Here is a 144,179-nt window from a genome sequence, read left to right as displayed (position 1 = left end):
TGCATTATGTAACTTTTTGGTCAAAATGTTGTTAAGCAACTTTCAAAACTGCTAACAACTTTGACAAATATTTTGCATTTTTGAGCAACTTTGATTTCCTTCACTTGGGAACTTCCAAATTTGTCCACTATGATCCATTTATGATGTCTAGGCATGATTCATCCTTCAAAGAATCAATTTACATGATGTTATCCATTTTGACCTATTTGAAAACTTTTGCACAAATTACATCTTTTTGACATCTTTCCCCAACTTTTGCTAAATAACTCAGGTCTAGCCTCTAACCCATGTACAAAGGTGTGAAAACATCATAGAGGAAAAAATAGCCCAAAAAAATACCTTTCTTAGGTTGCTAGGGCAAAAGACTCATACCTCTAGCTTAGCTTCCTAACACCCAAAGCACAAGCACCCCAAAAGAAAGAAAACCCAAATCACCTAGAGTGGATTAAACCTAGTCAAATACACCTAGGAATAAACTCAACAATGACCTTATAAAGTCCAAACATACCTAACTGACTTGGATAGGATTAGTACAATCCAAAAACCCAAAGGGTAGAGTTAGGACTAGGAATTAGCCTAGGAGCTCTTGCACCAATGGTCCAACCAAAAGGAGCCTTGAACCCTTCACTAGTCAAAATATGTTGAACTGGAATATGCTCCCATGGTTGTCCCTTTTAAACTTTTTAACATGTTTCATGAGGGGCAGTATAAAAGAAAACATCATCCCTTCATTTCAAACATCTATTATATCATAATTCAATTGTCATAAAGGAATTTGGTCAAGAAATCAGACATTTTTAAGTGAATGGAAGATCAATCCTTCAAAATGGCATCCATGATCAAATTTATGTGTTTTCTCCATGAGTGTCGGCAAACATGAGCTCCCGCACATAAAAATAAATATTTCATGATGACTTCAAGACAAACAAATTCATAAAAAAGGTATAACATTTTAATTTTTCATTTCCCTATGATTTTCAATGTCTACCTTACAAGGGTAAGCTCTATTTTCTACCCACCATTGCTATAAAGGAGGTTAATTCCTATTGTAAATTTTACTTAAGCAAGCCCCTATACAATTCATCATCATTTTTTCCTCTCTACTATATAGATGGTTCACATTTTAAGCATTTGAATTACAGATTCACAAAGAGCATGCTAAAACAAACAAATTCAAACATTCTGTATTCGCTTCTGAGTTTGATTGTGATGTTAAAAAAACATACACAATCAAACCCAGAAGCGAATACAAAATTTTATGGATTGTGGAAATCTGTTACAATTAATTCAAACATTGAAAAAGAAAAAAACCATGGTACATTCAATTAGTGACAATGGCTAACACTTTTTGGATAAATTTCACGGATATGGTATGTAGGGCATCCTAATCCAAAATCCCTTTACAAATTGTGCATTAAACATCTTTAGGTTAATTGCACATAGCCATATTGTCCAACACTTTCAGCCTCAAATAGTAGACATGAGTTCCTTTATGATTCCTATTTCTAAAATTGTTAGCTTACTAGTTTTGTTTTCATTATTGTCAAATTTAAATATTTGTAGAGCTAGTTCTTGCAGTTTCCCATTTCATCTTATCCAATCATATCAAAAGAGAAAATAAGATAACTTGATTCATTGTGCCCAACTCATCTAAAGGTTTGAAGTTGGGCCTATGTATGTTGATATGAATGAGTTTGACTCTTAGTTTGAATGTTTAGATAAGAGAACCCCATTTCCATAATATATAGGAACAAATACTTTATCCACTATAGATGTTGAGTGTATGGTAGTCTCATATGTATGCACAAAGACAATTTAGTCGAATAGTCTATTGAACTGAAGTTTGAAAAGTGTAATTAAAGTCGAATGCAATTGCAATAATCAAAGTGCTATCCATTTGGCTAAAAGTCCATCATATCACAAGGCTAAGCGTATTGTGTTTAAACACCATTTTTTAAGACATGATATAAATAGAGGTGAAATCATAGCTCTTCAAAAAGTTCAATAAAAATATATTGACTTGTTGAGAAAGTCCACACTATTAGAGAATCTAAGATGGAGTTTGGCTTCACTTGGCTTTCAAAAAATGTGATGAAGATTGGACATGGGTAGGTATCTAAAGTATTGTTAAGACAAAGATTGTTAAATTGTGACAATAATATAAAACAAATCATATATATCTTATCTTACAAATATCTACCTTTTCTATTAAGAAAATGTCTACTATTTTCTTAAGAGAGAAATCTATTTTTCAAAATTTGATGATAATATGAAATAGAGGATATTGTGTATAACTTTTTTCTAGTGAAACATATGTGAAGATTGTAATTTTTTTATTATCAATAAGAATACATGCACATTTGTTTGGTGTATACTAGCTGATTACAGCAGGGTAGATCAAAGTATTTAGAAATGTTACTCCATATTAGAGGTGAAGTCAAGTTTTTAGCACACAAATCATATAAGAAAAAATGACCCACAACCCTTCCCCACTCCAAAGAAGAGTAGAACATATGACCTCAAAAAAGTTAACCTTAAGATACAAACCAACCCACCTCTAAATGGCAGCTCAGCTTCCAACTATGCTACAATGAAGTATGCATTATGAATCCGTCAACTATTCCTTGAAAAATTATACTCGCATTAGTTCTGTGCACATTATCATAACAGCAAGTGTAATACCATTCTTCTTGGGTAACTTCGGGCAAAGAAGTGAGAACAGATCTCGGAGAGATGCTACGCCTTTCGTGAGTTCTCAAGTCTTCTAGGGCTTGAGTAATATGCTGGCCTACGTTCTCTGATTGCTTTCATATTTTAATGACATCTTTCAATTTTTTTGATGAATGTTCGTTGAAAGATGGGTAAAGAATAATAGTTGGAAAAGACTGCAAAGAAAACATTCATCTTACTTTTTGACTTCAATGTCATTTTCGAGGTGGTGTCACTTCTTATTTGAATTTTATCATCCATCATGGTTTAAAAAGTATTCCGCGTGTTTTCAAATTTGAGATGGAGCTTAACTTTTCAACAATCATGTCATCCATATTCATAACAATTGACAATCCAATGCACCTTCATTAGTGGAAATATTCTATTCCCCAACATTACCCACATAACTATAGCCATAACTTACAGAATTTACAGTTCGTAGAAATATGTTGAAAGTTTGCAAACATGAAATAAAGAAAATGTTTTTGAGTTCTTGATATGTATCTCCAACATATGGAAAGCAAGTATATGTATTCATAAATATGAACAGGTTGAAGCATTTGCTCTTCATAACTTCAATAACTATAATTTATATGATTACACATGGATCTTCATCTATAATAACACATGGATCTTCGTAGAATTACAATCAAAGTCGGTAGGCAGGTCATATTGCAGGCAATATGATCAATTTTCCTTCGAACCAATGTTTAGTTTATGAACATTATTGATTATTGCGTTTTCATGGAGCTAGGCCACATCTCTGCATTTTTAACCTTGCAAATGCTTTCTAAGATTCCAGTGGGTGATATGTTCCCCATGACTGTGACCTTCTTCATCTCCAGATCTATGACAATTGATGTAACCCCTGAGACAATAAACATAAAACCTATATGATCAGCCATTGTTACATGATTGTTGGTCTTTGAATCAGAGAATGTGTATCTAATCATATATGCCATAAAACTTCAATGCTGAAAGACCCACACCTTCTATTTTAGATATGTGCTTTCTCACTTTCTTGGCACATCCCTGGCAATGCAATGACACCTTGAGCACCACTTCCTGTACAAAGCACCAACAAGGTTTATGAGGACCATTTCACATGATACATTGCACTGCAATATCCATTTTTTAGTATTATTTCATGAAAAATCATTCCTTATATGGCTGAACTCTTCTAAGCTTGAGTGATTCTATTGGCACTGATGATTCAGGGGGTGCTCACAAGGTTGAAGTAGATGGACACTAGCCAAAGGAATCATGGTTACAAGTAGTATGCCAAGTGGACCATTCAAGATCATGAGAGATTGATCATTTCAGGAATGCGTAATTGTGAAAATTTGTGTCACTTCAGGAACTACTACTTCATGTCCACTGGACCATTCAAGCTCATGAGAGATCTATTAGTACAAGAATGTAAATCGATGAAGATTTGTGTTGCCAAGGGACAATTCAGATTCATAAAGAGATTGTATCATTATAAAAATGCATATTAAACAAGAGTCTACAATACAATGGTAAATTGTGTGAGCCTCACATTTGAAATTTCTTGAATTCGAATCTACTTGAACTTAATAAATAATTATTATTATCAAGAATTTCACTTTCATACTCTAAAAAGCTAAGCTAGTATATAATGCAGCTCAACAATTCAGATAAATGAAGATAATTTTCAGTAATCAAAACCTAAACTAATGCTGATTTTAAATAAATTGAACCTTTGGGATTTGTTTCAATGCCGGGGCTTGTTCTTCAATTCTGACATGATGGGTACTTGTCTTGTCCAGTTTAGGAGTTTGAATCTCCAAGACTGCACTTTTCTGCCCCTCGAGAAGCCTTGTATGTTCAGAAATAGCTTCGCCACTTCTCTTTGAAGGATGTTGTTTCTTTAGAGAAAAACAAACTACAGTAGACCCTGCTGACATACAGAAGATCCCCAAGAAATTCAGCCATCTCATATTTACAATCACAAAGGACCTGCAAACAAACCCACTTCCTTTCAAAGAAATGATATCTTATCATCGAAATTGGGTTTGTAGATAGTTCAGTGTTATGAATAGAAATATACAAAACATGCCTAATAAGAACACTTGACCATTAACAGACAAATTTTTCCACTTTTTAGAAAAGTTTCAAAGGCATTCAACAACTGGATTACTGACGTTTCCCGATCAGAAATAGTACCCAAAGACAATACAATTTTCCCTCCATCCATGTGAAAAGCCTTTAAATATTATATCATTCATACATGATTGGTCCCAAATATGCTTTTTTCACATGGTGAAGATGCAAACATTCAATTTTAGTAGGACCACCAACCTTTTTTAACATACACAGGATTGAAAGTGCCTTTGATAAGTAATTCAATGACCAATTTGAATCTTGTCAATTTTGTGAGCTATTGAATGCATTATAAGTCAAAGATCACACTGTATTCTGACATTTTGTTTTCTTTTTTTTTGGGCACTTGTGAGTAAGACAGAATTTCTGCTCAAGATAATGTTGAATTTCTTACAGTTAAAGTGCGATTGGACAAGAATTGTGGTTGTGCATGTATAAGATATTGCTGGTATGATAATTATTAAATGGATGCCAGTCAGTCATCACACATCTCTATGATTGTTTTTGGTGACCTCTTGGTGTTTTTTCTGTTTTTTTCACTACAAATCTTCACCTTGTATTACAAAGAAAATGCATATATAATACCTTCAATATGATTATGGCAGACCCTTGTAGAGTGTAGGATGGAGATGTGTAGTTTTATAGGGTTTAAAATAATGTTTTCACAGGACTGCGAGGATGTTTTAACCATAAGAGGACAAACTACAGGGGTTAATAAGCATTTCGAGAGGATTGCAAAGAATAAAAAATGTTTCCAAGAATAATTTTATCTGGTTTATACTGCTCATTTTTGGTCTATGAATAAAGTTGAATGATTCTAAATGAATAAGATTGGAATGGTGTCCTCTAAAGATTTTGGTCCAATGAATACTTCTCAGTCTATTCGTGTAATAATTCTATTGAATAATTTTTTACCTAAGAAAGATTATGTAAACCTTAAAAAAATATTAAATTAATTTTTTTGAAGATTACTATTATATAGTTTAAATTATTTACTAAAAAATAGTATAGATCAATTATGACATATTGTTTTTTCCTCTAATCTAAATGTAATTTTCTTAATTTTAAAAATATTTTTTAGGATTAGTTGGTCAAAATAACTTGACTTTTGTACAATTTTATAAGTTGCTTTTAAGATATTAAATGCAATTGAAATTTTAAATAAATTAAATGTTGGTTGTCTTTTTGTTTAATTATTTTGACATTAATTTTATAAATAACATAAATATCTATATCTATAAATATTACATGAAATTAATTTTTAATTTTTATTTATTTAAAAATAAATTTATTTTATTTAAAAACTATTTGTTTGTTTTGTATATTAGATATTTTATTTTAATGGTCATTTTTATTTTAATATTATAAATATTTTTAACTTTATCTTATTGTTTGGTATGTTTACTATCAATCACACAAAAATCTAATAAATTTAAGATTATATGTGGAAAAAAATTAGCTAACAATTTTATTTTTTAAATATTAATTTTATTTTTAAACTAAAAGAGGGGTAAAAACTTATTCAAATCAAAAGAGACAAGAACAACACAAGATACAAGGAGCTCTAATGAGCTTTATCACAAGTATGAGTGAAAACAATAGAGTCAAAAGACCTACATAATTGAATAACCTATTTGATGAAATTATATTTTTTTTAATACTATTATTTTAATTTTGTTAATTTTTTATTGTAAAAGGAAATAATTTTTTTATTAATTTTATAATATTTTGTTTTGTCTCCTCTTGAAGTTCATGCACTAGAGAAGAAAACCATGGTCTCCTCTAAAACGCTTCCCTCATAAACTCAAGGGTCTTTGGGAAGGCATACCCTCCCTTACAAATAAATGGGTAAAAATATAGGGTTTGAGTTTTCTCTTCGAGTTGAGAGGAAATTCCTACTCTTACATATAGTAAAATTACAAATGCTTTAATATATTCTTAATTTTGGGACAACGACTTGTTCCTTTTTCTTTAGCCAAGATCTCTTTGTTTCTGCATTTATCATTCAACTAAGATCTTTGACAATGTTTTAAGCTACATATTACTTGAAATATTGATCTACTTTTTAAAAGTATCTTAATAGTTTTAATTGATCAATTTCTTACCTGCTTCCCCCAAGTTGAGGTAGACATACCTTAAATCTATAGGTCATTTGAATATGTGTATCCTCAAGTTTCTAAAGAAAGGGAATGTGCATTCTATTTGAGCACCTAATATGTTAGCTTTAAAATTGATTGCTAGTGCCCTATTTTGCTTTGAGTAAGTAATATTTCAATAGTTACTCTTTAAAAGAAATAGTGAACTATAATTCTTTCTAGCCACACCACATATGTGATGTCCCCTTCCAATTGACATCTCTTGGTCATTGAGATTAGCCTTTTATGTGACCCTTGTAGGCTAATATAGTGGTTAGAGGATTTTACTGGGGATTGACATTTTATAACAGGATATACATTAATATTATAATATTATAATAAAGTGAAAATATAATAATATTTTTTTATCCCACATTGGGGAGAAAGTCAGTGCACTCCCACAAGGAAACAATAAAGGGGTCATGTGAGGCTCTTTTCTTATCATTTGATTATTGTCATTTGCATTTGATGAGTTTTGTGAAGCCAAGGGTTTCAATATTTTCAACTAGAGAATGAAGTTCTTTTTTGCGCCATCATTTGAGCTAGCGAAATGCCCAATCAATTTGGTATTGGGAGGACATAATATAGGTGTTCTATTCAAGCATATTGGTGAAAATCCTTCAAGGGGTTGCAGCTATTGGAGAAGAAAAATTAGTCTTTTCATTGTGCCAAATTTATGGCTTAGGTCCAGATTGTGGAGTACGATTGAAGTAATAAGTCAGATATGGCTATAGTAACTTGATGTGGTGTCGTCGCTACTACAGTGACTTGCTATAGTAAAATCTAATTTCTTGAGTGGTTTCCAAGTTCCTATCAATTTACATTTGGCATTGTATTGAGGTTAGATCTAAATATCTTTGGACATTTGTAGGGATTTAGAAATTAGTTGTGGAAGTTTTGTAATCTGATTTATATCATAATCTTATATCAAAAGGTTGTTAGAAGGGATTAGAATATTGTTGAACATCATAGAAGGCATTGTCCTAATGCCTTATTGTTACAGATGCATATTTTATTATTTGTAATCGATGTTATACAAAAACATTTGCATCTTCATTGTTATATGTTTTAGAGTTCTTTGCAAGTATATTTATTAATGTCTGGCATTTAGAAAGAAATCTAAATTTAGATCTACAATGTATCTCTTGTGTGCAAAGTGTTTGATGAAATTCTTAGGTTAAGAGATAGGAAAATTAAAATCAAAATAACAAGGGATATTATGCCCTGTCATAAAGTGTTAATCCCCAATAAAACCATCTAACCACCATATTAGCCTATAAGGGTCACATAATAGCCTAATCTCAATTACCAAGAGATGTCAATTGGAAGGGAACATCACAATCTACCCCTCCTGAAATTGCTTGTCCTTGAGCAATCTCAAATGAGGATGCTACAAAATCTCCTCTCTCCCAAGTGGTTTCCTCCATTGGAAAATCTCTCCACTTCACTAAATATTCCCTATTGTACTCTTATGACGTTATCTCTTTCTCTCTTTCTATACTCTAGGATAGACTCAAGTACTAAAATCAACTTTCCCTCATCATTTGAGGGAGGCAACACTGCTAAAGATACCACATGATGTCCTAAAGCCTTTTTGAGATGTGACACAAGAAAAAAATTATGGAAATTTCTCTCTGCTGATAAATCCAACTTGTAAGCCACGTCTCCAACTCTCCTGATCACCCTAAAAGGCCCATAATAATGTGGCTTAAGTTTCTTGACACCACTCTTTTTTAGAGTGGACTAGGGGTAAGGCTACAACATTAGATATACCATAGCACCTACCTCAAAAGTCCACTCAATCCTCTTCTGATCATCATACTACTTATGTTGATTTTGTGCCTTAGTAATATTCTCCTTAAGAGCCTTTACAATGTCTTGGCTCTCTTGTAATAAGTCTCCATCACTAGGCTCTCTATTATTTGATAACAAAAAATCCATGAAACTTGGTGCCTCGTATCCATATACTACCATGAATGGTGACACCTAGATAGACATGTGATAAGTGGAATTATAAGAATAATCACATAGATATATCCAATTAACCCAAGCCTTTTTCTACCCTATTATGTAGTTCCTAAGGTATCCCTCCACCCATTTGTTTACTATCTCTCTCTAACCATTTGTCTAGGGGTGGTAGCTAGTACTCAGAGTGAGCTTTGTCATGCACAATCTGAACAACTCCTGCCATAAGTGACTCATAAACATGTTGTCCTTTTCATTGACAATGCTCCAAGTTAAGCCATGCAACTTGAATACCTCTCTGAAGAATAAATCTGCCATATGCATAATAGTGTATGCAGTAGTAATTGGGAAGAAGTGGGCAAACTTGGTAAGCTGATCAACAACAACATATATACAATCTTTGACCTGGGCTCTCAATAGTCATGTAATGAAGTCCATGGACAAAAACTCCCACTTCCTATTAGGAATTAGAAGTGGCTAAAGTAAGTCGGCTGGGTAAGAGTGCTCATGTTCATTCTACTAGCAAGTAGGGTACTCTTTAACATGATTCAACACCTTAGCTTTGAGCCCTTTCTAAGAAAAATGTTCACGTATATGTCTGTAGGCTTTGTAAAAACCTAGATGTCTTGCTATAGGTGAGTCATTTTAAACCCTCAACACCATCCTTCTCACCTTTGAACCTAGCACCAAATAAATATGCTCTTTGTAAATAATGAGTTCATTCACAAGGGTGAGATCACTATTCAGAATCAATCCTTGTATGAATCTTGATGCCCATGTATCCTTTTTATACTCTGTAAGGATCTAATATCTCTAATCCTTTTATATATCTGTCATCAAACTCAAGTGTGATCTTTGTGACAAGGCATCTACGTCTACATTTTGTGTTCCCTTGAAATAGGTAATATCAAATTCATATGCTTGTAGTTTACTTACCCATTTCTGATGACTTTCATTAAGTTCTCACTACCCCAGGAAATGTTTTAGGCTATTGTGGTTGGTTTTTATGTTGAACTTGCTACCCACTAAATACTGCCTAAATTTGGCCAAAGCATTCATTATGGCCAACATTTCCTTATCATAAATTCTAAAGCTCCTCTCAGAACCCCTAAGCTTCCTACTCCCATGAGAAATTGGGTGCTTGTCCTACATAAGAACCACTCAAATACCTTCGTCATATACATCACAAAGAAACTCAAAATGTTTGCTAAAATCTGGTAATGCTAGCACTAGACAAGAAGTCATCAACTCCTTGAATTTATGAAAACACTCTTGTTCCTTAAAATTCCATAAGGGGTGTTTTATTCTTGGAATATCCACTAAGAAACCTCCTATACTAGAACCTACACAACCTCAAAAATGCTCTCAACTATGTTAGATTCACTAGAGTAGGCCACTCAATAATAGCATGAATCTTTTTAGGATCCATGTGCACTCCCTGAGTACTAATAATATGACCCTGATATAATAACTTTAATAATTTCAAATTAAAACATTTGGACTCCTTTACATACAAAGACTCCCTACTCAAAATGCTCAATATAATGTCTAAGTGTTGTACATGCTCATCCCATGTCCTACTATACACCAAGATGTCATCAAAGAAGACTAACATGAATTTTCTCAACTGAGGCTGAAAGATCCTATTCAATGTGGACCCAAAAGTAGATGGGGCATTAGTTAGCCCAAATGGCATAATAACAAACTCAAAATGGCCACAATGATACTTGAATGTTATCTTCTCTATATCCTACTCTCTAATTTAGATCTGATGACACCCTGATCTCAAATCAATTTTGGAGAAGAAACATGCTCCATGTAGCTCATCTAATAACTCATCAATCTGTGCGATGGGGTACCTATTTTTGATAGTCTTTTTTTTTATGACCCTATAATCTATGCACATCCTAAGAGTACCATCCTTCTTCTTCACCAAAACCATAGAAGAAGTGAAATGAGACTTGGTTTAATGTACCCCATAGCAAGTAGTTCCTTGATGGTTTTCTCAATCGTATCCTTCAATCTCTTTGGATGCCTATATGGTGTGTACATGATGTGTTTAGCACCTGCCTCTAAATCAATAATATGGTCAATACTTCTATCTACAGGTCTACTTGGTGCTATGTCACTAAAAACCTTGTAGTGCTTGATTCCTAGTTCCTCTATGTCTGGGTGATATTTTAATTTTTCTACTCTTGTGATGTCATTAAAGTACAATGGGCTGCCCACTCAGCCTCATCATATCTCAACAAGCTCTCCATGCATCTGCAAGACATCATTCTAAACCCACAATTATAAATGACCTTAAGTAAATGGGTCTTCCCATATGAATAAAACTTCATCTCTAGATCTCTCAAATTGAGAGTGAACTCCCCAATATCATGTAGCCAAGTCATGCCAAGAACTAAATTTGTATCACCCATGTTAACAACATAATAATCTCCTTTGAAATCAAATTTGTTGATCTTCAGGGAAAAACCTATAATATTCTTGTTACATTTGAGAATGCAGCCATCGGCTACCCTCCCTCTCAGAACCTTAAATTGCTATGTATGTATCCCACATCTCTCAATCCACCTAGAATCAATATAATTATGAATAGCACCTATATCAAACAAAGTGATAACATGCTAACCAACCAATACTCCTCTCATCCTGAATTATCCCTCTTGTTGTACACTAGTGAGATGGGCCTCCTTAAGTCTATCCTCAGTCTTCTCATCTCTTGTGCCCTCCTTTTCTTCAATTGATTCCTCATTTTCAAATTTCTGGTCCAAATTTTCAGAATTAGAATCCTCATAATAAACCCACACAACCCTATTTTATTTCCCCTTTGGCCTCAAAGGACAAACATGGTTCATGTCATAGGGTCCTTTACAATAAAAACTAAGTTTTTTCTTCCTTAAATCATTCAATGTCTCTCTATCCAAAGGAGCAAATGATTTATCTTTATTTTCAGCCTTTGTTTCATTCCTCTTAGGTTTCTTGAAGAAGGGTTTGTTGTCTTTGCTAGATGATGCACCCTTTGATAGAGATTTATTTATTGGGGTTTCTTGTTCCATACTTCTAGCCTTCTTAATCGCTTATTGCAAACTGAATGGATCAAAGGCTTTTACCCAATCTTTCAATTATTCAAATAATCCCTTGATAAACAAAAAAAACCAATGTCCTATCTAAGATATCTAGCACCATAATGGATAGTCTTTGAAAGTCACTAATGAAATAATCAAATCCACCTGTCTATCTCAATTATGCCAACTCCCTGAAATAGACTTCTAGATCCTTCTTATCAAACCTCTCTACTAACTTGTCCACAAAGTCCTAATATGAATTCACCTAGTTATGCTAAAGGGTAACCATCCCATGGTACCACCAATCATGTACAACTCCCTCTAAATGTAGTGTGGCATATTTTATTGCCTCCACTTCTATCATAGGTCTTAGTGCTAAGAAGGTATCAAGCTTGTGCTATCATTATATCACTGACATCAAATGTAGTTAAGGAAAGCTTCCCTATAGCACACTTGAATTCAATATCCTCACCATGAGTTCTCCTATCATGTCTCACTATCCTATAATGCTCCCTCCTCATGTTACAAACCCTAAAATGCCATCCTCCCTCACACCTATAGATGTAATAGATCCCATTCATCAATCTCAACCATGAGGATATCTGTAAATGTCTCTTCCCCTACTTCTTCTATAGGTGTTATCTCAGGCTCATCTCTAATGAAGGTAGGATGAGTAGGCAAATTTTTTGTCCTAGAGTGCATCCTATGAGCTCTAGGAAACCCCACTGTTCTCATGTTATCCCCTTGCTCTTGATTCTATCTATCATGTGGGTTTGTGTGCCAAACCATGGTGTTTGAGTGCTTGCAAATCCCAAGCCCTTTGCTCCTGTCATGTAACCATTGCTTTGAAAAAATCCCTTGTTTCCTGATCCTCATTCCTATTATCTCTTGGTGGGATATCCTCTTTCCTATCATCCATGGTGTCTGAATGCATGCTAAATTCTTGGTCCCTGTCAAACAAAGCTTTCCTGGAAGTGTGAAATCTATGAGAAATCAATGTGATATCCCTTACAATTTTGATTTTATTTTTTTGATCTCTTAACTTGAGAGTTTCATCAAACATTTTGCGCATATGAGATATATTGCAAATCTAAATTTTGATTGCTTTCTAAAAGCCAAACTTTAATAAATATGCTTGCAAAGAACTCCAAAATATCTAACAATGAAGATGCAAATGCTTTTGTATAACACTGATTACAAATGTGAAATATGCATTTGTAACAATAAGAAATTAGGGAAATGCCTTCTATGATGTTTAATGATATTCTAATTCCTTCTCACAACCTTTTGATATAAGATTATGGTATAAATTAGAGTACAAAACTTCCACAACTGATTTCTAAATCCCTACAAATGCCCTAAGATATTCAGATCTAACCTCAATGCATTGCAAAATGTAAATGGATAGGAACATAGAAATCACTCAAAAAATCTAGATTTTACAATAGTGAGTCACTGTAGCAGTGCTAATAGTGCAACAAGTTAGTGCAACCATATTTGATTTGTTCCTTCAATCGTAGTCCACAATCTAGCCCCATGCTACAAAATTGGCGTAATGAAAAGATTGATTTGTCTTCTCCAACAACTACAACCCCTTGAATGATTTTCACCAATATTCTCAAATAGGACACTTGTATGAGGCTCAATATTGAAGCCAAGGGTTTCAATATTTTCAACTGGAGAATGAAGTTCTTTTGTGTGCCACCATTTGAGCTGGTGAAATGCCCAATGAATTTGGTATTGGGAGGACATAATATAGGTGTTCTATTCAAGCATATTGGTGAAAATCCTTCAAGGGGTTGCAGCTATCGGAGAAGAAAAAATAGTCTTTTCATTATGCCAAATTTGTGGCCTAGGGCTAGATTGTGGAGTACGATTGAAGTAATAAGTCAGATATGGCTATAGTAACTTGCTATGGTGTCATCATTGCTACAGTGACTTGCTATAGTAAAATCTAATTTCTTGAGTGGTTTCCAAGTTCCTATCAATTTACATTTGGCATTGTATTGAGGTTAGATCTAAATATCTTAGGACATTTGTAGGGATTTAGAAATTAGTTGTGGAAGTTTTTAAATCTAATTTATATCATAATCTTATATCAAAAGGTTGTTAGAAGGGATTAGAATATCGTTGAACATCATAGAAGGCATTGTCCTAATGCCTTATTGTTACAAATGCATATTTTATTATTTGTAATCAATGTTATACAAAAACATTTGCATCTTCATTGTTATATGTTTTGGAGTTCTTTGCAAGTATATTTATTAATGTCTGGCATTTAGAAAGCAATCCAAATTTAGATCTACAGTGTATCTCTTGTGTGCAAAGTGTTTGATGAAATTCTCAGGTTAAGAGATAGGAAAATTAAAATCAAAATTACAAGGGATATTATGCCCTATCATAAAGTATTAATCCCCAATAAAACCATCTAACCACCATATTAGCCTATAAGGGTCACATAATAGCCTAATCTCAATTACCAAGAGATGTCAATTGGAAGGGGACATCACAATCTACCCCTCCTGAAATTGCTTGTCCTTGTGCAATCTCAAATGAGGATGCTACAAAATCTCCTCTCTCCCAAGTGGTGTCCTCCATTGGAAAATCTCTCCACTTCACTAAATATTCCCTAATGTACTCTTATGAAATTATCTCTTTCTCTCTTTCTATACTCTAGGATAGACTCAGGTACTAAAATCAACTTTCCCTCATCATCTAAGGGAAGCAACACTGTTGAAGATACCACACGATGTCCTAAAGCCTTTTTGAGATGTTACACAAGAAAAAAATTATGGAAATTTCTCTCTGCTGATAAATCCAACTTGTAAGCCACCTCTCCAACTCTCCTGATCACCCTAAAAGGCCCATAATAATGTGGCTTAAGTTTCTTGACACCACTCTTTTTTAGAGTGGACTGGCGATAAGGCTACACCATTAGATATACCATAGCACCTACCTCAAAAGTCCACTCAATCTTCTTCTGATCATAATACTACTTATGTTGATTTTGTGCCTTAGTAATATTCTCCTTAAGAGCCTTTACAATGTCTTGGCTCTCTAGTAATAAGTCTCCAGCACTAGGCTCTCTACTATTTGATAACAAAAAATCCATGAAACTTGGTACCTCATATCCATATACTACCATGAATGGTGACATCTAGATAGACATGTGATAAGTGGCATTATAAGAATAATCACATAGATATATCCACTTAACCCAAGCCTTTTTTTCCCTATTATGTAGTTCCTAAGGTATCCCTCCACCCATTTTTTTACTCTCTCTCTCTAACCATTTGTTTGGGGGTGGTAGCTAGTACTCAAAGTGAGATTTTTCATGCACAATCTGAACAACTCCTACCATAAGTGACTCATAAACATGTTGTCCTTGTCATTGATGATGCTCCAAGTTAAGCCATGCAACTTGAATACCTCTTTGAAGAATAAATCTACCATCTGTATAGTAGTGTATGCAGTAGTAATTGGAAAGGAGTGGGCAAACTTCGTAAGCTGATCAACAACAACATATATACAATCTTTGACCTGGGCTCTCAATAGTCATGTAATGAAGTCCATGGACAAACACCCCCACTTCCTATTAGGAATCAGAAGTGGCTAAACTAAGTTAGCTGGGTAAGAGTGCTCATGTTTATTCTACTGGAAAGTAGGGTACTCTTTAACATGATGCAACACCTTAGCTTTGAGCCCTTTCTAAGAAAAATGTTCACGTATATGTCTACAGGTTTTGAAAAAACCTAGATGTCTTTCCATAGGTGAGTCATTGTAAACTCTCAACACCATCCTTCTCACCTTTGAACTTGTCACCAAATAAATATGCTCTTTGTAAATGATGAGTTCATTCATAAGGGTGAGATCACTATTAAGAATCAATCCTTGTATGACTCTTGATGCCCATGTATCCTTTTTATAATCTATAAGGATCCAATATCTCTAATCCTTTTATATATCTGTGATCAAGCTCAAGTGGGGTCTTTGTGACAAGGCATCTACTTCTACATTTTGTGTTCCCTTGAAATAGGTAATATCAAATTCATATGCTTGTAATTTACTTACCCATTTCTGGTGCCTTTCATTAAGTTCTCACTACCCCAGGAAATGTTTTAGGCTATTGTGGTTAGTTTTTATGTTGAACTTGCTACCCACTAAATACTACCTAAATTTGGCCAAAGCATTCATTATGGCCAACATTTCCTTATCATAAATTCTAAAGCTCCTCTTAGAACCCTTAAGCTTCCTACTCTCATGAGAAATTGGGTGCTTGTCCTACATAAGAACCACTCAAATACCTTCGCCATATACATCACAAAGCAGCTCAAAATGTTTGCTAAAATTTGGTAATGCTAGCACTAGACAAGAAGTCATCAACTCCTTGAATTTATGAAAACACTCCTATTCCTTAAAATTTCATAAAGGGTGTTTTATTCCTAGAATATCCACTAACAAACCTCCTATACCAGAACCCACACAACCTCAAAAATGCTCTCAACTATGTTAGATTCACTGGAGTAGGCCACTCAATAATAGCATGAATCTTTTTAGTATCCATGTGCACTCCCTGAGTACTAATAATATGACCCTAATATAATAACTTTAATAATCTCAAATCAAAACATTTGGACTCCTTTACATACAAGGACTCCTTACTCAGAATGCTCAATATAATGTCTAAGTGTTGTACGTGGTCATCCCATGTCCTACTATACACCAAGATGCCATCAAATAAGACTAACATGAATTTTCTCAACTGAGGCTAAAAGATCCTATTCATTGTGGACCCAAAAGTAGATGGAGCATTAGTTAGCCCAAATGGCATAATAAAAAACTCAAAATGGCCACAATGACACTTGAATGTTATCTTCTCTATATCCTAATTTAGATCTGATGACACCCTGATCTCAAATCAATTTTGGAGAAAAAACATGCTCCATGTAGCTCATCTAGTAACTCATCAATCTGTGCAATGGGGTACCTATTTTTGATAGTCTTTTTTTTATGACCCTATAATCTATGCACATCCTAAGAGTACCATCCTTCTTCTTCACCAAAACCATAGAAGAAGCGAAAGGAGACTTGGTTTAATGTACCCCATAGCAATTAGTTCCTTGATGGTTTTCTCAATCGTATCCTTCAATCTCTTTGGATGCCTATATGGTGTGTACATGATGTGTTTAGCACCTTCCTCTAACTCAATGATATGGTCAATACCTCTATCTATAGGTCTACTTGGTGGTATGTCACTAAAAACCTTGTAGTGCTTGATTCCTAGTTCCTCTATGTTTGGGTGATATTTTAATTTTTCTACTCCTGTGATGTTGTTAAAGTACAATGGGCTGCCCAATCAGCCTCGTCATATCTCAACAAGCTCTCCATGCATCTGCAGGACATCATCCTAAACCCACTATTATAAATGACCTTAAGTAAATGGATCTTCCCATAAGACTAAAACTTCATCTCTAGATCTCTCAAATTGAGAGTGAACTCCCCAATATCATGTAGCCAAGTCATGCCAAGAACTAAATCTGTATCACCCATGTTAACAACATAATAATCTTCTTTGAAATCAAATTTGTTGATCTTTAGGGGAAAACCTATAATATTCTTGTCATATTTGAGAATGTAGCCATTGATTACCCTCACTCTTAGAACCTTAGATTGCTATGTATGTATCCCACGTCTCTCAATCCACCTAGAATCAATAAAATTATGAATAGCACCTATATTAGGAAAAGTGATAACATGCTAACCAACCAATACTCCTCTCATCCTGAATGATCCCTCTTGTCGTACGCTAGTGAGATGGACCTCCTTAAGTTTATCCTTAGTCTTCTCATCTCTTGTGCCCTCCTTTTCTTCAATTGATTCCTCATTTTCAAATTGCTGGTCCAAATTTTCAGAATTAGAATCCTCATAATAAGCCCACAGAACCCTATTTTATTTCCCCTTTGGCCTCAAAGGACAACCATGGTTCATGTCATAGGGTCCTTTACAATAACAACTAAGTTTTTTCTTCCTTAAATCATTCAATGTCTCTCTATCCAAAGGAGCAAATGATTTATCTTTATTTTCAGCCTTTGTTTAATTCCTCTTAGATTTCTTGAAGAAGGGTTTGTTGTCTTTGCTAGATGATGCACCCTTTGATAGAGATTTATTTATTGGGGTTTCTTGTTCCATACTTCTAGCCTTCTTAATCGCTTATTGCAAACTGAATGGATCAAAGGCTTTTACCCAATCTTTCAATTGTTCAAATAATCCCTTGATAAACAAAACAATTGTTGGTGTAAATAAGTATTTACTTATTACACTTACTTAAGTTTACTTAGGTTAATGCATTATTTATTTAATTTGCATTATTTTATTAGTGAGATACTTAGGAGTTTGTGCACTCTTCTGAGTTGTCTTGATGACATCATAGGGGTCCACACCTCTTTTAAGCACATGTTGTCTACAACACAGGAATCTTCTACACACATATGACACTTTGTCATTCTTATCCATTCATCTAGAATGTTGGATAAGGTGCTTAGTTGTCTTACCTTCTAGTTGTTTCTAGAGACGTTCTAGGTGCTTCTTGAGAGGCCTTTATATATAGGCACTCCTAGTGTGTTTCATCATCACATTCTAAACAGAGAAATGTATTCAAACATACTCTAATTAATTGATCATATCTATTTGTGGTCTACTGTGTGCTTGTGTTTGAGTTCTTAGTTCCTGGGTGAATTTTTCGCTTAAGAAAATTCTTACATGGTATCAGAGCATCTTGGAGATTTTCTCATCACATAGCCGTTTCAAGACCACGCTTACTTCATCACCTCAGCTTGAATCTAGAGTGCTATAGAAATTAGGAGTGTCCAAAATTAGATCTGACCTCACCATGGCATCCAGAATGCTAATTTGGTGAAAATTGATTACAAAGCTGCCTACCCTAGGCCAAAGTCGATTGTGAGACAAATATTTTTTGCAAACCGGCACCCGAAGGACCAATTTGCAAAATTGGTATGATCATTTCAGATCTGTACATTTAATTTTCAGATCTACCTTTTTTTTTTCATCTGCATCTCTACTACTTTTTCGGATCTGCATTATTTTTCAAAATTTTTTTGGCCATGGGGCCATAAGAGAGATTTTTTTGCAGGTGAAGTTTAAAGCTTGTTGGTGCAAATCTGATATTTTCATCACATTCAAAAGGTCCAAAAACCCCCAGATCAAATTTTGTTTCATCCAAATTGGACATCTAAGGTAAAATCTAGAGCCATTTATTTTTTGGAGGCGCGGCGGCGATTCAGAAAAAATAATAGCAGCAATGATTTTCAAATAGCGATATCTTCCTCATACAGACTCCTTTTTGCGAGCAATTTTTTTTTTTTTTGGGTAGGATTTCGTAATTGACACATTGGTGCAGGTGGTTTGAGATCTCTGTTTTTGAATTTTTCTGCAACTCCAAAATCTCAAATTTTGCCACTTAAAATGCTTGGTATGGGCTCATCTAGACTCCAAATCAGGTTCCATTTTTTTTGAAAGTGCATATTTTTTTGTCTACTTTATAGATCTGCAATCAAATTATAGGTTTTGTAGATAGAAATACTACTTTTAGAAATATGCCCTAAATTAGCAAATGGCTTTCAAGTGCAAATAACATCTTTTTTAGGGGGGGGGGGGGTTCTTTGATTCTTTGGGGGTTCATTGATTGATCTCATGAAGTCTTGTCAAATTTGTCAGTTTGGTATTAGACCACAATTGACAACAAGGAACTATTACAAATGGAGGACTTTGATAATTGACCATCTAAGAGAATATCCAGGATTGCTTCCTTATCTCTATTCAATGCCACCACATTTTGATTGGACATATATTATCAAGCTTAATCAATTTCTACGTAAAAGTATGAGTAGGGAATCTTTTGGTCCTCTTAGATTGGCACATTTTCCTTGTGATATTTGGTGGTCTATTTGGGAAGCATATGGAGATCCATGTGATCCTCCATCTCTAGTGGACTTTCTACATCCAATCACTCCAGCTATGGTTTCTTCCTCTTCTAATGAGATCACACCTACACCTCCTATTGCTCCTACTAATCCTATTTCAGCCACAGATGCTTTAAAATCAGTGTAGCAGGATATTTTATGTCTTCCTACTCTACCTTCATGTGAAGACTTCCTTTCAGACATTGTACAGTTGTTCGTGGAGTCTCACATTGAAGATGTGGGAGACATTATTGATGACATTCATCATCTTTTTGAGGTAGATACTTCATCTTTTTCCATAGTGACAGATTCATGTACTTCAGCATTGCAGGGTACTCATGGTCTTCCAGGTGATGATTTCTTGCCAGATATTTTAGCTCTATTCTTGGAGTCACACACAATAGACATGGGAGACTTTTATGATGATTTCTCGCTTCTCTTTGTCGAGGTGTCTTCTACAGTTGTTGCAAGGACCCACTCTGACCCTCAACTCCATGCTCTACATGATCAATCCTTCAAGATTGGTGTGATTGTGAATTATTCTTTACAACATCTGCAGGAGGTCTCTTCATCAGTTGAGAAGACTATTGGTTTCCTGGGATAGGTTCTACCTCCTTCCTTGTTCAATTTTCTCTTCTCTTCAATAGTTTTGGAGGAAGCCATCATCAGTATCGACACAAGGACTTTTGAACAAGTTTCAGAGATACCAGTCATCATAGAGATTCCTTCTCCATCCAGGGGACACATCTCATAGGTACCCTTGCCATTGTTTCTTCCAAAGGGGAGGAACATCGTTTAGAGGTCATGGATTAGCTTGTACATTGGAGCATTTCTCATTGATCGACACACTACTTTTTTTTTTTGGGGGGGGGGGGGGGGGGCACTACCTCATCTCCTTCTTCTCTTTTTTGGGGGGGGGGGACTTTTTCCTCATAGGATGTTTTTTTCTTTCTCCATTCTTTCTTGTATATACATGGATGTATGTCATAATGGGGGGGGGGGGGGGGGGGTCTTGATTACTCCATCCATTGATACATCCTTATTTATCTCTCTTTTTGGGAGAGGGTTTTTCCCATGAGGTTTTCCCTCTTTCCCCGCTTTATGGGAGATTTGCATCTTCATTATGTACATGGGTACCTGACATGGCCTAGTAGTCGGGACCCATTCTACATCTTCATCATAGTTTTGTAAGCTTAAGGGCATTCCCCTAAGTTGCACTTAAGGAGGGGTGTTGGTGTAAATAATTATTTACTTATTACACTTACTTAAGTTTACATAGGTTAATGCATTATTTATTTAATTTGCATTATTTTATTAGTGAGACACTTAGGAGTTTGTGCACTCTTCTGAGTTGTCTTGATGACATCACAGGGGTCCACACCTCTTTTAAGCACATGTTGTCTGCAACATAGGAATCTTCTACACACATATGACAACAACCAATCTCTTATCTAAGATATATGGCACCATAATGGATAGCCTTTGAAAGTCACTAAAGAAATAATCCAATCCAGCTGTCTATCTCAATTATGCCAACTCCCTGAAATAGGCTTCTAGATCCTTCTTATCAAACCTCTCTACCAATTTGTCCACAAAGTCCTAATATGAATTCACCTAGTTATGCTGAAGGGTAACCATCCCATGGTACCACTAATCATGTACAACTCCCTCTAAATGTAGTATGGCATATTTTATTGCCTCCACTTCTATCATAGGTCTTAGTGCTAAGAAGGTATCATGCTTGTGCTATCATTATATCACTACCATCAAATGTAGTTAAGGAAAGCTTCCCTATAGCACACTTTAATTCAATATCCTCACCACGAGATCTCCTATCATGTCTCACTATCCTATAATTCTCTCTCCTCATGTTACAAACCATCAAATGCCATCCTCCCTCACACCTATAGATGTAATAGATCCCATTCATCAATCTCAACCATGAGGATATTTGCAAATGTCTCTTCCCCTACTTCTTCTATAGGTGTTATCTCAGGCTCATCTCTAATGAAGGTAGGATGAGTAGGCAAGTTTGTTGTCCTAGAGTGTGTCCTATGATCTCTAGGAAACCCCACTGCTCTCATGTTATCCCATTGCTCCTAATTCTATCTATCCTGTGGGTTCATGTGCCAAACCATGGTGTTGAGTGCTTGCAAATCCCAAGCCATTTGCTCCTGTCATGGAACCATTACTTTGAAAAAATCCCTTGTTTCCTAATCCTCATTCCTATTATCTCTTGGTGGGATATCCTCTTTCCTATCATCCATGGTGTCTGAATGCATGTTAAATTCTTGGTCCTTGTCAAAAAAAGCTTTCTTGGAGTGTGAAATCTATGAGAAATCAATGTGATATCCCTTACAATTCTGATTTTAATTTTTTGATCTCTTAACTTGAGAGTTTTGTCAAACATTTTGCACATACAAGATATATTGCAAATATAAATTTTGATTGCTTTCTAAAAGCCAAACTTTAATAAATATTCTTGCAAAGAACTCCAAAATATCTAACAATGAAGATGCAAATGTTTTTGTATAACATTGATTACAAATATTAAAATATGCATTTGTAATAATAAGACATTAGGGAAATGCCTTCTATGATGTTTAATGATATTCTAATTCCTTCTCACAACCTTTTGATATAAGATTATGGTATAAATTAGAGTACAAAACTTCCACAACTGATTTCTAAATCCCTACAAATGCCCTAAGATATCCATATCTAACCTCAATGCATTGCAAAATGTAAATGGATAGGAACATAGAAACCACTCAAGAAATCTAGATTTTATTGCAGTGAGTCACTGTAGTAGTGATGATAATGCAACAAGTCAGTGCAACTATATTTGACTTATTCCTTCAATCCTACCACAGTCTAGCCCCATGCTACAAATTTGGCATAATGAGAAGACTGATTTGTCTTCTCCAACAGCTACAACCCCTTGAATGATTTTCACCAATATTCTCAAATAGGACACTTGTATGATGTCCTCCCAATACCAAACTCATTTCTATGTCTGGCCCTCTTTTTGTGCTTTGAAAAATAATTTTCTATTGTAAATTTCATATTATAATTACAAATTATTTTAAATGTCACATAGGATTAAGGTTAAGTTTGACAAATTTATTTTAAATGTCACATAGGATTAAGGTTAAGTTTGACAAATTTTAATGGTATTAGTTTTTTCTCGGGTCATTTCCTAATCTTGATCATGAAAATTTATGAATTTTTTTTTATCTTCAATTCCTACATTGGCTAATTCATAAGCTATTCTACTCCCTTCTCTCTCTCTCTCTCTCTCTCTCTCTCTCTCTCTCTCTCTCTATATATATATATATATATATATATATATATATATATATATATATATATATATATATATATATATATATATATATATATATATATATATATATATATATATATATATGTTGGTTTCAATGTCTGTGAAGAATTTTAGCATATTTGTAATTATTTATAAGATAGAATTTAATTTCCAATTAGGATTTTTTTAGTTCTTAGAGAATTGATAATGATTTGGGTGTCTCCTTCTATTTCTAAACATTTGATTATGAGATTTTTGCTTAATTTCAATCCTTCAACTAGTGTTGTAATCTCTTCCTTATTGTCGATAGTCTTGTTTATGGATTTGGCTAGTTTTGCTTCTAATTTTCCTTCCTAATTATGGATGGTATATCCTATCCCAACTTCTCTTGGAATTCCTCTTGATATCCCATCGAAATTCAATTTGTGCCATATTTCTTTGGGAGGTTCCCATTTACATTATAGTCTATCTTCTTTAATTTTACTACCCCCCTTCCCATACTGAGGAGGAATTATTAATCCAAACTAGTTCTTTCTAATTATTTTTTCCCATTGTGTGAATATTCCTTCTATATGATTGAGATTACGTAATCTCTTGTTTGTGGTTTTGACTATGCTCCTTTCTACTTTGTTTCTTAAAGCTAAGACTCTCATTTCTTTGTCTCAAAAAATCCTTTTGTTTCTTTCTTTCAATAAATCCCATACCACTATGGAAGGAACTATTGTCCATAGCATTTGGTATAGACTTTTGTTTATTTTCATGGACCTTTTCTTTAATAATTCTTCTAGTCTACTATGGTGGATTGGCATCCAACTTAATTTGGTACATATATCATTAAAACATTTTTTCATAAGGATATTTAAGTAGAATATGCTCCGCCATTTCCTCATCCTATTCACATAATACACATCTCGATCTTCTTGTGAAATCATTCTTTTTGAACCATTTTGTAGTGAGTATACCCTTTTGTGTAGCTACCCATAAAAAGGTATCTAAGTTTTGTAGACATACCTTGTTCTAGGACAAGTGTAAAGGTTCTTTTGTGTTTTTCCAATTCTAAGATTTCGTGATAAGATTATATCCATTTTTGACATTGTATTTCCCATCATTTGACCATCCCCATATAGCTTTATCTAGTCTATTCTTAGCTATGAATTGTCTTTTCTTTAAAATCTCCCTTACAGTCTCTCTCTATTCTCCAAATAGGGTTGAATCATTCAAGTTTCTCCATATCCAACCCTTAGATGGATTAGTCTCATCTTTCTCAATGTATTGACTAATTTTGTTTCCCCAATCATGCTTCAATATTTATTTAATATTTGAATATAGTCCTAAGGATTCTAGAGGTTTGTAACCCACCCATGAGTATTTCCAAAAAATGACTTATGTCTCTCTTCCAATAAGTTTTTCATTTATGATATCCTTACAAGACATTATGAAATTTAAGATATATGATCCTTAGGGATGATTTTTTTCTCTAAAGCTATTGTTAGAAATGTTTAGAATAACTAAGAGGGGGGTGTGAATCAGTTACTCCAGGTCCATAAGTACCATTTGAACAATCAAATGTCAAAAAATTTATTATTTTGCTTATCTTGTTCTTGCCTAGCCTCTATTGTATTGATAGACAAACTACTAGTAGTACACTATCCTATTATAACAAACTCGTTGAATGTAAAACATCATAAAACATTCAACAAAAGTTTGACTCTAAGATTTTACTTGGAAACCCAATTTGCAAAAAACCACCAGCAACTTGTCAAACTAGTGAATTTTGATCCATTTTTCGATGAAACTTGGTCAAAATTTCGACCCATATTGGTTGAATTTACTACTAAGTGGTATGTTGTAAATTTTCTTGTCAAATTTTTGATGAAACCTCAAATTGGTCGAAAATTCAACCAATTGGCATCCTTGATCGAATAGGATGCCAAACCCACAACGTCATCCTTGTCAATGACTTGGTCAAAAATTTGATCAAGTTTGGTCAAAATTTCAACCAAGTCATACCAGCTATTGGCATTCAAATTTGCGTTCTCATTATGAGTGTCTATTTCAAATTTTGAGAAATTTAAGTCCTACAAATGCTTTTGATGAGATTGTACCTGACTGTACCTTGAGCCCCATGAGGTGTTTAATGTTTCTAACACCTTCCATTCAGCGTGTCCACTTTTTTAATGAAGTTAAATGGTCATTCTGAGTTAGTTCGTGAAGTTCCATTTTGAGCATTTTACAAATCTGCATACACCTAAGTGTCAAACAGTGATAGGAGGTTATGTTTGAAGTGAATATCTTGAACCCAAAAATGTTTCATGATTTTTTGCTATGGGAGTGTTTAATGTCCATACTTGAGAACCCATGTTTTAGATTTCAACTCATTTTGAGTCTGTTTGACTAGGTTTTGAATCCCTCAAAGTTGGTAGTTTACTATTTTCTTGCATTTGCAAATTGTGCAAAATTCTAGGAAGCCTTATTTGACGTGTTATAAATTTGACCTAGTTGACCCAAATGTTAAGATTCCTTTTGCATTGTCTTTTAGATCTTAGAAATTTGTTATGTTTCAAGTTTGAGCTTATGATGAATCTATTTGATCATATTTTAGACGCGATTCCAAATGCAATTTCTATCTTTTTACTGGTGTCAGCATTTGCAGATTGATTAGTACCCCCGTTCGTGATGTTATAACTCCTAATTTGTGATAGGTTAGATCAAATGGATTGTACCATTGTGTTGTCCTCTAAAAATACTTTAAGTGTGCCAATTTCCAAGTTATGACGAATCCCTTTACACACTTTTCTAGGTCAATTCCACCTACAAAAATTGATTTCCTACCATTGTTTCAATCTGCAAAATCCAAGTAGCCTACTTTGATTGCTCGCCATTTGCACCTAGTTATTTGTCATGAGCCCAAATCATAGATTTATAATATCCTCATGATAGCGAACGCATGCCCCAGTTTTTATCTTCCCAAGTGTTAGGTTACCCAGTTTTTGAAGCCGATTCTAAACCCAATTTAGTGTTTTTTGACATATTTTCTTGCGGGTAGTTCTGAGAGGTCAAATTTGACAGAGAATATATTTTGACCCTGAATTTGTCATGAAACAAGATTTAATGGGGTAAGAGAACACAAAAGAGAGAATCAGTGTGCCAGTTTTCAGAGCCCGATCAGAGGTTTGGGCCAATTTTTAAGGCAAGTCAATGGACCTCCTGGTGCAAGTTTGACAGTTTATAGAAAATTATAAAATAAGATTTTAATGATCAATTAATGCTCAAAATCAATTCCCATGAATATTAAAAGGTTAATGGGCCAGTTTGAGGATTTAGTTGTTCAGAAATGAACTTTTTTTGACTGGACCTGTTGGGGGCCCGACTAATTGCACCAGATTGATAAAGTGATGAGTTAGGATATAGAGACTTGTAAACTAAGGAGAATGTGGCCATAAGTGGCATTCCCATACACTCTAGTCTTAGAGGCTATCTGCAGTATGTTGTGTATATAGTTACATCTCTTGGTCTTATTTGACAATTATTTGATGTTATTGTGGATGGTATTGAGAAAAGTATTGTAGAAGGCACATGAGAATTTATAGTCTGGATCAGTATTCTCAAATAAATGTGAGATCTTAGGTGTAGGAATAATTAGGAGCCCCAATGCTTACTTAAATAATCCTTCAATTAATAGAGCTTGATACAAACGTAACATTGACACAGGTGTGACATTACTTAAGTTTGTGAATAATGAGTCGGGTCTAGTAGAAAATCTTAACTGCCATGCCACACATGGAATTTCAATAAGGTGCCAAAATTCATTAATTAGTGGCGAGAACAAGAACACATCAAATTGCAAGAAGGGAAGAGCAGCAAAATATGGAAGCCATTTGAGGAAGGGAGCCTCATGTAACATAAGTGAAGAAGACCGTCTGCAAACAAGGAGCTCTACATAGGTTAGGAGATAGAGGAAGCATGGATAGAGGTGGCTGAAATTTAAAAGCCAGCTCTGACCAAAGAGATTTTATGCTTGTTAAAAACCAAGGAGCTCCCAGGTTTGAAGCAATAAAGGAAGCCCCTCCCCCCCATGTTTTAAGGTAGTGGCAGACAGGGGAGCCTACACATTAAAAAGAAAGCCATGGAAAGTAAAAAATGAAGCTGGCGTGTGAAAATGACTGCACACACAGTCAAAGCTGATTAGAGGGGTAGTTCATGTGAAAAGAAAAGGAGGTAGCCGCAACCAACAAAAACCCACGGCTAAGTCAAGAGAGGAAGACACCATATTTTGCATGCATCAGAAAGAAGAGTCAACGATTAATGGAATACTATTAGCAGCCAGTAACCAAGGAAGCTCCACTCGCAACAGACATAAAAAATGTCATCCCCATTTAGATGTTGATCTTAAAGTGCTAAAGAATGAAAGGAAAAAGTACCCTGCACTGAGTCAAAGGAAGCCATGAGTAAAGAATTCAGTGGCAGAGGTATCATTAAAAAGAAAATAAAGAAGACTCATGCAATTCAAAGAACAAAGATCCCTGGCAATTATAAAGAAGACCTCATGCTAGGATCAAAGAAGGAGCCATTTTAAAGAAGCTAGAAGCTTCACGCCAATATAAAGGAGATCACACCTTGTTAAAAGGAGGTGCAACAATGAAAAACAAGAAGCAAGTCTCTTCTAATGGCTGTCAGGCTAAAAAATGTAGGCTCTATTTCCTTCTTAGCCGCATGTCCTTATCTCTAAAAGGAGGAGTCATTGTTAGACAGGAGGAATCAATGTATTAAGAAGGAGAAAAGGACAAAGCCTATCACCAGACAATGAAAGTCACCTATAAGCAATCAAAGCCATGCAAACATTAAAATGGGAGAGTAGAGCAGTTTCAAAGAACAACCCCGCACATAAAAAAAGAGGCGCTATGGAAAGAATAGGAAAAAGTCGTGGCATGAATGAGTAAAAAAGAAAAACAATCTCAAACATTTATCCCATATGCATGATGTGATAGAAGTTTTTAGTCTTTAAATACTATAGCCTCCAATAGAAAGAATGTCTTAAAGACAAATGCTTTTTGTGGAAGCCTAACTTGTGCAGGTGGACCCGTGGTCAGCTTAAAATGAGTAATATTTTGAATAAACACACATGAAGAAAATATGATGTCAGTAGGAATGAGCGATTGGAAAAATCTAAAATCCAGCACTCACTATTTTGCTAGTCAAAATATCCAAGGTTTTCTAGCTAGCGACATAGCGAATTGCTAGAAAGCCTAAAAATCTGGCAAGACAACGATGGGTCTCATGCGTGATGATGTGGCGAGATCATAGACAGATGAACAAGATGCTGACACATGTAAGATCTAATGATTGTCGTTACCTTACCATAGGGGAAGATGCACAAGGATTATCATTGTGACATAGTGAGCGTTGAGGTGGCAACGACATGTGGTAGTAAATAATGAGGTGGCTAACCAATCTCAATGTGATATGTGGCACCGTTGTGAAAATAGCCAATTAGAGATTGACATGTGGTGTTTCCCGATTGATTGAGGGATACAAAGGAGATTTTTTAAAAATAAAATATATCCTTGCTATGCATGTTCATTCATATTTGAAAAATTTAATGTTAAAAAGAAAATATTCTATAGTGTGAACTATAGAACTTGTTTAATTTTTCAAATTTTTGAATTTTAATGCAAACTTGCCATGAAGCAGAGGCCTAATTTTCAAACGACGATAATTGGAGCATTTTTTATCAAAAATGGGCACTCTAATATACCACCAGAACTAGAACAAGATGAATTTTCCAAATCCCAGGTCAATTTTTGCATAGGTACTCATCGGTCCAGTTTGTAAGCCAATTTGTGATTCCCAGGGCATTCTCAGCAGAATGACAAAAATTTGTTACTGATCATCAGAATTGGTTAGACGACAATTATGAAGACTAGTTGAAGCCAAAATGTGGAAAAAACAACTTTGAGAAGATTGTATTTCATTTTGGAGGCCTTTTAACTGATTTTTGGCTTTGCCTTGTTTTGAGATTTAACATCAAAAGTGGTTATTATTCTATCAAGTTTTTGAGATACTTTATGCTTTTGACAGCCAAATTGGTTAAAGATTTGATTCACCAGTTGAAGAGAGAGATTAGAGAGAGTCTTTTCATGGAAAAGAGAGGGAATTTCAAGTGGACACATGTCAGATGAAGAGAAGATCTGAGAATCCCTTCCTCTATATCATTCTTATTCTTTCTCATTTGATAGGTTCCAATTTTTCACTGTGAGACCATTGGTTCCAGTTTTCGGAGAAATTTTTTTCATTGTTGTGATACCAAGGTTTTGGTTCCAGTCTTGATGTATTCCCAATACTGTGACACCATTCTTTATTATAATTCTCTCATGTGAACAACATTAGGAAGGATAATACAGATAGTTCAGATCTATTAGGTTTTTCTGTGTTCTCATTTCATGCATATGAATGTATTATTTCAAGGAAATTAATACAAAGAACAACAAGTTGAGTTTCATCTTGAACCTTGTCTCCTTTGTCAGTGATCTTCAATGTTTTATAATCTTTGAAAAAAGAGCTTAGGTTGTAGTTGTAGTCCCTTAAGGCTATATGTTATTTCATTGTTGCTTATAACTCAAGGGGTTATGTAAATGCTTCAAGAAAATCAATAGGGTTGCAAGTTTACTGATGAGGATATCATGTAAGAATGAGATCTAGATTGAACATGGATGTCTATTCATAAGGTGAATAGATAGATCAAATATTTGAATATATAAATAAGTATCAGATATCCATATGTATGCATTTGATTCATGAATTTTTCCAATGGATTAGGCACTGGTCATCTACATGATCATTAAGTCTTACTATTGCATATTTGAGGTTGTGTTGAATCAACATCATTAATCAAATGTTTCCCCTTTCATGTTGAAAGTTATTCAAAGTTTAACCTGCACTAAACTTGCTAGTTTCATGAGTCATGGTCATTAGCTATTTCATGCTTATGAAGTACTGGTTAATTATAGAAGATTTAGGGGTTTTCATCTACTTTTCTAGATCCTAATTATGCTTATTGCACTGGTCACATAGCCATATCTTAAGAGGTTCACCTGTCTAGGTTTTGCAAAGCCTGGAGTGGAGAAGGAGTGTAGCCTTATAGTTGGCCTAGGTTCTTGGTGAATTGTGTCTGTTATTGGAGATAGCTGGCCATAGATGCAATCTTACTCTATATACTTGGTTATTAGAACACTATTAAATCAGGAGCCAACAAAATCGTGACTTTGCTGGGGACTGTATTGAATCTATGTGATTTACGAACCTTGAGAATTTAAAGAAGATTCAATACATTAGAAAAGTGTTGCTACAGAAGTGGGGTTGTGAGGTGTTTATTATTTCCTTGCTGAATTTCATGCACCCCAGTAAGTTTTATCCCTTTACAACAGTATGTTGTGAGACTTGGATTTAAATCATGTTTTAGGAATGCTATAAGTCTAGATTCAATCAATTTAGTCTCTACAAGTGCTGTTATAAAGTTTCAGAGTCAAAGGATTGATCAATATCTTGTTCTCTTTTCAAAATGTTTGAGGATCTGCAAGTTTATTTCATACTGAAAGTCCAGTTCTGAATTAGATCAGAAATTATTTGTATTTCAAGATCTTTTCTCACAATTGTGAGTGGCAACTCTATCTCTACAACCAGTGGCATTTAATTGTATGAGTATTTTGTTGAGGGCTTTCAGCACATTGTTGGACAAATTTAAATTTGTTGTTGAAATCTTTGTTTGAAAAGAGAAGTGTAGTTTTGATCTAATGGTGTTGAGAGAGTTATGTTTTAGCTCTATATAGAGGTTTCAATTTTAAGATAAATCTGAAGACAGTTTGTTCTACCTGCTATTGTTTCAAATTAGTTTTTAGTTTTGTTCAAATCTAATGCAATTCATGTCTCACTTAATGTGAGTGGTGACTCAAAGTTAATCTTTGTGCCAGTGTAGTTCTGTGCATGAATTGTAATTAGTTGCTGCAGGTGAAGAACCAATTTGAAGAGTTTGAAACATTTAAATAATTGCAAGATTTGTGGTGTGTTGATTCAAAAGGTTCAGTAAGGATTTGATAAAACTTTGGGCTTGCTATTGTAAAAGGTAGGTAGAGAACTTTCAGCCATCTAGATCTTGAGATATTTTCATTTTTATGTATTTTCTTTTCATGAAAATTGATTGTGAAAAGTGTATTTTTCATCAAGTGAATTTTAGCACTAAGAGGAGGAGAACAGTTTAAAAGGTTTTATACACTCCATTGGATCTTGTTTCAGTTTGTTGTATTTAAGTTTTTGAAGTGTATTTGAAGAGAGTTATTTGGTAGAAGGGTATAGATCCACTGCAAATTGTAAATTAGATTTATTGGTGCATGAGTTTCAAATCTTTAAAGGATGTCGAGTTTCCTTTCACCTAGTATGTAGCTAGTTAGTGAAATTCCTAGATCTATTTCTACCAAGTGGTATATGCCATTATGTTTTGATAGTATTCATGGTTTCTGAATGTCATTCCTAATGATGTTAGAAAAAGTTTGCCTAAGTTTAATGGGAACCATCTTGTTTCAACCAGTCATCATGTTGAATTATTCACTAATTTGATGGGTGACTATGAAATTGCTCATGAGGATGTGCATATGAAGCTATTTTTTTAGACCTTAGAAGGTAATGCTAGAGACTAGTTTTCATTTTTACTAGCGCATTCTATTTCATCTTGGAGTGAGTTGCATTCCACCTTCATGGAGCAATTTGTAGAACGGGTAAGCATATCTAACTCTTATGACAAGTTTTTCAGGATTCACATTGAGAGTGATGAACTTGTGCCTCAATTCAATATCAGATTTGCAAGATTTTTGAATGATATCCCTAAGAGTTATAGACATGATTATCAGATGTGTTTAGTTGTTTACATTGCTGCATTTGACAAGAAAATGAATTATCTACTAAGGGATAAAGAACCATAGACATTGTATCAGGCTTTTATGACTGCTAGGGATATTAAAAATAATTTGAAGTATAGATTGATGAGGGGTCACTTTTCTATGAATGATTGCCAGTATAATGTGTTTGAAAGAAAAGATGAATGTGGTATAGATGCTTCAGTTTCAAATAAGCATATCAACACCCCTACTATAAGTTTTAATCAGATTAAGAATTTAAATCAGAATGTGTGTATAAGGAAGGTTAGTTCGGTTGCAAATGAAGATACACATGTTTTTGATGCTACAGTAGTAGGATGCATTTTAGACTCTGAAGGTTTCAACATTGTGTTGATTTTACAAATAAAGGTTTAGTTACAATAGTAAGTTCTTCTCATGATAATTATATGTATGATGATGTAACTAACATTTCAAATTTTGAAGTTGCTACACCTAGATCTCAGTCTTGTGCAAGTGAGGAGGTTGAAAGTTATCTCTTGAATCGTGAGTTTGATGTTGCTGATTTGACATGCCATGAAGAGATAACACAAGATGATGAGGGTGAGTCATATTTATTTTAGTCACAATTAGAAGAACTAAGCTCACATGTTGATAATGTTTCAGTTGTAGATGGTAAGATAGATTCAGTTGATCGGTCGTATATGCAAGAAATGAATTCTCTTATTGAGAGATTACATTATGTTGAGAACATATTAAAGGTTGAATTGGAAAGATATGCATCTCAATATGGGTACAAAGCAACTGAAAGTTGTCTTCCAAGTGATAAAGGTGAAGTTGCTGATCAAACATATTGTGAAGAAGCCTCATGTGAAGATAATGATGAGATTTGTTGCTCAAGTCAAGAAGAGGACATTGTTAGCACATGCTTGTCTTCACATGAATCTGATGTTGATTGGGAAGAAGAAAGCTATGATGGTAGTGAACATTCATGCAAAGGTGAAGGTATGATTTCTTTTTCTGAATCTGAAAAGGAAAATTTATCTTAGTTTTTGCATCATACAAATCAATTAGCCAATGAAGAATTTAAGAGTGATTTATCCTCAAGGTATGAAGATAAATAAATTTTGAATCCAATTAATGTTGATGAATTTGAATATGAAGATTTCAGTGAAGAGTTGTCAAGTGTGCCTATATTAGACAATAAAGATCCAACATCTAGTGGGAGGTTTAGGAATGATTCAAGGTCTGTTTGTAATGGTTATCCTAAAAAATATAATGAAGAGAATGTATTTATGGACACTATATGTTTGGTTGAAGAAATAACAAGTGAGTCTTCATATAATTCTGACTTTTCTTCATACACTGAAAGTCTCCATGAGGATGAAGTGGGTAATAATTTTAAAGTGTATACTAACGCTTTATATGATGAAGCTTGTGATGATGAGCAACCCATGTTTTGTCCAAATGTTCAAAGAGGATCCCTACATGGAGTTATCAACCCTTTATTTGAAGAAGATGTGGAAGTCTCAGACTCAACTGGGTTAGATGTAAATGGTGATACACTGTCATACTACTGTAACAGATCAGAATATTGTTCTTCCATTTGTGATCCTGAAATTTCTAATGATGTTGCATTTTGTGAGCTAGAAAATGAGGTGTTTAATGGAGTTATCTTGGAGGAGAAACTGACACTTAATGATTTCAATGATGATGTTATGTGTGAATATAAATCTGATTGCTCATTTGAAATCCAGCCGGCAACACCTGAAGAGATGCAAAGTCAAGGTGAGTTGAAAATTCATGATATATTTGAATATGAGCACTTTGTATTTCTGGTAGATAGCATGTATGAATTAGTTAGTAGGGATGAATTTTAGTTTGATGTCGACATTCATGAGCATGCTGATGTTTGTTTTTCATAGTGAGCAAGAGGTTAAAGTTATGCCAAGTTTTTACATGCACTATGGAAGTAATGGTGATGATTTTGTTTGGCCAGGTGATTCATTTCATGATGTGTATCTAATTGGTGAAACTGATATGAGTAGTAATTTCAGTTTACCTCATGAGGAAAGGAATTAAAATTAGGTTTATGATAGAGGTAAACAATTTTTCTGAAGTGTGGTGGCCTGAGGTCATCATATGTAAAAAATAGTTGTAGTTGTTTCCTATGTTCAATAAAGTTGTTTGTGAGAAGTTTTTGAGTTCAGGTGTGTGGTCTGCTTCTTCCAGAGATCTAAAATCTTGCCATGGCTATAGGGGACATGCATCCCCAGACAGAGCCACTATTGGCTCTCAAAATTGCATTCTTATTTTGAGCGTCTATTTCAAATTTTGAGAAATTTAAGCCCTATAAATGCTTTTGATGAGATTGTACCTGACTGTACCTTAAGCCCCATGAGGTGTTTAATGTTTCTAACACCTTCCATTCAGTGTGTCCACTCTTTTCATGAAGTTAAATGGCCATTTTAAGTTAGTTCGTGAAATTCCATTTTGAGCATTTTACAAATCTGCATTTTCACCAGTGTCAAACAATGACAGGAGGCTATGTTCGCAAGTGAATATCTTGCACCCAGAAATGTTTCATGATTTTCCACTTTGGGAGTGTTTAGTGTCCATACTTAAGAACCTATGTTTTAGATTTCAAGTCATTTTGAGTCTATTTGACTAGGTTTTGAATCCCTGAAAATTGGTAGTTTACTATTTTCTTGCATTTGCAAATTGTGCAAAATTTTGGGAAGCCCTATTTGATGTGTTATAAATTTGACCCAATTGACTCAAATGTTGAAATTCCTTTTGCATTATCTTTTAGATGTCAAAGACTCATTATGTTTCAAGTTTGAACTTATGACAAATCCATTTGATCAGTTTTCAAATGCGATCCCAAATGCAATTTATATCTTTTTACTGGTGTTAGCATTTGCAGATTGATTAGTACCCCTGTTCGTGATGTTATAACTCCTAATCCATGATAGGTTAGATAAAATGGATTGTACCATTATTTTTTCCTCTGAAAATACTTTAAGTGTCCAATTTCCAAGTCATGATGAATCCCTTTGCACACTTTTCCAGGTCAATTCCATTTGCAAAAATCAATTTCCTACCATTGTTTCAATCTGCAAAATCCAAGTAGCCTACTTTGACCGCTCACCATTTGTGCCCAGTTATTCATCATGAGTCCAAATTGCAGATTTATAATGTACTCATGATAGAGATCCAATGCCCCAATTTTTGTCTTCCCAAGTGTCAGTTTACCCAATTTTTGAAGCCAATTTTGAACCCAATTTAGTGTTTTTTGACTTATTTTCTTGCAGGCAGTTCTGAGAGTTCAACTTTGATAGAGAATATATTTTGACCCTAAATTTTTCATGAGATGAGATTCAACAGGGTAAGAGTATGTGGAAGAGAGAATCAATATGCCAATTTTCAGAGCTCGATTAGAGGTTTGGGCCAGTTTTTAAGGCAAGTCAATGGACCTCCTGGCACAAATTTGACAATTTGTAGAAAATGATAAAATGAGATTTTAGTGATCAATTAATGCTCGAAATCAATTCCAGTGAATATTAAAAGGTTAATGGGCCAGTTTGAGGATTTAGTTGTTTAGAAACAAAAATTTTTTAGCCGGACCCGTTGGGGGCCCGACTGATTGCACCAGATTGATAAAGTGACGAGTTAGGATATGGAGACTTGTACACTAAGGAGAATGTGGCCATAAGTGGCATTCCCATACACTTTGGCCCTAGAGGCTATTTGCAGTATGTTGCATATATAGTTACATCTCTTGGTCTTATTCAAAAATCATTTGATGTTATTGTGGATGGTATTGAGAAAAGTATATTAGAAGGCACATGAGAATTTACAGTCTAGATTAGTATTCTCAAATAAATGTGAGATCTTAGGTGTAGGAATAATTAGGAGCCCCAATGCTTACATAAGTAATCCTTCAATTGATAGAGCTCGATACAAACATAACATTGATACAAGTGTGACATCACTTAAGTTTGTGAATAATGAGTCGAGTCTAGTAGGAAATCTTAACTGCCATGCCACACATGGAATTTCAATAAGGTGCCAAAATTCATTAATCAGTGGTGAGAACAAGAACACATCAAATTGCAAGAAGGGTAGAGCATCAAAATATGGAAGCCATTTGAAGAAGGGAGCCTCACATAACATAAGTGAAGAAGACTGTTGCAAACAAGGAGCTCTATGTAGGTTAGGAGATAGAGGAAGCATGAACAGAGGTGACTGAAATTTAAAAGCCAGCAGTGACCAAAGAGAGCCTATGCTCGTTATAAACCCAGGAGCTCCTAGGTTTGAAGCAATAAAGGAAGCCCCCCCCACGTTTTAAGGTAGTGGTAGACAGGGGAGCCTACGCATTAAAAAGAAAGGCATGACAAGAAAAAAATGAAGTCGGCATGTGAAAATGACTCCACACGTAGTCAAAGCTGATTAGAGGGGTAGTTCATGTGAAAAGAAAAGGAGGTAGCCACAGCCAACACAAACCCATGACTAAGTCAAGAGAGGAAGACACCATATTTTGCGTGCATCAAAAAGAAGAGTCAACAATTAATGGAACACTATTAGCAGCCGGTAACCAAGGAAGCTCCACTCGCAGTAGACATAAAAAACATCATCCCCATTTAGATGTTGATCTTAAAGTTCTAAAGAATGAAAGGAAAAAGTACCTTGCGCTGAGTCAAAGGAAGTCATGAGTAAAGAATTCAGTGGATGAGGTATCATTAAAAAGAAAAAAAAGAAAACTCACACAATTCAAAGAATAGAGATCCCAGGCAATTATAAAGAAGACCTCATCCTAGGATCAGAGAAAGAGTCATTTTAAAGAAGCTAGAAGCTTCATGCCAGTATAAAGGAGATCATGACTTGTTAAAAGGAGGTGCAACAATGAAAAAAAAGAATCAAGTCTCTTCTAATGGCTCTCCTTCTCCAAAATGTAGGCTCTATTTCCTTCTTAGCTGCATGTCCTTATCTCTAAAAGGAAGAGTCATTGTTAGAAAGGAGGAATCAACATATTAAGAAGGAGAAAAGGAAAAAGCTTGCGGCTAGACAATTAAAGTCACCAGTAAGCCAGCAAAGCCATGCAAACATTAAAACATGAGAGCAGAGTAGTTTCAAAGAACAATCTTGCACATAAAAAAAAGGCACCATGGAAAGAATAGGACAAAGTTGTGGCATGAACAAGAAAAAAAGAGAAATGGTCTCAAACATTTATCCCATATGCATGGTATGATAGAATTTTTTTGTCTTTAAATACTATAGCCTCCAATAGAAAGAATTTGTTGAAGATAGACGCTTTTTGTGGAAGCCTAACTTGCACAAGTGGGCCTGTGGTCGGCCTAAAATGGGTAATATTTTGAATAAACATGCATGAAGAAAAGATGACATTAGCAGGAATGAGCGATCGAAAAAATCCAAAATCTGGCACTCACTACTTTGCTAGCCAAAAAATCCAAGGTTTTCCGGCTAGCGACATAGTGAATTGTCAAAAATCCTAAAAATCAGACAAGACAACAATGGGTCCCATGCGTGATGATGTGGTGAGATCATAGACCAATGAAACAAATGTTGACACGTATAATATCCAATGGTCATCGCTACCTCGGCATAGGGGAAGATGCACAAGGATTATCATAGCGACATAGCAAGCGTTGAGGTGGTGATGACACATGGCAATAAAGGATGAGGCCACCGACCAATCTCAATGTGACATGTTGCACCATTGTGTAGATAGAGCCAATTAGAGATTGGCATGTGGCATTGCTCGATTGATTGAGGGATACAAAGGAGATTTTTTTAAAATAAAATATATCCCTGCTATGCACATTCATTCATATTTGAAAAATTTAATGTTAAAAAGAAAATATTCTATAGTGTGAACTATAGAACTTGTTTAATTTTTCAAATTTTTTATTTTTAATGCAAACTTGCCATGGAGCCATGGAGTACAGGCCTAATTTTCAAATGGCCATAACTAGAGCATTTTTTAATCGAAAATGGGTGCTCCAATATACCACTAGAACCGGAACGAGATGAATTTTCTAAATCTAAGGTCAATTTTTGCACAGGTACTCACTAATTCAGTCTATAACCCAATTTGTGGTTCTCAAGGCATTCTCAGCAAAATAACCAAAATTCGTCACTGATCATTAGAATTAGTTAGAGGGAAGTTATGAAGACTTTTTGAAGCCAGAATGTGGAAAAAACAACTTTGAGAAGATCTTATTGCATTTTGGAGGCCTTTTAACTAATTTTTGGCTTTTCCTTGTTTTGAGATTTGGCATCAAAAGTGGTTATTATTCTATCAAGTTTCTGAGATACTTTATGCTTTTGATAGCCAAATTGGTTAAAGATTTGATTCACCAGTTGAAGAGAGAGATTAGAGAGAGTCTTTTCATGGAAAAGAGAGGGAATTTCAAGTGGACACATGTCAGATGCAGAGCAAATTTGGGAATCCCTTCCTCTATATCATTCTCATTCTTTCTCATTTGACAAGTTCCAATTTTTCACTATGAGACCATTGGTTCCAGTTTTCAGAGAAAATTTGTTCATTGTTGTGACACCAAGGTTTTGGTTCTAGTATTGATGTATTTCCAATATGGTGACACCATTCTTCAGCATAATTCTCTCATGTGAACAACTTTAAGAAGGATAATACAGATAGTTTAGATCTATTAGGTTTTTTTGTGCTTTCATTTCATGCATATGAATGTATTATTTCAAGAAAATTAATACAAAGAACAAAAAGTTGAGTTTCATCTTGAATCTTGTCTCCTTTGTTAGTGATCTTCAATGTTTTATAATCTTTGAACAAAGAGCTTAGGTTGTAGTTGTAGTCCCTTAAGGTTGTTTGTTATTTTGTTGTTCCTTATAACTCAAGGGGTTATGCAAATGCTTTAGGAAAATCAACAGGGTTGCAAGTTTACAGATGAGGATATCATGTAAGAATGAGATCTAGATTGAACATGGATGTCTATTCATAAGGTGAATAGATAGATCAAATATTTGAATATATAAATAAGTATCAGATATCCATATGTATGCATTTGATTCATGGATTTTTCCAATGGATTAGGCACTAGTTAGCTACATGACCATTAAGTCTTACTGCTACATATTTGAGGTTGTGTTGAATCAACATCATTAATCAAACGTTTCCCCTTTCATGTTGAAAGTTATTCAAAGTTTAACCCACACTTAGCTTGCCAATTTCATGAGTCATGGTCATTAGCTATTTCATGCTTATGAAGTACTAGTTAAGTATAGAAGATTTAGGGGTTTTCATCTACTTTTGTAGATCCTGATTATGCTTATTGCAATGGTCACATAGTCAGATCTTAAGAGGTTCACCTACCTAAGTTTTGCAGAGCCTAAAGTGAAGAAGGAGTGTAGCCTTATAGTTGGCCCAAGTTCTTGGTGAATTTCATTTGTTATTGGAGATATTTGTCCATAGATGCAATCTTACCCTGTATACTTAGTTATTAAAACACCATTAAATTAGGAGCCAACACTAGTATTGGTCAAATTTTTGACCAACCTGCTTTGTTTAAAAAAAATAAAAATTGGATTGAAGATGATTCCATAAAAAGTGATATTTTTCCTTGATATGGAGCCCCCTACAAATATCACTAGACTTAACTCTTTCTTGGACACATTGGGTACTTCTAGAAGTTGATTAAGAACTTTTCATAAAAATCCTATTGGTTAGATAGGTTGACTCAAAACATCAAGCCATACACATGGGAGATTACACAAGGAGAGGCTTTCAAGGAGCTCAAATAAGGCTAGTGTGCATGCCCATTTTGGCATATCTAAATTGGGACAAGGATTTCTATGTTCATGTGGATGCCTCTAACATATAAATCATTGTCCCAATTTAGATATGCCAAAATAGGTATACACACTAGCCTTGTTTGAGCTCCTCAAAGGCCTCTCCTTGTGCAATATCCCATGTGTATGGCTTTCCATTTTGAGTTAACTTATCCAACCAATAGGATTTTTATGCAAAGTTCTTAACCAATGTGTCTAAGAAAGAGTTAAGTCCAGTGACATCCATAGGTGGCTCCATAACAAGGACAAATCTCACTTTTTCTAGAATCATCTTCAATCCAATAATCTTGCACAAAATGATTTTATCACTTGGTAAATTATTATGCCAACTCTAGTTTCAGATGGTTAAGCCAAATTCACAATATTACAGGAGTTATGTAGTTTTCAATGGTTATATGTTTATTTTCTTTTCATATATTTTTCATTTGTTCTGCACATGTTTGCATGATATCTAGTTTAGTATATTTGCTTTAGATTTTTAGTAGAAAGATTGATTTCTAAGTGAGTATGGAAGACTTATAGGCTTATACCTGGCCATACAAATCCATTACCTGCTAGAAGGCCTTTCTAGTAGGATGTAGAGTTTAAGAAGCAAGTAGTTCATACTTCAACTATTTGAATGAAGTTGCAGCATATTAATAGATTGAATTGAATAAAGAATTCTATGTTTGGCACGATTCATTTCAATGTTAATCATTTTGATAGGAATTTATGGAGTTTGGTAATTGTATCAGTTTCATCATTCTAAACCACAAGTTGACCTTTTTCTTGTCATTTCATGGCATAAGCAATTTTATTGCACTCTAACGCTATTGTAGTTACAAGGAGTTTAAATGTCAAAAGTTATCTCTCTCATATTTAGTTTGCATGAAAAATATCTATATTAATGTCTGCCTACATCTTTACATAGTGTGGATCACCTATATGCATTCAAAAGTTTTAAAAAATTGTATCTTCATTACAGTTCTTTATATAGACATATTACTAACAATTTGAGAGCATTTAAAACACATTTGACATCATTTCAAGCAATCATTAACAGATTGAAACATTGAAATAACATGTAAAAAGATTGTTTTGCAATGTATTTAATGAAGTTCCTTGAGTCTCAAATTTAACAAGGGATCTTTTAGTGGTATAAGTGTCTGATTTTGCCAGCATTTAGGCTAAAGAGAACCTGCAATACTTCCCCATCACATGGGGATTCATTGTCCTCCAAATCAATGTGCATATCACTTCTAGACTTTCCCTATTAAGAGGAATTAAAATGATATTTCAATTAGGATAAAATAATTTCTTGATCAATGTTTTAGTTCAAACATCAAAAGAAAATAATCTTTGAGCTTTACAACAAGATAAACAAATAGGATAATAAACAAGAAACTACATCCATTTCTAGAAGATTATATTTTCTCAATACACTTGGAACAATATTAAGGATTCACAACATTTAAGCACATGTCTATGAACTCCAAAGTAGGAGCATAAATACCATGCAAATTAAAAAACCAAGTTTAAAATTACCATGAAGGAAAGAAGTCTTGTCAGAATGTTGCACCCATGTGTTCATAGTAAAGATTTATAAGTTAATCACAATATTGGCACAATAAACAATAATAAGTTAATCACAAACTTGATTCCCCAAATCAAACATGTACACAATTCATGTAAACATAATCATTTAATAATATTGAATCAAAATTAATATATACCTTGAGACAGATCACATCGGATTCCACATTTGTGGATGAACTAGACAATACACAAGTAAAGACAATAATAAAATTTCCAAATAAGTTAGTTTTCAGCAAAAAAGAGGTTTCAGCAGGAAGGAGGGCCCTCCTCATATAATTTGGGTTTCCTTTTTAAACCAATAACTTTAGACTTAAACATCTATCAACGCCTCCATCATCTTACACCGTCTAGGATCTTTATCAACACCATATCCCCATAAGCTTCCAAAAGGCTTAACTCTTAGCCAACTAAGTGATTTCAACCATTAATAGGTTCTACATACTATGGTGGGCTTCAAAACACCAATACAAACTCTTAGTATGAGACTCTCCCTTATAACCTACTTTAGAATGTATGGTAAGAAATCAAAATCTTTAAAAAAATCTATCAATACTAAAAATAGAATTCGATAAAACCTTAGGTTCTAACTAGTTTCTCAAGGCATATCACTCGAAGACCCTAGTCTATGCTATTTGGCATACAACCCTCACTCAAGCTACAACTCTCAACAATCCCAAATAACTCTACCAAATGAACTTGAATACTTCATTACTTTATTAAGATCTTTTAAACTGCTAGTGTTTGAGTTCCCAATGATTGAGGAGATCTTTAAATTGTCAAACGCTTCTATTGCTGAGAGTTTCCTTGTTGACCACCATGACTGGTTCCTACACTCCAATAGATTGCATTTCCTTCTCTCCCAAATGGTTCTTTAGTATCTTCTAATTGAAGGAAACCCTTAAACATTCATGCAGCTCCTTCACTTACCTCTGCCACATCCATAAATTGCTGATTCACTGTGTTATCTTTGTAACAATAGGAATTGCTAATTCATGGCATCTTTATTACAAGACACCAAGATATAGTGTTTAAACTCATAAGAGGGTAAAACAAACAACCAAAAAGAACCTTTCAATCTTCCCAACATTCTATAATGATAATGTGCAGTTATCTATTCTAAAAACACATGTAACTTACAGTAATCCGTGAATACAGATTACTTTTGGATAACAATGATGTTAGTTATATATAGATGTTGCATCAACCTTGAGCCACACCTTCAATAACTTTCATAAAGAAGTTTAATAATCATCAAAACCATGAGATAGTAAGGAAAAACATACTATTGTAATCATATACCCAAGCATGAAGATTTTACTATCTAAGAAATAAATACAACAAAGTATTCTCATAACCCATGTTGTTAGGCAAACATGTAGCAATGATAAAGATACTCACGTCAATGTCATATGTATGGGAACTTCAAAAAAAATTACAACCACAACTCCAAAGATAAGATGTGAAGAAAGCATTCAAGAATCAATTGTACTCTAATAGATTGAAACAATTGTAGGAAATTCACAAAATAAATTTTCTAAAAAAGCCTTACAAGATTTTATACAAACCTCCTCAACCTTTCCTAATATTCTCCCAACCTGTGCTCAAATTAGTTCTTTGGAACTTGTCATGGTTGTCCATCAAAACATAAATAAGAGGTGAAATTCATTTAGATATTCTAGTTTGAAGTGTGCTAGTAAACATGTTGGTAAAATGGGGAAGCATGTGCAAGGCATGTGAACTATTTGAAAAATGCCTCAATGATATGTAGTCTTGTCAATTGAGATGATTGTAGGATATGGACATAATGGATGTTTTGTAAAAAGCCTTAGAAATTTATAAGCATATATAGATGGTAGGGGTTAAAGTAGGACTCCATAACCTTTTCTAGCCTCTTCCCAACCTACGCCAAAATTGGGCCTTTAGAACATGCATGAATTTCCATAAATTTTTTTGAAAAAAGCTTTTGGTCAGATGTCATAGTTAACAATGTTCTAATAGACATGTATGTAAAATATGGAAAGATATAGAGGTCATCTAAATTGTTTGAAAAAATACATGAAAGGGATATGGTCTCTTGGAATTCAATGATTGTAGGATATGCACAATATGGGTTTGTTAAAAAGGATATGCAAAATTAGAAACCTTTAATCAAATGCTATTGGCATATTTAATACTATATTTCACAACCTCTCTAGCATTAGTGTATGAAAAAATGAATGCCTTAGGATTGAACATGGATTTCCATCAAAGTATAACCAAATGTGGATATTCCTTAGATTTTATAGCTTTAGAATCCCTAATTGACTTGTATGGAAATTGTGGAAACATGGTCAAAGCATGAAGTGTTTGATAGACTGCTAAAACAAATGCCATCTCATAGAATACCAAGGTTGTAGGATATGCAAAAAATGGATCTCTTGAAAAGGTATTGTATACCTTTAAAAAAAATTTCTTGGCAAATGTAAAGTCTGACTCTGCAACCTTTGCTAAAATCTTACTAACATTGTGGAAATTGTTAGATTTTATAACTAAAAAATCCCTAATTGACTTGTATGGAAATTGTGGAAACATGCTCAAATCATGAAGTGATTGATAGATTTCCAAATAAAGGTGCCATCTCATAGAATACCAAGGTTGCAGGATACACATAAGATGAATCTCTTGAAAAGGCAGTGTATATCTTTAAGAAAATGCTATTGGAATCTCTAAAGTCCAACTCTATAACTTTGCTAGCATCCTTCTAGCCTATGCAAAATTAGAAGCTTTATAATAGAGTATATAAATACATCAATCTATAAAAGTGGATTTTCCTATGATATTTTTGTTACCATTGCCTTGCTAGACATGTGTGAAAAATGTAGATACATACATAGGACATGTAAATTGCTTGAAAAAATGCTTTAAAAATATGTCAATAGATGGAATGCCATTGTTACAAGATATGAATAGAATGGATTTTTATACGATTCATTAAAACTCTATAAAAAAGGAAACATTGAGGAATATACTCTTACCATGCAAACTTCACATGGGTTTTGGTTACATGTAGTAACACATGTTTAGTGGATGAAGGCTTTAAATACTTCAATAACATGAGTGACTCTTATTGCATTCTACCTAAAACAAAGTACTATGTATGCATGCTTGACCTCCTCAACCAAGATTGCTATCTTGAGGAAACTGTAAACTTTATCATCAAAATGCCAATGAACATTTTTCCTCAATGTGTAGATTACATAAGAATATATATTTTGGATTATTTACAAAAAGTATTCTTTTTGAGATGGATCTAAGAATGCCATAACTTATGTTCTTCTGCCAATTGAATGTAGAAATAGATAGGTTGAAAGAAGCTCATACAGAGAGGAGATTGATGAATAATATAGAAATTAATAGATACTTACAAATTGAAGAATTTAAGGTGTTTGAGTGAGCAAGGAAAGGGTAGAATCATCCCACCGAGTTTATTATAAGGAAAATCAAATTATTAAATATAATAGAAATTTCCTAAAAAGGAGAAATGATAGTGGATGATGTTTCTATGTGCTAAGTGATGTGAGAAAAAAAAGTTGGCATAGGCTCTTAGATATATCATTGTAGTAATTCAAGAAATCACATGTGTTAATAGAGACCACATGATTGTCATGATTATCGTAGGATATTCCAAACCACCTATGAAATAGTTTGTTCCTTACCATTGTACTAATTAAGATGAAATCATTGAAGGTAACTTTGAAGTGAAGCAGAGCATGGGATGCATGGGAAGGACATCTATTGGAGGATAATGGATCAGCTACAAGATGAGGGTAGAATAGAATAAAAATTGACAATGAGCATAAATGAGATGGAGATGGCCATGGGAAAGTATGTAGTTTCTTGTTTTTTTTGGGTGAAAAATGCCCTTCTTAATGTTCATGCCTTTTTTTAAGATACACACAAAGTGGGTTTTTTGAAAAGGCTTTACAAGGTTTTAATCAAATGCAACTAGTTGGAGCAAAGCCAAACTCCTCAACCTATGCAAGCATTCTCCTAGCTTGTGTTAAAATTAGAGATTTAGAAAATGATGTAGTCATCCATCAAAACATAATTAAATGAGGAATATATTTAGATATCATAGTGGAAAGTGAGCTTAAAATGTAGAATCATGCAAAAAGCATGTGGATTATTTGATTAATTCTTTAATAAAATGTACTTTGATGGACTTTGATGAATGAAAAATATGCACAAATTACATTTTTTCAAAACACATTGGAAACTTTTAAGCAAATGCTAACCTACTCCAAACTATGTTGGATTGAAAGCTCTACAAAAGGAATAAACCTCCATTGTGACATGTTTGTAAGAAGGTTTTCGTAAGATGTCACATTTTGCAACACTCTAATAGACATTTTTTAATCCTATACTTTACAACCTTTGTAAGCATCCTAAAAGCCTATGCAAAATGGAAGCTTTAAAATTGGATATGAACCTCCATCAAAGCACAATCAAAAGTGTATTCCTATTAGATGTTGTAACTGTAAATTCCCTGATAGACATGTATGCAAAATATGGAAGAAAACTCAAAGCACATGAAATTTTTAACAAACTTCCTTAAAAAGATGTCATCAAACTCAAAGAAAGTGAAATGTTTGACAGACTTCCTTAAAGAGATGTCATCTCATGGAATGTCATTGTTGTAGGATATGAAAAATGGGTCATAGAAAATATTGTTTACAGATATTAACGAAAGCTTCAAAACCTTCACCAACATCTTATTAGCTAGCTAAAAATAGGATCTTTCAAGTATGGATACACATAAATTCATTAAAAAAAATGGATTTATTTAAACATATTGTAGTTACTAATGCCTTGATAGGCATGTATGCAAAATTTGGAAACATACACAAGGTATGTGAAATGTTTGACTAAAAATACCTCAAAAAGATGTCATATCATGGAATGCCATGGTTAGAGGAAATGGACAAAATAGGTTTTGTAATAATGCTCCCAAACTCTTTGAAAAATGAAGCACTCTAGAACATATCCTGACCATATCAACTTCACACCTATTTTTTTTGCATGTAGCCATGCAGGTCTAGTGGATGAGGACTATACATACTTCAATAGCACGAGTAACTCCTATTGCATTGTGCTGAAAACCAATCACTATGTGTTCTTGGTTAATATTCTCTATGGAGCTCACAATCTTGAGGAAACTTTGAATTTTATCATCAAACTTGTATCCATTATGTGGACATAATTCCTTAATATTTTTAGATTGCATAAGAAAAAAACAAGTAGTAGGAAATAAATTGAAATTCAGAGATCCTCTATTATGGCTAAAGAAGCTAGAGTTCATAAGCGTAGAAAATTTGGTTTGAGTTGTGGGTTTTGCTTTGCATAGATCCTGAATTTGATCCTCTTCTAGAGGGACTGCCTATGAGCTACACCTTTCTGAACCCCAACTTACCAATATGTAAGATCAAAATAAAATAGGTTGAATCACTAGAGTGAAGCACATATGCTCTACATATAAAAAAAGAGGAAAAAAACCCATGACCACTGAGAAACAAACTCAGGGAAATTTTTTAACTCAAACCTACACTGCAATTCACACTTGTAGTATCCTCCAGTGAGAAATGTTTGACACGAATGTTCTCTTCTCATGACCCAAAGGTAGGTGCTCTATAAGGGTTAAATATTAATGCTTGATTTTATTGGAACTACAATATTCACAATATATTTATTGGTTACATGAAGAAGAATTTATCGTGACCAATTACATTGAATGATAACCATGTATTATTTATAAAGAATTGAATTTGAATGACTTTTTTTTCTTAGCCTTAGAGTTATAGAAAGTAAGGTGTCATCCAAGTAGTGGTTACTTCAAAAGTGCTATTCATATAAGGTAGAGAATTCAAAAACATATATTGCTCTCTTACAGCTCCTTTTTGACAAAATAGAACTGATCAGAGAAAATTTTGTAACTTTATCACCCACTCTTCTTGCTATGACTATAGTAATGCCACAATTTCTATTTATTTTCCAATTACTAGTTACATGTACAATGGCTATTATAAAAAAATTATCAGTCAGAACATGCACTACATAAATATTTCAATTTGTTTAGTATTATCATATATTAAAATTACATCAAATCTTGACAAAATGATTTTAAGTGTAACTTGTACCATTTTTAATGCTCCTAGTAGAGGATTGTTGTGTTACACCATAATGAAGAAAAACTATATGAAAATAACAAGCAACATCTTCAAATGGGATACAAACTTTGTGTAAAGTGTACATTAAAGATCTTTCTTTAAACTAATAATATTATTAATTTTAGTTAATATTAAACACCCCTTACCATAAACACATTAATATAGTTAACTTTACACTGTTGTAGATTTAAATGAGATGTACAAATTAAAAACCAATTGGCCAAAATCCACTAGAAATATTTCTTTATATTTTTTTCAATAGGAATGGCTCAAGTGAATACTCAAGCATCTTGCTCTTCTAACAAAGCTTTACCAACTAGAAGTTTTTGTGTCAACTTAGGTACCAATTTTATAGTACAGAAGAAATGTACGATCATCAATGGTAGAGGCATTATTGTGTTTAGGATTTGTTCTTTGGAAGATCTATTAAAAAATTTGGCTCAAATAATACACAAGTTTATGACTTGTTCAGATTGCCCCTTCTGAAACTCTACTAAAGATTTTAACTTGGATAGAACACTATTTTTTTTTCCCAGATCTCCATTACCATACAAGCTCTCATTCTTGTTCCTCTTTGTCCACAAGCTCTCTTTTATGAAACTTGTTCACATTCACTCTCCCCTTTCTCAAAAATAGATTTTGAGTATTCAAAATAAATGGGAAGCATTCAAACACCCAAACAAATCTATGGAGTCCATTTTTTCCATCTTAATATTATCCCCCTCCCTAATAAAATAATCACAAAACTATATGTAAAATACAATGGGAAAAGTTATAGAGGCTGTTGTTTTCAGAATGAGAGGTCATTGCATAAGTCATCATTTTCCATTTCTAGCAATGCCAATGGAAATATTTTATAGTAAAAGAATTTAGTATGTTCAATAAATAATTCATCATCATTTTCTTGCATATTTAGAAATGGAGTGGCCCATCCTTAACTAACTAAACTAGGAAGGATGATAGGGCATTACATATAAAATGGAATGGTAGTAGTAGTCAATGCTCAAGAACAACTTCTTATACCTCTACATTAGAACAAAAGAAGGATTGACCAACTAGAGAGGAAGCATCAAAGCCTACAACCCTAGGTGGGTAGTGATTAATAAATTAATGTTTCCTTCAACCATATAAATCATGAGTATATATTGATGAATGCTCAGGCCATTACAATTTAGAAAATTAGGAGAAGTGATCAGTAGTGATTTGTATTTGATAATTGTTGAACACTGAATCATATTTCATGAGCTACATTTTGTAATGTAGTAATTGGAATGATATTCATTGGGAGTTGTGAACATAGACATATACATTATCATTGATAGATTTATATAAAAAGATTCAACTATCAATTGACATTTGGTGTTGATCAATATCAAGTATCATACAATGAATTTATTTAGTTTTACAATTTTGTATTTTTCTCTTTCTTTGTTTGTAAAAAAGTGCACACACACACACACACACACACACACACACACACGCGCGCGCGCGCACGCACACACACACACACACACACACACACACACACACACATGTTCCCATACACACCTAAACCCCTAAAAAAACTATCACATTCAAGTAATAGGTTCATGCACCCACACCTACACCTGTCCCTATCTCCAAATCTAAACCAGTAACTCACCATATTTATAATAAGAGAAGCATCTAGATACTCACAAAGATCAATAACATGTACATACATATTATATATGTGTGTTTGTGCTTATAATTTTACTTTATTCATGGATTTATCTTTTAATATAGTTGCTAATATTATAAATATTTATCTCTACTCTTAATTTGGCTATGATTCCTTAACTTTATTCTAGATTGTTGTTAGTTCATTTGATGACTAAATACCCATTGAATACTAACTATGTATCAATGATCTAATGTAATGGATACCATCATAGGGATGATGTTCCCCATTGCGACCCCACTAGTTCAAAGCTTTTGTTAAAAGTGATTACTAACCCAAAAAATATTTTTTGTTATTTGGGTTCTTGTTGCTAAGGCTATTGTTCAATTATATTTTTTATCAAGATCACTCCCCTATGCATTTAACTACCAATATTTCTCTTAAATGAATGAATGACCTTGTAGTAGGAAATATTTTACTTGCAAAAGTGATTGTAGGTGAATGTTTTCATGAAAGCATAACCATTTTCCCCCTTATTATCTTCTAACTACACATTGTGTAACTAAGAGAATCCTATAATAAATTGGTGAAGCTTTATTGATATGATGACTTGAGTAATCAATTAAAAATAATGAGATTATCAAGGATTTTGATTCCATTTATTGATATAATGATTTAGTCTCTCATTCATTTGTTGGGCTTTTAAAATATCTCTAGTCTTGCTTCATTGATATGATCATCATCATAAAGAAAAAATTTATAGTCTTACCACATCATGGTAAGAAGGATAAAAATCTTATTGGTTATCCAAACTTGTCACTTTAAGTGAGAATAGATCTTCACTCCTTTTCTAATTGGGCGTGTTATTTTCATAGAATAGAGCTCACTTTTTATTGTCAACTATTCATCCCCGTCATCTAGAGTATATTATTGTGGGTTGTTTTGGGTACTATGATGAAGGATCTATGACATGCCTTTAAATAAAAATATACCTTACTACTCATACATGTATTACTACATTGCATGTTATGCCATATTGTTTCCAGAATATGTCCAATCTTGCCATTGAGATGATGATCTTGTCATAAAAATAAAATTTTACTTTGCATGTATAACAATCTCATGGAAAAGGGAATAATGATCTCTTTTTCTATGTACCAATGTAGTTTATGTGAAAATATATACTTTCCATTTAGCTAGATGTGTTACTTTCATATAGTATGGTTCATGTTTTACGATGAAAAATACTTTCATATTCGATAGAGTTTATTGTTGTTGGGTTTGATTTGGTGATCAAAATGGAGGATATATGACATGTCTATAAATAAAATATGCATTCTTCTTATACATTACATTGCTAGATGGCATTATAACTTTTTGCTTTTGTTTCTAGGTTTAATCTATCTAGATCAAATATAAATGGAACAACATAGTAATACATTGATGAGAAATGAAGGGTCCAAGTGTGTATTCCTTTTATCTCTATTTGTTGAAATGATAATGTTTCCCTTTTTTTAAATATAATTTAGTTTTTTATATTAAATATTGCGACTGGTTTCTAGGTAATCTCAAAGCTTCATGCAATTCTCAGACCCTTTCTTTTGAGAAGACTGAAAGAAGATGTGGAGAAGGATCTTCCTCTGAAAAAGGAAATAATATTATATGCATGAAAGAATAAAAAACAAAAAGAAATCCAATATCATCTAATAAAGAAGACTCTTCTTCCATATCTACATGATAAGTTAGTAAATGGTGAGAACAACCCATGGAATTCCATCTATAATTACTCATATGGTTAATATTTCATATAGGCACATAAAACTTAGCCTAGTAAATATTCTTAGTTCTTATTATGGTGTGTTTGGAAGGACTTATTAGATGAATTAATTTAAGTTTTCTATGCATTTAGTAGAAAATATAACAATTCAGATTTTCTACAAGTACAAGGGCTCATAAAGCCACTTTGGACAATTTAATGATTCAAATGCACAAGAATTTCAATCATCCTAATCTACTATAGTCATAATTTAAAATTTATTGTATTCTTTTATCATGATTGAATGAAAAAAAAATTGTTCAAAGTTTTCTAAGATAAAAACATAACACCTAATTGAACTTTCTTCTCTTCTTAGTTGACTATCCTCTAGTAAATGAATTGATGGAACAATGTTGCAAATTTTAGCTTCTAGACAGGATTCTAAAACATTTGAAAGCTAAAGGACATAAGGTAAGGACATGTTCTTGTATTTTGGGTATCAATTTTCATATCAAAATTAAATTCTATGATATTATACTGATTTTGAATATGTGGACAGGTTCTTGTATTTTCTCAATGGGCTAAAGTTCTAGACCTATTGGAGTATTGTTTAAGTGAAATGGGCCATGAAATATGTTGCATTGATGGATGAGTTAAATTATTTGATAGACAAAGATAGGTTATTCTCAACCAATGGACTTTATCTTAATTGTACACATCAAGTGAAACTATAACCTATGATTATTTGATAGAAAAGTTAATCACTTTTTGAATGAAGCATCTTAATTTTTTGAATAATTTCATTTAATGAGTACATCTCACTACTTGACATCATTCTAGTTAAAATGCTATTTGTGACTTCACTTACAATCTTTATATGGCAGTTGAATGTAATGGTGGTTTAATTTGATAATTCAGATAAATGAATTCAATAATCTAGGAAGTAATCTTCACTTTTTTTTGGCTAAGCACTTGTGTCAGTGGACTTGGAATAAATCTTTCCTCAGTAGAAACTTATATTATCTATGATAGTGATTGGGTAAGAAATTGTAATTGCAAAATGATATTATTTATATGCACTTGTTTGGGTATTTGGATTTTTTGTGTTATGTTTTATGTCATTTTGGATATCAAGTTTTAACTCATATTTGACATCTTTGTAGAATTAAAAAATGGATTTGCAAGCAATGGATTGATGCCATAGGATTGGGAAAACCAAACCTGTGCATGTTTATAGGCTTTGTATAGCTCACTCTACTGAGGTAACATCTTGTTTTTATTAGGCTTTGAAAAAATCTTGCAAATAGGTGATGGTCATTGATGTTTGTGGTTGGTGAAAAATAGTGTCAGATAATGTGTTGTTCAGTTAGGACTTGAAACATTCCTACCAATAACTCAAGTCACTGATGTTTGTATGGTTGATGAAAAATAGTGTTAGATGCTTAAAGTTTCCTCCGACAAGTTGAAGTTGGAGCATGCTGTGATTCAGAAAGGTCTATTTTTCTAGGACCAAACTATTCATAATTTCCTTAAGGTATGTATCTAGATATTTCTAGCTTGGTTTTATAACTAGAATTTGATGTTACTATTTACATAAATAGGTGTTGGAATTACAATAGGAAAGGTAAAATTCTGGGGGGGCGGGTGAATCAGTAGTTTAAACTTTGACCCATAAAACATTCACCACACATCCATCTCATACATTCACTAAGTAAACTAAAATACCATGATAGTAAACATTCACACATATATGACACCAAATATGATTACCCAAAAACCCTCCAATGAGAAGGTAAAATTGGGGTGGGGATGACACCCACAATTCTTCACTATTGCAATAAGAAAGTGTATCCAATGAAGGTTACAATGTTTGATTGTGAGACATGGTCTACCTTGTGAAAGTTCTACCATGTTAGAGGCTTACAAAGACTATTAGGTCTTACCTTGCTAAAGGATTTCAACACCCTGTTAGGAGTGTACCTTGTTAAAGGACTTTAAGTCACAATTAAGTAAGCACCTTGTTGGAGGATTTCAATATAGCCTGTTAGGACTACTTCATTAAGAGATTTAACTAATTCACCTATTAAAAATGTCTTAGCATTGATCCTACGGTTAGCACTTTGTTTCTTGATGATAGATCACCTTGAAATTGATGTATTCAAGATCCTTCTTGATCAAATGTTTCTCTATTGTGTACTATTTCCTTCTTCTGTTCTACTTTAATTGACTTTGCAATTTCAATTCACAATTCCTTAGCCATCATGAATGTTCTATTTTTGCATGCAAACTTCTCTCTTTGATCCTTTCACATTCCTTCCACACATACTTGAAAGTTTAGGGTTTATCCTCCTTAAGACGACCTAGGTGACTTAGGGATAGGTATGAATCAACAACTATGATTCATCCATTTTTCCACTTAAACCTTCTCTTTTTCTAATTGTATGCATGTACTTCATAGGGAATCCAACTTAAGATTCATCCTTATCACTAAAATATTATAATTCAATCTGTATGTCAGCTCAAAAATGGTTTACACAGTAGTTTGTGTCATTACAAACAACTATGACAAAAACTATGCTACTCAGCATCTGAAGTCTCTAATGCTTAGAATATATTGATTTTTATACTATGACTTGATATCTGAATGACTTGGCATGTATTGTTTACTTAGCTCCTAAATCACTCGACATACATTATCTACTCGACACTTGTGTGACTCAGCATATGAGTGACTCGTCACTCACTATGGAATTGACATGGTCTATCTTATACATGTTTCTTGTCATATGTTGTGCTTGACATATACTACTTGTTTGACATGAACTAAGTAAATGACTTAAGTATATAGACACTCACTTTTCAAAACCAATCTAAGATTAACAATCTCCCCCTTTGACATTAGTGTCAAAAAAAATGGTCATGCATTAACATCCTTATTCTTACAAGCATAACATATCTCTTATTCAAATTTTGTACAAAATTTCAAAATATCAAAATTTTGAAAACAACTTATACATCAAATTTTGATAACTCCCCTTGAGTTGTTAGATCTAATTCTAAACTCAAAATGTTACTCCTACTAAGTAGAAATTCTATACTTTTCTTTTCTTTCTCCCCCATTATTTTCTTTCTCCCCCATGCTCTTATTCTATCTTAGTTTAGCACTCTTTATCCCCTTTTTCTTAAGCAAGCTTTCTCCCCCTTTTTGACATTGATGTTAATGGGCTATACATTGATAATATGTTTGTCCAAGAAAGATTTATGGACCTCAGGAATAATTTTAAGAGTGGCATCCCAATTTTCATAAGCTACATCCAAAGACTTAATTTGGATGGCCAACTTAATAGCAAGGTGAACTAGGCCATCTAATGTAGAAACATTGGGATCTTTCTTCATAAGAGTTTCTATATATCCTAACTCCTTGTGTAAAATCTAATGTAATGAGTCAATGTAGTTTGGATGTTGGTTAGTTTGGTCTTGATGTTGGCTTCATCTACATATAATGTTGCTAACTAACTCTGGTTTGCAATAAAGTCATGAAATGCTTTTCATTTTGAGTTGGAGTAATGGGCAATTTAGCTCCTGATGACTATATGTTACTTTCCAAGCTAAGGATGTGATTCCTTGTTTCTTGTGTGAAGAGTGTGGGATTTCATAGTTTGGTGTATAGTGATAAAATGTTCTCAAGTACCTTCTTTACACTTTCTACCTTAGTTGCCAATGCAAGTTGTGTAAGTGCTATGTCACCAGATATTTTCTTATTCACTTTACTTTGAAATATCTTTTCAGATCATTCTAATAATTTTGTATTAGTATCAAGGTCTGCATCACTTACCTTTTCCACTATATTTGTCAATTGTTCAATGAGTTTCATTGTTTCATCTAGAGTAGGAAAATTAAATGCATCTAGGAAGATATCTTTAATATCATCCAAAACTTGCTTCTACGTATGATCCCTTCTAAGTAGTTCTTGATGCTTCTTTCTATCTAAGGCTTCTTGTAGTATGCCCATCTACTCTATTGTTATTGTGGCATAATCATATTTTGGCAAAAAAAATTCTTCATCTAGGCTTACATCTCCATATTATATTACCTCTTCTGCCTTTGATGAACTTGGACTTGGCATTGAGAATTACAAAAGTGTTGCATCTGTGCTTGGTCTTTGAAGAGTGTGACTAGAAGGAGTGCCATATTCTGGTAAAGTTAGTAGGGATTGAATTACTTCTTTCTCCTTTAGTTTAGGTGTCAACTTAGTCACTTTAGGCTTATCCATTTCTACCACAATGCCTTGAATTACACCTTGAAGTTGTGTTGGAGGTGCAGATAAGTCTATCTAACCTGTTTGACTCTATGTTTCAGTAGTGCCTTGAGTTTTCACTTTATCTTCTCCAATTGTATCAACCTTTTCTAATATAACTTTTGGTACTTTTTTTGAAGGTTGTATACTAGTGACTTGAGGGGTGATGGCAGGTGGTTCTTGTGTTTTCACCTCTTCCCTTGTAGTGGTAGTCACTGATTTCTAAATTTTATTTACACTCACTAATACAGGGTTGTTACATAATTTAACATATAGTTTAGATTGATCAAGTATCTTTTTCAAGTCTTCCTCTATTAAGGGGTTGATGTTATGAGCAATAAGATTAGAAACATCGTTTATGGTAACTATTTCAATATTTGCACTTGTTATTTGTTGAGGGCTGACATTTGGTGATTATGTATCTTGTACACTCTATTCTTGTTGCTACTCTTCCTCAACTATTTCCTAACTACCTATATTCATTTCAGTACCTCCCTCAACTGTGTCTTCATTTTTGTCATATTCTTCATCATCTTTAAGCTCAATAGGCTCATGTTCTCCTTCTTTTACCATAGTTAGTCCATATGTAATTTTCCACATTTGTGTGGTCTTATTTACAACATCTTCAATATTGTTCTAAAATATGTTGAAGGCTCTATAATTAGGGACAAATATAACAACATATTTCTTTATGGCTTTAGAAATTTGTTCCTTACTGAGTTCAAGCATGACTTGAGCATGTGATGTCTCCCTAATTTGCATTTCTATGTTCAAACAATAATGTCATAATTGCTCAACTTTTTCATATAGGCTTTTAGGCATAGAGTTGGAAATCTCTAGAGGGGCTTTCTTAAAATTTTCCATCATGGCATATATTTCATCCTCCACTTGATTCTTTTCAACTTTTCCAAGACTATCAAAATCAATGTGAGAAAATCTTGATAAATCTGTATTATTTTTAACATTTTTACATAGGTTGTCTAAATCTGAAGATGGATTATGACTCACCACTTGGAACTGGCTATTTTCATCAAATCCTATTCTTTCCTCATTAGATTTAACTTGAGAAATGTACTTTCTCCTTGGTATTTTATGTGCTTCTCCTTTCTACTATGTTGGTTTGGCTTTCTCTTTAGCCTTTTGTGCAATCACACATTCACTAGCCCTTGTGGTAGGTGATGTAGGTTTGGGCTGGCTTGGTTTAGTAACCTTCTTGGGTCTTGTCACTATTTGTGCTTTAGCCTTTCTCTTCTTCTTATCGATAGGAGTAGGTGCTTCCTCGACTTCTTCTTCCTTGACACCTTCTATGTTTTTGATTTCCTACTCTTGTTGATCTTCACCCTTTCCTTTTTTTAATGCAAGTGGTGGTTGAATTTGAGTGTCTTCTTCCTCTTCATCCTTTGCTTCCTCGATACCTTCACTAAATTTAGATTTCAATTTCTTAACTAGTTTCTCCTTCTTGATGACATATGCAGTCTTTAATTCCATGATAATCTTATATTTAGCCATCTCATAATTACCAAATGCTTTGGCATTTTTATCTATTTCTTTTGCAAGCAATGTTGTTATTGCTGCAGAGGCCTCATCTACATTAATTTCATAGCCCAATAGCCTTAGCCATCTTATTCTTGGAGTTTCTACTTGAACAAATGTATAATCAACATCAACTAGAAAACAACCATCATTATAATGTTTTTTCACTAATGATACTAGAATCCTCAATCTTTTCTTTATCAATTTCTTGAAGTCCTCAAAGTAACTGGTCATTACTGACTCAAAATTTTCACTATTTGTTCAATGAACTCTCCGATTTAAACTGTTATAGACCTGTTTGTCTTCCATGCCACTATGCCAAATGTAGGAAATGTGTTTTAAACATAAAAGAAGATACATATCAAAATAGATCCAAATTTGCATTGAGCACTCTTTGATTTCCTTATTGCTCCTAGGTTTTCAATCAATTGTTTTAGTTGTAGCTTGGCAATCATATGTATCATCCTTCTTCACAATTTTGTAACCCACATCTACTGCAATACAAGGCATGTTGTTCAATCTGCTTGATTGGTAACACTTATGTGCAATCACCCTTACTACAAAATCTATCAGGGGATCTATGATGGTGTCTATGGTCATTCCCCTCATTCCAAAAAGCCCCTGTGTTCTTTTTAATAATTTCTTTTGACTCACTCCTCAAAGTCTTTGGTTGGTCTTGGGTTGGATACCCTATTATCTTGTGGATTATTCTTTTGGTGATTTTGATTAGCCCATTCTCTAACCATAATAAATTATCATGAATCCTACTCAATACAATCCTGATCCATTTAGTTTTGAAAATATTTAGGAAATCTAGGACACAAGTTAACCCTTTATTTTCTATAATCTTGAATTCTTCCCTTAGAACACCATTTTCACATAGTTTACCATTTGATTTTGTATTCTCCATACCACCAATACTGCCAATTTTGTAGTTGTAACATTTTTGACATCTTGAATCATTAGAACTATCAATGGTATCATGGATAACACACATGAGGGATCTTGTTTGTATGCAATGTCTAGTATGGATTTGAAAATATGTTATTTTACTTCATTACTAACAATTGAACATTCAAAACCTTTTTACCCTCTACACCCTTTAAACTAGATGTCATTTTACAAAACTAGGTTTTATGAAATTTGAAACAGCGTAGCTCAGCACATGATAAATACCTTGCAATATGATGAAATGATGTTGAATCACTATTCAAATCTCTTAAAATTGCTTTAGATGTGTTTTTGAGTCACTTGTAGCTCTTCTTTCTCTTCCTCTATTTCAAAATAATGTAAGATGAGATGAAATCAGTCAAATACCCTTTTGAAATACTATAATTAATGTTGAGTACTTATATAGCTGTAAGCTCAACATCAACTAATTTTAGGCTCACTTGACATCCACTAGTCTTTTCATTCATTTGGCAACCATTACAAGCTTGGAAACAACTGGCTAGTCTATTAGCTCGAAATCCTCTAGTATTTCACTCAACAATCATAGGAAATTTTTTATGCTCGACAGTAACATGAAAAACTTAAAGATTTTTCTTTGATTTCTAACAACATCTTGCATCTTTATTCATGCTTATGTGGACCTTTCAGTACTAAATCCTTTGGAATTGATGTATGATATAACTTTTCAATATTAGTCACACATACCTCTTGATTGCTTAGTTTGATGAGGTGTGATCACTTGACCCATTGGGTGAAGTGTTCCTTTCTCCATTTAATGTACTACAATCCTCCTATTTCCTCCATGTCTTGTTCATTTCATTTCTAAAATTTTCAACATCTACTTTGCCTTTCCCTTTATTGAACTTACAACTTGGTGCCTTTGACCTTATTGGACAATATCAACTGATATGACCAATGTTTGAACAATTAACACATGTGGTTTGATTGAACCACCTTTTGTAGTCACTTTCAAAGTGTGTCCTAATACAATTCTTAGGAACATGTCCATAATCTTGACAATACTGACAACTATACCTTGTATTATAATCCCAGTTGTAAGAGTTGCCATTGTTCTTTACCTTTGTTTGCCTGTCTGATGACTACATGGATTTTGATCTACACTCAAAAGCTCTATGTCAATACTTCTAAAAGTTATAACAATATACTTTAAATCCTTGAGTGTTCATGGTCTTAGTTCTACATTCATTTGATTGATGACCTTGTTTGTTGCACTTATGGAAGTGAACCATGCTCTTATGCTTGACTATGATTTATAGCTTTTCTCTTATACACATTAGAAACATGTCCTTTCTTACCACAATTATGACAAGTAGGTTTGGAATCCTTACCTTTTTGGTTCCTTTCTTCATCACTTTTGGATGACTCTCCTTCTTCAGTACTTGTGTTTCCCAGTCCATGTGTATCGTTATTGGATCTAGGGGATCTCAATAATTTCTCAAAGTATTTTATGGCTTCTTTAGGTTTATTAAAACTTTCAAAAAATTCCTTTTCCCTTTTTAGGTCACTGTTTAATTGCTCATTCTGTAACTTTGATTTTTTTATCTCAGTGTCCTTGACATTTAATTCATAGTTGACATTCATCATTTGACTTAGAGTATCTAATTGCATGTTAGAAATCTTAGTTAGCTCTGATGATTTCTCTTCCAATCTACTAGTCAAAACTCTTTTGTCATCTTCAATCATGGCTTTATCTTCTATATCATTCTTCTTCTATTTAATCACCTCACATAGTAGTATGGTTTGTGATTCTTGCTCTAACTTGAGATTTCTAATTTCTTTAGCTTGGGTTCTATCATTTTCCATTAGATCTACAACTTATACTACACCAAATTCATTAGAGTCTCCATTATCAAATAGCTTAGTAGTGTCCATCTCTTTGTATTGTGTATCATTCTCTTCAATAGTGATTTCCTTCCTTCTCTTTAAAGATTTATTTAAGTCTTCTATTGCTTCATTTAGTTGATGTAGATTGAGTTGTATTTTAATTCCCTGATTCTCAATGATCTTTCCCAACTTGTAGACTTCCATTTCCAAGATCTTTCCTCAAAGCTACAAAGCTTCTCTTTTGGAGAACAAGACTTTGATACCAATTGTTGGAATTAAAATAGGAAAGATAAACTTCTGGGGGGGGGTGGTGGTGGTGGGGGGTGAATAAGTAGTTTAAACTTTGATACATAAAACATTCACCACACATCCATCTCATACATTCACTAAGTAAACTAAAATACTATGTATATCTACATCATGTAAACAAGTAAACATTCACACATATATAATTCCAAATATGATTACCTAGAAACTCTCCAATGAGAAGGTAAAACTAGGGTGGGGATGACACCCACAAATCTTCACTACTATAGTAATAAAGTGTATTCAATGAAGGTTACAATGTTTGATCATGAGACATGATCTACCCAATGAAAAATCTGCCCTATTAGAGGCTTACAAAGACAATTAGATCTTACCTTGTTAAAGGATTTCAACATCCTATTAGAAGTGTACCTTGTTAAAGGACTTTAATTCACAATTAAGTAAGCACCTTGTTAAAGGATTTTAGTATAGCCTGTTAGGACTACTCTGTTAAGAGATTTAAATAATTCAGCTATTAAAATGTCTCAGGATTGATCCTACAATTATCATTTTCTTTCCTGATGATAGATCACCTCTAAACTGATGTGTTCATGATCCTTCTTGATTAGATGTATCTCTGTTGCATACTATTTCCTTCCTCTATTCTACTTTAACTAATTTTGCAATTTCAATTCACAATTCCTTAGCCACCCTGAACATTATGTTTGTGCATGATAACTTCTCTCTTTACTCCTTTCGCATTCCTTTCACACATACTTGAAAGTTTAGGGTTTATCCTCCTTAAGAAGACCTAGGTGACTTAGGGTTAGGTATGAATCAATGGCTATGATTCATCCATTTTTCTGCTTAAACCTTCCCTTTTTTTGATTGGATGCATGTATTTCATAGGGATTCCAACTTAAGATTTGTCCTCATCACCAAAATATTGTAATTCAATCTATAAGTTTGCTAAAAAATGGTTTACATAGTATTTTGTGCCATTACAAACAACTATGACAAAAATTATGTTACTTGGCATCTGAAGTCTCTGATGCTCGACATATATTGATTTTTATATTGTGACTTAGCATCTGAATGACTCTGCTCTTGAATCACTTGACATATGTTGTATGCTTGGCACTTGAGTGACTCGACACTCACTACGGACTCGACATGCTCTATCTTATACATGTTGTGCTCAACATATACTACTTTTTTAGTATAAACTAAGTAAATGACCTAAGTGTATAGACACTCATTTGTCTAAACCAATCTGAGATCAACAATATCATCACCTAAACATTTTAAATTTTTAGATTTAGTAGAGCTACAATATTACTTAGTCTTTATGTTTAATTCATACATAGTCAGGATGGACAAGTGTCTCTTTCAATCTCATTCTTTCTTGCATTTCTACAATTTGAAAGTATGTTGTGTGCAATTACACTTGGATATTTGATGATACTCGGTTCTCTTATCTATTTGTTTGTGTGTGAACCTTTAACTAAGAGCATAGAACCAAATTATTGGAAAATCAAAGTTTTTGAGTTGTCAAAGGAGCAAATGGATTAACTCTGTTAGATTTAGGGTTCGGGTGTTATCTCAATGTGGCAAACTTTTATGACATGAATTAAATGAAACATTATTTTCCATATACCAATCGAGTGTTGGCATTTTATACAAACAATTCTAGGTTGGACTGTATGCATATATGGTTAAATGGAAAATCAAAAGATTATTGTAATATTCAGTCTCATTATTTATTTTGTTGAGTTCATTTCCCTTACCCCCATTCCATTGTAATAGATACAAGGATGAGTTTTGGACATCAATTGAATGGCTGTATCACCCTTGAGAAATTGATAAATTGATCCTAATGGTATGAAGTATGTTAGAGCGTATGATTTTGAGAGGCTTTTATTACTCATATTTTATCATATCTTATTATGTATGAGAGTTAATTTTTAATGTCATCCACGCCTTTTATCCATGCATTAAATTACCAACCACTTTTTCTGTGTAAAGTAGCGACTATAATAGTTATGTTCATTGGCATCACCAAACTAGAAAGAATAAAGGAGAATGGACAAAAGGGACGTTGCTCAGAAAATGAACCTCCAAATGCTCAAAAATATATCAAAGAAGAATAAAACATGGAGGAATGTAGCACAATATTTCTTTCAAAGAATGGAAATCCACTCATCCCTAACCCTATTTTTATTTATTGTTATCGCTATAGCTGTGTTGATTAAGCTATTAGAGAATTTTGTGTGGTTCCTTGTGCTATGGCTATGAACCCATTAAAAAATCAATTAAGAACTCAAACCCACCTCTAATTAACTTCAAAGGAAAACCATCTAGCAAAATTGGGTTTACAAATTAAACAAACATAAAGAAGAATATGAGGAAGATATAATAAGTGAGCTAATACTCACTCAAACACCAAAGAATATTGAGAAAAAAAATTAACATACCTTTTTCAATAAAATATTATAGATGAACAATAACCCTAACACCAACAGAGCACATTCCACCATTTTGCAGGTTTAAAACTTTTAAAACTGGAACAATTTTTTTTCAAGATAAGGGTCAAAGTTGAACAAAGCTCCTATGGTAGTAAAACTCATAGGACATTTTACAAGATACAAACTCCTAAAATTTGATGATTTCATTTTTTCTAAAGTAAGAGTATGGTAGAAAAAACATAAAACCAAGACAAAATGCAGGAACATTTTACAAAGCTAAAACTCCTAAAAGTAGACTTTTCCTCTCTTTCAAAGAAAAACTAATGTTGAATGAAATATTCACATAGAGGGGTCATCCATACATTTTTACATTTTAAGCTTCCTAATAAAGCTCTTAGCTTCTTCTCTATTAAAGGCATTTCCATCATTGACCCACTTACCAACTATAACAGGAAAATCTTTGAGAGTACATTTAAGAATATCTTCAGGCAAGATTTTAAATGGTCCATCTGCTACATCTTCCATTTCTGATAAATCAAAATCAACTTGAGCTTCTCCTTTGAGATCTCATGTTCTGGATCCAAAGCTAAAACCTTTGTACTATCACTGTCTAACAATGAAGCTTCTTTAGGGGGCATGTCTAGCTTAGATAAATTTTCACTTTCATCTTTACCCTCCTTTTTCTCCTACATGCTACCCATAACCTGTGATGCAAACCTATGAGCAATCCCTAGATAAATGAAAAAGGAGATGTATTGATCAATGATGAAATTGCATGCTTGAACTGAGTGCTCATGATTATACTCCTAACTAAAGGGTACTTCATTACAAAGATAAATCATTACAGGATCAACAACAACGAGCTTTGCCATGCAATCCAACACTTTAAAGATATGTTGTGAGCATACCCACATAATCTTGTGACTTTCACATCAAATATGATCATCACCTTTTTTTCTTTTTTGCTATTGAGAACCTAATTCTGTCAAAATTTTGACCAAATTAGGAAACCCTAATTTGGTTAAAATTTTGACCCAATTGAACAAAAAAAGAATTCATAGGCCGATATGGCCTTTGGTCAAAAATTTAGGTCAAAAATTAGGGGGAAATGTTCTAGTGTCACCACTTTTCACTCTTTTAAAGTGAGCTTTGTTAGGAGCGAATCCCATTAAAGCTTACAATACACATTATTAAATGTGACCTAGTTAGAGGATTTAATCGCCCTATTAGGAGTGGCCTTGTTAGGGGACTTTGATCATTTCATTTAGAATGTCACCTTGCTAAAGGATTTACATAGATTTTTAAGTCCTTCAATGACTATTAGGTCAACCTTTGATCAAAAGGATTTCAATACAAACTATTTACAATGAGTAGAAAGAAAATAGTAGGGTTTTATCTATATAATTACACCTTACTTTTGCAATTTAGGTCACTGTTTGGTTCATGTGTTGATTTACTGGTAAACTCCCCATTGTCATCTTTGTCCTTGATTAGCTTGGAAAGCCTTCAAGTATTCAATCTTCTCCTTCCAAAAAACTTAATCCTTCTACTTAGATTCACTTATCAACTTCAACAATATCTCTACAAGAAATTCCTTTCTCTTGTTTCACACTCACCATCACACACTTGTGTTCACCCTTGTGCATCTCTATTCCACCTTTCTCTGTGTGCATACATTCAAAGTTTGACTATATAACTTCTTAAATAGGTAATTTATATTTTTCCATTTCCATGTTCACTGTAGATCTTAGGGTTTACAATCTGATTCATTAGATTTATTGTATCTATTCATCTTCCTTCTTTTCTAGAAAGTTCTCATCCTTCAAATTCAATCATAGGTATTATATATAATCCTCTCCTTGAATTAAATGATCCAACTCATCAATCTTATCTTCAACATGGTTTCCATATCCCAAGAAATCAATTGAGTCAGTTGGAAATCATGATTCCTCAAGCACATTCAAAATATTGTTAATCGACAATCTCTAAGTTCTAACACTCAATAATTACTTAATCACTCAGTTGTTGTAAGAATATTTTCTCAGCATCAACTATCTTTCTTAATCAATACTAAGGCTTGATCAACACTAGTTTTTCTCAGCACTTATGGTGGCTCGGTTAACACTAGCATCACTCAAAATTTCTTGGTCTCTTAATCTATTTCTTGGCTAAGCTTTACATTCATTATCTTGAAAAAGTCAAACAAATCAAATATCCATTGTAGCTTCTTTTCCATAATTCAACATTTCCTCTAGGTGCTATTTTTATGAGAAATCTCTAAGTCCTCTTTATCAATCCAATAGATATGACATTTAGATCAAATAGAAACATGTCTCATCAATAGATCTGACATCAATGACAAAATGAAAATTATTCTAATTGTAAGTTTCCAACAATCTCTGTCTTCGGCATTGATGACAACATCTCAATATTTTAACACCTCAATATATTTTACAATTCATATCTTTACAAAAATCTCCCTCTTTTTTACCATGCAATCCAAAATGTTTCATTATCATGAGTAATCAATATCTTTAGTTTCATTCTTATTCTTATCTTTGCAAGTTCAAAAACTTCATGTATCATTATCTTCATCTTAGGTACATCTCTCCCTCTTGGATATATCTCTCTTCTTCTTTAGTGTTTCTCTCTCTTACTAGTGTATCTCTCCCTCACTAGTGTATATCTCTCCATCTTTGATAATAATGCCAAAGACACTTAGCATTCCCACCTTCAATTAATTCATACATTTGGATTATGTAGATATTTTCATGTTTGGCTAATTTTGGCCATCTGTCTATGATTGGTCTATTATGTTGTCCTTGACTGTCTACCTTAGGCATCTCCCAAAGTAGAACTATCCTGCATCAATGTGTTAGATATTCTAATTAGCACATTTGGTCCAATACACCTTCTCTCCTTAAGTTTCTTTGTTTAGGGCAATTGCCCCTAATTTACCTCTAACATATTTATGAGCATCTTTAGGTAAGGATTTAGTGAATATGTCAAAAATTTGTTCTTTGGTGTGCACATATTCTAACTTCACTTCTTTGTCTTGAACTAGTTATCTCAAGTAGTGATACTTGATAGCAATGCATTTTGTTTTTGTGTGCATCACTGGATTCTTTGAAATGTTAATAGCACTTGGGGTATCACAATAGATACACACTAGATCTATAATCTCTTCTTTCATTCCTTTCAGTAATTTCTTGATCAACATAATTTTTGAATAGTTCACTACAACTACCACATACTCAGCTTCAGCTATTGATTGGTAAATACAATTATGTTTCTTGATTTCTCATGACACCAATCTCTTTTCTAGAAAGAATGTACCTCCACTAGTGTTTTTTCTATCATCAATATTTCCTTCCCAATCAAATTCAATGAATACCTTCAGTTCAAATCTATCACTTCTCTTATAATACAATCCATAATCTTGTATATCTTTTAGGTATCTCATTAAACTTTTCACTACCATTATGTGATTTTCCTTGGGATTTTCTAAAAATCTAGCAACTATCCCAACTGCTAATGCAATATCATGTCTATTAAGAACAACATATTGCAATTTTTCAATTATGGATCTATATAGTGTCTGGTTCTCATTAGTAGATTAATCATTCTTAGATAACTTATGTCCTATAGACATAGGTGTGCTCACTAGTATTGAATCTTCTATTCCAAGAGTTTTTAGTATCTCCTTGATGTACTTGGATTGAGTTATGAAAATATCAAACTTCATTTGACATACTTGTAATTGTCAAGTATTTTAGCTTCAAGGAATTGAAGCAATATATTTGAGCTACTTTTAAATTTGACTATTCGTATATATATATATATATATATATATGAAACTATTCATGTTATCTCATATATGTAAAGTATAAAATATAAATAGTATAACATTTCCTTGTTAACCTTTAGACTTAATATAAATCAATGAAATAATTATACTGATGAAGGAGTATAAGTATAATATAGATATCAATTTGTAAAAACTATTGATTAGTGAGTCATCTCTAATGTTATTAAGTCTGCAATTATTTGCATTGAATTGGTGCCTCCAATGTGTTTGTATTGAAGCATGGATACATAGGGTCACAACCCTATGTACACATGCCTCAATACATACTTATATATTCTTGCAAAATCTGAGTTAGATATCAATCAATAACAATTGGAAAATGTATATCAAGTATTTAGACCTACACATACATTAAACAAAATCAGTAAGACTAAAGGAGATATTATTGATATATATAAAGACAAGTTGATCTTAATTACATTCATTAGAAAATAAATTGAAGATTGTCCAAGATACTTTTATTAAAGATTATAAGAATTATAAGTCTAATCCATTAAATGATCTATAAAACTTTACATTATCAGAGCCTAATTGGCAAAGAGACCTATAAATTAAACTCTTACAAAAACAACATTGAAAAACATGTCAAAAAATGTCAGAGTAGAGGATAGGCTAGAAGAAGTAGCAAATTTCTTCTCATGGAAAATTTGAATTACAACAATCCTAGAAGAATTAGAACTAGAATCATTTATTGAATCAAATAGTTCAATACCTATAGATGAGGCAAAAAGGCCACTTGGAAAAGATGAAATAATAAAATCAAGAAAATTATTGTGGATTTTGTAAAAAATCATATTATTTCTTCCATTTCAAATCTCATAAATGCATTTGAAGTATTCAAAAAAATTATGGACACATTTGAAATCAACAATTCAAGAAAATTAATCAAAATGAAAAATCAACTAATGAATACAAAAATGAACAAAGGTGATTCAATTTCATCCTACTTTGGAAAACCTTCAGAGGTAAAGAATCATCTTTCTTCCATTACAAGTAAAGTAGAAGATCAAGAATTATATATAATAGCACTTAGAGGATTACCTATATCTTGGGGGGCATTCATTTAGTTTGTGAGTAGGACCTCTATACCAGCTTTTGATCAACTAAAAAATAATTGCACATCAGAAGAATCAAGACTAATTTCAAGAGGAATCGTTTCAAATCAAGAGGGAGAAAATCAAGCCCTTTTATTTATCTCTCATAGCCAAGGAAAGAAGAGGAAATTCAAAGGGAAGAGAAATGATAAGAGAAAAGGAAATAATAATTACAAAAGAAATAATTTTCCAAAGTTAGATGTTATAAGTGTGAAAAACTTGGACATACATTCAAAAACTATCCTAAAAGGGTAAAAATCCTAGCCTTCTTAGTCATAACGAACAAGGATGAAAATTTATTATTTTATTCTATGCTATCAAGTGAAATGAAATCAAATGAAAATGTTTGGATAATAAATAGTGGTACCTCCCATCATATAACAAGATTCAAAGATAAATTTGAAACTTTTGGTAATTATCTCACTAAAGGAGTCACCATTGGAGACAACTCCACATATCTAGTAAGAGGAATAGGGACCTATTATAGACAACTAAGAATTGGGGTCACACTAAAATTAAAAGATGTTCTTTTTGTACCAAACATACAAAGAGATCTAGTATCTATCTTTGGTCTTTCTCATGAAGGGTTTCAAGTTAATTTTAGTGAATACAAACTATTGAACTAGCCTAAAAACACAAATCTCAAGAATTTTATTACTATAGGATCAAGAGATGAGACCCTATATAAACTTTGCAATAGTCAAAATAAAACCCTAAGTCATGAAGTGGAAAATTATAATGAAGTATGGCATAGAAGGCTTGGACATTTTGGATTTAGTTCACTCCCTAATATAGAAAAAATTAGCATTGGAACACCAAGCCTAAACTCTAAACATATAGGCACTTGTAAAGGATGTGCTCTAGGAAAGAATTAAAATTTTTTTTTTTCCTCTAAGTAAACACAAGTCTAAATCAATTATGGAACTAGTGCACTCTGACTTATGCAGACCCATTCCTACACTTTCTCTAGGAGGTTTCTCCTACTACATAATATTCATTGATAATTTCTCTAGGAAAAGCTGGATCTACTTCTCAAAAGTCAAATAGTCATATGAGGTTCTATCAAAATTTAAAGAATTCAAAGAAATAGTGGAAAATCAAATGTCAAAAAGAATTAAAATGCTAAGATAAGAAAATGGAGGAGAATTTACCTCTAAAATTTTCAAAACTTCCTATACCTCTATTGGGATTAAGCAGGAGTATATGGTACCGTATAATCCTCAACAAAATGGGGTAGTAGAAAGAAAAAATAGAACCATTGTCGAAGAAGCTAAAGCTATGCTTCATGATCAAAATTTATATTACTCATTTTGGGTAGAGGCCACCAATGTAGCCATATACATTCAAAATAAATGTCCACACTCTATAATAAAAAAACATAACTCTTGAGGAAGTGTTCTCAGTAATTAAACCTGACTTAAGTCATTTTAGACTATTTGGTTTTCCTATTTACATTCACATACCTAAATAAAAAAGAACCAAATTAGAACCATCTAGAAAGAAAGGAATTTTTTTTGGGCACAGTGAGAACTCCAAAGGGTACATAATCTATATACCTGGATAAAGATCAATTGAAGTAATTAGAGATGTCATATTTGAAGAGATTATTTCTTCAAAACTATCTAAAGTATAGATGATGAGCCCATCACAGACTTAGATGAAAATCTACAAACTGAAACTTAGAGGAAGAACATATTAGAAGAAAATGAATCATCAGAGACAACACTAATGTCAAGAAAAGGCCCCTATGGGAAAGGAAAGTGATTGAAGAAATTAACGTTGAGCTAGATGAAATCTCCAAGGAAAGAAAAAAACTAGTAACAAATCTTGTTATATTTCCTTAGTAACTAAGCCGACAAAATATGAACCATCAACTATTGAAGAAGCCTTAACATGTCAAGCTTGGAAATATGCTAAGGTTGATGAATATCAATCCATATTAAAAAATAATATTTGGGATATAGTACCTAGACCAAAAGAAAAGTCAGTTGTTTCATCTAAATGGTTATATAAAATCAAATATGCTTCTGATGGAAGTTTTCAAAAATATAAAGCAAGGTTTGTTGCTTGAGGTTTTCTCAAAAGACAAGCATTGATTATGAAGAAAATTATTCTCATGTCACTCACTACACTTTTGTAAGAGCTATTATTGCAATTGTAGCATCCAAAGGATGGAAGATGCATCAAATGGATGTCAAGACAACATTTATGAATGGTGCTATAAATGAAGAAGTATATATCAAAAACATGAAGATTTTTCTATAAAAGATAAGAATAAATATGTATGTAAACTTAAGAAAGATTTTTATGGACTCAAACAAGATTCCCGAGCTTGGTTATGAAAGGATAGACAACTATTTTACCAAACTAGGATACTCAAAGAATGAAGCGGATCTAAATATCTACTTAAAAATTTCTAATGATGACATGTTAATACTTGTTTTATATGTTGATGACATGTTAATACTATTTCTTGGTCCTAGAAGTATGTCAAAAGGAAAACCATAATTTTTCTAAATTAAGGAAAATACACCTTGGATATTTTGACTAGATTTGGGATGATGGATAGTAAACCTCTATCAACTCTGATGGAAACAAATCTACACAAACTAAAAGAAGAAGTTGCAAATTTTGAGGGTATTGATCCTACTCTTTACATACAAATAATTGGATCTCTCATGTAGCTTATAAATACTAGACCTGATATCTACAATGCTATAAATGTTTTAAGTCATTTTATGTGTGAACCAAAGAAGATTCACTTGATGGCTACCAAACATATCCTGAGATATCTACATGGCACTATTGGTCTTGGTTCGAAGTACAACATATAGATATCAAACTTGAAGGTTATACCGATTTTGATTGGGTTGGTTATTATATAAACCACAAGAGTACTACAAGATGTTGCTTTTGTATTGGATCAACAATGATATCCTAGTTTAGTAGAAAACAATCTACAATTTCCCTAAGTTCTACCAAGCTGAGGACCTAGCAGCATTCATGGGAGCATGTGAAGTAGTATGGCTAGGAAAGCTATTATTTAGACTCTTTGGAAAACAACTAAGTCCTACAATAATTTGTTGTGATATTTAGAGCTGCATCAAGCTTTTTTCAAATCCTATTTTCCACAATCAATTGAAGCATGTTGAGACTCTTTATCATTATATCAAATACATGGTTGACATAGATATCATCAAGCTAGGTTATAAGGAGATATGTTTGTATTGCCCCACTTTTGTTTTCCAGTCTATTGGAAAAAGTGAGTCATGTGTTTTGATGAGATCACGTCAGCACAACTGAGAAAAATGCTGACATTTTTACCAAACCTCTTGCAAAGTTGAAAGTTATGCACTTCAAAGGTAAACTTGGAATGACAAATTTGTAATTATATTTATAAATTAATATATTCATAAATAAATAAGATTGTATGTAGACTTATTTTTGTGAAAGGTGATGACCTTTCTTTTGTAAGATCACTATTATAAGGTGACGGTCATATTTAGGTAATCTATCTTCTAACACCAAAAGTGTTGAAGTAAGTTATATCCTTGTTCTTCGGGTTGGATTTTGTTAGACAAATTGATAGCCATCATGGTTCTTCGAGCTGGATTTTGTTGAACACTATAATTTGACCACATCTTAAGTGGTCTATAACCTTGTGTTTTAGTTCCTTCAATTCACTAGTAAATTTGAACTCAATTTTCAACGAATTTTGGTTAAAATTTTGACCCATGTTGGTAAGAATTTTGACCAAGTAGTTCATGGAAAACTTTCTCGTCAAAAATTTGACCAACTTGTAGTTTGGTCAAAATGTTGACAATTGCATTCATCAATTTTTTTAATCTTTGCTAACTTTGATTTGCCATTTTTGGTCAAAATTTTCACAAAATATTGGTAGAAAAATTTTAGGAAATGGTTGAAATTTTGATCAATTCTTTTTCAAAAACTTTCATGAATTGGTCAACATTTCCACCAATGTTTGGTCGAAAAATTTCAAGAATTGGTCAAAATTTTGACCAATTATTGGTAGAAAACTTTAAGGAATTGGTCAAAATTTCCACCAATGTTTGGTCAAAAACTCTCAAGAATTGGTGAAAATTTCAACCAATTATTGATGGAAATCCATGAGGAGATGGTTGAAATTTTGACCAAACTAAGTTGATTTAAAAAAATAAATAGAGTGGGTGAATCCCCCAATGAATGCCTACTCTTGGACTCTCTCTTAGATCATACGGAATATAATGGTTATGGAGACATGTTAAACACAAAGTAGTAGGCACATATTTGGGATCAAGCTCTCACTAATCTAATTCAAGCTTGTTATAATCAACATTTAATCATTTTAATAATATCTCTTGTGAACAAAGAGGGCAGCAATTAACATACATTGGCAATCTTAAATAACAATTAATGAAGGAAAGGTGTGATTAAATGTGAAATATAAGATATATACATATTAGGTATTTTTCTTTAATGATCCCAATCTCGAAGTGGCCACTATCTTCATAGGCTATGGCATCACCATCTGCTACCATGATACTGAGATGTCACCAACATACTAAAAACACAATTTTTATTATATATATATTAAAAACACAAATTAAATTACACAACTTTTATTAAAACTCATATGAAGAAAAACTGTAACCAACTCGACCTTCATTTGTTGCCTTTAGCTCCAACTTCTAGAATGGACTAAAATTTTTGAATTCTCCTTCCACAACCTGTATCTAAAGTTTCTCCATTTGTCAACTAGAGCTACAAATTTCCTTTCCAGTTCCCTAAAAGATGTCAAAGGCAATAATAGTGTTCTTTACTCTTGGGGAGAGATGGGGTGGGGTGCCCATCAACAAACTCTAGCACTACCTCCAAAACACCCTTAAATTCAATTCAAGCAAAGCATGACAACAAATGAAGAACAACGTCTTTTCTTCTAGTAAAAATAATAAGTTTGGAAAGATGGAGGCCACATCAGACTTGACACAACTTTGACCATTTGTTAGAAACTACTAAAGGAAATACATATATACTTAGTAATAACATCAAACAAGAACAAAGAAAATCCAAAAAAAAATAGTAATCAAAATTCATTCAAGGAAACAATGATGTATTTGTTATATTAGCAATTATTAGTGATGCACATTTATTAGAGTAGACATAGTAGAGAACATCAATCTGAGAGAAGCATCTGATCAAATGTCTGATACAACTTATATCTATGATATTGCATCTAGCAAGGAAATCATACAATGGTACATCCTCAATAATCAAAAAACATAAAACTTTCATCAATAAATCAACCCCATAGAAACAATACATTAGTAGAGCAAATAGTAGAGGAAGAATATAGAATATTTTACACATAGAAAGTAATAAGATCAATCTATAATTTGTGAATATTCCAATTTAAAATGCACAACAATGGCTTTTCAAAAGGGTAAAAGGAAGAAATCTACATTAAGGAATGGTGCAGGAGCACCTAGGCTAGCCTCTATTGTTTATAAGTTTTTGGTTTGTACTTGACTTTAGCCAAGTCAAGAGGATAGATTGGTTTGTTTGAAGATCTTAGAAGGTCATTTTCAATGTTGGTTAGTTGAATTAGTCACTAGGACTAAGGTCACTAATTAACCTTTATTTGTTGTTTTTTAAATTTCCTAGTGTTAGGAGATTAGCCTAAGTTGGAGTCTTAAATGTGTTATAAACACATAATGGTTGTTGTAAAGATGCCATAAGGCCATAAATGGCCTTGTATATATGAAACATAGGTGGTTATGAGTCCTAGAATATAGGATTGAGGCACATGACAAGGTTGCCAAGTGTTGAGAAGAAGTTGTCTTCAATTTTGCAATTATTGCAAAAGAGTGCATGTCATTCAGGTATCTTTGGATTCCCTAAGTTATAGGATGGTTATGCTGTGGCCAATAGGCCCAAAAATTAAGGAAATGGAATCTAATGATACCTAATACTCGAACACAAAGTATTATGGAGGCATTGTAATAGTTTAGAGAAAGTTTAGAGAGCTCGGCAAGCATTTTTTAGCATATTTTTACTGGTGTTTGTGTTGACAGTCATATTTAATGGACTGAAAGACTAAATATAATTATTCATTAGTGTTCTATAGGTTTTTTATGAACTTTTTCATTTGAATAGCAGGTCATTTTGAGTTCATCTAAGTACTAGTTTTGGGCGTTTTAGTTCAGGTAGTCTATTTTCAGCTTGTTTTGAGTAGTTTAGAGAGTCATGGCTCCTCCATGAAATCTAACCATGGATAATCATTCATGATAGATGGAAATGGAATAGGAGTCATTTTTGTATATATTTTTAGGAGTTAGGAGTCATTAAAGCATTAAGAACTATATATTATGCTAAGCCCTAGGCGAGTTTGTGCAACCCGGTTAGAGGTTTAGAGGTGAAAAGAGTGAAGAAACATTGTATGGTTGTACGTATCCATATTTCTCCAGGAATTTTTCATGAAGATAAAAATCATATCTATCCATTCTATGCATATAGGAGTCATACCAGTCATTTAGGATTTTCTTTGAGCAAGTTTTCTATCAAAACCACATTTTAGTCCTAGAAATTAGGCCTATTAGGCATCTTATCCTTGTTTATAGGAACCCCTTGTATGATCACTTTTAGACCCATAAACCTTAATGAAAGTTTTAAAAATTCCAAAAGGGTATCCAAATAAATTTTTATTTTTTTTATTTGTTTGGAAAAATTTTACTAAAAAGGGGGAAAACGGACTGGTGAAGGCTACAAGGAAATAAACCTATTTTAAGGTCTCTACATGATGAATCGATGAAGCTGATTGGAAGATGATTCAAGATCCTTCCAAAATGGTTCAAATGGGAAATATTATGATTTTTTTTTACATGATGGATAAGACCCATGCAATGTTGGAGCATGTTTATAGAGATTTGGCACTTAGAGCCTTCTAAGTGAGTGTGGAGAAGTGAATCAAAACTAGGGTGTTGATCATTTAAGGTGAAGTTTTCAGAGATTGACTCTTATAAAAGAGTTTGAATAGGTCTTAGTTAATGATCTAAGCCTATTGGAATATCCTATAGAGAAATAGGATACTAGGAGGCAAGTGAAGTCTCTTGGAGGGTGTGAAAACAAGCCTTGGAGTTTATCATACACCAAGGAAAAATAGCTATAGGGCACCTTTCTATAGTGGCAAGTAGGGAGAACAACTAGTAAGGCATCCGTCTATAGTAGCAAGTAGGCAAAACCCCTACTAGGGCACCCTATTACACATGGAAGGGAAAGAATAGCTAAGGGTGGCCTATTCTAGTTTCCTTTTAAACCCTACCTTGAGGGACAATTGATGAATCCAAAGATAACCCATCTAGGAATGGAGGAGCATTGCATGGAGGAAAAATTGTTGTCTTAAGGCACTCTACTATGGTTTTTGCATTCAAAAAATTAGGAGCTGAACATTGTGATGTGAATTATATAGCTCCACAAGGTTTCTATTTGTCTAAAATCCATAACCTTGAGACAACTTATACTCTATTCAAGTTTTAGCTGTTTGCAACAACTTTAGGAGATTGTGCCTTACTTTTAGGTGTTGTGCCCTTCTCTCATAGCCTTGCATTAAAATTTCCTATGATTGAGAAAATTTGATAGAAATCAACACAGTTATAATTAAAATCTTGCTATAATTTAATGCCTATCATATTTCATAAAACACTGTAGATAAAATTGCATATTGCATCTAAGCTTGTTTTTGTTTATAGTTTAAAAAAAAGAACTATTCTAAAGTAATAACATCATAGTAGACTAAAACTTTGAAACAAATAAATAATACTACTAACAGTAAAAAGAAGATCTATATGAAAAGTACATTACCATCTATGATAATGGGGAGACTAAGTTTCAAGATTATTAAACTACCATTTACTGAAAGTTTGTGATTGCAAGAGAATTGTGTATCGAGGGTAATTAGTAGATAGCAAGCTATCAAATAATAAATAACTGAATAAAGCATTATAACTAACCACCAGCATAGAAAATGCTTTTAATACTAACAAAGAAGTTCTATTCGTAGATTGCTTTAGGATTTACAATCATGGACAAACAAAAAGTTTCAGGATTGTAAAACACATCTATTGAGGTAATTCAGACCAAAACCTTTAATTCTCTGTTGCAACATATTTTTACACACACACACACACACATATAAGAAAATCTTGAATGGAAAACTCAAACCAAAAAACTCTTGAGCAAATGTCAAACCAAGAATTTAAACCAAAAACTAGCATCTCACATTGAAAAGAAGATCAATATGGAGGGGACTTTACCATCTACAATAACAAAAAGGCAAGATGTTTCAAACAAAAATATATCTGTAGTTTTGGAGAATTTTAGTAAATAGCTTCTAGTTTGCTTATGCTATTGGCGAGAGTCTATTGCATGGACCACATAGCTTGGGTTTGGATCTGAGTCACTATAGCATCTTTCATTAACCTATTTGGATATGAATGGCAATAATTGTTGTTGGCAAGAATAAAAAATCTGATTCTAGTTACTGCCATACTTATTGGTGTTACTCTCTCTGCCATCGTATAGAAGAATAAAAGATCCATATTGTGCAAATATTATCACATTGTTCTATGTTTAGCTGATAAACATTATCAAATGCAAGCTTTCCTACCATTAGTGCCAACCAAGAAAACCAAGAAAATATTTAAGGAAAACTTGGAAGTAATTGAGGAAGAAGAAATTGATACTTCTACCACCAATTAACATGAAATTGATTGTGGCATTTAACCATGCCTCTTGTGGAATTCATTAGATAGTGGTTACCACCATCTAAGTCTAGTTCAACACTTAATTTTGTTTTAGGCATAGACTAACAACGTAGGCAACTTTAAAAATGATGAATTAAAAAGTATGTTTGATTGTGCTAAATTATTACCTTTAAGAAGCACTTAGACACACATTGTCGCCTACTAGACACCTTGAAATTTCTATAGATGCTGATAAAAATCCAAAAATGACCACTAAAAAGAACTGATTTAAATTACTAGTTCCATGCACATCATTTTCTAGACTCTAACTAAAGTTGCACAGTTTCTCTTGTTAGTGTAGTTTTTTATTTCCTAGTAGGTTATTTATTTTTCCCTATTTTGCTAGGTTTTTCCTACACTTTTAATAATCTCACTTAGGTTAATAAAGCATTTCTTATTAGGTGAATGGTTGTGAGGTGTTAGCTTCCTACATGTGAGCATCCATTGACTATCTTGAGAAGAAACTTTGCTATCTTTAGTCTGATAGATGGTTGCTCCTAATTGGTCAGTGTTGCCACCTGCTCCCTCTTCCTAGCCTATATAAGCATGCTACCTGGCTTGTATTTGTATATCTTGCTTTTGCATCCTCTTAATGCTATTTTGCTTCTAGCATTTGCATTACTCTCTTGGAGAGTAACTCTATTTTGCTATTTTGATTTTGTATCATTTGCATTCATAATTTAGATATTTATTCTTTGCACTAGTTTTTTGGGTTATTAATCTTTTCAGATTCTAACATGGTATCAGATCTTTTCTACATGCAAGAGTAGATTTTAGTTTCCTTATTTGAGAGATTTAGGGGTGACTAATAAATTTTATTGTAAGTTTTTGAAAAACTTAGTATGCTCTTCTCTCACATCTTCAGATGATCTTGAGAATCAGAAAAGTTTGACAAAAATGTTTTTAATCTTTGAGTGATTGCAGCATTTTTGGTTATATTGGTAACATTTCTAGTTGTTGAAATGCATCCAATAGGCTTGAGAAAGTAAAATTTGGCTTTCATTTCACCGAGATTAGATATCATCATACAAGTTGCAAAACTGGGGTTTCAATCTCAAATCTAACAACCAACTTGCATATTTGGTGTTTTCAATCAATATTCCAAGCTCCAGCATGCCATTTATTGACTTAGGTAGCTAATTCAATCTTTTCATGATGTCTTTTGGTTGCTAGGGTCATTTTTTCATTGTTGGGGTTATTTTTTGTTGTTAAAGGCATTTGATTTACACTACAGCTACATCTTCTGTACATCAGCAAGAAAAACACTTTCTGGGTTTTGTTCGTAGTCCCAAAAAACCATTTGGGCATCTTTTAGTTTTTGCATGCAATCTGTATATTTTTCAAAATTGAGTGCAGAAAGCTACAGTTGTACCCCTCTCCATTGGCAGTCGCAGTATTGAATGCAGTTTTCAAATGCCTCATGCTTGCTCATATAGACTTTGATTTTAATGATTCTTATTATGATTTTGGCTTTTTTTTTTGTGCTCTATCCACTAGTGTAGTCATTTTATTTTATTTTCATGCATAATTTTTTTAGAAATTGCAGATTCTCGACGGTGACTTTGCACAATTCTCATTTTGGAAACTTTGGAGGATCATAACTTTCTCATATGACCTTGTATTGAGGTGATTCTTTTGTTGAAAGTGCATGATTTTTCAAGTAGATCACAGTGGTGCTATTTTTTTCCTTGGGTATTGTGGCCAAGTTTCACTTTCAACATATGCTCTTCGTGGGGGGTTTTTGTAATGCATTGAAATCAAGACCACTTAGTATTTCTTGCTAGTGGTAGTTGTAAATGCCCTAAAATAAAGTGCCAAATCATATTTCTTTTGGGGGGGGGGGGGGGGGGGGGGGGTTGTTCTTTAATTGAGTAAAAAAGTGGGGGGGGGGGGGGGGCATTAGGGGGCATTGTTGTGGCTGGGTTCTCTTCTTTTTAGCATTTCTTCTCTGCATTTCTTCATCATGTATCAAACAAATATGCCCATCGTAACTCCATAAAATTACTTTGAGTGGAAATCATGCATGAAAATCCACTTAAGGAAAGCTAGATTAAATAGGATAACTATGGGACTTGAAACTAAACATGATAAAGATGAAGATAAGCCTATGTGGTTGAACAAATGTGATGAGGCATATGGAACATTGTGTTTGTTTGTTTCTCCTGACTTACTATTTCACATTGAGTCTTTGGATACACCAAATTAAATATGGACAAAGCCAGAAACACTATTTGGTACACAAGATTCAATGAGGGGTCATATGTTGGAAAATGAACAAATTAGTTTAAGTCTAGGCAATTTCAACATAATCCAAGATTTCTTCACCAAATTGAAATCACCAAGGTTATAGTTAAAACAATGTGGAATTGAAAAGAAAGATGAACAACTAATTCTTAGTATTCTCTCTAAGCTAAGTTCAAAATATTCTGTGTTTGTCTCTACTTTCTATGTTGCTAAGGGTGCACTTGGTACTCAATTCACCATGCCATCTTTAGATGATTTTGCTATCAATCTCACTCAAGAACTGGACAAGCTAATCCAGATGGGTATTCTTAAATCCTCTAAGTCAAGAACAAAAAGGAAAAGTAGTAACAATAATAGTAAGTATGAGAAACAAAATAATAGCAAGGAAAAGAAGGATTAGATACTGGTTGCTTCAAAAGAAACTATTGATATCCCATCTTCCAAGGGTGATAAGCCTAAGAAAGAAAAGGTCAAATGTGCCTATTGTAAAAGACCTGGTCATAATGAGCATAAATGTTTGAAGAAAAAAATTGATCACTTGACATACATTCTTGAGAATAATAATATTAGTGTTCCCGAGTCTATCGAAAAAAGTTCTAATGAAGGGTCTAATAAGGCAAGAGAAAATAGCAAGGGGAAAGGAAAGAGCAAGGCTTTTTTTGCAGTTGCTTCCTCACCATCCACTTGGGTTCTTGATTTAGGTGCTTCGCACCACATAGCTTCATCTAAGGAAGAACTTGCATCCTTGGAGCCATGTACTATGCCTTCTATTTTGATTGGTGATGACACTCCTATTGAGGTGTGTGGAAGAGGGTCTATTGATGTGGGGGATGGCACATTACATGATGTTATTTGTGTACCCTCATTATCAACTAATCTCCTATCAGTATACTAGATCACTAACATAGGTTCAAGAAAGTAGGTTGAGTTCACTCCTAATTCAGAGGAGATACATGAGTTGCACAATGATTCTATAGTTGTTGTTGGGAGAGTAGATCATCAGTCACAAATCTATCTATTTTCTCACTTTGTTCCTGATCCTTCTTCCTTTGTTTTTCTCACTCTCTCTAATGATGTGAGTAAATTATGGCATGAGCAGTTTGGCCATCTTAACTTCCACTATTTGCATTAGCTCAACCAATAGAGCATGGTCACAGGGTTTCCTTTGGTTCAGTTCTCAGGCAGTGTTTTCCAAGGTTGCATTCTTGGTAAGCATCCTAAGGAAAAGTTTGACAAATGTAAGGCATGGAGAGCTTCATAGATACTAGAGTTAGTTCATAGTGATTTGGTTGATCCATTTCAACATCCTTCTTTCAATAGGGGCCAATATGTTCTCACATTCATTGATGACCTTTCTTGATATACTTAGGTGTACTTTTTCAAATAGAAGTCAAAGGTATTTGACCATTTTTAGGACTTCAAAAATTTTGTAGAAAAGAAATCCAAGAAAGCCATCAAAGTTTTGCGCACATACAATGGTGGTGAGTATGTCAACCATCAGTTTGAAAGATTTTGCACTTTAGAGGGGATTGATTTACAACATTCAATTTCATACAATCCTCAGCAGAACAATGTTGCAGAATAGAAGAATAGATCCTTGAAGGAAATGAGAAACTATATGATTCACTCTAGATCTCTTGCACCACAGTATTGGGTAGAGGCCATTAATTGTACTTGTTATATCTAGAACCGTGTTCCTCATTAAGCCTTGAAGGGAGTTACTCCTTTTGAAGCTTGGAGTGGTCAGAAACCATTAGTTAAGCACTTTCAAGTTTTGGTTCTCTTGTATGGGCCCACATTCCTATAGAGAAATGTAAGGCCTTGGATCGACAAAGTAGACCTTGCATATTTGTAGGTTATCCTAATGGTGTGAAGGGTTATCGGTTACTCCACCATGCTACACATGAGTTATTCATTGAGAGGAGTGTTTAGTCTGAGGAGAGATCTTCAAGCTCAATTCCTATCACTTCTCCAATTCCTTCTACTTTGACATTGGAGACACTTGGAATACATGATAGATCTTCTGATGAGTCAGATCACATAAACAGTCCTCTACGTCTACTTTTGATACAGAGAGTGATTCAGACATCTCACCTCCTTCCTCTCCTAGTCATCATTCAAATGTTAATGATTCTCCTCTAGATTCTCCATCTTTTGGTCCACTTTAGGCTAGACAAACCTTGTAGTCTTCCAGTGATTGGGTTGGGGATCCATCAGACACCAAGTAGACTCGGTCACAATTTTTGGATGCTCCACATGTCTTTATTGCTACTGCCTCAAATCCACAGTCCTTTCATGAGGCTTTTATTATTCCTAAGTGGGATACAACTATGCAGGAAGAGTATAGTTCCTTGATGAGGAACCACACTTGGGATCTTGTCCCTCTTCCTAAGGGAAGAAAACTTGTTCGATGTAAGTGCATCCATCGAACAAAATTTACAGCAGATGGGTCAGTTGACAAACATAAGGCTCACTTGGTCACGAAAGGATTCTCCCAAGTTCTTGGGATTGACTTCTCTGAGACTTTTGCACCAGTTGCCTAAATGAATTCCATTCGACTTATTCTTGTCATTGCTACAGCTAATCATTGGGAAGTACATCAGATGGATGTGAAGAGTTCTTTTCTTCATGTTAAACTTCATGAGGAGATCTACATGGAGTATCCATAGGGATTCCTTCAAGATTCTTCACTCGTATGCCATCTTCAGAAGTATCTCTATGGCCTCAAATAGGCTCCTCAGTCCTAGTATGCCAAGATGGACTCCTTCCTTCTATCAGTTGGGTTCACTCAGTGCCATTCTGATCCTAATGTCTACATTTGCAATAGGGTGATTCACTTCTATTTTTGATTTTCTATGTTGATGACTTGCTAATCATAGGAAGTTCTTCACCCACCATTAAGGCTATCAAAGTGGCCCTTCAGGATAGTTTTTTGATGACTGGCTTGGGCTTTTTGCATTACTTTCTCAGGATTGAGATCTTTCAGTCTCCTTCCAAATTACTATCACATAGTCCAAGTATGCTCTAGATTTACTTTCAAGGTTTCATATGGCTGACTATAATCCTACTCTGACTCCCTTCCTTTCTGGAGTCAAACTTGAGGCTTAGTGTTCTTCTCCACTTGTTGATGGCACTTTGTACTACCAACTTGCTGGGAGTCTCATTTATTTGAATCATACAAGACCTAACATCTCATATGCTATAGTCATGATCTCTTGATTCATGCAGGAGCCCCATGAGCTGCACTGGAAAGTAGCAAAGTAGATCTTTCACTACATTCAAGGTTCTCATAGTTGTGGGATTCATTATGGAATAGGTATTGAGCTTGATTTGGCGGGCTACACATATTTAGAGTGGGTAGGTGATTCTTAGGATCACAAGTCTACTTCAGGGTACACATTTTCACTTGGTTTAGGTCCTATTTGTTGGTCGAACAAAAAGTAGTCTACTATTGCTCTATCTTCTATAGAGGCTGAGTATTGGGGGACTATAAATGCAACCATTGAGGCCATTTGGTTTCAACATCTTCTCACTAAGTTTGGAATCTAGATTAGATGGCTATCAGTCATATTTTGTGACAACTAGAGTGCCATTCAGATCTCACAGAATCTGGTTCATCATCAGTAGACCAAACACATAGAGGTCCACATGCACTACATCTAGGAGCTCATCCATGGTCATGTTATTGACCTTCACTATTGTCTAACTTTCGAGTAGGTTGCTGATATCTTCACCAAACCCTTCACTGAGAGAAAGTTCCTTCATTTGCAAGCTTTTCTAGGGGTGCAAGATGCTTCATCTTTTGGGGGGGCCTCTTTCTCTCACTTGGAGTCCTGACCTTTTTTTGGGGGGTCTCTTTTCTCTCTCTTTTGGGGGAATCTTATGTACATGGGTACCTTATCAGGCTTGACTTGTTGAGACCCATTTCTACATCCACCTAAGCTTCACTTATGGGGGGGTGTTACTGTAGTTTTTTTATTTTCTAGTAGGTTATTTATTTTTCCCTATATTGCTAGGTTTTTCCTACACTTTTAATAATATCACTTAAGTTAATAAAGCATGTCTTATTAGGTGAATGGTTGTGAGGTGTCACCTTCCTATATGTGAGCATCTATTAGCTATCTTGGGAAGATACTTTGCTATCTTTAGTCTGATAGATGGTTGCTCCTCATTGGTCAGTGTGTCCACCTCCTCCCTCTTCCTAGCCTATATAAGCATGCTACCTAGCTTGTATTTGTATCTCTCTTTTTTGCATCCTCTTAATGCTATTTTGCTTCTAGCATTTGCATTACTCTCTTGGAGACTAACTCTACGTTGCTATTTTGATTTTGTATTATTTACATTCATAGTTTAGATATTTATTCTTTGCACTAGTTTTATGGGTTATTAATCTTTTTAGATTCTAACATCCCTGTGCATTATTTTGGGCCTATTTCTTCTTAGGCTTGCCCTAATTTAGTATCCCCTTCCCACCATCTAGCTTGCACAAGCACATACAAAATATCATCAGAAGTTTTGAACCAATTTAAAATCTTAGCAATTATCATTTAGCTTAGTTATTGATTGATTATATATATATATATATATATATATATATATATATATATATATATATATATATATATATATATATATATATATATATATATATATATATATATATATATATATATATATATATATATATATATATATATATATATATATATATATATATATATATATATATATATATATATATATATATATATATATATATATATATATATATATATATATATATAAAAGCTTATTCAACATCTTAAGTTGTGCATCCATATGCAATTTTGGTGTTTACCAATTCCATCAAAATGGTGCATACTAGGATTCAGTTTCATTATACTCTAATGAGTTTGGAGCAAAATGAAACACAAGTAGAAATCTAATGGTTTTCTTGAAATTCCTTAGGCCTCATAAGTGAGGCCATACTCTATATAGCTTGAAATTCAAATGGTTGCCTCACTTTCATGTGTTGTGCCTTCTCTCATAGCCTTGCATTAAAATTTCCTTTGATTGATAAAGGTTGCTACGGGTCAACACGGTTCTAATAAGAGTCAAGCTATAATTTTACATCTACCATATCTCTCAAAACTATAGAGTTTAGAAACAAGAACTATTCTATAGTATTGACATTGATGCAGGCTGAATTTGTGCACCAATTGAAGAATAATGTTAATAGTAAAGAGCATATCTATATGGAAAGTACTTTCAGGATTATAAAACAAGACAACACAAGATATTTTAGGACTATAAAACAATCACATCAAGTACATTTGCTAAGGGAAATCAAACAAAAAAAATTAATGATATGCACTAATTCCATATCAAGTGAAAATCAAAGATGAAAATTCTAGTAGCAAGTACTGCATTATATAATATCTACGAAAAAAATCCCATTATATACTATTTCAAAGCATTATAGTTGAATAAACCATTCTAGCTCAAGCATAAATAGGCCTACATACTAAAATATGAAATGAAATTTTCTTCTTTGCAAGCTTTAATCAAAAGTTTCATCCCAAAGGACAAATTGATCGCTGTCTACATCCTACCATGAAGACAAAGCACAAGATGAAGGGTGGACTCCTTTTTGATATTGTAATCCACCAAGGTACACCTATCTTCTAGTTGCTTGCCAATGAAGATCAGCCTCTGCTAGTCTGGCAAAATACCCTTCTTGTCCTGTATCTTGGCCTTGATTTGTCAATTGTGTCTAAACCCTCGACTCCCAAGGTAATGGTCTTGCCCATTAGGGTTTCCAAAAAAAATTCCATACCTCCCTTGAGACAATGCACAAGACTGAGAGTGGATTCCTTCTAGATATTATATTTAGCCAGATTCTATCCATCCTCCAACTTCTTTCTTGCAAAGATCAACCTTTGATGGTCTGGGGGAATGCCCTCTTTGTCCTAGATATTGGCCTTAATGTTATCAATTGTGTCAAAGCTCTCCATTTCAACGATAATCATTTTTTCGGTGAGGATCTTGATAAAAATCTGCATACCTCCCCTTAGATGTAAAAATAGGAATACAAATCTAGATTTGTAGAGGGAAATGTTGAGAAAAACCCTCTTACATTAAAGTGAAATTCCTTTTTGAGATATTATTTGAAATATTCTACAATCAACAAAATTTTTCCAAAAAACACCTCAGAATCCTAATCAACAAAAGATTACAGCTCAATGATTGGCAACAATTGATCCAACACATTTGGAATGGAGGTAGTAAAAGACACATAAGTTTCAATATATAAGTCAGTGATGGACCAAAAGAAAGGAGGAATATGAGTGGACTTGGAATTCTTTCAAAGGATGAATGGAATGAATAATTGAACTAATCAATGAATATAATCCACATCATAAATTATGCACACAGATTAATTTTTGAAATATGGTTGAATACTAATGAAATTTTTCATTCATCAAGGATGTAAGTGTTGGCCTATGACAAGAGAAACATATCTCAAATGTTATCAATCAAAGAGAAAGACAATCAACTAGGCAGTGTACATATTCCAAATTTAGGGTCAAACTTATAGACATAGTATTGGAATTATGGGAAAATCAACATAAGACAAATTGGGAATAAACAACATGAATAAATTAAAAAAATGCATCAATCACTACTATTATTCTCAACCAAGAAAATAAAAGTGCTATTTATTCTTTCATATATAAATCTTAGATTCACTATATTGAAGAATTGTCAATGAATGTAATCAAAATTTCATCTCATCTGTAGTGGAGGATATATATATATATATATATATATATATATATATATATATATATATATATATATATATATATATATATATATATATATATATATATATATATATATATATATATATATATATATATACATACCTGTTTAAAATAAGAAGTTCAAATATATTGATGAGCCTTATATAATGATTCTATAACCCCATAAAAATAGATAAGGATAACATCGTGAACACAAAGATACTACACAAGTTTGGAAAAAATGATATAGCTCAGTTGACCAACATCTAATACAATACCAAACAATTAAATAATTTTGGGAGTCATACTCTCTTGATAATTTTAATTGAATATACTATACATTACAATCAACACATGATTCGTAGTAGTTTTCTTTATATCTCATATCAAACATTCGATTTTGTCTATTAAAATTCATATTTGCACCAGCTTAAGGAAAGCTATCGGTCTTAAGGGAAGTTGGTAATATGAATAAAAGACATTTCAAAGAGGAAAGAAAAGTATTATGGTCATTTAGAAATTATATACAATTAATAGAATATCCAATTGGTGTATAACCAATCAGAAAATCAATATTGAATAAATATTTGAGTATTATATTGATATGAAGATAAACTTTGCATTCAGGATAACAAGGATCATTCATGGAAGAAAAATTCTTTCAAACTATTCCAAAGGTCTAATAGGTTGTCTAATAACTGTGAAGAAGACTTAGGATGGTAATAAATTCATCTTCCCATAAAATAATTGACAAGATGATAGCATTTCTAGACACCCTTTTCAGAGTTCTTTGAAATATCAAAAACTTTCATATGCTTGTTTTGGATCAATACACCTGACCATGACTGACCCTTTGTTTTCAATGCATAAAAATGACCAAATTTTCAAAGGAAGTATCAAGAAATGACCTCCTATCAACCCCAACTCTAGGACATTGTCTTGTTATGTCTTTAATTGCTTAATTCCAAAAGGAATTAACCTCCAATGTTGTTTGACCAATTCTAGAGAATATTTGGAAGGAATGTTGAATCCTTTGCATTTCTAAATGATAAAAAAAATGGAATGGCATTGCTATGAATATATCATCAATGTGATTTTACTATTGGATTAGTAACAAAGAGGGATAATGATGTTTGATCAATTCTAGAAGACATTTAGAAGGAATGTTTGACAAAGATGTGATGATATAGTCCACCCTCAATTCCTTGATTCCAAAGGAATGTAGAGATTGTTGATATGTCAATAAATTTTTGTGTGATACTAGGCCTTTAGCTGATAAGTTAGAGAAAGAGTTTGGAGCAAAGGGTGTCTTGGAATTGTTCTTTAGTTAACAAGATAGTGTAGAAATTAGAGCAAGCATCCTCGAGAATACAAGATCCATCATCTACAAATTTTGGTAGAAAATCCACTTTGAAAATTGACTGCAACTCTCATTGCATACTCTATAGGTCTACCACCTTTAATAACTTTAATTTTATTATCTATGAAAGTGATGTCATAATTTTCTATCTCGAGAAGTGAAATTAAGAAATCTAACATAGCTCCTAGATATCAATGACTTAGAAAAAGGAAGTCCTTCTTTACTCAACACATCACTGCAAGAAATGAACACAATCTTTTCCATGTTGATATTTCCTAAGACAATCAAAGGACAAGAGAGGACATAAAGATGCTTTAACAATTTGCAAAAGAAAATTCTAAATTGAAGCATTTGGGAACTCCTATATGCATAAAAAATGTGGATATAGCATGGATCATCAAAAAAGTAAGAAGTACATCACTCTTAGTTTGACTTGGTTAGCCTATTACACTACTAGCTATTGGAAAATATATTAAAACTAGTAAAAATAGAGATTTTAATACTCTCCCTTGCCATAGATGCAATGGGGCAAAATATCAGGCTGCATTAGCCTACATGTATACAAGCTTGGAGTTGCTCATCATACCAAGTTAAGCAACATATTTCTTCTTTAATTCTACATTGAGCTTGTTCCTAAGTCATGATCATAAGCACATTAAAATACATTGGTGATATGTACATTCATGTTTAAATTAATGATACCTAACTTGTACAAAGCTTTCCATTATCTCCAATTGGATTTTATATGGGAATAAATTGAATGCAAATTCCAAATACAAATGAATCGTATTCTATCATGCAATAGTAAAATCTTTCTGCTGAATGTGAATTTCTTGCAGATAAACAAGATTTTAAGCAGCATGGTTGTTTAAAAAATAATTCAAGTTTGGAATACATACTCATGGAAGATTACACAATAAATTTTTAAATTTTATTGTCTGTAATATTTGTGTAAAAAATCCTTTGAACTATTGGTAACAGAGATCTAGTGCATCTAGAATTGCATGGGCACACAATAGTTTTTGTTCAGTGTTCCAAATATAGATCAATCATACTCTCTTTATGCAGTGCTAAAATCTCTCTTCTGCTCCATGATCATGTCTTATAGGTAAATTATACTTTAGAAAGCATACCTTGTTTCAATAAAAAATTTAGGTTTGAGAGAGATGTGAATGGAACACTATACAACAAGGGTTGCATGTAGCTCTAGTCCCTGCTTATGTTGAGTAGGTCTAAGTTTCCTACGGTGAGGTAGGTACAAGGTGTATTTGTGAATGACTTTGGAAGTGGTTCTTCTTTTAAAAAAAACTCAATTGGTAAATTCCAAACCATGACGAGATTGTAAAGTTAATGTAGTAGTCAATGGGCTTGTAAACAAGTAGGAGTGCAAGAGAGTAGTGGAGGAGAATGAAGAGAATTTATGATAAATCAAGATTATAAATGGACATTAATGAGGTGGGGTTAAAGTTGGATCTTATTGATCCTATTAACCCAAATCAGTAAGAATGGTGATTTGGAAGGAGGATATAGGAGTTTCTTAAAGTTTACAAATGCGGATTGTAAAGACCTAGTTTCTCATGTCCCAAATCTATCAAAATGTTGATTCACCCAACTAAATGTTGTAGTGAAGAAGATGAAGTGTCTTATTCTGATGATAATCTTGATGATGAATCTATGTATAATGATGTTACTTACTATGATTTTGATCCCAAAGAGGTTTAATTAAATGAAAAAAATGAGGAAGCACAACAAACTAATATTGCTTATTAGAGTATTAAGAAGCCAAAACTCAATGTTAGAGATAGAGTCCTTGAAGAGGCCTTCTAGGCTAGGATAAGGGAGGTTTTTTTAATGAACCTATTGGAAATGATGAGATGAAGGGACTTCATGCTCTTCTTGAAGGTGTGGAAAATCTCCTTAATTAGAATTCTAAGTCTTGTACAAGGATAGAGATTCTTACATATGTGGATTTAGATGAGCTAGAAGGATGTTGGATCTAGGATTTGGGTTTAACTATGAGGAAATTCTGGAGTTATATGTAATCCTTTTCCTACCTTGGAGTTTATCTTATTCCATTAGCTAGAAGTTTTTCTTAAATTGCAAGAACAAATACAAGACTTGAGAACCTAGGACAACCTTGACAAGAGGCATGAGGATTTTTTGACAGTCCATTTATTATTATAATAACTTTAAATTATTGAAAAATTCAAGTGAAATACCTAGATTCTTTTTATACTTTTATGGTCCTTGTTTACCAAATTCAATGGTGGAATGGTGATCTTGCCATTAATCAACATCTATGTCACTGCTCTATAGAGTTTATGTAAGATGAATACCATCCTAGTTAACATAAAAACATTTAAAATATAGCTCACCATAATGCTTAGAGTTTCTTAAAATTTTTAGTGCAACTAAAGAATAGTCTGCATATACAATTGAGACATTTGGACAATCTTTTTGAATAAGCTTGTCATTGCTTTGAGAGAGTTCGTTAAACTTGACCATACAACCAATATCATCAAAGTCGCGTGAATCATTACTTGGATATGTAGATAAATATAATGGTGAACATCTTTTGGAAAAATTGCATCAAATGTCTAGACTCTTCTTTCTATTTTCTAGAATTAAAAACAAACCAACATTCAAGATACATTAAAGTTGCATAAATCTTGAATTCTTGAATTAACAACAACCCAACATCAGTGATACATTAAAGTTGCATAAATATTGAATGTTTATGAATATATAATCATTGTAAAACAACATAGTGCAAACATTAAAAAAAAACCAAACTCAAGGAAGCTTTGTTAATTTCTTGGATGATCAGAGGTTTATAAGGCTTGACTATGTTTATGGATATCCCAAATGGGAAATTAGTCAAGTCATAACAATAAATAAAGTTACATCTCTACATTGTCTACAATAAAACTATAAAATACGAACCAATCTTGAGTGCCAAAACAATGAAACTATAAAATATAAACCAATCTTGAGTGCTAGAACCACAATCCTCTTTAAAATCCTTGAACCATTAGGTCTAAGTGCTTAGGCTCAAGTTTGCAATAATTTATATCTACTTGTGTATAAAAAATGCATATGAAAAAAGAGGCATTCAAAGGCTATGGAACCAACAACAATAAAATTCATTCTAGAACTATAGTTTGCAAGTCTCCTTAAATATGGTGGAAAAAATGATAGACCATATGCTATAGCTTATCAAAGAAAGTAATACATTTTATCAAAATCATAGAAATATCATTACATCCTCAACTAAATAGATTATATCCCTAAAATCTTCATTTCATATCATGTTTGCCTATATGAAACTATAAAAAAATCTATCTTTTAGAAAAGTAAAATGCATTTAAAGGCCACATATATGTTGGAAGGAGCTAATTTCTCTTGTTTAGAAACCATGCAACACTTAAATTGAACTATTAGATCAGTTGGTCAGGAGTATGCTATCAAGACAAGCTATTAATATCAAAGACTACATGTGCAATATATATTCCTACATGCATGCAATCAATCAAAATAGAACTACAAATATTATATTAATATTTTATTATCTTCCACTCATCAGAAACTTAGTTACAATTAAGTATCTCATTAGGGAAGACTAGTGATTGCAGATATAAAACCATAGCTAGATTTAAGTAGGTTCCCTATATTAGTTAATAAGTCTCCAAAATCATAAATGGAACTAATAAAAATTATCCTTAGGATGAACTAAGTGAATAGTGCAATTATGTGAACAACTGAGAGAAATGTGATGGTTTTCAAATAGTGATTATCATTGTTGCTACTTCTATACTCCATATTTCTAATCTTAAAATGCTCAAAGGCATAGCTAAGAGATGTAGTATGCTCTATATTCATGATATAACATAATAAATTATAATATAAAGATATAGGAAGCTCTCTATTCATAACATTTATAAAATTAGTTTTTTGGCCATAACTTGAGCATACAGACGTATTTTTGCAATCTAAAAGAAGTGTCAAAAAGCTAACTCAGAGATGGGGACAATGATGCTAGTTTCATTTTATTTTGAGTTCATTTGGACTTTCAATTTTGGCATTGAAGTAGAGACTTCTATTTTCCTCTTCTCTGCATCCAAAATCTAGGTTCTTTTCTTAGTTTTTCTATTTTTCAATAGTTGTTGCTTTGGTTTTGGGGGATATATTTATTCATTGTGGGGGGGGAGCATTTTCTTTTCTATAATTTACTTTAGAATAAGATCCTTTTGCTTCTATCTTCTTCTCTCAATGTCAGATCCTTCTATGATTTGGCTCATGCCACACAACTATCACACGTAAAGACACAAATGACTGGGCTTCTCATGTCAAGAGGCTTATGGTCATGTTTAGATGCAAACCAACCTATTCTATAGCACCCTTTTGAGGTTCTTTAGCACAAAAAAAAAAATAGATGAAGCCATGGGACTTAATTGTACTGAACATCTTAGATAGTCTACTATTTGACTTGGATGGTTTGACCACTCCACTGGCTATTTGGACTAAATTCTAAGAATTGTTTGGCACAATGAATGAGTTCTGGGCAATTTAGCTTGATGCAAAGTTGACTTCTTTAACAGCAGCCAACTTTCCCACTATTGAAGACATCCTGATGAAGTTCAAATTTCTACGTACAATTTTGTAGGGATGTGGGAAAACCAAAACAGATGATGAATGTATTTTTTTGATATTTTCAAAGTTGTAAGGATAGTATCAGATCTTATCTTCCACTTTCTACTCCACTATGGATGCCTTGGGTAACAAACATCAAATGCCCTCATTTGAGAGATTTTTTAATTAGTTGACATGGGATCAAGTCAAGATCTGATAGGTGGATGCCTCTAGCTCTTCTAGACAAGCATTGGTTGCTTAGACTTCTCAGGGGAAACCAAAATAGAAAGCCAAACCGAAGAAAGATACGTCAAAAATTGATTCCAAAGCTCCGGCTTGTTGATGTTTAGCGTAAGGAGAAGTAAATCTAAATCTTCTATGATGTTATTAATTATAAATTCATCTTAGAAATATAAGTAATTTATATTCTGACTCTAATATCTGTCTTACATTTCTAAGAAGTATGCATGCACCACTATCTGATATACATTGCAGAGGCATATCTATACGTACATGTATTCATACTAATGTATGCATACATGTACATATAAATACACCCCTATTATGTATAATATCTATAAATTATGATAGTTAATCTGCATTATGATTGACCAACTTGAGTGGTCAAACTTCATATTATTCATGATAAACCTTGCTATTGGGTTTCACATTATACATAGTAGATATCACCATTGGGTTTTATGTTACTTGTGATTAAGATTAACACTAAGCTTTTGTTATTCCTGACTGATGATATTGTTGGGGTGTTAACCCGCATTAAATATTCTTTCTTATGCCAGGTCTCCAACCTGTGTTTTGATGCAATTATTACCATCGTAATTATACCCTGTGTTATCAGGTAAACAAAAGCATGAAAAATTATGTATTAAGTTAAACATGCCTTCAAAGAGGCATGTCCCTATGTGGCCCTTGGGCCACATGAGTGATGGTTGTTGATCATGTATATAATTGAGATCACTCAATCTGCAGTGAACATATACAACAAAACATACAAGTACTTGCATAGTCATATTCATGTGATAATATTATTGCTATTATCATTCACAATATTTGTCTTACAGTGATTCAGTAAAAGCAATTAGTGCTAAGGAAGGAAGGATTCAAGAACCTGCTTCAAATACAAAGAAGATAAGTAAAGTTATTTTGATTCAGAATTTATAGACACATATTTGTAATTGTTTATCTATCAGAGATCCTTTACTTTTAACATGGTATCAAAGCCACACTAATAAGAAAACCATTGCAAAATATTAAATTCTAAGTCTAAATTTAAAGAAAAAAGAAATTTTTTTAGAGGCATTAAGATGGTGAACCATGTAAGAATTGAAGATAGATTAGATGGAGCTTCTAATTTTTCATCTTAAAAAATTAGGCTATTAATAATTCTAAGAGAGATGGAATTAGAAAATCACATTGAAACTAATTTACCTATGCCTGAAAATGAATTTTAGAAAGAAACATGGAAAAGGCACAACAATAAGGCAATGAAAATAATCATAGATTCAGTTAAAGATCATATACTTCCTTCTATAAAAAATCTCAAAACTACATTTGATATGTTCTTTAATATTCAAAGTACATTTGAAATTAATAATACAAGTAGATTGCTTACTTTGAAACAAGATCTAATTTACATAAAAATGAAAAATGGAGAATCCATCACATCTTACTTCCTTAGAATTATTGAATTAAAGGATCAACTGGCTACTTTGCAAAATCAAATAGATGATAAGGAATTAAGTATGATTTCCCTTAAAGGACTTCCACTATCATGGAAAACTTTCATAAGAGGTTTAAGCTCTCATCTTGAACTTCCAAAGTTTGATAAACTAAAGAATGAATACACTCAAGAGGAGTCCAGATTAGCATCCAGAGGTTTAATTTCAAATCAAGATAGTGACATCAAAGCTTTGTATTCCAAATCAAATAAGAAAATAAAGTTCAAACATAACAAGAAGGAAAACAATAAAAATCACAAATCTCACAAACATAAAGATTGATCCAAAGTAAGATGTTTTAAATGTGATAAGCTTGGTCATTCCTACTATGTGTGTCCTAAAAAATAGAAAATTCAAGTAGTGTTGGAAGAATTTAAAGAAGAGAATAATGAGAAAATAGACAAAGAAAATTATGCATTTATAGTAGCTCTCTCAAGTGAGTTAAACTCTAATCACAACACTTGGATCATAGACAGTGGATCTTCTCACCATATCTCCAAATTTAAAGACAAGTTTGAGACTCTCTCAAATAATGAATCAAAAGAAGTTACTATTGGAGACAACTCCTCTCATCCAATTAAAGGCATTGGTACTTGTTCTATTCAACTAAGTTTTGATATCACTCTTCAACTAAAGAACATCCTTTATGTGCTAGGGATCAAAAGAAATCTTGTCTCCATCTCTGGACTTGTTGATCAAGGGTACCACATTGCATTTCAAGGAGATAAAGTTCTATCCTAGACTAAGAACTCATCTATCAAGAAAGCTATAACCATAGGGGTTAAGGATGGAATCTTTATAAACTATGTAATTATCAAAACCTAAAGTTAAATTTAACTCTTAGTAAAGATAAGACAAACTCCATTGAAATTTGGCACAGAAGATTAAGTCATCTTAATTTTTGAGCCTTAGCATCTATAAGTAAAATTGTAAAAGGTCTTCCAAATTTTAAAATAGATCACTCAAGTATCTGTAAAGGATGTGCCTTATGGAAAAACACTAAACACTCCTTTCCCAATAGTGTTCGTAAATTTAAAAATATATTTGAGTTGATTCATATAGATCTTTGTGGTCCTATGTCAGTTCCCTCTCTGAATGGATGTCAATTCTATGTAATTTTCATTGATGACTACTCTAGGAGAACTTGGATTTATTTTTTGAAACAAAAGGAGTCTTCTAAAGTCTTATCCAAGCTTTAAGAGTTTAAAGCCCTAGTTCAAAATCAATCAAGACAAAAGATCAAAACCCTTAGGTCTGATAAGGGGGGTTGAATTCACTTCTGATATTTTTAAAAAAATTTGCATTTCTATTGGGATTAAGAGGGAGTATTCTATACCTTATAATCCTCAACTGAATGGAATAGCTGAAAGAAAAAATAGATCCATTGTTGAGTCAGCCAGGACCATGTTACATGATCAAAACCTTCAATACTCCTTTTGGGCTGAAGCTTCTAATATAACTGTCTACATTCAAAATTGTTGTCCTAGCTCTATATTGGAAAAAATCACTCCTAAAGAAGCATTTACCAAAGTTAAACTAGAATTAAGTCATCTAAGAATATTTGGATGTCCAGAATATTTGGATGTCCAGTCTACATTCACATCCCTAAAGAAAAGAGAACCAAACTAGAGCCTTCTGGGAAAAAAGGGGATATTCATTGGTTATAGTGAAACTTCAAAAGGGTATAGAATCTACATTCCTAGACAAGGAAATTAGTAGAGATGTCATATTTGAAGAAGACACCACCTTCAATACTTCTAGTAATAATGATGAAACTATCTCAGAAGAAGATCAAGATATAGAAATTGAGAGGGAGGAAAATTCTGACATCTCTTCCATGTCAAATCATACTGAATCTAAAAATGTCAACCTTAACAATAAGAAGAGACCTCTTTGGGCTGGAAAGATGTTAGCTAAAAATCAAGTTGAACTAGATGATGTAATTCAAGAAAGTAAAAGAACTAGAAATCAATCCTGTTATGTTGCTCTATGAACTCATAAAATCTTAACCTACCAATGTTAAAGAAGCACTTTCACATAAATCTTGGAAGGAAGCCATGATTGAAGAATATAATTCAATATTGAAAAATGATGTTTGGGATATAGTACCAAGACCTAAAAATAAATATATTGTTTCTTCTAAATGGTTGTTCAAGATTAAACACATTGCAGATGACAGTATTGAAAAATACAAGGCTAGATTTGTAGCCCAAGGTTTCTAACAAAAGGAAGGCATCGATTATGATGAGACTTTTGCCCTTGTTGCCAGATATACTTTAGTCAAAATAATCCTAGCTATTGTTGCATCTAAAGGATGAAAAGTTCATCAAATGGATGTCAAAACAACATTTCTCAATGGAAAGATTGAAGAAGAAGTTTATGTTGAACAACCATATGGGTTTAGTATTTTTGATTTCCAGACTCATGTTTGTAAATTGAAGAAGGCACTTTATGGTCTTAAATAGGCTCCTAGAGCCTAGTATGAAAGGATAGATAATTATTTACTGAAATTGGGATTTGTGAAAAATGAAGCTGATCCAAATTTATACTTCAAAATTGAAGGTGATGATATGGTTATCTTTGTATTATATGTTGATGATTTACTAATCACAGGTGATGAACACCTAATAGAAAAATGTAAACAAGATCTCTCTACTGAATTTGAAATGAAAGATCTAGGTTTACTTCACTATTTTTTGGGATTAAAAATCTGGAAGCTAGACAACTGTATTATTCTAAATCAAGGAAAATATATAATTGACATATTAACCAAGTTTGGTATGATGGAATGCAAACTAGCTTCTACACCTATGGAGATAAAATTAAACAAACTAAAAGATGACATGAATGAATATGAAGATGTGGATCCTACTTATTACAGATAGATTATTGGATCCTTAATGTACCTGGTTAATACTTGTCCTGACATTTGTTATGCAACTCATACTTTGAGTCAGTTCATGTGCACACCTAAGAAGATAAATTTGTAGGCAGTTGAATACATAATGAGGTATCTAAAAGGTACTATTGGAATGGGAATAAAATATGACAAAGTTAATCTTGAACTATTTGGATTCTCAGATTTTGATTGGGCTAGAAGTTCTATTGAGCACAAAAGTACTTCAAGTTACTGTTTTAATCTTGGATCTAGTATGATCTCTTGGACTAGTTGGAAACAAATTTTTGTGGCCTTAAGCTCTACTAAAGCCGAATACATTGCATATTCCCTATGTGCCAAAGAAGTGGTATGGCTCCAAAAGTTGCTCACTAATCTCTTCAAAAGACTATTGAAGCCCAATGCGATCTATTGTGATAATCAGAGTTGTATTAAGCTTTCTTCTAATCTTGTGTTTCACAATCACTCTAAACATATTGAAATTCTATTCCATTACATTAGAGATTTGGTTCATTGAGGAGTTATTCAATTGGAATATATATGTACAAATGATTAAACAATTGATATTCTTATCAAACCTCTTGCTAAAGTGAAATTGAAATATTTCAGGGAAAGACTTGGTATGATTATTTGTAATGGAATTTTTTTGAAATAAAAGAAGTGATTATTTGTTTCTTCTATTTTATATGTAATGAAAGGTGATGATCTTTCATGGACATTTTTAGTAATCTAGAATTATTTACAAGGTGACGATCTTGTAAATAGTTGATTATTTTTGGGCTTCTCTAGACATTGCTTAAGTGCAAGTAGAGATTATTTTTGAGCTTCTCTAGACATTGCTTAAGTGCAAGTAGAGATTATTTTTGGGCTTCTCTAGACATTGCTTAAGTGCAAGTAGATATTATTTTTGGACTTCTCTAGACATTGCTTAAGTGTAAGTAGAGATTATTCTTGGCCTACCTCTAGACATTGCTTAAGTGAAAATAAATGTTATGTGTGTTACCTCTAGACATTGCTTGAGTGCAAGTAGAGGTTGTTACCTCTAGACATTGCTTAAGTGCAAGTAGAGATTAGTTACTGTTCATGCAGCTTTGCTTATTAAGATGACTCTGACTAATATTTTTTTTTCTCCCTAGCTAAAGAGGGAGTGTTGATGTTTAGCATTAGGAGAAGTAAATTTGAATCTTCTATGATGTTATTATTTATAAATTCATTTCAGAGATATAAGCAATTTGTATTCTGACTCTAATATCTGTCTTACATTTCTAAGAAGTAATCATGCACCATTGTCTGATATACATGATAGAGGTATATCTATATGTACATGTATTCAAACTGATGTATGCATACATTTACATATATATACACCCTTGTTATGTATAATATGTATAAATTATGACAGTTAATCTGCATTATGGTCGACCGACTTGAGTGGTCAAACTTCATATTATTCATGATAGACCTTGCTGTTGGGTTTCACATTATACATAGTAAATATCACCATTGGGTTTTATGTTACCCATGATTAAGATTAACACTGGGCTTTTGTTATTCATGACTAATGATATTGTCGAGGTGTTAACCTACATTAAATATGCTTTCTTATGCCCGGTCTCCAACCCATGTTTTGATGCAATTATTACCATCATAATTATACCCTTTGTTATTAGGTAAACAAAAGCATGAATAGTTATGTATTAAGTTAAACATGCCTCTGAAGAGGCATGTCCCTAAGTGGCTCTTGGGCCACGTAGGGGCATGACTCTTCCAAGTCATGGTTGTTCATCATATATATAATTGAGATGACTCAATCTCTAGTGAACATATACAAGAAAACATACAAGTACCTTCAGAGTCATATTCATGTTATAATATTATTGCTATTATCATTCACAATATTTGTCTTACAGTGATTCAGTAAAAGCAATCAGTGCTGAGGAAGGAAGGATTCAAGAACCTGCTTCAAATACAAAGAAGATAAGTAAAGTTATTTTGATTCAGAATTTATAGACACATATTTGTAATTTTTTATCTATTAGAGATCCTTTGCTTTTAACATGGCTAACCCTTCCAAGGGTAAATCTTCTTTGAAGTCTACTGAGTCTACCTCCAAGACTAAGAAGAAATCAACTGAGACTTGCAATTTTTGTGGAAAGGATGGACATCCCATTTCTAGGTGTTATGGAAGCTTTAGAGGAAGCCATGCAAGAGCATCACATTTCAACTCCTAAGTCTTCATCCCCATTTGCAGGGAAAGGTCATGCTCTTACTACATGAGCTATGACTTCTAGGCTTACTTGGATTCTTGATTCCAGTGCCTCTCACCATATGAAAAATACTCAATAGTTGGTCACCTCACTTGCCCCTTGTCCTAGTTCATAGATTGTTGTTGGGAACTCACCACATCTTACTGTCATGGGTTCTAGTTCTATTGCATTACCTGGGGGCTCTCTTCAGGATTTTTTTCTTGTCCTAGATATATCGGCGAACCTATTATCTATTTATTAGATTTTCCACTCTGGCTCTGGTAAGATAGTTGAGTTCTCACCACATGATGTGGTTATCCAAGACTTACATGATTCTAAGATGATTTTGGCTACTAGGAGTGTTGACTTTGCATCTCACCTCTACAAATTTGATGGATTTGAGTCTTCTGATGACACAGGTTCCTATTGGTAATAATTTTTTTAAATACACTTCTTATAGTAGTGATTAATTGATTAATTGATTTTATTATCCTATAGTTTATTGTACATCTGGAGGACATGTTACTAGAGGGTTAGAATTTTTGCTTAGAATTATTGTTGACATAGAGAATTTGATATATGATAATGACTACTATACTAGAGTACCCAAGCTTTTGAAAATTTAGCCTCCTTTGAATAGTATTTTACATTATATTAGAAAAAATCCAAGTCAACTGATAACTCATGGTAAGTACATTTATTGTTGAGTTGAAACAATAATATTATAGTATTGACTCTAATGTTATTAGGTGGTGAATATTTTCCTTACCAAGTGTGTGCTATTGTTAATGATGGTCCATATAGTTTATTTTGTCTAAAGAGAATATATAAAGTTATGCAAAATAGACCATTGAGGCCGAAACTAGACATGTAACATGGTCTACTTGTTTGTGCCAAAGGATTGAGACGACATTTGACCTTGCATTTAACTGTGCAACTATAACATGATAGGACCATGTTTGGCTCTGTGGTAGACAATATGGCTCTACGTTTGACCCCCTATTTTCTAGCCCTCCAAAAATGAAATAGCATATCAGGAGATAACAAAGGTGATCTAGATGGAAGAAATCTAAACCCTTGATAAGGAAGAGAAATTATAGATTAAAAATTATAAACCCGACTTTTGTCAAAGGGACTAAAACAACCCTTGGAATAGTTGAAGCATTTAAATGGAGGGCCCAATAATAAATGGATATATTTGAAAAGGAGGAGGGAAATCTATAGCCTTATAACTGCCTTTTAGAGGAATTGCAAATGCTTAGATTTAGAGCATTTCCTAGTTTTCTGACTGCCCATAATAGAATGAGGGATTTTTTACTATAGGAACCTATATAAGCATAATAAATTTTTTTTTATCAATATTGGAAATGCCATGGTAGGCATGCCTACAAAATAAAACAAGGCTAATCATTAGATAAACTATCTCATGAGCATGCCTACAAAACACAATAAGGGTAATCATTAGATAAACTATCTCATGAAGAGAGAGACTTGCATGCAATACACACAACAAATTTTATTGAATGGCTTATCAACTTAAGTGAATGTATTTAAAAAGTGTAATTTATTAGTTTAAAACACTTAGAAAAACTTTTTATTGTGCACTATGGAATAGGGGAGTAAAATTCACATGGGAGAAGTATGAAAGGTACTAAGTAAGAATGTTGGAAGGGGAAACATTCAAACCAATGATCTAGGTGATTTTCATCTACTATGAAAATAAGAAAGAAATGAGAACCATCACATTAAAGATAGAAAGCCCAATGGCCATACCTACTAATCTGAAGCTACATTCTGTGCATTTCAAAAGAAGAATCTCTTGTAAAAATAATTAAACATAACCGTAGTAATAATATTGACACCAATGTGATGAGAACATGCCAAATCCACATGGTTTTCTTTCAATGACCTAGGCATACATATTTTTAGCATAATTTTGCATTCCAAAAAACAAAAGACTACCGAGAAAATAAGTTCAGACCAATGATATAGCTGTGAATTTGAGAATAAAACTAATATTTAATAGAAAATGACAAACAATGCTTATTTGATGGGATTACTTTCCTTTTTGAATGATTCCCAAGGCATGATTAAATGGAAAATTTAGGTGAAACCATTAGTCCCCACCTATGGGTGGCATGGACTAACAAATTGATAATTCAATTATTAGTAGCATACATTAATCTTCTTAAGAATCAATGATTAGTGATTAATATGTGATGATTACAAATAAAAGTTGAACTTGCTATTAAGTTAATAATGAGAGTGTACCTCATGTCTATCCTCCATTATCTTCTTGAAGACATTGTATAGTAGCTCATTAGGCCCACCATGGTATACAGAAGAGCTCTCTTTTGTGGTGTATGCTTTCTTCCCACACCTTTCTTCTTTTCCTATGTTTCTCCAATAACCAAAATCAATGTTTCAAAAATTATTGACATTGAAACAAACAAATAAATAATGAATAGATAAGAAATACCTAAGATAGAGAATAATAGTACATTTACATGATGTGTAAAAGACAGGCAGCATACGAACCTTGTTTCTCAACAAAATAATAATAATAATAAAATGGACTTTAATGTAATGATTTTTTGTTTCAAGAGTGAGAATCTTTATTTCAAACCCAGTTGCTAAAGTTTTCATAGATAGATCTTATGTTAGGTAAAAAATGTAGCAACTTCATGGTCTTATATTAATTTTATATAAATTGAGCAAAGCCATAACTTAGTAGTGATGAACTTAATTTACATTTGGCAAAGAAAATAATAGCACTTGTTCTGAAGCATATCATAATATCTGAATAGAAAGAGCCACTCAACTCAATAAATTGTATCTTAAAACCTTGAGATGTCGATCTGATTTAAGTTATTAACTATTGATTCTAGAAAAATTCTTTTGAATGTTGAACTATATAAATCTAAGTTGAAAAACAATGATAAGCCTTTTGAAATCAATCCAAACACCTGAATAGAAATAAATCAAAGAGCAACTTATAGACATCCCAATGAGATAGCAACACATAGAAAATTTCTACAAGATGAAAATCCTATATAATACCTTTGAAACATTTAGGAATCCTTTTGGCCTAATGGTTTCCAGGCTTCATAGCCAGTTGGGGGCTCCACATGATCCCATGAACATGACACCAAGAAGTCGACTGGCAAAGTGCCCAAACTTTCGGGGAGCACTTTAAACACTTGATGTGGCTCAAGTCCTTCCTAAAAAATCCTCTTTCTTTCATTTCTTACCCCCATAGGCAATGTCCTTTCTTGTTGTCCTTTGAATCTTGTTGATTAGGGCTAGATTCTACTCCTCCTCATTTAAGCTCAAAAACAATGAAACCACCCACAAAGCTTTCAACATCATTTTTATTTTCTTCAATCTCAACACTCAAATCAAGGGCATATAAGAAAATAACATAGGAAGAGAAGTCAAAGAACCTAAAATAATGGAAATTTGGCTGAGCTCCAAGCCCAGGACTTAGTGTATGTCATCTAATCTACACAAAGCCAAAATGGGAAAAGCCCCAATACACAAGAAAATGTGCCCTAGTATTACCCAATGCAAGAATGAAGTCCCAATTTTTTTTGCTACTCGTGCTCATTTTTTACCCGCGAATGAACAAAACTTTTTCTTTTTTTGTTATAACATTGAGTTGGTCGAAATTCAACTTAGGAAAACATAGGTTGGTCAAAATTTCTACCAAATTGGGCATAGAATTTTTATTTTCAACCAATGGAAGAATGGAAGAAAAAATGGAATCATAGCTTTGGTCAAAAATTTTGATAGAAAAATAAGTGCAAATGTACTAGTGATTCCCTTCTTGATAAAGAGGGAGTATTAAGTATATTATCTTCAAAGAATTGAGGCAATATATTTGAGTTACTTTTAAATCTAGTTATTCATACATATACATATGTGTTTGTGTGTGTGTTTATACATACATACATACATACATACATACATACATACATACATACATACATACATACATATATATATATATATATATATATATATATATATATATATATATGATGCAGGAGCATCCAAAGGTATAAGGGCAATCCTGTGTCACCCAAAAAAATGTACTTAGACTTAGTTTCTGTTTCGTGTCTTTACATTTTTGGATACCCATTTGGCTCAAATAAAGGTTCCAACTCTCATAGTTCAACTATCAGTGCATTTGAAAATCCCAAAAAAATAGGAGCATGTATTTGGGCCATCATTTTGATAAACTAGAAGGTGTGAATTGGCCAGATGAATGTAATCATGATTTAGAGCATTCCAGAAAAAGAATCAGGTCAATAGGCCCCACGGTTTGAAATTTATTGCAGTTTTTTGAGTTTTGGAGACCTCCTAAGAATGCTTCAAAGTCAGGTTTGGGGCATTAAATGACCTCAAAAAGGGTCAAAAAATGGGGGACAAGTGAAGCTTGTCCATAGGGCTATAGAGCACTTCGAGAGATTTCCAAAAATGTAAACGGTTCGTCAATCAAAGCTACGGTTCAAAAGTTATGCCTCCCGAAAGTTCGGTTACCGTTTCTGGATTCTTCTAGATTTGCACCGACTTCTAACTTAGCTTCCAGAACCTTCTATTTCATCAGTGGATGCCTACTAGCACTTTCTAGAATGCACTCCTAGTCCTTAACCCTCTGGGGTCTATTTAAGGAGATTTCTGGCTTTGTAAAATGCAGTTCAGAGTGGAGTTTGAGAGGAGGTGCTAAAAGGAGAAATATTCTCCATATTTATGCTATTGTAAGCCCTTAGGGCATGTTCTGAAGTTTATTTTCTCTGTACTATTTGTACTAGCTTATTTTCTTAGTTAATATAATTTCCTTTTTCTATTGTGTCCATTCTGTTCTTGGGTTGTGTCCCCATCAATATATATATATATATATATATATAAAACTAATTAGTATCTCATATATATACATATATATAGTATAAAATATAAATATTATAACATTTCCTTGTTAACCGTTAGACTTAATATAAATTAATTAGACAGTTATATTGATGGAGTATAAGCATAATATAGATATCAATCAGTGAAGAATACCAATTAGTGAGTTGTCTCTAATGTTATTAAGTCTATGATTATCTTGATTGAATCTATGCCTCCATAGTGTATGTATTGGGGTATGGATACGTAGGTTCACAACCCTATGTACACATGCCTCAATATGTACTTATATATTCTTGCAGAATCTAAGTTGGATATCAATCAATAACAATTGGAAATTGTATATCAAGTATTCAGACCTACACATAGGTAAAACAAAATTAGTAAATCCAAAGGAGATATTTATCATATATATAAAGACAAATTAATCATATCTAAATTATAGCCATAACAACATAGACTGAAGATTTTCCAAGATACTCTTATTACAAATTATAGGAAATGTAAGTCTACTCCAATAAATTATCCATAAAATTTATAATAATCCCACAAAGAATTTGATTTCACCAAACATAGACATTTCAAATTCCTTCGTCATTTCATCAAAAAATAATTTTCATAATGCTTCTCTTCCTCCAAATATAATGTCATCAACATAGATTTTAGACAACATTACTTCATTGTTCTTACTATTCTTCAAATGTAGATTATTGTTATCATTTTTCCTTTCAAAACCAATCTTCACCAAATAATTATGTAGTCTTTCATACCATGCTCTTGGGGCTTGTTTCAATCCATGAAGATCTTTGGTTAGTTTATATACCATATTCTTCTTGTCTAGATTAACAAATCCTTTAGCTTGTTCAATATACACTTCTTCCTCAAGTATAGCATTTAGAAATGCAAATTTGACATCCATTTGAGATACCTTGAAATTCTTGTGGGTTGAATATGCAAGTAGAGTTCTGACTCCTTCAAGTCTTTCCATAGGAGAAAAAGTTTCTCCATAGTCAAATCCTTCTTCTTGAGCATATCATTTTCCTATAGTCTTCCCTTATTTCTTTTAACTTCACCATTTTCTTTGAGTTTGTTCCTAAAAAGACACTTTGTTCCAATATTTTTTGTCTTTAGGTCATGGAAATAGGGTGCAAGTATTATTCTTCTCAATCTATACAATTTCCTTGTTTATTTCCTAAATCTAGTTTTCATTTTCTAGAGCATTTTTCACTTATTTGGGCTCAAAATTACAAAGTAAAAATGTATCATATTTTATTCTTTTTCTTGTCATGATATTTGATTCAACATTTCTAATGATTCATTTAGGTTTTTGATGTTTTCTTACAGACTTGGCTAGGATAGGTGGTTTCCTTCTCTATTCTTCAACAGGTTCATCTTGAAAAATAATTTCAAGCTCATTCACTCTTGCTTGTTCAGGTTGATTTTGCATGCTCAACATTGTCTATCAGATGTAGACATTTCCTATCTGTGACTTGACATCTTCAGTCTATTGCTTGAAACCCACTATCTGCAACTTGGAAACTTGTTTTTGAACTTCATTATTTCCTATCTAATAAGTAATTTAAGCTTGGTTTTCTTATCCACTTGTAGTGATGGGCGCACCATCATCCAAATAGATGAATTTATTATAATCTTTAGGTACTTTATTCTATGTAAGGTCACTTTTTTCTACAAACTCATCAACTTTCACATTTGCACTTCCCACAACTTTTTTAGTGTTAGATTTTAAACACTTACAAGATTTACTCTTGGTGGAATATCCTAGGAATATACGTTCATCACTTTTTGCATCAAATTTTCTAGTCTTATTATCTTTGAGTATATAGCATTTACTTCCAAATATTTTGAAATATTTCACATTAGGATCATATCCATACTAGAGTTCAAAAGGTGTAGCATTTACACCTTTCTTGACTTGTACTCTATTCAGCGTGTAGATAGCAGTACTGATAACTTCTTTCCAATATTTCTTTGATACAATCTTCTCCATCATTAATGTTCTTGCACAGTCCATAATTGATCTATTTTTCCTTTTACCTAGTTGAAATCTCTCTTTTGATTCCTCTTTCATTTCATAATGTATTGAAATCATTGGAAATGAATTCACCACCTCTATTAGATTTCAAACACTTTAGACTCTTCCATGTCTATTTTTCAACTCTAGCTAAATACTACTTAAATAACTGATAAGCATTAGAGTTATCTCTAAGAAACATCATAGTCATCAACATAAAATGAAATACTTATCTCCACAAAAAATTGAACATCAATAGGTCCACATAGGTTAGTATGAACCAATTCCAAAACATCACTTGATGTATATGTTTTACCCTTGAAACTATTAGGAATAAGGTGTCTCAACCTTGTATAATTCCTATTCTTATTATTTGTTTTGTAAATTTTATTTCTTGCAAATAATATTGATGTGTTGACATCTTGAATTGTGTGTAAGGAGATCATGGCTAAAATGGCTAGGATGGATTCCTATGACATGTAAGAGCTATGTTAGGAAGATTAAATGACAGGTGAAGACATGTGGCAACTGATAAATTGGAGTACTGTACACTCTACCCCAATAGTGGGGTTCAGGGCATCGCCCCAAATTTTTTTTTAGGGTTCTTATTTTCTCAAAGAATGGTAAAACCCTAATATAGTTTATCTTTGGGAGTAGCCCTAAAGTGAAGCGCATGTTATAAGCATTTTTAGGGTTACAAAGACAGGGGATGCATGAGAGTGTATTGTTGGTACTGTGAGTTGCTATTGGAGTCTTCTGTTGTTGTTATTTGAATCCTCATTCGCATAGGTGGGTGTGAGGAGCTGCTCCACTAAAAACTCATACTGTGTAGCTGTTTGGGGAATTTCCAAGAGTGAGCCTATAGTAGCCATAGCATCTGCTACTTTGTTCTATATTCGAGGCACTTGTGTAAACTGAAGCTTTGTAAAATGTTGGGTTAGTTGATCAACTAGCTCTTTGTAGGGTAATAGCTTTTCATCTTTGGTTTGATATTCATTCAGGGCTTGCTTGATGATGAGCTGAGAATCGCCAAAGATTTGTAGATCAGCAATGTTCCATTCTGCAGCTATCTTTAATCCTGCTATGAAGGCCTCATATTTAGCTATATTGTTGGTGCTAGGGAATTATAGCTTGAAGGCTTTTGGAATGTAATCTCCTTGAGGTGTGACCAACAATATTCCTGCTCCTGATCCATGAGATGTGTATGAGCCATCAAAATAAAGTTTCCATGGGGGTTGTTCTTCAATTAGACAGATATGCTCATCTGGAAATTCTGTGATCAACGTATAAGCATCTATTAGAGGTGCATCAGCTAGGTGATCTACTATAGCTTGCCATTTGATTGCCTTTCTATCCACATACTGGATGTCAAATTCACTAAGGAGCATAACCCATTTGGCCAAACGGCCTGTAAGTGCTGTTCTAGAGAGCATATACTTGAGAGGGTCAATCTTGGAGACTAGTTGGATGGTATGACTTAGCATGTAATGGCGAAGCTTTTGAGTTGAGAAAACAACTTCCAAAAAAGCTTTTTCCATAGGAGTGTAATTGAGTTCATAACCAACTAGGGTTCTACTGATGTAGTAGATGGCTCTTTCTTTGTTGTAGTCATCAAGCTGTGCTAGAAGTGCCCCTAGAGCAGTAGGTGTTGCTGATATGTACAAAATTAGGGGACGACCAGGAACTGGTGGAACCAAGATAGGGGGATTGATGAGATACTACTTGAGATGGTCAAAGCTACGCTGACATAAAGGATCCCACTTGAAGTTCTCATCCTTCTTCAGTAAATGTGAAAATGGTGTACACTTATCTGCAAGCTGGGAGATGAAGTGCCGAATAGATTGGAGCTTTCCTTGAAGAGAGTGAAGCTGTCATAGTGTCTGGGGAGGAGGCATGTCTAAGATAGCCTTGACCTTCTTGGGGTCGATCTTTATAACTCGTTTAGAAACTATGAAGCCTAGAAGCTTGCTAGATGTGACCCCAAAGACACATTTGTTGGGATTCAGCGTGAGATGATATTTGGCTAACCTATCAAAGACTTTCTCTAGGTCAGCAAGATGATACATGAAGGTATGAGACTTGACCAAGATATCATCCACATAATCCTCCAAAATGCTATGGATGAGATCATGAAAAATGGCTGTCATAGCTCTTTGATAGGTAGCCCCAGCATTCTTTAGGCCAAAAGGCATCATGTTGTAGCAAAAGGTTCCCCAAGGGGTAGTGAATGTTGTCTTATGCTGATCCTCTTCTGCAATCTTGATTTGATTATACCCAGAAAATCCATCCATGAGGGACAAAATTTCATGTCCAGCTGTAAGATTACAATCATATCTATGTTGGGCAAGGGAAAATCATCTTTTGGACAAGCTTTGTTAAGATCTCTAAAATCAGTGCAGATTTTGATGTCACCAAAAGGCTTAGTGACGGGGACCATGTTGTAGATCCACTCTGAATAGTCGATAGGTCAGATAACCTTAGCAGCTAACATTCTTTCTAATTCAACTTTGACCAATAATGCCACCTTGGGGTGCATTTTTCTAAGCTTTTATTTGACGGGCTTGATCTTTGGATCAAGCCCTGGCATATCCTGATATGACCATGCAAATCGACCAATGTTTTCTCTTAAGACTTCAAAGAGGAGATCAGCTTGGTCTTGTGATAGGGATGCAGCAATGTGAACAAGTCTGGGGATCTCTGAAGAACCAATGTTGACTTGTCGAGTATCCTCAATTAGAATAGAAGACACCTCTGGTCGATTATCTTGAGGAGGCAATGCTAAATCCACATGTTCTTCTTGTGGCTCTGGATTTTCTTGCTGAGGGGTTCTCTTCGCTGCCTTAGCTAGTCTCAGATTCACCTTAGTTCTAGTTTTGGGTGTATCGGAACTAGGTTGGGGATTTTCTCCAAAATACCCCTTGGGATCTAGCTTGTAGACATAGGCAAAATCTGGCTTTGTTTTCTTGTGAGGTGTTTCAGCTCCCATGAAACTCAGAAGTGCTTCCTCTAATGTGAACTCATCAATGTGTATGATGCTTGGTTGGTCCCAATCTATGAGTTGTGGATGGGCGAGTGGTAGGTCAATGAGGTGGATGGATAGTTCTTGGAGAACAGAGTCTCCAAGGGAGATTTGGTCTAGGATATCGTCGTAGGCTCTATTTTCAACTTCCTCAGGAATGTCTTCAATTTTAACAAGGTCGCGGTGAATGTTCAAAAAAGTGTGACCGTTCGTATTGGTGCCCTCAGTTGTGGGTATGCCAAAGCCAAGACCTGACTTTGATTCCCACTTGTGTGCGTCGATGGGGTACTACATGCCTCTTTCTTCTGGTCCTAGACCACCACCTTGATAGTTCCATTTGTCAATGATGAGCTTATGTTCTTGGGGATACTTTTGGCTGAATTTATCAAGGTGTGCTTGATTTCTTTGAGGTGGATCCTTATGTAACCATTTGTTGATATCTGGAGTGAGCTCCTCATGAAGAGGGATTTTCGAGGATACAAAGGTTGTTGGGCCAAACTGTTTGTATTGAGGAGGTGGAATCTCCTTAGCTTTGTGATATGTCGGTCGTCCATGGGCATGTGGATCAAGTGGGAGTGCTCCAACAAAAAATGCATGCGATAGACTATACTCTCCACAGCCCTTGTTATTGATCTTCATGGTAGACAAGGTAGAGGTGAGGATGGTTTCTGGGTCATTACAAGTGTGGGATGAGCTGGCGATGGATGTGCTGATATCAATTCCAGGGCAATGGTTTGTATATGAGGCTTCAACCGCATTGCAGTAAGCAAAGGGTTCTGGATCGACATGGATGCTTACCTCAGTACCTTGATGCGGAAATTTGATGCACTGATGGTAAGTGGATGGAACGGCTTTCATGGCATGAATCCATGGGTGACCGAGGAGGATGTTGAATGGTAGGTTTAGATCAATAACATGGAAAAGTGTTTCTTGGATGACTAGCCCAACCTTGATTGGCAGCAAAATAGTTCCTTCTGTGGTTCTTTCCAAGTTGTCATAAGCTTTGATGGTGATAACCTCACTGATGATATCTGCCTCAGTATACCTAGCTTGTTTTATGAATTTTAGGGTGCAAATATTCAAGGCTGATCCATTATCTATAATTACTCTTTTCACAGAAAAAATGGATACCATGATGGCTATGCGAAGCGGAAGGGTGTGATCTAGCTCAACCACGGGTATGTCGGTGGGTTTGAAAGATAGGGCACATGAGGAGGATAGGTGTCCAACAAGATTATGAAAATTAGTAGCATTGATATCTAAAGGGACACAAGATTCTATGAGAGCACTGTCAAGGATGTTCTTGTACATAGGACTAGTGTGAAGAAGGTCTAAAATTGAGATTTGGGCTGGCATGTTCCCCAGGTGTTCCAAGATATTGTACTGGCTTTTTGATGGAGCTGATGGTGCTGGTGGAACGGGTGGGCCTGCGATGTTAAATTGCGCTCTTCGAGTGGTGACTGCACACTCATTGTTTGGTCCTTGGATATTGATAACATTGATAGAAGGCTCTTTCTTGGATATACAACCTATAAGGCTACCATAGTCTATATAGGATGAAGTGTGGTCATTGTTCTTCCCATGCTGTTGGTTTGGCTGATGGTTGTTGGTGTTGTTATTGTTGGTTTGGATAGGTGCTTTTCTAGGATTTTGGTTGTGGTGTGGAGGAAAAGCATTTTGATAGATATGTAAGCCTGCATTGGGAGAGGTTTGGGCACCAACAGTGATTTCCTTCCGATCAATGAGGTCCTGCACATAGTCTTTTAGTTTCATGCATCTGAGGGTAGTGTGACCTTTTACCCTATGAAATTTGCAATACTCATTATCTTTGTACCATGCAGCTTTGGATTGGCTTGGGTCAATTTGCTGGGTAGGAGGAAATTTGATGAGGTTTTCCTTGACTAATTTCTCAAAAATGACATCCAATGGCTCACCAAGGGGTGTATAGTTTCTAGGTGTAGGTTGGAATCTGGGCTTTTGTCCTATAGCTACATTGATGGCATTAGCTTGATTGCTAGACCCTTGAAAGTTGGGTCTTGGATTGTGGTTTTGATAGCTTTGGTGATTATGCTGTTGGTAATTGATAGCTTGTTGATTGTTTGGTTGATATGGTGGGTTGGACAAGTTTTGAGAAGGGCCAACAATATTCACATGTCTGGTGTCAGTGACGCCATCTGTTGCAACGTGCTTGTTTTTGTTCCAATACCTAGACTTGTCATTGGAATGTGATTGATTTTGGTTGGCTTCCTTGTAAATCTTGACCACACCATCTTTAATGAGTCCTTTCTCAAGGATCATTCCTTTCTCTTTGATATCTTTTTAGGTCTGCAAATAGTTAATGGTCATGTGGTGAGCCAAGCTAGGATGGGCATTATCAATAAACATTTTCACCACATGGCGCTCTAGCAAGGTGCAGGATATGCGGCTGGTAAGGGTTTGCCATCTTTGTAGGTATTTAGTAAGGCTTTCTCCACCTTTTTTCTTAGTGTGGACAAGGTCAACTATTGATAGCTCTGTTTCAACAAGATGGGCATATTGGGCTACGAATGCCTCAGATAATTCAGCAAAGTTTTTAATTTTTCCATAGGGGATTCTATAAAACCATTCAAGAGCTGGTCCAACCAAGCTTTTGAGAAAAAGGTGCAAGAGGAAGACATCATTGTATGCTATGTCCTGGCAGTGCATGTAAAATTCTTTGATATGTGTGACAGGGTCTCCTTTTCCTCTGAATTTTTCAAATTTGGGTACCTCAAAGTGTTTGGAAAATGGTGTCATGGTAATGGCTCTGTCAAATGGGTAAGGACACACATTCTCAAACTTGAATGTCTTCGGATCATTCCTGTCTTGGATGGGTTTCAGAGCTATCTTCATTTCCTCCCATCTTGAATTGATAGGTGATGGCTGGGGTGCCCCCAATGTAGGAGTGCCTTGAGGTAGGTATGCACTAGATGGGGCCACTGAATATGGATGGCTGTGAGGGATTTTTTGATAAGGATTGTACATTGTTTTGGCAGCTGCATGGTGGATGACGGGTTGATGAGGGGGAGGTGGCGCATATTGCCGCATGTGCTGCGAGGCTTGCTGTTGATATGGGATTTGAGGTTGGGATTGAGGAACATAAGCTGGCTGTGGGATAAATGAATGGCTTTGTGGAGGTAAGGTATAAGATGGTTGTGAAGCTTGGGGAAAGGATCAGGGGGCTTGTGGGGTTTGACCAAGGTATGTGGGTTGTGCCCCCATTTGGGATGGTACCTACAAATAATTGGTGGTTGGTTGGATTGGTGGATTACCTCCTAGAAGTGGCATTGAAAAGTAGTTGGTAATAGGAGGTAATGGATTAGTTGGTGGTGGAGGTGGTGGGAATTGAAAGCTTGGGAATGGAACTAATGGGGTTTGATAGCTTGGTGGCTGGATTTGAAAGCTTGGTAGAGTGGTGGTGGGAGCTGGGGTTACTTGGGAGCTTGGTAGAAAATTGGTAGTAGCTTGTGGGGTTTGATAGCTTTGTGGAGTGAGGGTAGTAGCTTGTGGATTTGTGGTTGATGGCACTGAGCTCCCAAGACCTAATGGAAATGATGGGATTATGCTTTGCGCTATAGTGAACAAGTTGGGGGTGATGAAAGGTTGATTACTTGGCCCCATGGGTGGCATCCCTATTGTATATTGCTGAGGTTGGCCAAAGATGCTAGCACTGATTTGGGAGATGGGTGGATTTGGAAGGCTGGGTTGGGGAGCAGTAGTAGCAATAGTGAAGGGGGTGAACGGTGAGGTGTTTTGGGTAAAGGGGGTTTGGAGCGGAGAGTTATGAAACAAGGATGGAGTGGTGGTGGCTGGGTTGGCTTGCGGCATGGAGATTTCAACTTGGGTGGATGATGGTATGTTTGGGTTTGTTGGATCATATGGATTGGCTGGAGGCTCTTCTTTTGGCATATATTGAGGATAATTTGGATCATAAGAGCCTATGGGTGGTCGTAGCTACCCAAACAACGGGTGAGATGGATCTGATAATGGAGGGGGTCTTCCAAAGTCAAAGGTTCCTACATTGTCCTTTCAAAAATTAGCCATGATATTCTCTTTGTTCTTGTCTATAATGGCATTTACCAATACTGCATTTCCTGGTTGGTTCATGAAAGCTTCAATGTTAGTAGATGATGGCATAGCTTTCTCTGGGCTGAAGGATGGCTGAGTGCTCAAGGGGGGTGAGGCTGTTTGATCCAAATGATAGGGCTCCATTGTTTCTTTCTTCTTGGCTAAGCAAGTGACGGGTGGCATAAAAAATGCTCCTAGGGATGAGATGCAATAATGTTGATGGATGCAAAAGGGGGAAGGCTTCTCTATGCAAATGATTTCCTAGGTTAAGGCAAAGCTATATGAAAAAACCTAAGGAGGATTGGGTTGGAGATTCTAGCTTCAAAGATATGTTGCCAAAGCACAAAAGGTCTGCTTTCCTATGTGCAAGCTTGGTGGTGATTGTGTCAACTTAAGGATAGACTGATGATCCTTTAGGAAGAACACAAGATTGACCACTTATGGATCCCAACCTTTAGCTCAAGGTGATGAGGGATAACAAGTGACAAAGCTAGATTACCCTAGACAAAGCTCTGTCAAAGGGATAACCTTGGTGAGATTGGTGGATTTGAAAGATTTTAGGAGTGGCAAAATTTTGGCAAAAGTGACAACAATTTTGAAGGCCTGGATGTGAGGTTTTGATTGCTGGCTAGATGGTTTGGTTCTAAATGAGATGAATGGGCTAATAATGCTTAAGGGGATAACCTAAAATGGCTGGCTTTTCTACCAAGATGACTCTAAAGTGAAGCTTATCCAAGAAGATGTGGAGAAACAAGGGGGTCTAATCATAGAAATCATACCTAGTTGGTAAGGCATAAGCAAGATTAACTCCTGGATTTTGGCTAAATTTGATGGTGTGCTCTAACCAGGCCTCTTGAAGTGCTTTGTTGGTAGCTTTGTCCTCTACTTTCTGGAGTTTGGAAATTTGAGGACTTGGTATTAGTTCCCTTCTCTTGGCTGAAAGTTCTTGGTATGCCTGAGATGGTTTGAGTTTAACTTTGTGGAACTTTTGTTTGGGTTTGGGTTGCTCTGACATCAATTCTTGAATCTGCTTGGCTTTGAGAGACCTCGGTTATTTTGCTTCAACTTGTTCAACTTCTAGGATAGGTAGTGACTACACTAAGTGTGCCCTAAGCTACGATTGACCAAGTTTGGAAAACATGCATTCAATAAGTAAAAGACCAAGCAATAGATAGAAACAACCAAATAGAAGTTTTGATTCCCAGAATGTGATATTGGCACCAAGGAGTGTGTGTGTTCTACAAATGTTTCAATCAGTCACTTCAAACACATTAACATCCTAGATGGTTGTCTACAAGGCTGACAGTTGGTTTAGCTAGGGAGTCCTCGATATACCCAAAGGTACGTGAGGCCCAAATCTGTAGATGAAACCAAAAATATGTCACACAGCTGAGAGGAGCGGTAACCCACTTCTCCTCTTTCACTTCTCAAGGGTATAAAGTTCCTTAAGGCTTAGCCCGAGTGACAAAAATCTTGATTCCAAGAGAGGTGTCTTTGGATTCACCTCCCGATCTTTATACTCCGCTAGAATGCTGGAGTTGAGGTCGTCCCAAGGGGTGATGAAATCCCCAAGCAGGCCTCCTAAAAAGAAATAAGGTTTTGGATCCTAATCTTATGCACCCAAGATGGCCTCAAAAGACGACAAGGGGAGAGAAGACTTGGATGACCTTGGGCTAAAAAACATGCTTGTTCTTTTACCAACTGACTCTTATGTATGCTAATCTAGACTTTGCAAGCACTCATGTTTAAGAGACAATGTTCAACTCCAACTTGAAGCGCCAACAAAACAAAATCGGGTGAAGAATGAATACAAGAAGAAGAGTTAGGGTCAAAAAAAAAGTAAACCCGTGCGCCCGGAGGCCCTCCACGTCAAGTATCGATTAATTTCCTTTTAAAGCATTCAAGAGTTGGTGTGATTTTGTTTTAAAGCCCAAAGCAAAGATGTGTAAGACTTGATTTGTCAAGCGCGCGCCCGAAGGCCCTCCACGTCAATAGTTGTTCAATTTTATTGCCCAAACTTGAAGTGTGATCGATTTAATCTAGAGTTTTGATCATTTAAGAATTTTGATAAAGTTAAAGAAAATGTTCAAAGACCAAGTGAGTGAGTTAGATTGTGGAACATTTAACACCTTTTTCAAGTAGACCCATCCCCATAAATGGCGCTGAGATTGTAACCAATGGTTGAATTGATGGGTGATTAAAAAAAAGGTGAGTCCAAGGAACTACTCAAGTTGATTTTTGCAAATTTGTATTTAACTTACAAAGTTTCTTAAATGTCCAAAAATCAAACTTTACCTAGATTGCATGTGGAAAAGAGATTTGTTTTGTTCAATTTTAGAAGCTCCAAATGAAGTGTTTGATATTGCAATGGTTAATTGATCCTTGGCATTCAAGATTGGTGAAATGTCCCTTTACTGATTTTGCATGGTATTTCCAGCCTCAAATCAGATCTTTAAAATCAAACAACCAATATTACAAAGATCTGCCAATTTCCCAATAAAACCCAAATCGGGTATGTCCAAATTAGTGCCAAAAAACTTCACAACTTCACAAATTATTAATAAATTTGAGAATGGACATTTTGACAGAAATTTCAGCAGCATAAAAATCTAAAAAATGACATTTCTAGATTTGTATAGCCTTTACACAACAGCTCACAAATGTAGGACAAAACTATGCTCAATCGGGCTTCCGAAATTAACACACAATGCCCGAAAACACCACAAAAACACTCATAAACTATCTTAGAAGTTTAATCAAGACCCAATACATATATTCAGCTCTATTTTAACATCTTAAAGTCTGAAATACAGTAGCAACCCAAACTGATATGAAACACTCAACTGAAAACACCAAACTCAAACCAAAAACAACCCCGAAAACCCACAAATCGGCACTATTCAGCACAAAGGAAAACTCTATATGAGCATGCACATGGAATGGCTTCAAACTCCCATCCTTAGCCTTCCTGAAAACCTACAAACTCCCATTCTTGGGTCTCCTTCTCCACAAGTTTGGCAGCCTCTGAAGAACAACAAGAAAATTAGCAAAAATCAAGTTCTGGAATCTGCCCAAAATGCCTCCAAACCCCTTAAAAGAGGGCATAACTGTAACTCACATCCAAGAGAGGTTAATGAAACATATTTTAATAATAATTTTCATTTATTAGTCCAACGGTTTCCAAAGATTAACCCCCTTTTTCTGAAACTTCACTTTCTTGGGCCTACCTGCCTTAGCAAAGATTATTATTTTTTAATTATTTGAAAAGGGGACATGACAAGTCCTCCCCTCCCAAAAAATGCTTGTCCTCAAGCAATGGCTAAACAATAAACCAATCAATCCACCTGGATCCCAAATGTAGTCATGAACTATACTACTACCAATTAACACAGGCTCCTGCAATATCCTCTGCAATATGACCAAGAGGAATCCATAATCAAACTGACAATTATAGCTCAACCAAGCTCCAAAATCACAACTTTCACAGTCAGAAACCCATGAGACACAAACTATTAGAACATCAAAACCCAAGTAAAGTGGACTACCAACATAGTAAATACCATCAATGCATTCCACTGGCCTATACAGAATGTACAATCCAACTCTGCAACAATGGTGAATGCTCTCAAATGAAACTATACCAAGTATGGAGAATCCACACACTGTACGACTCCTGCAGTCAACACAACTCTGTAGATCATCGGTCACTGTCTCATAACCATAACTCCCATGCACCCCTGATGGTGAAAAGCCATCACAAGATAAACAACAAGAAATGGAACCCAAACCAAATTTTCTTGCCATCAACTCCTCAACACAAGGATCAATTGCTAACTGATGTACATACCCTACAATATAATGTTGATCAAAAAAACCAACCTTAGTCAACAACTCACCATGAACAAGTGATATAACCCACTGTGACTGATCACTAGCTAAGTCAAGAGATGTCATAGCTAAAGGAGTAGAATCAATAACAACACCTGCTGAAGCATCACTCCAAAACTCCTGCTCTAAGTTATGTATTATCAAGCTATCAACTGCAGGACCTATTGCCATGTCATGCCCATCACAACTCTTATCCCGAGGCATCAAACTATTCCATAACTGATGATAAGCACTAAGAACCAAAGTACATCTCTGTATCATAATCTCATCAACATGGTCATCAAAGGTAAATTGATGAGCGTACCTCATAGTGTAATGCCGATAGAATGAGCCAATCTTAGTCAGTGGCTCAGACTGTAATCCAGATGAAACTAATTGCAATTGATCATTAACCATGTTGGAACTGACTACTACCTCCAAAGATATCACCAAGGGAGTAGTATTACTAGCAGAAACCATGCCAACTGTCGACTCACCAACATCACACACGACCTTTGATACATCTCTAGTCTCTGTGCCATCAGTACTAGAGGCCACCACCATGTCAGGCATACAACAATCTGCTACAACACCCAACTCAACTGAACTTGACTCTAGTGGGAATGAACCTGATATGCCAATGTTAGTATCAAAGATGGATGCATCCCCATCTCCACTGTCTCTGACAATCTCGGCCATGGACATCCTCAGATCACCAAACACCACAGCTTGTGACTGTATAGAATTAGGTAAAGACTGTAGCCGCTCTAACTCCATGGTCACCTTAGCCAAATGAAACTGTGACTCCTTGAAAGCCAACTATGTACTCTCAAGAATCTCATAAGTCACCTCAAGCTGCTCAGTAAGCTCACTCACCTCATCTTCCTTGGCCAACAATGCATCATATGCTGTACTACCCCACTCCATAAGATAATCTCTATTGGCTACCAACTGCATATAATTCTATCTCAAAATTCGAATAGCCTCCCATAAAGAGCGGATCTCTATCAAGGAAAGATAACTGCCTTCCTGCTCATCACTAGTAGGAGAACCCCATCCATAAACTGTTAACAAATGACGAGCAGCATCGAAATGCTGGCAAGTGACAGCAATGTCTCAATCACTAACTCTCAACTGATTAGACACATGATGGCACTGGCTTGACTGTCTCCTACAAACCTCCTCTGATGCACTATCTAAAGGAGTATCCTCAAAGTTACTAGTCTCTAGAGTATTACCATCCATATCCTGTGAATCAAATCTAAAGCTCATATCAACATATGGAGTATCAAAAATATTAGCACTACTGTCCAACTCCTCTGTACCCAAGGAAACTAAGTCTTAAAAATTGCCCACTGCATACTCCTAGATGTCATCAATGCCAATATGATCCTGGGACTCATCTGTACACACTACCAAATATGAAATATCATCAACACATTCCAGCAAGTATGGTCGACTGGATATATGAACAAAGACCAACATCGGTGTATAAAAACTAATGCCAACATCAGATAAGCTCCTGGCACAAGAAAAGACAACACCGTGCAATCTGCTAATCAAATCCATGATAGCACCCAAACAATCACTGCTACCAAAAAGTGTTAAAGATCTCCAATCAACTGAATCCAAAATGCCAATATAACAATCTCGAGTGGATATTCATAAACTAGAATCAACTGGTAACTCAAGAAAACTCCTCACTTGAGTAATATGACCAATACCAACTAACTCCACATACCTATCATGATGAGATAATGAAGTCACAATACTATCTTTGTTCACCTTCAGCTAGCTAGAAAAATCATGTGAAGTACTACCAACCTCAACCTCATGTAATGAAGCATCTAACTGTGCCTGGTACTCTTTCTTAGCAAAGTCATGAATGCTCAATGTCTGCTCATCTCTACCAGGTATCTCACCATCCTGCACAACAACATCCTCATAATCATCATCTGAACCCACTACACTGTAGTCACTACCTGTTGTAACTATACCATCCTGAATACATGTGGCATCACCCTTTGACAACCTGTAAACAATTGTCTCAATTTGAGTATCAAGTTGACCATTACTATCAATCTGTGTAATATCATTTCCCACCACCTCCTATGGTAGAGTAGAATCTAAGACCTCTACCTGGCTATCAGTTAGTTTCTCAAACTCCTCGTGCAAGTTCTTGGGAATTGTGTCATCTATCCTGTGAGAATATTTGCCAAATAGAAATCCAGTCAACTTATCCACCTTAGCTGGGTCAGACAACATGTCATTCATTATACGGTGGTGCTCAACCAACTATTCAGACATATCATGGCTTATTTTCATAAGTTTATCTTGAATGTCTAAATAACCATCCTGTCTACTATTTTGACTCTGGATATCAATTGTCCAAGATCGTGTCCTCTGAGACTCTGTACTATACCTGTCCATTCTGGATAAAGTAGAGTGTAACCCCAATAGGATATAACTTCTTCAAACACCAAGAATTAACATGAAAATGATTAGAAGTAGCATGCAACCATAGATTTTGACATGAAACTAATTAGAAGCAACATGCAACCACCAATTTATGACATGCAAGATCTGGGTAGTTGTCAAAACTGACATCCAAGATCTGGGTAGTTGTCAAAACTGACATGCAAACTTCTACAACCACCAAATTGACCAAGAATTAACATGAAAATGATTAGAAGTAGCATGCAACCATAGATTTTGACATGTAACTGATTAGAAGCAACATGCAACCACCAAATTATGACATGCAAGATCTGAGTAGTTGTCAAAACTGACATGCAAGATCTGGGTAGTTGTCAAAACTGACATGCAAACTTCTACAACCACAAAATTCACTAAGAACCAATATGAAAATGATTAGAAGTAGCATGCAACCATAAATTTTGACATGCAACCATAAATTATGACATGCAAGATTTGGGTAGTTCTCAAAACTGACATGCAAACTTCTACAAACCCTCAGGCTGGCAAGATCATGGCTCTGATACCACTAAAATGTCCCTTTACTGATTTTGCATGGTATTTCCAGCCTCAAATCAGATCTTTAAAATCAAACAACCAATATTACAAAGATCTGCCAATTTCCCAATAAAACCCAAATCGGGTATGTCCAAATTAGTGCCAAAAAAATTTCACAACTTCACAAATTATTAATAAATCTGAGAATGGACATTTTTACAGAAATTTCAGTAGCATAACAACCTAAAAAATGATATTTTAAGATTTTTATAGCCTCTACACAACAGCTCACAAATGTAGGACAAAACTATGCTCAATCGGGCTCCCGAAATTAACACACAACGCCCAGAAACACCACAAAAACACTCATAAACTATCTCAGAAGTTTAATCATGACCTAATACATATATTCAGCTCTATTTTAACATCTTAAAGTCTAAAATAAAGCAGCAACCCAAACTGATATGAAACACTCAACTGAAAACACCAAACTCAAACCAAAAACAACCCTGAAAACCCACAAATCGGCACTATTCAGCACAAAGGCAAACTCTGTATGACCATGCACATGGAATGGCTTCAAACTCCCATCCTTAGCCTTCTTGGAAACCTACAAACTCCCATTCTTGGGTCTCCTTCTCCACAGGTTTGGCAGCCTCTGAAGAACAACAAGAAAATTAGCAAAAATCAAGTTCTAGAATCTGCCCAAAATGCCTCCAAACCCCTTAAAAGAGGGCATAACTGTAACTCACGTCCAAGAGAGGTTAATGAAACATATTTTAATAATAATTTTCATTTATTAGTCCAACAATTTCCAAAGATTAACCCCCTTTTTCTGAAACTTCACTTTCTTGGGCCTGCCTGCCTTAGCAAAGATTATTATTTTTTAATTATTTGAAAAGGGGACATGACAATTGGATTTGTTGTTTTAATCATGCATTCAAAGAAAATTTTATTTTAATCCATGGCATTCAAGAGTGATTTTAGCAACATTCATTCAAAGACAAGTGGTTAAACATTCAAGTTTTTTCCTTTGAGCATTCAAGATTGAGATTTTGTGTGTTGTTTTAAGAACTTTGAAGTTCTTTATTTTAACCTTAGATCATTCAAGATTGTTTTGGACTCAAAAGTGAAAATGACTCTTTGGACTTTGGTTTTCATTCAAGATTTTTTGTTATAGTTTGCATATTTTAAGCCCAAAAATGATATTCCTAGATTGTTTTGATGCATGAAAAACCTAAGAAACATTCAAGATTTTGCAACAAGACATTTGTTTGGAACAAATAACAAATATTTTTAGGACAATTTTGGCAACCATTTAGGACTCTTAGAGTTCATGAGATTTTTAAAAGAACTTTAAAATATTTGCAAATGAGGTTCATTTTATCCTTGATTGATGCTTTGAGTTTGATTTAGATTTTAGTGTGCACTTAGTGTTGATTTTGAACCTTTTGAAATGGAAACTTCAAGTTCTTTTTAAATTCTCAAAAATGAAGTGTTCCTAACTTTGCATGAATGCATCTAAAACCTTGATGTTGCAAGGATGCAAATGATTGGATTGGTTTAGTTTCACTTGTTAAAAGATTTTTTTTTTTTTGGGCAAATTTTTAGTTTTTAATGGATTTAAGTATGATTTGGGGGTTCATTTTAAGCACTAAAAAGAAGTGTGTATGATTTTGCTTCCTTAAAAAAAAATGGCCAAGATCTCCCACAAGAAGAAGAAGAAGAATTAGATGGAATAAGAAGAATATAGACAAGAAGAGGAAGAAGAATTCCAAGTTCTTTGTCCACCTATAAGCTTGAAAAATCTGCAAACACTATGAGATATACTATGAGTTCCTTTGTCTTCTTCATGCTCATGTGGACCTACAAAACCAATTTATACAATCCTACCAATCACAAAAACAAGCAAAATTAGCCAAAATCAGAAAATGACATACAAAACTTGACTAAAAAAGCTAATGAAGATGACCCATGCGGGGTCCCACCGGGCGTGCCAAAATGTATATGAGCAATGTTAGTATGCTGATAGAAACCAAATTTAAATAAAGCTTCTACAAACTAAACAAAATTTATAAACTTCAAGATAGACTAAGATGAACTCTCAATTGAGAATATGAGCCATTAATGGGCTCTCTCAATGAGAAGCTCTCTTGTTGAGTAGCTTTGTCTAAATAGATAGGATGTATGCTCAAGCTTATGCTTCAAAAAGGGCTTCAAATGGAGTTGGAATTTGGGTGTGAGTGTATGGTCTTGATGTAAAATGGCTTCTCAAAATGGCATTATGACTTTACTTCATGGATTGTGTTATTTTGCAAAGGAGAAGGATCCAATTTATAGGTAAGAGGCTTGAGGAATTGAGGGCTAAGATGCAAGGATGGGGAAAAACTCATGGAGGGCTTAGATTGCATGAGAGGAGAGCACATGGATTGTGCTTCCTTACAACCAATTAGGGAGTGACACATGTCATAGGGTGAAAGGATGGAGGAAAGGGCAAGGATGAGTCAACAAAGGAGGCTCAAGAGATAAAATCTTAATAAAGACCCTTCATAAGTGCTTTGTAAGAACATTTATGACTTTGTGGGCTTTATAAAGTTTTGTGATTGAAGATATTTGTGAGAGATACCATGAAATTCGAATTTGAGGGTTTAAGGGGGTTTTAAGCTTGCTTAGGGTTGTAAAAATGATTAGAGGAAGGGTTAGAGATGGCTTAGGACTAGGCAAGTGGATGGCAAGTGGATTGCAATTAATGAGGGTGGGTGAAGGAGGAGATATTTGTTAACTTTGGCTTGAGTTAGCAAGTCTTAACCCATGTTTAGGGAATGTGACAAGGTTAGGAGGGGATTAGGATTAGGGTTAAAGACATCTTCTAGAAGAGTCTAGGCTTTGGATGAGGATGAAGACTTTCTAGAAGAGTCTAGAACTTCCTAGGATAAGATTTTATGAATTAAATAAAGTTTTATTTATTTCAAGGGTTTGGGTTGAGGATATATTTATTAAAATATTTTTAATAAACATGAGGATTAATATTTAATCTTGATTAAATATTTTGAGTTTGGATTAGGGGTAGGAAATGATGGGATTAGCCTTTAATCAAAATTAAAGAAGGATTAGAAGATTTTGGAAGAGGTTAGTGGTCTTAAGGAAATTGGCCAAGTTTTGGGCAAATTTTTTTTATTTTTTTTTATTTTAGATTTTTTGGTCAATTTATTAATTAGATAATTAATAAATAAGGAAATAATGTTTAAATAAGATTTAAACATTTTTTGGAAGGGATTCCTTAATTAAATATTTTTAATTAAGATAAAGGGATTTAATGGCATAAAAATAAATAAATTAATTAAATAATTAATTAATTAATTAATGATGATGTCATCAGGGACTTTTTTTCAAAAAATAAAAATATTATTTTTTAAAGGATTTTTGATCAATTTGTTAATTAAATAATTAATAAATAAAGAAATAATATTTACATAAGATTTAAACATTTTTGGGAGGGATTCCTTAATTAAATATTTTTAATTAAGATAAAGGGATTTAATGGCATAAAAATTAATTAATTAATTAATTAAATAATTAATTAATAAATGATGATGTCATCGGGGATTTTTTCAAAAAATAAAAATACTTTATTTTCTAAAGGATTTTTAGGTGTCTACACAACTAACTTACTTGATTGATACTAAGGCTCTATCAACACTAGTTTTTTTGACACTTATTGTAGCTTGGGTGACACTAGCATCACTCAACATTACTTGGTATTTTACTCAATTGCATAGATAAGCTTTACATTCATGATATAAATAATTACTTTGTCTTGTCAAAATATAACTAATCAAATGTCCATTGTAGCTTCCTTTCCATAACACAACCTTTCCTCTAGGTGCTATTGTTATGAGAAACCTCTCAATCCTCTTCATCAATCAAATAAATATGACATTTAGATCAATAGAAACATGTCTCATCAATGGATTTAATATCACTGAAAAACACAAAATGTTCTAATTGTAAGTTTCCAATCATTTATGTTGTCAATATTTATTAATATTTATCCAATATAATTAATACCCACTTCCTTTTAGGTTCTTGAAACATTTTCCATACTGATTTTTCTCTTGGGGTGAGATTTTGCAATTGAATATTATTATACCTCACTATCATGCTTCCTAAGGTTTGTAGATATTTTCACACTTAATCATTGTAAAAGAGTTATTTTCTAACATTCCTTCCTAGATGAAATTTCTAGTTTTAGAATCCAACTTCCTTCTCACACTATTTGACATTGGTAGAACATACATTTGATATGATGGGATGGTGGTGAGAACTTGCTTGATCATAGTGGCTCTTTCTGCATTAGATAGCCACCTACCTTTCCATCTATCCATCTTATTTTGAAGTTTGGACAAGACAAAGTCCCAAGGATTTTTATTCTTGCACCCTTTATCAAGATGAATACCTAAGTATTTATAGGGAAATTTACCCTTTTTTAACCCTAGAGTTCGATAGGTATCTCTTTCTACTTGAGGTTTGGTTTTTATAAAAAGAATTTCTGATTTATCCATGTTCACTTTTGACTAGAAGCTTCCATGTATAGGTTAAGGATATGTTTAAATTTTATTTTTTTTCCCTTGGTGTTAGTGTGTTGGAGGATAGTACCATCTATAAATTGTTGATATGTTATACTAGGTGTGTTGCTAGTGATTCTAATTCATGACATTTTACGTTTCAAATGATCTTTATGGATGGTTCCACCTAACATTTTTTCCATTAAAAAGAAAAGGTGAGATTGGGTATCTTTGTCTAATACCACTTGACATGTTAAATACACCTTCCATATTCCCATTAATAAGAATGGATATCTTAGTGTCCAGGGAAGAGCTTACAACATAATGGTAAATTGTGAACATCCTATCTAGGGGGTCTTGGGTTCAAATCTACTCGAGCTTAATAACTAATGATAATACTACATAATAATAATAATAAATCTTGGCTTCAGCCTCTTACCAATAATAAAAAAATTACATATCTTAGTTTTTGATATGGAATTATATATCATATTTATCCATCTCTTTGTGAAGCTAAAGGAATTTAAATATTTGCACAAAAATCTCTAGTTTACTTTATCATAGGTTTTTTGTATACCTATTTTTATTAGAATAAAAGGTTATTTGTTGATTTGGTTGTATGTATAATTTCTCGAGGTATGATTATTCCTTCAAAGATTGATCTATTGGGTACAAATCCAATTTGTTCTTCAAAAATGATTTTGTGGAGAATTTTCTTGAGTTTGTTAGTTGAGGCTTTGGACAAGATCTTATATATGGTTTTACATAAAGTTATAGGCGTAAAGTCTCCTAGATTCAAATAGTTATATTTATAAGGTATAAGAGTTGTGAATGTGTTATTATTTTGTGCTAGTAAGGTCCCTGAGTTATGTGTTGCTTTTATTGCCTCATATAGATATTCTCCTACAATGTGCCAACATTTTTTTAAAATCACATTAAAAATTTATGATCTTGGATACTTGTTTGGTTATAATTAGAAGACTTCTTCTTTAACTTTAGAAAATGAGAACTTCCTATTCAACCATTTATTATCATCCTCGGTAATTAGTTTGGGAATAGAGTTTAACAATTGTTGGGATTTGAGATTGGATACCTCACCTTCATTATATACATTATCATAGTAATTGACAAGTTTATTTTCCAATTTTGTTGAATCTTCTATTGTGTTACCATGATCATTCTTAATTTCACTTATCCTATAAATTTCCCTTCTATTTTTTGTACTATTTTGAAATAATTGTGTGTTTGTCACCCTCTAATAACCATGTTTCTATTGGAAATCTTATTGGGAAGCAAGATACTGAGAGGGGGGAGTGAATCAGGATCTATAAAACTTTAAAATTCTTGAACAAAATAACAGATTAAGTGCATTCACTCCTAATCCATATCATATATAAGATCATATACCATATAATCATGAATTGTAAAAATGAAATAAATCAACCTATGCATGATACCCATCGACATGAAAATGTAAACACATAACACAAAGATTTTGGTAACCCAACAACCCTCCAAGGTGAAGATAAAATTGTGGTGGGGATGATAGCCACAAATATCCATTATTGTAGTAATAAATGTCTCCCATTAGAGCTACAACGTTGATCACTTTTGATGATCTACCTTGTGATAGGTCTCAGCAAGGTCTTTTTAGTGGCTAATATACAGTAATTGGCTAAGTTTAGAAATTTTTGGCTCATAATTTAAAATTTAATGCAACCTAAATTGCCACATTTTCATAAAGTTTAGCTCTAAAATATTTTAAATTGCTCAATAATTTATTTTATTAAAAAATTATACTCAATGATTTGCCAAAATATTTGATATATGATTAGATTTGATTCATCTAACTATTATATGTTATTGGAAAAATTAAATGTAATTCACCAATATTTATTAGCCTTGATTATTTATTATTCAATTATATTATTGTTAATATTAATTATTATTATAAGTTAATTGTGAGTAGATTCGAACCCAAGACTCCCCTATGAGAGTCCTATGATTTACTGATGCATTGTAGGCCCTTGCCTTATTATCAAAATTATTAGATACTTTATGGTTATATCACCAATATTTAGTTTTTAATATTGATTTAAATATAATGTAATGATCCTCATAATATTCCATTTAGTGAAAAATATTCAATTTTGATTTATAATATTCCATGGTGATTAATGAACTTCATATTATTATTGAGATATGCCAAAATTTTCTACACAAAAATTATGATTCTAAAATAATTTCCAATATAAATAATATTTAAAATAAAATTTGAGAGATTCACCAATTGAAATATTTTTTATTTTAAAAACAATGAAAGATTCGCCAATATTTTATATCTTTTTCTGGAGGGGGTTTTCTTAAAGATTACCCTAGAGGTTTGCTTAGTTAAAAGCATTATAAGACTGTTAAGTCTACCTTGATTGAAGGATTTAAACTTACAATAATTTAAGTACTTTGTTAGGAGATTTAACTAGGTATGTTAAAACCACTATGTTAAGAGATTTTCTCTAATACAATGGTTATAATGTCTTTGTGCCTGATCTTTTGGTCTACTCTTATGAAGTTGATTATATATCTTCCCTCTACCTTGTATGAATTTGATCTTCTTATATTATTTTATCTATTCTATCCTTCACTACTAGGTTTCTCTATCTAATCCCTTTATCAAACTTAGCCTTCCCCACTCTGTCCTTCACCTTTTTCATGCATTCATGATCTACATTCACACACATTGATTTAGGGTTTTATCCCTTCTTAAATAGACAATTGTTGAAGGTTCTAGATCATTATTAGCCATCCAAAATTTACCCTTCTTGTCGCTTAGTCCTTTTGATTTTCTAATTAATTACTCTGCCTTTCTTGGGATTGATTTCCTCTAAAAATGCGTAGTTATCTCCTTAATTGCCTCTACAATCCATAAATATCACATATAATTTGACCAAAATTATTTAAATAAGTGTTTTTTCCATTACAAATACATATGCCAAAATTGGTTTACTCAATAGTTGAATGTCCTGATGCTTGGTCATAAATAACATTCATGTTGTCCCTTGGCTTCTATATATTTGGTATGTACTAAATCACTCAGTATAAACTAACTTTATATTACTCCATCTCCATTTGTTTCACTTGGCATATATTGTGACTCAGTCTACACTAGGGTGATTGATAGCCTTTGACTTTCTTGGCATGCATGTAGCAAATAATATAAACAATTCCATTTAGCTTGATCTTTATTAGGTGGCCCAGTTACAGTGATGATCGGCCAACATTGCCTAGAAAATGACTAAGTGTTAGACACTAATAGACAACAAGGATTAGCGATAAAAAATCTCCCCCTTTGACATTAGTGGAAAAAAAAAATCATGACTTGGCAATCCATTAAAAAAATCAAAATATCAATAATAGCACTCCCCCTTAGATTGTGATTCAGTCTCCAAAAACTTAACTCTATTATAAACAATATATGTACATGTCTTTGCATAGATATGATCTATGATCTCTGATGTTAATTCATCTAATTTCTGCTTTGTGATTTCAAACTCTGATTTGATTTCATATATGTCATGAGTAATAATCATTTTATTGTGTCATGTCTAATTTCCCTCTTATTTTTGACATTTATGGCTTGGGAATTACAAGGGTCAACTGATACTTATCTAAAACTAGTTTCCACCCATTTACATCATTAATATCAAATGCATCTACACAAATATATTTAATGTGAATGGAGTACCTACTTCTTCCTAAACTCCATCTTTAGCTATTCTTGCTTTGTCTTGTGACTTAGAAAAACTTTTAGATTATACATTTTTTCCAATGTCATATTATCAGAGTCATACTTAGGTAATGTGGTGACCTCATCTAGAATCACTAGAGTCTCAAGTGTGTCAGTATTTTTCTCAATTATCTTTGATCATGGGGTGTTGTCACTTGGTAGTGGTATTTGCAATTATTTCCCCTTTTCACTCAGTCTATGTGTATGTTTTTCAATGTTAATTGATGTAGCATGTTGAATAGGTGCAACAGTTAATGCATCAGTGTGAATGACACTTGACAATTAGATAAGAGCTTTAATAATCTCTTTCTCCTTAGGCTTCTTGGTCTCTTCTGAATTAAATGCTTTTGCCTCCTTATCTCCCTCTAAGGCATCCTAAGAAGATTGGTCTACTTCATCTTTCTCTTCTTCTTGAATATTGATAATGTGAGTGAACTTCAGTAGCACAATGATGGCCTTTCCTTGCTTCTTGACACTCATGTATAGAAAAACTATAACTGTTGTAAATGTTTTACCATTAATTGATGCACTCTCAATTTGTGGATAATCTTGAATTTATAAAAAAAATGGATTTGTGCATGGAAGAGAGGTATCTGAGGTGTTTAGTTATGCATTTTTAAATCTTCCTCAATTAAGAGATTATGATAATGTGGTGATGAATCAAGAATATCCTCTATAGTGTAAACATCTTATTGTTTTCTCCCCTCTACTAACTTCCTTACTTGTTCTTCTAAGCTCTCGAGCTCATCATTGTCTTGTTGATTATCTAATTCTACAACATCTCTACCCTCTTCCTCATTTTCCTCTTCTACTAATGGAAGTAGCCATCCAAATGTTTTCTTTCATATCAAAATTATTTCTTTTTCAACTTCATCTTCTTTATTTTCAAAAAAATCATATGCCTTTACTATTGGCACAAATCTCTTGGAAAAATCTCTTAGGGCAATAAACATACGTGTCTTCCCTATGTTAGGCATTTTTTGATCCAATTTGATCTCCCTTATTTTCCTTTAAGTCTAATTTATTATATAAATCCTCAAGAATACCCTTTCCTAACACTATGGTTGTATACTTAAATTTTATCATCATATCTAACATGGCTTTCTCAATCTTTTCCTTATGTATAGATCATATTTAATTTGTTTGAAACATGTTATGCCAAATGAGTTCCTCATATTTTTACCTACTTGATCTATTTTTTTAAAAGGTCATCTTTGTACAATTTGAAGCCTACTCAAATTAATAGATTTGGTTCTTCTTAATCTTCCTCCTCATTAGGTGTGACAATAAGTTTCCTTCTCCTCTTCTTTGGTGGACTATGCTAGATCCCTTTTTTTTGTTTCCTCTTTGAGGGGATTTTCTTCACTTTAGTAGTTGGGGGCTAAGATGCTTTGGATATTGTTATTATCCTCCTCTTAGGCTCAAGTTTAGGAGGTATGATTGCCTTCTTCACATTCTTCTTTAGATCCTTCTTCACCTTTGGATCAACAATTATAATTTTCTTCTATTTAGTTGCCTTGGGTTCGACAACAACTATCTCTTTACCCTTTAATTCCTCATCTTATTCTTCTTCATCATCAAATTCTTTGTCTTCATCTCTTCCCTTTATTATCTAAAGAGCTCCTTTGCCAAGGCTTTCCCTCAAGATCTATTATCATCTTCTTCTACTTCCTATACATCTTGGGCATTTCATTTTGCATTACCATTCTAATCCTGGCTAACTCATAGTTGTCAAAGGGCTTGACATCCTTGTTTATTTCTTCAAACAACAATGCAGTTATTGTTGCAGTGATTTTATTTACATTTACTTCATATTGCATAGGTCTTAACCATGAAACCCTTGGTAACACTGACTGTCCATATGTAAAATATGTATCTAACATGAAATAAATATCTTCATGGTAATGATCCACCATAGATTGGGAAATTCTTATTCTATTCTTCATTTTTCCCTTAAACTCATCAAAATAGTTATCCATAATGATCTCAAAATTGTCACCAAATTATTCAATGAAAAAATTGATTTTCTTGATGATGAGTATTGTCCTATCCATACAAATGTACCTACAATAGGAGAATAATTTCTTCTTTTGTTGATGAAAGTAGCAATCCAAATGCTTTCTTTCATATCCAAATTGCTCTAAGATTTTTTGATAGTTGTATTTGCAGCTTGACCAGGTCATAACTATGGTATTTCTTTAGAATTTTGTAATACAGGTCGACTACAATGCACAGAACATTGTTAATTCAACTTAACTGATATAGCTTGTGTGCAATTACATGCACTAAAAATTGAATAATAGGATTCTCAATTCCATCAATAGACATTCCATGACTATTCCATTTGGTCTTCATCTAATCCTCAATGACATTCTTTGTTGCACATCTCATCATCTTTACTCTATCCAAGCTGGGATTTTTAGCATTAGTGGTGATGGTATTCCTTTTGGGGAGTATACTAAGCATTCAAGAGTACTGATATGTTGCATTCATGATTGTGTTTGTCACTAATGTCAACATAAAAGTAAGTCTATAAAGATTGATAGAGCAATACTCAAAGATTGTAGTTGTATGGATAATGTTTTGGTTTTCTAAAGATATGTTCTCATTGACATGTTTGATATAGTGCCTTGATGCTAAGGGTCAATGAGTAGTACCTAAGTCAAAGATGTACATAAGATATGCTTGATTTAAAAAGAGTAGTAGAAAGGCAGAGTACCTAAGAAGCAATTTTTGATGTTTGTATTATACCTTCTAACAGAGATATAATCTAGAGATACATGGTCATCCAATGATATAAGATAGTATCATGATGACATTAGCAAATATACAAGCCCTAGTATAGCATGTGTGAGAAGTTATATAGACTATAAGCTAACAATGCTATTTCAATTATGAATTAATTAATTATCTTATTATAATTAATTTAGAAAGCATCAAGGCTAAGTCAAGGAATTATTTTGAAGATACAAGTAATAGTATAAAGGAAATATGTAAAGTAGAAGTAGTCATTATGTTGAATGCAAAGTGAGAAAAGGAGTAGAGTGTTTGGTGAATGTGGATAAGTAATCCAAAGGATTATTGGATGTGGGATTTGTGATCTAGTTACAAGATCCAAAGGAGAAAAAGTCTAGTTGACAAGATAGAGAAAGAGGAAGGAGTGGCTTTATTCATTTCTATTTTTCCACAAGGAATAATATAGAGATCATTTAGAGAGTGGGCTCATTGGTCTTTCCTTGAAGCTATTAGGATAGTGGGTCCATTTGTCTTCCACAACTCCTAATAGGGTTGGAATCTCCTAACAGGGACTGATATGTATTGAATGTTTTTATAGACTCCTAACGTGGTCCATCATCTAACAAGGAATATTTATATTAGTACATCATCTTGTGCATACCATCCCCACAGGGGTTTTCCCTATGACCAAGGGTTTCCCTAGTTAACATATCTAGTGTTATTGTACATGAGTATCTATTGTCACAAAAGTTTGCACCCTTGTCCAAAGTTTTTACCCAAGGACAACCTTGTGAAACATGGAAACAACCTCCAAGTTGTGGGACTTGAACTGTGAGGTTGAGTCTCCAGAGAAGGTCGGCTTCCTTTACTATTAGGGTGCATCTAACTACTCTTGGAGAGGAAAAGGGAGAAGGAATGCATGAAAGTAGATCTACCTACTCTAACCGAAGGGGGTGATGCACCAAACTAGCCTATTCAAACTAATCTCTGCCCATAGATGCACTATTGAGCCATCATGACACTAAAAGATATACACATTCAAACTTGTTTTAATCCAACAATCACATGTAGATCAAAAAATCCAAATGAATGACACAAGAAAAGAGAGGATTCACTTATATACCATTCATAGGCCAAAAGAGATATAGTCACGCAATATTGTAGATATCCACAATACACCAATGAGAGGCAAATAGTTTTGCACTTTACATCAATGGCTGAAGGAGATAAGGTAGAATGTCATACAATTCAAAGGCAAAGGGAATTTACACATGAAATTGTAGAGCAATATCAAAGAAGTCAGAGAAGAGTTGACCAATACAAAATCTACAAAAATTGCCTTTATAGCTCAAGCATAACTAAGATATTTTCTAACTGAAGTTACTCCATAGCCACTGCCATTAAGTCTTATAAAGAATAATCATGCAGATCTAGAGCAAATCCAACCTTGGCACATACATAAGTACAATAAAAAATAATATTCTGCCAAAATAGGGCCTCGAGAAGATATGAAATGGTGCCATTAAACTATTCTGACCAGGTAGATGGATAGGATCAGAGGTGGTGGAGCATTCTCCTTCTGTTTAGTAGGTTCAACATTCATTTGAGGGTGGTTGGAATTGATCACAAGGATCAGATTGTGTAAAATACCTTGATTTCCATCATTTCTAGCTTGTGAATTAGCAAAGTCAGCAATTCAACTGAATTCTACCACCAGGATGAACCACATGGGCCAATGATCTTTCATTTTTCTACCACCTTGCAAGATCTTCCCAAGTTTGACCACCAAATCAACTAACTGTGCCATTCTTTCAAAAACTTGATCATGGCAGTTTCCCAAGATCCTACGATCTTACGACAAAGTCACTACAAAGACTTCTCGTAACATTGCCATATTATAATGTTGGCTCCCCGATCTTACAACAACCACCCTATCAAATAGTTGAACACAAAGGAAAGAACCCCTATAATCATACGACAACTCATGTTATCATAGCGTCAACATCAACTTTATTTTATTCTACAATCTTATGAAAAAGGCTTCGTAAGATCATGAGTCACTTTTTTATATCCTATGATCATATGACAATGCATGTTATCATAGCATCAAGATCCATTTAATCTTACTCTATGGTCTCACAACAAAGGCTTCGTAAGATCATGAGTCACTTTTCTTTGCCATATGATTCTACGAAAAACATCACTTCATAACATTGCGAACCATCTCATCTTACCTTATGACCACATGATAGCAGCTAAAATTCACCATCTCGCAACATAACAAGGGATCAAGTTTACTTCTATGATGTTATGGCAACCTTTGGAACCTTTACATTGTAACATCAGCGGTTGAGCATTTCCCTTTTACGATATCACAATCAAGCCTAGTCATATGATCGTAGAACATTCTTCATAACCTCATGACCCTACGACAAAGGACTCATCGTAAGATCATAGACCAATATTTTTTGCTTGCCTTAAACCTTTCTAGCCCCACAAATTTTGATAGCATCTGACCCGACATCCACACACACACTCTATCCAATTAGGAAACTGCCACATGTCTAACAACTCATCCCTCTTTTCACCTTTATGCTCTTACGATCTTACGATGACACAACATCGTGTCATCTTAACCCTTTAAAATTCCCCTCCTAATCTCATGAAAAGGAGGGGCCCCATTGTAACATCATAACTCTTTAATTCTCCTCTCTTGAACATACAACAACCTCACTTTAGTAGCATCAGGGGGCTTCAATCTCTTCTTTTATGACCTTACAACAAAGGCCTATCGTAGCATCGGGGCTTCCCATTTTATCCTTCGTGATCTTACACCGCTATCATAGCATCATGGACCCTCCAAAATGAACATCTCCAATCTCATGAAAAACACTTTGATGTAACATCGGAGACCCGAATCTTTCCTTACCCGATCTCATGACAAACATCCTATCGTAAGATCGGAGGCTCGTGGAAATAGACTTAGGGAAATAGGAAATATCATAAGGTTTTTTTCTCATTTATTTTTTGATATTCCCAAGGCATTTAAATAATACAAAAAAAAGGGGAGAAACTGTATGGTGAGATAGGTATTCAAATTCAAAATTTTGGCAAGGGGCAAAAATAGGTAATAGTATCTTGTTGTGGTTAATGATTATTTTACTTGTATGGTTAAATTTTAATAAGGTTGATAATTGTGATATTAGTTGGATAATTGATTCACATCCCCCCCCCCGACCTCCTCAATTATATTGGTGGACTATATATTCTAACAATTAGTATCAAAGGTCCAGGTCCTTGAAGGAAAAACTTAACAACTTTGGGAGATCAATAGTGAATCTTTTATGAAAGGATAGTCCCAAGTCTCATAGAGGAAATTTTGACACCCAGAAGATGGAGCTTCTTGGTGAGATATCTTAATTGTGTATAGAATTTATTATTGAATTTTTAGATCTAGAATCCTTTTGTTGCATACAAAAGAATTAGGCACAAGTAAAGAGAGATCCAGATCTAAAGAAGACAAAAAGATCAAAGAAGATATTGATTTGCTCATGAAAAGAGAGCCATAAGGTATAGACATTTTTTTGTTGGAAATGTAAAGACTTTGGTCAGTTTTCATCTAGATGTTCTAAGAGAGTAGGAAAAACTAGAAAGAGTTCTCTTTTTGATGAAAATGAAGAATTTAAAAGCAAGTACAAAAAATTTCTTGAATGATTGTGATGATGAGCTTGATTTGGTTGAGAAATATGAAGTAATAAAAGAGATAGCTTTGGTAACTATTTTTAATCCAAAGGCTAACCATGAAAATGTGGAAGTTATCATTTAGACTAATAATGATTTACAACATGGGAATCAGATTGAAGAACATAGATCTTAGCCTAAAGAAAAGGAAAGAGTTGAGTAGACAACTCCTAGTAGAAGCATATCAAAGAATATGAATGAGCAAGGTGAAGTTGTAAGAAACAAGGCTAGACTTATGTGCAAAGGATATCCACAACAAGAACCTAGAATAGACTATGAGGAGACATATGCCCTTGTAGCCAATATGGAAGTAGTAAGAATTTTCTTGGCTTATGTACTGAATAAGAAGTTCAAAGTATATCAAATGGATGTTAAATCAGCCTTCCTAAATGGAGAACTTGAAGAAGAGGTTTACATTGAGCAAACTAATGGTTTCACTCTGGTAGAAGACAAAGATATGGTATGTAGACTAAAGAAAACTCTATATGGACTACAACAAGCCCCTATAACCTAGTATGCAAGCTTGGATAACTATTTGGAAATACTTGGATTTGCTAAAGGTACAATAGATAGTAACTTGTATTTGAATAAAATTGAGAATAGTTTAATGATAATAGTAATATTTGGAAGTAATAATCAATCAAGTGATAAGTTTGTTGAAGAAATGAAGAATGAGTTTGGGATGAGCATGATAGGAGAAATGATTTTTTTCCTAGGATTGCATATTGTGAAGAATAGTGATGGCATTTTTATCTCACAAGCTATGTACTTGAAAGATTTGTTGAAAAAGTTTGGATTGGGAAGTTGTAAGCTTGTTGATACACCTATGATAACTAGTCACAACTTATCTAGCAAAGATGAGATACCTACAGTTGAGAATAAGAAGTGCAGATCCATGATTGGAGGTTTGTAATATCTGACTCACACTAGACTAGATATAGAAAAAATAGTTGGGATTGTAGCTAGATTTGAAGTTGATCCTAAGGAGTATCATTATGGAGCAATAAAGAGGATATTCAGATATTTGTAAAGAACATCTTATTATGGAATATGGTATGATAGATTGAGTGATTTCACTCTATGTGCATACATTGATGTAGATTAGCTAGGTAGTATGGATGATAGAAAGAACACTAGTGGTGTAGCATTTTTTACTGAAGGGAGATTAGTTTCTTGACTGAGAAAGAAACAAGATTGTATTTCACAAACTATGACTGAGGAAGAGTATGTTGCAATAGAATATAATTGTAATCAAGTTATGCAGATGAAATAGATGTTGAAGTATATTAGGATTGAATTTATAGAACCTGCTATCATATATTGCAATAACACAAGTATAGTATGTATGTCTAAGAATCATGTATCTTATTCTAAGACTAAGCATATATCTATTAAGTATCATGTTTTGAGAGAGAAGGTAACAAAAAAGAGATTAGATTGGAATATGTGATTACTAAAGATCAAATTGCATATATCTTTATGAAGCCCTTACCTAAAGATACATTTGAGTACTTGAGAGGTATGCATGGGATTATGACCCTACCTACTTCTGAGTAGATGATGCAAAGATTGTATTAGTCTAGTGGTACAAATCACTATTTTTAGATTGGACTAAATGATGATGATACCTGTATGGGGGAGTATCTATTATGAGTTGATTCATTGATGACTCTTGGTATTTTTTCTTGAACAGTGTCTTTGGAAACTTGAGCTAGTTGAAGACTTGGAGTAGTAAATTGACATAATGAGGCCTTTGTCATTGATGTCAATGGGGAAGAATATGCATGAAAAATATCTCCTAAGTATATGGGGAGAAGATGAATATCTCCATGGGGAGATATGCACTATGAAGAACTTTGGTGTATGGTAAGTTGGTTAATATAAACAACTATTTCTAATCCTAAGAAGATGTAGAATAGAGTAGTCTTCTAGAGGTTTTCATATTTGATCGATGAAGAGGATTTTAAAAGATGAGAACAACAACAACATAAGTAGAATATTGTTTGGTATTCTTGGAACTTAGATGTATTTCATCTATGTTTCCATCAATACTAAAGGAGGAGATTGCTAGAATGAATACTGATGGTATTCTTTTGAGGGAGTATCCTAAGAATTGGAGAGTATTGATATGTTGCATTCATAACTATGCTTGTCATTGATGTCAACATATCAATAACTCTATGAAGACTGACAAACTAGTAGTCAGAGATCTTAGTTGTACACACAATATTTTGGTTGTCTAGAGATGTACATTCATTGACATGTTCGATATGGTGCCTTGATGTTAAGGTTCAATGTGCAATACCTAAGTTGAATATGTATGGAAGATATGCCTAATTTATAAAGAGTGGTACATAGACAAAGTATCTGAGAACCGGTTTCTGATATTTGTATTATATCTTCTAATAGAGATATGATCTAGAGATGCATAGTTAGCTAGTAACATAAGATAGTTAATGATGATATCATCAAATGCACAAGCCCTAGTATTTCATGTGTGAGAATTTGTATAGAATATGAGTTGACAGTGCTATTGTAATTATGAATTAATTAATTATCTTATTATAATTAATTGGGAAAGCATCAAGGCCAAGTCAAGGAATTATTTTGAAGATACACTATAAAGGAAAGATGTTTTCCTTGTTTGTAAAGTAGAAGTAGTCATTTTATTGAATACGATGTGCAAAAAGGAGTAGAGTATTTGGTGAATGCAAGTAAGTGATCCAAGGGATTATTGGATGCAATATTTTTGATCTAGTTATAAGATTAGAAGGAGTAGAAGTCTAGTTGATAGGATAGAGAAAGAGGAAGGAGAAGTACTATTCATTTTGTTGGTGTAAATATGTATTTACTATTTACACTTACTTAAGTTTACTTAAGTTAATGCATATTTTTAATTATTTATTTATTAGCCACCTAGGAGTATGCATACTCCTGTGAGTTGTCATGCTGACAACATAGGAGTTTGCACCTCTTTTATGCACATGGCATCTACAACACAGGAGTTAGCACACTAATTAAGCACATGCTGTCTACAACCTTGTCATTCTTATCCACTCATCTAGAAATATGGATAAGGCATGTGCTTAGTTGTCATGATGCTTATCTCATCTCCTGGTTCTTTCTAGAGGCATTCTAGGTGCTTTCTAAGAGGCCTTTATATACAAGCACTCCTAGTGTGTTTGAACGTCATATATTGAACAAAGCAATGTATTAGGACATACTCTGATTAATTGATCATATCCATTTTTTGTCTATAGTTGTGCTTGTGTTTAAGTTCCTAGTTCCTGGGTGAATTTTTTCCTAAGGAAAATTCTTACATGGTATCAGAGCTTGGAGATTTTCTCATCACATAGTTGTTCAAGACCACTGTTGCTTCAGCACCTCAGCTCGAATCTAGAGTACTACAAAAATTGAGAGTGTCTAGAGCCAAATCTAACCTCACCATTATGTCTAGAACACTGATTTAGTGAAAATTGGCTAGGAAGTTGCCTACCCTAGGCCAAATTTAATTGTGAGGTAAATTTTTTTTGCAAATTAGCACCTGAAGGACTGATTTGCAGCATTGGTATGATCATTTTAGATCTGTACATTTAATCTTCAGACAAGGCATGTGCTTAGGTGTCATGATGCTTATCTTATCTCTTGGTTCTTTCTAGAGACATTCTAGGTGCTTCCTATGAGGTTTTTATATATAGGCACTCCCAGTGTGTTTGAACATCATATACTAAATAGGGCAATGTATTAGGACATACTCTAATTAATTGATCATATCCATTTTTTGTCTACAATTGTGCTTGTGTTTGAGTTCTTAGTTCTTGGGTGAATTTTTCCCTAAGAAAAATTCTTACACATTTCTATTATTCTCCAAGAAATAATGTAGAGATCATTTGGATAGTAGGTTAATTGGTCTTTCTCTAAATTTTTTTGGATAGTGAGTCTATTTGTCTTCCACAACTCCTAATAGGGTTGGAATCTCCTAATAGGGATCCAAAGTCTCCTAATAGGGACTAATATGTAGTTAATGTTGTTATAGACTCCTAACAAGGTCCATCCTCTAACAAGGAATATTTATATTAGTATATCATCTTGTGGGTACCATCCCCACCGGTGTTCTCCCTCTGATCAAAGGTTTCCCTAGTTAACATATTTGGTATTATTGTGTATGACTATCTTTTTGTTGTTACTATTTATATTTCTCATATGGTTAAAGTTTAATTAAGTTGATTATTGTGATATTAGTTAGATAACTGATTCATCCCCACTCTGTCTTAGTTATATTGGTGGACTATATATTCTAACAGGGATAACCGATAACTCAGTGAATGATTTCTTTGTTAATATTGGATGGTTCAGCTTTTAACCCTAATTTCATATCATGTAATTGGCTTTGTGCAATATTTATCCATCCCACTTTAAATACTTTAGGAAATTTTAGGGCATGTGTAAGCCCTTTCTTAGCAATATTTTTTGTTTCATCTTGCAAATTTTCATTATCACATAGCTTTTCATAAGAAGCTCACATTTCATAATCTCCAATCTCTACAACCTTGTACATGTAACATGATCAAAAACCATGAACAATCAAGACTCTAGGTGGAATTGGTGATAGGGCATCAGGTGCATCTCCAGTCACTTTAACGTCAATGTAAGCCATGAATTTGGGTGGATGACATTGGTCATTATTCACAATCTGTGTGTTGTTTTCCTTCAACATCTCTTTCCTAGAAATAGACAATGTCATTTCAAAACTAGGTTTTGAAACTTAACTTCAACAATTTTGAAAACAACTTAACACAACACTTCAAACCTTACTTAGTTCTTCAAATTTGTGAATGACATGCTATGATTAATTTTCTCTTTGACAAAAATTTCCTTTAATCACTTTTGAGTCACTTGTGTGCTCTAAAATCACTTGGTAAATGAAAATGAACATTAAAAAATCAATATATACCTTCAATCTATCAAATTAGGTCTTCAATAAATGTGTTGTACTAAAGTAGGTGCATTACATCTTTCTCAACCTTTACATAACATTGTGTTCACATTTCTTTCTTCAATCACTCGATCTTCATTGCTTAGCTTGGCCAACATATTACCTTGGTTTTGTATGAATGTTCATCTCATATGACATTACTCAATCTCTATAGACCATAATATATATACTTGACATCTATTATTCATTTAATTATTTTTCTCAATTCTACCCTCATATCTATCCTAGTACATCTTGATTCATGCATATATGGACTTTTAATCATATCTCATTAGGAACTTATAGGAAAATTTTCATTCAAGTTTATAGTTCCTCATGTCTTATTTTCTTATTTGGATGTAGTATGATCACTTGATCCATTGTATTGGGTGATCTCAACTTCTCTTAATTCACTACTTCCAGCTTCTACTTTCTTTTTCTAGGTTTGACTTATCTCCTTCTTTGTTTGTTCTATGCTAACTTTTCCTTTTCCTTTAATGTGTCCATTTCTTGGTGTTGGTGCTTGGGTCTTGCAATTCTTGCTAACATGTCCAACCTTGTGACAACTAAAGAAAACTAAGCTTCCATTTAACCACTTCTTGTAATTTCCTTTTAAATGTGTCTTGATACAATTTTCTAGAATGTGACCATATTCTCCACAATAATAACAATTATACCATGTGTTTTAATCCTAATTGTAAGAGTTACCTTGCTTAGGTACATGTGCTTGGTTCATAGATGTCCAATTGGATTTTTTCTTGGATCTTCCTAACAAGTATGACAATGTCCTTCAAATCTAGGTGCAATAGGTATTTCACTTGCCTTTGACATGCATTCATGTGCTTGGTGTCCATATTTCTTGTAGTTAAACTAGTTACCAGTAAATTTATATTTAGGATTTTGCTTGCCATTCTTACTTTTGCATATTTTTTTTGTGTGTCCTGTTGGTCTAAATTTTTGCATGATGGAAATCCTTTGTCCAGGAATAGAAATTTTAGATTGTGTCCATAAGTGATGAATAGGGTTTCTAGACAAGTCACCCATTTGCTACCCTTTGAAAAATTATGTGAAAACCCTAGGCTTCTTTCCATTCTAAAGGGGTCAGGTGCGAAATATTTGAATTTTCAAATAGGGAAAATATTTTGTTGTCTTTTATCCTCCATGCCCTCCAGCTACTTTTCTTCTTAAGATTCCCTAGCTGTCTGATCTAAATAGATCCACTGTTGTCATTTTCTCGCTATGAAAACATGGGCACTCTTTATGTATAGTGAGGTAGTGAGTGCAAGAAATTTATAAGACGAGACCAAAAAATGAAGACACGACAGTTAGAGAATTGTTTTTTGGCCAATTTCTCAATCACATACACCTTGCAAGTACTATCAGAGCTGAAAGAGGAACCTAGTTAGAAATAGTCAGAAGTTGGTGTCAGAATGATGGTTTTTCGATGTCTCGCTACCTCACTATTGGAAAATTGGGTCATCTCACCATTAATGAAGTTGCGAGGTGCCGTAAAATTAAAGAGTTAGTGGCCTCAAAATTTATCGATACCCATGAGTTGTCCAGGTGGCATGACCAATAATAACTACTATTGTCAGAAGCAGTTGGTAGGAGCAATAACGATCTGATGGGTCCTTGTATTTTATGGTGTGAAGATTTATTAAAGTTTTCAGAGCTCACTACCTCACTATTGAAAAATTCTAGCATCTCGTCGTTAGCGAAGTAGCAATGCACCGTAAAATCAACAACTGGTGGGACCTCTAGTAGTGTGGGATGATGACTAGGACTAAAGTAAAGCCTTGTGGGGTGCCAGTAGTGCAGAATTTCATACGTCATCAATACTCTAGACCTATGCCCCATTGATCAAGTGTACAAGAGATCCTGATCGTCAAAACAAAGTGGAATCAATAGTCCTCACTATCTCACTTTGGAAAGTTGCAAGTTGTTTAAGCTATACGACATAGCTAGTATGAGGCCCACCACCTTTTAGGAAACTTCGTGCAGTTTCTCCACCTTTGATTTAATTTTAGATCAATAGCTATCACTGTCTCACCATGAAGAGTTGCTAGAGGGATACATATAGTGAGGTAGCAAATGAGGGCCCACCACTATCTTTCTAAGTAGTACAGTAACATATCATCTGCAAGATCAAGATCAGATCAATGGTTGTTGTTGCTTCACAATGGCAAGGTGCTCATTCTTTATGTATAGTGAAGTAGTGACCTACTAATATGTGTCCTCAGTTGCCAGTGGGTCTAGACAGAAGTGCCATCAAGGAAAGAGCTATGTACGTGAGAAATTCTCATTGGATCGATTGATCAACTTGTCAAGTGGAACGCCAAGTTGTCTTTCTCTGTACCCCATGATCATATGATTTTGGAGATTGAAAATGTAGTTTTAAATATTGAAGATGGTGGAACTCTACATATTAATGAGTTTTTAAAAGTTTTGCGTGTGAAAGAAAAAATAGAGTCTAACTTATAATATTTTCTCAGTTGCACCTTATGCGAATAAAGATTTTGAAGTCTTTTCTGAATAGGATCATTTACTAAGAGGATTGTGTAGATTTTGGCATGAGTGCCAAACATCATAAAAGAGTTACATATAAGAGATTTTCAAGTGCATATTTCACTGTAATCTTTGAAGTGTTGTAGTCTTGCATGGTATAGCAGAAATGGCTCCAAAGAATTCACTAACTCTTAGACTGTGGATAACAGAGGGATTACTTGACAAGAGTAATTGGATCCCTAGTGTTTCTTCATCTCAAATTAGTTTAAGTTTGTTTGAAAGGTGGTTTGCAGAGAGGAAGTTGTTTGCCTCGTATGTCAGTATGTGGATTTTTGATCGAGGAAGACTAGTAATCCCAGGTGTTTTTATGGGTTGTGATCAAGCTACTAAGGTAATGAGAGGAGAAAATAATAGACTTGATAAAATAAAAATCCTATCAATAGTAACACCTTTCTCTAAGGAAATTTTCAAGATGGCACACTTTAATGCCATGGCAGCAAAAATATGTAGGACCCTGTGTAAAATTTTTAGAGAAGGTGAAGAAGATTTTATACCCATGGGTTTCACCCGAATAATCCCTCTGACTTCTTGTTAGTACACATCTTTTTGTGTCAGTAGGTGACAAATTTTGGTTGAAAGCTAGTTTTGGATGTAGATGTGGTTGGCTAAGCAGAAATTGCTCATTTTTTTATATTTGATAGCCACATTGTTTCCATGCTCGAGTGTTGCTTCTTAAGGGTTAATCCCATTATCTTAAGGAGTTGTGTTAATTAGTGAAGAGTGGGAAGTAAGGGTGTTTCTCCCAGTACCATAATAATGGTAAAACCCATGGGTTCAAGTCAGTTTGCAATCATCAGAATAGGTTTTCTCAGGGACAAGCTTAGCAGTTACATATACGATAGAATCACAGTTGGAGCTAAATCAGCAAAAGGATGTGATAGACAGAAGCTCGCAAGAGAATATATGGTTCGTGTAACTTCTTGTTAATCTTTTTCTTTTCAAACAGATGTAGGCATCTTCTTCTTGTAAGGGACACCTATAATTTTTCTCTTAGCCTGAAGCTTGTTGCATCTCACACTATATAAGTGAGATTCCAGGGCTAGAGAAATGGTCCGAATTCTATTTTTCTAAGTGGATACTTAGTCTATTTTTTGTCCAATATTTTGAGAAAATTGGTGGTGTATTTTCTTTGTCAGATATTGAGAATACATGAATATAGAATGATCTATGTTTCTTTTGAAGGTCATTTCTAAGTTTACTATAAATTGTATACAATTTTCAAGGAAAATGAATACAAATTATGAACTGTCCCCATATCACTTCTTTCTGAACTTTTTCTTCTTTTGATTACTTGGCTATATTGATATTGTATAAGTAAAGGCTTGTTCAGTTAAATGCAATTCAGTTAGGTTCTATATCTATTTATCACTACTGTTAATTCAATGAATTAAGTAAAAGCTTTGATGAATTTGATAAAGTTGTTGTAGTAGTGGAAAGGATTTTGAATGATGAATTCTGATAAGAATTGCTGATGAAATTTGTTGTAAGGCAACAAATTAGATCTAGAAATTTATAGTAGACTTTGAACCCCAATGGATTAGGCACTAGTTAAATTTGATCCAGCTGAAAGAGAAATATGTCACAAATGGTTATCAAAAATGCAGAATTAAATCAATTTTACTTTTATCTCCTATAGATCTTAAAATTTGGCCAGTACTTGTTTACATGGAATGTTTTAGCTTTAGTTAGCTACTATTGCTGAGAACACCTGCAGATCTATAGAAGAATTTTTGGCCATATTTGCTATATGGGATGTGTTTATCAAATTCTCAAGAATTGTATATGTATTTGAGGATTTGAGATGAGAATCAAAATGAAACTAAAATAATCCTCATACAGTGTTTCCCAATCTTGAATCATCCTTGGGTATACCCACCCTAGTTTTGCAGAGCCAGAAGAGTAGAAAACCAACCGTGGTTTTGTTGAAGTTGGGCCCAAATGGTTTTGCACATACAATTGCTAATAAGAATTGGCTAGTCTTTAGATTGTGTGAGTATTTTCATCTTAGTATTAAGCATTTTGTTGCTTCGTAGTTTTAAAACACCAACATGTCCTACTTTGCCACAATGATGACATGTAGGTTTGCCTTTATATTTTTCATTTCTTTTCTCTCCACTCTTGGGTGATTCTCCTTCTTTAGTAGATGTAGTGCTTGATATGTCCTAATCCAGACATGTCACTGGATGACCTTGGTGATCTCATCAACTCTTCAAAGCATCTTATAGCTTCACTTGGCTTATTCACCTTTTCTACTAGTTCGTTCATAGATCTTAACTCATTTCTCAGTTGGTCACTTTGTAATCTCATATTGGCAATCCCTATGGCTTTTTTGTTAAGCTCCTGATTTGCAAGTATCAATTGATTCATCATGTCCAACTGAGCATTTGTAATATTTTCACATCAAATGATCTTTCACCCTTTAAACTAGTTCCTTGTTAGATCTTAACTCATTTCCTAGTTGGTCAGTTTGTGATCTCATATTTGCAATCTCTATGTCTTTTATGTTAAGCTCTTGATTTATAAATATCAATTGATTCATCATGTCCAACTGAGTATTTGTAATATTTTCACATTAGATGATCTTTCTTCAAGTCTAGTAGACATTTTTCTATTGTCTTCTTCAGTCATGGATTTTTCTTCTTCATCTTTCTTTCTTTGTTCAATCACTTCACATAGTCTAATTCATTGGATTTTATGTTCTCTCTTTAATCCTTTGAT

The 144,179-nt window shown here is 33.8% G+C and overlaps 1 protein-coding gene and 1 pseudogene across 1 annotated transcript; one reads left to right on the top strand and one right to left on the bottom strand.

Moving 5' to 3' along the window:
- Nucleotides 1-3,180: 3,180 nt before the first annotated feature.
- LOC149546005 (heavy metal-associated isoprenylated plant protein 36-like) lies at nt 3,181-4,805 on the bottom strand. The gene is made up of 3 exons (XM_089794527.1): nt 4,431-4,805; nt 3,699-3,774; nt 3,181-3,577 (listed from the first exon to the last, which is right to left on the bottom strand). The coding sequence occupies exons 1-3, from the start codon at nt 4,668-4,670 to the stop codon at nt 3,441-3,443; spliced, it is 453 nt and encodes a 150-aa protein (XP_089650653.1). The 5' UTR covers nt 4,671-4,805; the 3' UTR covers nt 3,181-3,440.
- Nucleotides 4,806-33,488: 28,683 nt separating this feature from the next.
- On the top strand, nt 33,489-92,511 carry LOC149546004 (chromatin remodeling protein DDM1-like; annotated as a pseudogene).
- Nucleotides 92,512-144,179: the final 51,668 nt, after the last annotated feature.

Source organism: Cupressus sempervirens, chromosome 7 (genome assembly GCF_028749045.1).
Source record: "Cupressus sempervirens isolate cs-2001-9-10 chromosome 7, ASM2874904v1, whole genome shotgun sequence".
NCBI classification, from domain to species: domain Eukaryota; kingdom Viridiplantae; phylum Streptophyta; class Pinopsida; order Cupressales; family Cupressaceae; genus Cupressus; species Cupressus sempervirens.
Note: the sequence above shows the minus strand (reverse complement) of the source record. Positions and strands in the feature narration are given on the sequence as shown.

What these genes read in the sequence shown, in the direction of transcription:
- LOC149546005 (XM_089794527.1), bottom strand. Translation starts at nt 4,670, where the DNA reads ATGAGATGGCTGAATTTCTTGGGGATCTTCTGTATGTCAGCAGGGTCT. An exon ending in CATTGAAACAAATCCCAAAG is followed by an intron (nt 3,775 to 4,430) that starts GTTCAATTTATT and finishes TGCTTTGTACAG; the next exon opens with GAAGTGGTGCTCAAGGTGTC. An exon ending in GCACATATCTAAAATAGAAG is followed by an intron (nt 3,578 to 3,698) that starts GTGTGGGTCTTT and finishes TTATTGTCTCAG; the next exon opens with GGGTTACATCAATTGTCATA.